General features: G+C 42.5%; 2 protein-coding genes and 3 long non-coding RNA genes across 6 annotated transcripts; 3 read left to right on the top strand and 2 right to left on the bottom strand.

Moving 5' to 3' along the window:
- Positions 1-4,069: 4,069 nt before the first annotated feature.
- Positions 4,070-8,231, top strand: RPL7L1 (ribosomal protein L7 like 1). Its single transcript, XM_005533139.3, has 7 exons — positions 4,070-4,219; positions 4,359-4,467; positions 6,045-6,208; positions 6,375-6,512; positions 6,754-6,863; positions 7,031-7,243; positions 7,503-8,231. Exons 1-6 carry the CDS (start codon positions 4,203-4,205, stop codon positions 7,237-7,239), a joined length of 747 nt encoding a protein of 248 aa, XP_005533196.2. The 5' UTR covers positions 4,070-4,202; the 3' UTR covers positions 7,240-7,243; positions 7,503-8,231.
- Positions 8,232-8,557: 326 nt separating this feature from the next.
- On the bottom strand, positions 8,558-10,967 carry MAD2L1 (mitotic arrest deficient 2 like 1). Its single transcript, XM_005533138.3, has 5 exons — positions 10,858-10,967; positions 10,527-10,673; positions 10,319-10,439; positions 9,881-9,984; positions 8,558-9,415 (listed from the first exon to the last, which is right to left on the bottom strand). Exons 1-5 carry the CDS (start codon positions 10,940-10,942, stop codon positions 9,243-9,245), a joined length of 630 nt encoding a protein of 209 aa, XP_005533195.1. The 5' UTR covers positions 10,943-10,967; the 3' UTR covers positions 8,558-9,242.
- A 141-nt stretch (positions 10,968-11,108) lies between these two features.
- LOC148184221 (uncharacterized) lies at positions 11,109-65,346 on the top strand. Of its 2 annotated transcripts, none has more exons than XR_015772735.1 (4): positions 11,109-11,240; positions 11,612-11,680; positions 59,980-60,088; positions 63,829-65,346. It is a non-coding gene; the product is annotated as an uncharacterized LOC148184221 (long non-coding RNA). The 2 variants fall into 2 exon arrangements; XR_015772734.1 differs by having other exon boundaries at positions 11,109-11,336.
- Positions 65,347-79,005: 13,659 nt separating this feature from the next.
- LOC148184220 (uncharacterized) lies at positions 79,006-83,826 on the top strand. Its single transcript, XR_015772725.1, has 3 exons — positions 79,006-79,041; positions 83,365-83,482; positions 83,574-83,826. It is a non-coding gene; the product is annotated as an uncharacterized LOC148184220 (long non-coding RNA).
- Positions 83,827-112,848: 29,022 nt separating this feature from the next.
- LOC148184219 (uncharacterized) lies at positions 112,849-118,324 on the bottom strand. The gene is made up of 4 exons (XR_015772793.1): positions 118,164-118,324; positions 116,275-116,370; positions 114,587-114,686; positions 112,849-113,089 (listed from the first exon to the last, which is right to left on the bottom strand). It is a non-coding gene; the product is annotated as an uncharacterized LOC148184219 (long non-coding RNA).
- Between the last annotated feature and the right edge of the window lie 3,572 nt (positions 118,325-121,896).

The following is a 121,896-nucleotide window of genomic DNA, read 5'->3' as shown; positions in this document are numbered from 1 at the left end:
CTAGCTTTTAGACAGTGATAATAGATCACTGCAGGAACAGGATTCATTTATCCAAAGCTCTTTAAAGACTGGAAAGGATGGACTTCAAAGGCAGGAGAACAGGATGCAGTGCAGCTGAACAGGGGAGAAGGGCATGCATTCAGACTAAATGAACCCTTTTGTATGCAGGCAAAGAAACTGATTTCTGTCTGCCTTTTCTGATATTGTGCTATAATAGCAAGGACAAATACAAAATGGGATAGATCTCAGTTGATTGGAAAGATTAGAGCTGAGCTAGCAGAAACGCCAGACCCACAGAGGAGGGAGGGAGATGGGTGGGGATGCATAGCTGGAATGTATAACTCCTGTGGTGGCTAAGAGGTCTGGGTCTTCAATACAAGTACATCTGCTGAAAAAAACACATTATTTGCTGTGAACCTGCCTCCTTTATCTGAGGTTCCTTTCCTCATGTGCTGAAAGAAAGAGGGAACAATTATCCCAGCATTTATCATTCTACCGACTGTTTTATCTTCCCTCAGACACCTTTCTCCTAGCTGGCAGGTCCAGTCTATGGAACTGCTCCACAGATGGAAACTATTCCTTGTGTTTGATCTTCTTTCTCTGAACCTTCTCCAAGTCTGTCTTGGGGGAACATGGGTGGAGGTGTTGGATGGACAGATGGAAGAAAGATGACTGACCAAAGCTGGAGCATCCAAAATGTGGGTGTGAGAGGCTACACTGTGGAATCAGTTTCTGCTTTGTTCTTTACCCCTTCTCTCATAATTTTCAATCACTGTTCTGTTGTTCTAAGCATTAAGCTGATGTTTTTATCCATTTCTAATAATTATGAAATCCTACTCCCATGCTTATTATTTCGCCTTGAGCCAATCATTTAATATAAAATTTGTGAATCATTTCTGCACTTTTATTTACTGATTTTATCTGCTGTGTTTCTGCACTCAGCCTTGTAACATCTTCTGCTGTGCCATGAGGAGAATGCTGTAACTCCCTTCCTTTGTTTCAGCTGTGTGTAGGGACAAAGCCCCTTTCCTGGGTTAAAGCCACAGGTATCTGCAGATCCCTCGGGCTCTGGTATTTCCTGGCCAAATACCGATGCTCTGTGGCTTTATCTTGACTGGGCAGCTGTTACTAATAATTGCAAGCAGAATCAAATATTCCAATCAGAACTTTCCCTGCATAAATGAACAGGGAAAAAATGTGAGAGGACCTTTATAGCCCTATTGCATTGTCACAGCACTCAGGGCCACAGCTTCCTTCAGGGCTCAACCCTCCTACAAACCATTGAAACTACTCTGCTGTGATTTTATAGTATTTACTGCAGGTCACTTCTCACTTAGGATGTTTTAATCCTTTTCTGATTCCTGTTTCTGCTGAAACAACTGCTGCCTGTTGTTTCCCTAGTCTCCCAAACTGAACTTGCAAAAGCATTTTACATAGTTGTGTCAGTAACCAGAGCCACAAAATAAAAATAATTAAATGCTTTATTTTTTTTAAAAAAAGAATAAAAGTTATTGTCCACCACCCATCACCACTGTATCAGAATCACTGATGTTTAGGACAGAGAGCATGATCTGTCAGAACAAAGCAACTCCTATTAAGTTGTCTACACTGCCGTGATGAACTTCCTATTTATGTTATTCCATTCCATCTCTTTTTATGGCTCCCCATTCTGTAGTATTTTTATGAATAGTTTATGCTGTGGTGTACTTATTGATATGCTTCCACAACCTAAATGGCATAATTATCTCGAATGTTCAATTAAAAAGTAATCTAGCAAGAGGTAGGATTCCCAATTACTGAGTGTGGGAAAGACTCCTATTCTGTTCTCACTGTCTTTCATCTCAGACATAATTGAATGGGTCTTTCTCCCAAATAAAATGCAAGTTTTCATCCCTGTGGAAGGAGAAGAAAGGTCATGGAGACCTGTGGAGACCACGTATAAGGATGCCTATTTTTACCTCCACTTTTCTTTAAAGACACACTTAAGTTTGTTGTACACTCAAATTGCAGTTATTATGTGCACTCTCTTATAGACAAGACAGAAAAATAAATTATTTTCATTGCTGTTTATTGTAATTTCAGGTTCACTAGCCAGGCCTTTACAAGTACATTAGAGGTAAAACAAAATCAATTTACATTTTAATTCTTACAAATGTTTCATTTTGGAAACTTGTAAATAGGTACCACCACTCTTTTAGAAAATGTGAGAACATTCTGACAGATATAAATTTGTAATTTAATATTCATAACTTAAACCTCCAGATATAATTTCCAGGGACAATAATTGTGAACAGTGCCAAGGCTTTATTAGTAGTCTGCTTTTCTTCCAGGGAATTATTCACAATAGTGACTGTAAAATCGAGCTTTTGAAACTGGAATATTTTCCATTGATGCTGGTAAATGAGTAGCACTAAAGAATGAATGGGTTTGCCCCGCTCAGTTTTTTTTCCAGGGAGACACAAAGACAAGTTTTTTGTTTTAACCTTTTCAATTTGAAATATTAGGTGCTACTAACTGAGGATACACACCTGCATTAGTCTCATCCATATGTCTTCATTATACCCAGGTTGCTCCTTCTGTAGAGAATGTGCAGGATTTCTGACAAAAATGCCCATCTTAAGGGAGCTTATTTTGAAAAGAATAAACCCAAGCATCTATCCACAGTGTTTTTCAGAAATATTTTTATGAAATATTAGTCTATCTCCATACGACTTCTCTTTTCATGAAAGAGAGTCTTGAATCACCCAGCTTTTCTCTCTATTAATTATTGGTTTGAGTGTGTGTATGGAGTAGTTCCTGGGCATCTTTCCAAATCATAAAAACTTCTTCCTTAAAAGATCTGAAAATAGGCATAATTTAAGATCACCGATTATAAATTTATTTAATTGTATTTATTAATTATAATATTATAATTATAATTTATAATATTTCCTTATTAATATATTCCCAAGATTTTCTTTGGCTCTCATTATTAGGAATTTCTTATAGACATTTCAGACTGGGGCATAGTTCGATGATGAGAGTGATGGACTTCAAACCCTTTTGCTGTTTTGAGACTGCACACAGCATGAATCAAGATTTTGTGGGATTTGAAATTAATTTAATGGGGTTTTATACCCATGGAATGAGAAAATGAGGCAAGAAGTTTCACGGACTTCTGGCATCCCACCTCATCTCCTGACCTGGCATTTGGAATTTGAGCCTTAAAATTTTGCATGCAGGAATTCGGAGCGCTGAAGGCCAGTGTACAGCAGGCTGTCTAGGAAAGTGGGAACATTTTTCTTGGGTATCCCTGCAAACAGGAATATTTTGAATTCAAATTCATATTGTTACATATAGTATAATTTATATATACATATATATATATAATATTGTTCATTAAAACAATATAACCACTGGTTCCAGTTTAACGAGTCAGCCTAGGAATGTTGCTGTGCTGGGAGACATTTTTCATGGCAACAGCGCTTCAAATATTTATTTACTTATTGTTTCCTTGCTGTTAATAATGGAACACCCGAGAGCCTGTTTGCATTTCCCTCCTGTTAAACAAAGCGAGTTCATTCGTAGATTTAAATGGGTCACTTGCTCTGTTCTGAGCTACAAGGGATTCCAGCCGGTTTTATAAGTCGGGGTGAAATTTGCGTAATTACGGAAAAAGTTTCAGATTATTTATTTCATAACCTTGTTGCTTTGTGTCTCCTATTCAAAAAAAAAAAAAAAAAAAAAATGGCCAGTCGGGGGTTTGCTCACCGGGGGCCGTATTCTTCCTGGCATTTTTGGATCGAGTTCCTAAATACGTATTTTCATATTTTAGGTGTCAAAACCTTAGCGGGCTCATTTAGAGTGTTGTAAAGGTTTGCAGCACCAGCGAGGCGAGCAGCGAAACCCCGTTACCGCTGCAGTGCCACTGCGGCCTCCCCGCTGCAGGGAGCGCACCAGGAACGCCGGCACCGTCCAGCTCAGCCTGAGCCTCTGGCACCACCTGCGGGTGGCGCGGCTCTCACACCGCCGTGTCCCCCTGTCCGCCCCTCTCCCCGGCTCGCCGCGTGTGGGTACCCCCGGGAGGTCGCAGAGCCTCGCCCGGGAGAGCGCAGCCGGCGCTTCCCGGCACTCGGCGATTCCCGGGAAGGTGAGCAGCGCCTGAGGGGGAGCGGCCACGACCTCGCCTCATCCCCGCGCATGCGCGGTAGCGGCCCGGCAAGATGGCGGAGCTGGAGGAGTGAGTGTGGCGGGGAGGGAGGAGGGGAGGGGATGCGGCATCCGTTGCCATCCGCGGGCTGAAGGCGGCCACGGGGGCGGCGGGATGCGGGATGCGGCCGGGTTGTGACCGGGTTGTGACCGGGTTGTCCCGCCCACAGGCCGAGGCGGCGGATCCCGCTGGTACCAGAGAACTTGCTGAAGAAGAGGAAGGCGTACCTGGCCATCAAGGCCACCCAGGCCAAGCAGGCGCTGCTCAACAAGCGCAAGGTACGGCGGCTCCCGACAGAGTCGGGTCCTGCAGCCCCAGCTCGTCCTCCGGAGGAGGAAATCGCGAGTGCTTGGAGTTCCTAGGAAATAATCCGGGTGGTCGGGGCCCTCCGTGAGCACCCCGCGTGGGCAGGGATCGTCTTCGGGTTCCGAGGGGAGCTTGAGTGCCTCAACATCTTCTCTGTGTGTCTCTGAGCCTTGTAAAGAGGACAGAGTTTTACGGGTTATTACACCGAAACGGAATATATATGGAAGACTGTGAGTTGTTTGTGTTGGATCAGTGATAGTCAGGTGTTTGCGGCCACATGTGGGAAACTGCAGCACTGCTGAGTTGTCTTTGCTGCCCTGGATTTCCCTGTCTGAAACCACCTTTGTGTTGTAACCCTGAATGGAAACAGTGCTTTTCGGAGGGTGCATTTAGAGTTATTTTTCTGTTGGAGCAGCACAGGTCATGCTAAAGCCTTTTTCTGCCTGTGGGGGTGGCACATGTCCTAGTGCAGGCACATGCTGTGTGCACTGTGCAGTTCCAGACTGGCAGAGCACAGCAAACCTTTCTAATTCCCAGTCTGACACCTGTTCTGCTGTACCCCAGCTGATACAGTAGGTATCTGTCTTAAAGCTTTCCCAGTGAATTTTGTGGGATTATGTGCAAAACTCCTGCCATTTTTGATCCTGTGTTTACTTTTTTAAAAGCATCAGTGGCTTGCTGTGTTTCCAAGGTGAAAGCGTAAGCAATAATGTTAAATAACCACTCCTTAAGATTCTCGTTCTAAAAAGGACCGTACTGATGAGAATTTGATTAGGTCTGCCTGCTTTGAAAATTCAAACCAATTTCACTGGTGATTTACAAGGTGAAATAGAACAGAAGACACACAGCTACAGATTCTTTAATTTAAAATGGCCTGCTAATTTAACCAGTAGAGTGTCTTAAATATATGTGTGTAATGCTGTGCATTTTCAAGTCCTGTTTGTATATGAAAACACTATGACTTGGTGGATGTACTTATTCCTAAGCTAAGGAGAGTCATTTAAACATCTGTTTAATTTGAAAAAGGGGCTTTTCTAGTAATGAAAAGACTTTTTATCAGATGAGACAGGTGTTGGCTGTTTAAATGAGCAATACTTAATAGTTACTTGAATGTTTTAATTATTTTTTTTTACGTGTGTGCCTGTATAGAAAAGGACTTTAAATGCAGTTATTTTCTGTTGGAGGGTAATTTTGAGTTACATTACAGCATCTGTTTTGCCCACATGTTGTTTCTGGCTTTCCCAGCCATTGGTGAGCTGTGTGTGTAGCTGTGCCTAGAAGTATCCTGGGTCTTGCTCTGTTTTCCCTAATTTATATTTTTCCTGGGGAAGAACTCTTTGTTTGCTGTTCATAAATAGTAGTTTTGTGTAAATTTGTATGTTGTCCCCCAGTTCTGTCTCACTTGGGCTTAGATAATCAAATTTATTTTCTTACTGTTTTGAAAGCTAAAAGAACATTGTTCACTACTTCTGCATTTCATTTGGCCTTTGAGATGTAAGCTTCTGAGACTATTGGGCTGGGTGACACTTTGTTTTCCTTTTGTCTGTAGCAGCAGAAGGGGAAACAGATCCAGTTCAGGCGCCTGGAGACCTTTGTTCGTGACTCATGGCGCAAACGCCGCGATGACGCCCGGCTGAGGCGCATGGAGCAGAGGCCTGGGCAGGCAGTGGCACCTCAGGAGAGCAAACTGGCCTTCGTCGTGAGGATTGTGGAGTAAGAACCTTCCCCTACTCCTTCCCTTATTGTTGCTACCCTTTGTTGTGTCATTTCTACACCAAGGCAGTGGGATCAACCCAGACATGTCTCCTTGCTGGTGATCTGAGGCCTTTTGTTGGTCTATGACAGAAATGTGGTTACTAAGAAGTATTTTTTTCCTCAGTATTAAGGGAGTGACTAAGAGGGTGAAAAAAGTGATGGAGTTGCTGCGGCTGAAGAAGAATTACACTGGGATGTTCGTGAAGCTGAGCCCACTGACGCTGAAGATGCTGCGGACCGTGGAGCCTTACGTGGCGTGGGGGTACGTACCCCTCCTGTGACTTGGGGGTCACTGGATTCTCCAGCTGCTATCACAGATCCATTACTTGTCCAGTAACGGTCAAAACTTAGTCAGCTTTATATCTAAAACTTGTTATTGTCCCTTTTCTCATTGTTGTTGATATAACTTGGTTACTTTCCCACCTCTGCACAAGGAGGTGGGATGGGGCTTCCCTCTGCATTATGTCTTTCTGTTTAAGAATCTGATTTTTGTTTCTGCACAGGCAGCCTAACCTGAAATCTGTACGAGAGCTCATCCTGAAACGGGGCCAGGCCAAGATCAAGAAAAAGAGGGTGCCTCTGACAGACAACATGCTGATAGAGGAACATTTAGGTGAGGAAGAGGGTGAGAAAATTGAGGAAAGAGTTAGGTGTTGAGAGTTTACAGTCTGATCCAAAAGGGTGGGGAGACACAAAATCTTGAGACCAGCAATTCTGGAGCAGTGTGAGGGAAAATGATACGGTCAGACATCTCTTTATTTATTATTTTTTCTTGTGCAGGTGGCTGTGGTATCATTTGCCTGGAAGACCTTATTCATGAAATCTACTCAACTGGGAAGTATTTCAAAAGAGTAACCAGCTTTTTGTGGCCATTCCATCTGTCGGTGGCTCGCCACGCATCGCGGAACAGAGTGGGTTTCCTCAAGGAGATGGGCAAGCCTGGCTACAGAGGTGATGAAATCAACCGACTCATCCGTCAGCTCAACTAGTCAGGTGAGCAGCGCCTGCTGGGTTGATTCTGAGGCTTACCCTTCATTCCCTTTCCTAAGGACAGCCAGACTGCCACTGAAGATGATGGGGGGGCTCCCTTGGTTTTGATTGTCACTCTACAAAAGTGACCTCAGAGTAGGGGAAACTAACCAAGATCATGGGTCCTGTTAGGAATCAGCCCATGCTGTTGGACACCTCCATGAAAGCTTGGTTCCTGGGAAACGATACAACTTTCTTGTTTATTTTCTTCCCTATTCTGCAGGTTTTTGTGAAAACTTCAGGATCAAGACTTCACCTGTTCCTTTTCACATGTACCTTTCCATGGACATAATCTACATGCAATGATCTATTTGCAACTTCCCTTGACTGCTGGTGCCTCTATAAAGGAAGAAATACAGAGATGATAGTGGAGATGGACTTCGGGCTGGCTCTTCTTAAAGAAGATAAATTCTCTTTGCTACAAGAACGAGCTTCTTGGAACAATTTGACTTGCATCTCTGTAAAAGAAGTGTTTTTTCTGCTCACTACTGCAGACTTCACTCTTTGAAGTGCATCTGCTTCCAGGGGTGAGGGGTAGTGCAGTCACAGTTTTGCTGACAGGCAAAAGAAAACACCAAGGTATTCTTCTGTTACTGCAGCACAAGCCCTAACAGTGAATAATATAACTTTTTAAGTACCTAGATTGTATTTATTTTAAAAAGTTATGGGTTTCGTGCTCCTGATTTAGAGGACTGCCTTTTTTTTTTTACTTCTGCTGGATTGGGACTGCTGGAGAAAATTTTTTCCTGGAAATAGGAAAGCTCAAAAAGGTTGTAATACAGGCATGGTTTGGGGTATATGTGCTTGATGTTTTTTAAATAAACTTTTGAAATTATATTATTATAACAGAAAGTCCGACATCACTGAAGAAGAGTGGAAAAAACAGAGTTAAACACTCTGTCTGGAATGAATTTAATGAAGGAAGTAATAAAAACAACGTGGCAGAGTGAAAGTTCTAGTGTTTTAAATCCCTAATTTCTTGTTATACAAAAATGGGTAAGAGCACATGAAGAGTTGAATGCTGTTTAACAAGAAGGCAGTGTGCTTAGTCATTAGTTCACTGTGACTTTAAATTGTTATTTGAAGACTTACCTGGGGCCAAGCTGTTAATCCACGAATGGATTAACATTCCACTGGACTCCACAACACTTGGACTCAGGAAGGAAACAGTTAACTAACAACACAAGGAGGATGCCTTTTGGGTGTTAAACTTGTGTGGCAGTTCTAAACTAGGATGTAGCATTCATAAACCCATCTGAAACACGAAGGACTGCAGACTCTGAATTAGAGAACACTATAAAACTCAAAGCTTTATTCTGTAAAACAATAATAAAAACATAGAAAATGCTGGACAGACACTACAGACACAGACGGAACAACTCCATCCCCAGAACTAGAGCCCAGTGGTCGTTAAAATACATGGCTTTGTTTATTTAAAGTTTTCCTGATAAACAGCTGCTGCCAGTGTAGAGAGGTAAAATTGCTTGGTTGATTTGTGTTAGGGTTATTTCTGGTAATAAAACAGCCCAGGCTTTTAACATGAGAATTGGCACCCCAGGAATGAGATTTTTTTTTTTGTTGCTACAGAGAACTTAAGACTGCTAACAGAATGCAGTTTTAAAATAATTTCAAAATATAAAATTACAGGATCTGAACACAATTCTAGCAGCTAATCCTAGATTTAGGCAGTTTTTCTAGCAGCGGCAGTGGTTTAACACACCATTAGTTTAGCTCATACAGTAAGAATTGAGCTATGACCATGAATACCTTTTTTAAAATCTCTTTAAAAATGATGCCAGCTTAGTCTAGGGTCACATTATCACAGACACTTTTTCTCTGTCATTTTGTCACTGTGTCATACTTCATCAAGAGGACAGTAATGATGTGTTCATGGCTTAGCTGCATGAACAGAAACTATACAAGGTGACAGGATATTTACACACATAGAACTTGCCCCTGCATCTTAGGGAACAGAATCCTTCTTGTAAGCCACTGAGGTGTTGACTTTGTGGATTGTGGTGGTGAAGGAACGCAGCCGAACCTCTTCTGAATTGGCTATGAACTGTGGTCCTGACTCTTCCCACTTTTCTGGCACTGCCAAATCTTTATCCGTGTATATCAGCAAGTCAAAGGCACCTGGGAGCAAGGGAAAACAAATTCACCATAAGGAGATGGCAGGTTTGAAGTACATCTTCTAGAACTTGAGCCAAGGACCAAGGTTTTCAGAAGTTATGTGAAAAAAATAGTTAAAACAAGTTATATTTATGTGAAGTCATTTTTGTTTTCTCGGGTTTGAAAAAAATATTTTTTTCAAACATGTTACAATGCTGTGGAGCTGAGCTCTGTGTAACACTTCATATGAACAAATTATTCACAAAAACTTGCATTCCTTAGGGCATACATACAAACTTCCCAAGTTTAAGCCATCTCAAGTTCTGTCCTGATTTCAGTCTAACAAAGTGCTGCCTCACGAACATTATGGTGCACAAGGTGTAATAATTAAAAAAGCCTCAGAAAAACAGAAAATATTTTCCAAAGTTGGAAAGTTACTGAGGTTTTTCAAAAGTGTTTCATTTCTTTAGATCAGTCTGGAATACTCACAGGCAGATTCCAAGAGTGGCAGGAAGGTTACTGTGGCAGTTATTTGTCTGATGACAGAGCGAATTTCATCCTGAATTGCCTTCTGAGATTTCTCTCGTGGTCCACTGGAAAAGTAAGAGAACTCTGGTAAGAGAAAAAACTGCTACTGTACTGAGTTCCCTCTAAACACAGTTGTCTTTGTTAAGCTCTGGTAGACTGTTTGCTACAGTATTTTTAGAGTAGAAAGGGACACTTTCTAAGTCCTTAGAAAAGTTAAGTGATAGCTGGTCTCCCTTTATTGATGTTTTTGTCTGTGTGTTCAATCGTATAATGACTGGTTTGCAGAAAAACAGAGGGCAGGGCACTGAGAAAGGTCTGAAGGAACAAGGCCATTGGTTCTGTTCCTGCAGCGGTACTCCGGATAGGGAAGAGGGTGAGTGCAGGGGCCGCGGTACTCACTTGTCGTCCTTCGCAGTTTTGTCACACTCGATGTCGAACTGCCAGCGCTCCAGGACCTCGCTGCTCTCGATGCTGGAGATGACCACCACCAGGCGCTGCACGATGCACTTGTACAGCCACTCTGCAAGAAGCCACGGCGGTCACTTGGAGCGCGACAAGCAGCGGCAGGGACACCGGGGACAGGGAGGGCCCCGCCGCCGGCGCGCACCTTTCATCTGCTCCGTCACGTTGTTGAGGTAGTTGGCCAGCTCGGGGTCCGTGGTGACCAGCAGGGTGAGCCCGTACTTCTGCACGCGGGTGAAGGTCTCGGGGGGGTAGATGCCCCGCTGGTACAGGATGCTGTTGATCCCATAGGCTGCGCGATTTGGACGGGGATGGAAAGGGATGTGTACCACCTCCCACCCACGCCCCGCCCGGCGGCCATGCCGCCCCACAAGACGCGGCCTCCCGCTCCCTCTCTCTCTCTCCCTCCCTCCCTCCCTCCCTCTCTCTCTCTCTCTCGCAGCGCGCTCCCCGAGGTCCCCCCGCGGCCCTCTCACAGAAGAACTCGGCCACGAGCTCGGCGCTGCCGCGCAGGGTGATGCCCTGGTGCTCCCGGCCGAGCTGCTGCTGCTGCGCCGCCATGGCCGCCGCCTCCCCGCCCCCCGGGTCGAATCCGGCCCCGCCCCCTCCCGGCCCCGCCCCTTCCCGGCCGCGCGGCCGCGCTGAGGGCGGCGCGCGCCGCCTCAGGAGCAGCCTCCAGCGGCCTTCCCTCTGGGAATGGCGATTCCCCATGCCCCTTATCCATGGAAAACGGGCCGCGGGCTCCCCTGGCTGCCTCGTGGGAAAAAAAAAGTTGTTTTTTTTTCCGGCCATGTTCAACTCCCCGTCCGTTCCCGGTGCCGATGCGTCTGTGGGCGGGGCTGAGGGCAGCGTGGAGCGGGTGAGGGGCTCTGCCGTGGGAATGCTGTGGGAAGTTGGGTGTCAGCCTTTGCCTAGGTGCATTCGACCTTGTGAACCTAAAAATGGTACTTTTCAGGTATGAATTGAACAAATGCTTCACTTATGATTTGTTGTAAGTCATGGCGTAAGTCATGCGGTAGCTGTTCCAAGTTCAAATAAAATGCTGCAAGCACTGCGAAGAGGCAGGTGGGGAGAACGTGGGAAAGCAAGATAAACAATTTTTCCTTCAGTCCATAATAGCTCCAGAAAATAAAAGAAGAAAAAGGAGGTTAAGAGGCATTTGGGTTGCTGGGCTGCCTTGGTGAAGGGAATTTGCCGCTTGGTCAAACAACTTCAGTCCTGTTACTGCAGGGAGACCAAGGAAGATGTTGCAAGTAGCAGTGGCCATCACCTGGAGGAAGCTCTGGCAGAGGTTAACAGGTAAGAGAGGCTGAGCAAAACAAGTAAATGTTGAAGTATATTAGTCATATGAAGAGGGGAATTTACAGTCTGCTGCAATAGTAACAAGGTGGCCAGCTAATTAGCTGATAAAATCAGTTACAGGCAAGAAAACGAAAATGAATGGATTTGCTGGACACAGAAGAGCTGCAAATGAAATCATTCCCTGAATGTGATTTTTCCAAAGCATTATTTGATGTTATCATTTAAAGTGTACCTGTGTTAGATACCCATATTGCCCTTGAAAGAAACAAATGGAACAGTCTTGAAATGAAGTGGCATTCGAAACAGAAATGTTTATATTGAGGATAAAAAACATGTGGTCATTACACAGTACAGTGGGCCAGCTGCTAAGAGAGTGAATTGATGGTGTGATTGCTTATTTTATTGTAATAAAACACTTGTTCTCAAAAGCTTGGCTTTCTCAAAGCTTGGGCTTTCTCTTGGTTCCAGTTTTGGTCCAAGAGGAAGTATGGTTTGCCTCAGGGTTCAGGCTGCTGTGATTAAAACAAATGGTATTGTCCGGAAGTCATGTGCTGAAGTTCTGAAAGAGTCTGAATAATTTAATTTTACCAGGGGAAATTTATTCTGGATTTTATTCACTAGTGATTGTGTTATACATAAGTCTGAATGAAATATTTTCTGAGTAAAGAGTGGCATGTTTCCAAGGTTGTGATAATGGAAGCATTTTTCATCCAAAGCCTAACTTTTAGAAATTGGATTGCTGTGAATATCAGCTGTTTTGCTTAAAACATTATGTACTATGGTGCTCTTACTTATTTATCCCAAAATGGTCTCAGTCCTCTGGGGTTTTTTCTACACTTGGCTTCTTGTCCATTTTGCTTTTGGAGAGCTGCTCATTTTTGTGATAAATAAAAGATCTTGCAAGCGTGAGACCAGGCAAGAATAGAAGAACTTTCAATTATTATTTAGCATCTTTCTCCTCTAGCTGTTCTCCTGTTAAAATCAGACAGAAGAAAGGAATCCAGGTGTTTCTTGTTTTACAGAGATAATTTCACTGTGTCTCAGTTTGGATGGTTTGCACACACACAGCTGCATATGCTTATCAGTTACACATTTAATCGCTTCTTTACTTCCAACAAGATTCACCTGGCAGGCACCGAGAGTGGCTGGTGACCTCTGTTAGAACTCTAAGCTTCCTGCACCTGCCATTTCTGAGTTTTGGGTCACTTTTCTCTCCCTGGTGCTGGGATTAGCACCACTTTTTGCCCTCATGTGCTCCCTTCTCTCCCATAAAAAGTCTCCAAAGCCTTTGCATTTTGTCTGTGCTGTATCTAAGCTGCAGTTGCCATCTGACCGTGGACTGGCCAGGTGTGATGGGGACATGCACACAAGTCCTTCCTCGTGTTCCTGAGCACGCTCCTTAGACAGTGCCCGTGGTTTGTGTTTAGGGAATGTCCAGCAGGAGGAGGGTTCTGCAGCTCTGCTGTGGGTGAGTGGCTGATTTGTGACTGGCTGCTTCCTGCCCAGCTCCCAGGGACTCTCACGAACCAGGATGACAAGCTAAATTACACATTCTGGCACACCAGGAGTTGGCTATCCTTGCTTTAATTATCTCATGATAAAACCTTCATTTTCATAAGGAATATGAAATCTCAGTTGGATTTAATTTAGGTCTCTTAAAACTCTTCAGTCATTGTTCAGTTTCTCAATTACAGCTTGTTGTTATGACACAACCTTTTTGATTCTCGTTCTGTGAAGGGAAATGATCTGTATTTAGCTTGGCTTTTCTGCAACATTTAGTGATTGTTTCCCCATGGCAGTTGTCAGTGAACCATGGGCAATCCAAATCACTGGTATGCCCTCATTTTTTTTTTTAAGGCAAGCCAGGTCACATTCCCATAGTCATTCAGCACACTAGAAGACATAATCCACTTGTAGAGTTCATTCCCATTATTTAATTATTTTTTAACCTTCAGGAGGATGTGGACAGGTCTCTTCCCTCCAGCATAGCAAAATAGCATGTGAAATGAAAGTTTCAACAGTCTTTGGAGCACTGAAGTTTGCAGGATAAGTACAGGTGCCTCCTGTCAGCTGTCAAAATAAAAGTTCTGTCCAAGTTGGCTAATCCTATTCTGAAAGCATAAAACATGGAATATTATTACAAATAGCAATGCTGTGTCCTTCACCAAAGGCAATGAGAGTAGTGCAACAGTGAAAGATTGTCTTGAAATTTAAGTATTCATGAAAAGAAATGGATATTAAAATGAGCCAGTGTGGGCAGATAATCTCCACTATAACTTTTGATACGATGAGCAGGCTTCCCAAAGGGAATTCCTTTGGTTTCCAATGCCATGTGGAAATTTTTACAGTTAATTTTCTGAATGTGTTTTGAAATTAGAATAACTCTGGTGAGTACTTATTTGTTTTGGAAAATGAAGGCGCTTTGATGTTTCTTTACTTAAGCCAATATTAGAACTCCATTTAGCTTGAAAGTAGCTCTGTCCAGGTAGTGGCTGCCTTGTACAGGGAAATAAATTCTTGTCGATATTGAGAGTTTTGAATAGCTCATTCTGTTGAATGTTAAATAGTATATTTTCGGTTTTGGGGGAAGGTCTTCCTTAGAAGACCTGACATTTTTCTGAAGGCAAAAGTTAATATTTGTGACGGTTTTACCTCCAAACTACCAGGAGATGGCAGCAGGCACACGCGTTATCTGCACCCCTTCAGTTTTGGCTGGAAGCACAGCGAGTTGGTTTTACTGTTAGGTTCTTTACTAGTTTTACATCTTTTTCTAGTTTTAAAATCATTGTTCCAGAATGAAGGGAATACTTAATGCCCAGTTTTCTTGTTTTCCTTTGGTTGCTGTTGCATTAAAGACAATTTAACAGAGAATGAGTATCTTCAAACATTTCATGTGAGTATAGGAGTCCTGTTTCAGAATTGGGAAGAACAGGACTTTATTGAGCTTTTTTGTGCCTTGAGAACCCCTTAGTGCTGGATGATGTCATGTTACACTGGTAACAGGTATGTGAAATCCACTGAATCCTGCTCTTTACAACTTAATCCCCTTCATTACTTAATCCCCAACCTGAAGGTTGATAGTTTGAAGGGTGGATGTTAATCCGGTTCAGTTTAGCTCCTGTCACATCTGAAGTTTTACTGTTTATTAATCAGTGAAAAACTGGGGAGTTCTCAGGTAGATTAAATTTACTAAGCTGGCAGTTTAGCTTTAAATTCAAAATGAGCCTTCTTAAGTACCCTGGAACACCCAATTATCATTTATAGGTGTATCAGCAGAGACTTTTGGTGGGTCATCAGAAACTGAGGAGAAAAGGATCCTGAAGATTGGTAGCACAGTAAATATGCCTTGGTAGTTCCATAGGGAATTTTGACTGGATTCTGTTGTGTGGTTGCAGCATGTTAGATGAGAATTGTTGCTTTGTGACTGCTTTCTCATTGTGTCACTTCGGATCTATTACCATGATGGGCTTCTTCAGTTAATTGTGTAGCAAGGAATACAGTGCAGCTTACATAATGCCTGAGAATTGTGATGACTGAAGAGGGAAATACATTGTGAAAAGCATGTTATTTGCATTAGAAATATTTGAGGAAAAAATATGAATAATTCCTTTATTTCCACTTGAAAATTAGAGTCTTTAGGCATTTTTTTCCGTGGTTAGCTCTTCAGACAAGTTAGGTGTCCTGTTGTCAGAATGATAATCAATACTGAGAACAGGCATAAAAATATTCAAATTTGTTCTCAAAAGTATTGGACAGTTTAAGAAAACAGCAAAGAATGACTTTCTAAAGATATTTATTCCTGTGTGGTTGTAGGAATTCTTCAGTGAACGTAATTTATTTCAAGAAAAACATCCTTTTCCATATGTTTAGAGAAATTTATGTATACCTTTTTTTTTAAAAAAAAAAAAAGAGCAAATTGTCACCAATGAGTCCTAATAGTGAGATGAGCTAAAATATTTCATGAGGCACGCAGGCCACATGGGCTGGGACTGTACCCTGAGCACTTCCTCTCCACCTCATACCTGCATCTCTCAGTGCACACTGCTTCCTTGGGAAGTCTCATCCCATAGCCTGGAGACAAATGCCTGACTCCTAAACTTTCTGTGTGCCTTCATCAGAACTGATCTGCTCTGCTGGTTCACAAACAAACATGAGCAGTCTGGAAGTAACGTGAACTGTTAAAAATGCCTTTATCTGGAAATCAGAGCAGTATCTGATTACTAGCACTGATGGCTTAGCACCCATTAAAGAAGCTGTCTTTGCACAGGAACAGTGTTGAGGTAGGTGTGGGAAGTATCAGGTACAAACCAAAGCTTTATACAATTCTGCATCACATGTGAAAAATGAAGGAAGGATTTGCTGATACAATTTGAACAAATGCACTTGATTTTCTCCGTCATCCATGAACCCAGAAGGACATCTGATTCACTGCTTGCTGTTAGTCAATGCTGGCAAAATTTTTAGGAGAAAAACTGGAGAAGGGTGTAACAACATTTGCAAGTCCAATCTCAAAATTCAATTTCCAAGCTGTTACCTGTGCCTCTTGCACAGGGGGGTCTCACCCAAACCTCGTGATGTGACAATGCTAGGAGTGTAAAAATGGAAACCAGATGGCTTGGTAATGTGAGTAGCACTTTGATGATAATTGCTCCTTACAGTCTTCCTTCAAATCAGATTTGAGTGAAAATGTGGCATTATTGCTCAAGGTAAGCTACTCCTTGGTTGTAATCTGACAGTCAGTGGAAGGTAGACCACGGGTAGATTCTTACCTTAAGGGTCAGGTCACTCTGGCTACTGAGAAAAATTCCCTTGTGTTAGCTGGGAGTCAGCACTCTCCTTTTCCATCCTCGCTTGCCTGGGACTTTGTATGAACTTCTGCTAATCAGTTTAGATGTAGACTTCAAATTTCCACAAAAGGATTTAATAGTCCTGCCAAGCTCGTCTACATTGAGTTTCTATTTCTTCTGCCATGGAGATGCCTTGTGCACTGACATCCTTTTCTTTTCAAGAACAGTCTGGTGGTTTTTTGTGTATTTTTTTTTTTGGTTGGTTTGTTTGTTTTTGGTAGAATTTTGACAGTGGTGACAGAACTCACACTCACTTTAACACTCTGATATGAGAACAGTCATCCAACACAGAAAAAATTAAAGTTCAGTAAAATTTACATCCAAAGGAAATCCAAACCCTCATCTCCCATGCCCGGAAAAGTGTTGTCACCAAGCTTTAAGCTAGTGTGGCTGGGCAGCATTCCTCATTCCATCTGTTGAAACTGTGCCCCAGAACAGAAGGGAGTTGAAAATCTATTTGGAGACAGCAGGGAAGAGGAAGAGATTGAGCCTTAATGGTCAATCCTGGCAAAGAGAGTGCAGAAGCGCAGTCCAGCTCTCAAATTATTTTGTGTTTCTTTTACTTTATTTTCCATACATTTTCACTTTGCATAAGATTTTCAACACCAATAAAATTTAAACAGTGGAGTCTCTTGCTCTGAATTAAACTTGTGACAGAGAACCTTTTCTAATATTTCTATTTATTGATAGTCACGATAACATTTTTGTTGTAAACTGTGTTAAAAACCCACAAAACTATATTAGTGGGAAATGGTAACAAAGATGCATTGCCCTGGATGGTTGTAGGAAATGAGGGGTATTTGTCTCTTGCTATTATTACCAAAATAATCTCATAAAATGCTGCAGGGTGACATACCTTGTCTGCCTGTGCTAGTTTGTTGGGTAGAATGCCCTGCACCCTCTTGAGCAGCTCTTTCCCTCACCAGCATGGCTCCATTGCTGAAACTCTCCCTTCCAAAAGCTCCATCTCGCTGTGCTTGGCTGGCTCCAGTTACTGCCACACACGAGGTTTGCATTACTCTGATGGTGTTTAGATTTCCTCTCCTTGGCAGCCTTAACCTTGCTCTGGCCTTGGGCACGTTTTGGCCAACCAGTCTGTGCTGACCTGCAGGTTTTTACACGTTACCCTTGGCGATTTTGCATTATATTTACCAAACAAATTGCACTGTTATTCATAAAGAGAGAAAAAGAATCCACCTAAATTCGCTGCAGATGGCAGAGGACATGCACATGATCACTTCCATTTCCAGTTTCAGCTCCAGTTTTGTAAAAAATAAGAAAAAATATTTTTAAAAATGCTGATAGTAGCAAAACTGAACCTAGACTGAAACAAAAACCTGTAGCAGACACGTTACATAGATATTCTCCAACATCAAACAGGGTGCTGTAAATCCAAAGGACATGATCTAATGGTAGGTAAGTGTTGTAAACAAAAGTTTCGTGTAACACCTCAGAACATGCAGTAACAAATTCAGTTCTTTGGTTTCATGTACTTCAAGGTGGGGTTGCAGTAGTCATGGTACCACAAATGACATGGGTTTGTGAAAGATTGTGGCGTTTGGGCAATGCTCATCAGCCACCCTGCTCGAGAGAGTTGTTCAGTATAAACTGAATTTTACAGCTGCTGAGCACAACTAGAACTGGAAAATTACTGATTTGAGAGTGGCATGGAGAAATCACAAATGGGAAACTACTGGCTGTGCGGGATTTTGAGACCTTCAGAAGATTTTAGCAAAGAATTAAGTTACCTGAAAAAAAGGCCCCATCACTTAAGATGATGAATTGTGAGTTGGGATGATTTAGCCAACTTTTAATATGTTAAAGGCTTAAAAAACCCAGCTGTGCCTTCTTTGCTAGATTCAGAGCAGTTGGTGTCTGAGCTGACTTGTGTTTGTGTGCACACCTTTCACCTTCACATCCAACTCTTGATGTGGCTTCAGGAGCATTTTGGAAGACTTGACTTAGCTCTGATTTTCTGGGGGCTCCTGAACCACTTTTCAGTAACTATTCAGTATTTAGTAATAGTGACTTCAAGTAACTATGGCTGGATTTGGATAAAAGCTAGTCTGAAACAAATTACTGACCTATGTAGTGCTACATTACTTTTTCTTTATACAGAGTATTTCTGCTGTGTTAAATCACTCTTGGTATTTCTAGAATAGGCAGTCTCAGTCCCTACTCAAGCCTGTATGACCTTTTTCCCTCTTTCTTTTCTCAGTCTTTGTGTGGAGAAGGGCATGGTCTGGGAGTGTGACATTAGAACTGCATGTCTCCCTTATTTCCCCTTGAGAATTGTAGCATGAAATTACCCATACCTTTAACAGCTCTAAAGTGAAATTCTGTGGGATCAGTCTTTTTCTATTTTTTTTTTGTTTTGTTTTGTTTTTTTTTGTTTAATTTGGTAAAGGTGCTGTCACTTGCTTATATGCCTGAGAATGAATTTTCTTATATTTGGCTTACTGTATGATTAACTGGAACACTAAAAATCATGCTTATGTTGGAATAAGGACTGCCCTTTATAACAGGACTCGTTTTGGTGAAGCAAAATAATTGTTCCCAGAAAAACACATTCCTTCTCCATCAAACCTCCATTCTATTTGACACACTGGCTGTTCATTCTCTGAGAATCTAAAAATCATTTTTAGTGATTTATGGGCTGCTGTTGCTAATATTTCCATGATCCTGTTAAAAGTGAGTGCTTTTTCCTCAGTGGCCAGTTTTTGTGTTTTAAATAAGCAAAATGTCAATTAAACTAAAAGCAGGTCTAAATCATGTATATACTAAAATTGGCATTGGCTTGCTGGCTGATTTTATAAATTATCAGAATCTTTCCATATCTGAGGAAAATGAAAAACAAGGATCATGTAAGGAAGTAGGAAATTTGTAAATTTACATGCTCTGTGGGAGTGAAATAGTCACAGGCAAGTCAAGTTTTAAATATTCCATTTGTGTTTACTGTGTTATATGCTCTCCCATTATTTTCTCATACAAAGTTTTATATTTATATATTGATATATATATAGAGATTATATATATATATATATATACACACACTTGCTCTGGTGGTTTCCTTTTCCATGATGCCTTTTCCAAGAAATAGAAGGGAGAAGGTTACACATGTACTCAACATGTGCTTATTCATAACACATTTTATTTCCAGCACTTTGAAGGAGATACAGAAACAAAGAATGGTTGAGGTTTGAAGGCACCTCAGGAGGTTTTCTTGTCCAACCCCTCCTGCTCAAGCAGGATAATGTAGAGCAGATTTCCCAGGAATGGGTCCACGTGGTTTTTGAATATCTTCAGGGATGGAGATCTCCAGGTTAAAGTGTTCCAGCTCTCTTGGCCTTCCTTCATAGGAGACCAAGTGTTGCCTCATGTCCAACCTGGTGCCCAGATCCTTTTTTAGAAAGCTGTTTTCTGGCTACTTGGCCTCCAGCATGTCCTGCTGCATGGAGGCTCTTTTATTCTTCCTCAAGTGCAGGATTTTGCACATTTCCTTGTGGAAGCTGATGAAGTTCCTGTCAGCCCATTTCTTCAGGTGGTCGAGCTCCCTCTGGATGGCAGCATGTCTTTCTGGCACATCAGCTGCTCCTCCCTGCTTTTTATTATCAAACTTCCTGAGGGTACACCCTGCCCCATCATCCAGACCATTAATAAAAATGTGCCAGGAAAGCTTTGGAGAAAGAATTTTACTGAGCAGTTTTTTTTTCTTTGAGGAGGAAGCCTCAAAATCCTGGCAAATCAATTTGGTAGTTTGAATTTAGTGCCTTCACTATTCTACAACATGCAGTTTTTTTCTTTGGGCTTTCTGCACCATGGGCACCTTACAGACTTTGGCCATGAAGGCTCTGGGACTAAGCAATCTCATTGTCTTGGCAGCATTAAAGCATTCACAGCCCCAGCCTTCTCCTACACACCACAGAAAGCCTCCAAGTCCCTTCATTTTCTCATGAAATCTGGCAGAATGGGAAACCTCAGGGGTCTGTAGAAGACTAAAGCCTGCCAGATGCATCTGCTTGAGTTTTTTTCTTTGGAGACAGGCTCAGTGACCTTTTCTCTGTCAGTGCTGTCAGACAGCACAGTGGTTCTGCTGCTTCCAGCACCTGGTGATGACAAGTTTGGCATCTTGGTAAAGAGAAGACATCTTTGGTTGCTTGTGTCTAAGAAAGCAAAATCCTGAACAGAACTCCTCACCTTTCTGGTGTCTCAGCAGTGGCAAGAATCCTAACTGGTTTTATAATGGTGTGTGAAACTGGCTGTCAGTGGGGTTTGGGGCTTGGACATTGTCTTAAGTCTCTCTTCTGTACACTTGGGTAAGTTAATGCAGCCAACACAATATTGTATGTGCTTATGAAGCAGTGAAAGCCTTCAGCCCTGCTTTATCAACAAAACCCACATCAGAGTATCTTCAGGAATGGTGCTTCCCCTATGGGAATGTTCAGCTAGGCAAGCTCACTTAGTTAAACAATGAAATCAGGATACGTTCATAAAAATGGGAAAAGGCTTTGGCCCGATACCTGTGGAGCCAAATGTCTGTCAGTAACTCACCAGAAGCAACAAGAGTAGAGGATGTAACATGAGGCTTCTCTTTTCAGTAACTTATCCAAACTGGATACTTTAATGAATGTATGTATTTTACGCTAAATTACTCAGGTGCTCTTACACGTATAATTGCAACAGCCCCACTCTAGCTGCCCACAAAATGCAGTCTGTTTTCATTGCATGCCAATAGCTGGTTTCCAAATAAAAACATGTCCCAGAACAGCCTTGGGGATCTGTACAGGATCATTGCAGCTGGGGTCCAGAGCTAACACTACCGCATGACCCTTTGATGCATGGGAATGTGTTAGACTTGGTTCAAGGATCTCTTCACTGCACATTTCTTGGTGTGCAGAGATGTGAAAATCTCCTTATAGCATTGGATTGGCGGCTGCTCCATTGTTTTTGCCCCTCCAGCTCATTGAATCTCCTGAGTGTGTGTATTTGCCTTCAAAGGGAAGCTGTGCTGTTCCCTGGCTGTTGATGTGCCTTGGGAGGGCATTGGAACAAGGGTCTTTTCCACATGTGCTCCACAAAGGACATCTCCTTTCCCTGTGTGAATGATTTTTTGGTAAATACTAGCAAATTCTGTAGCTCTGTTTTGTCCATATGTTCAATATATCTTTCTTATGCTGTTTAATTAATCCCCAGTGCCTTCACAACTCTTACACAAGGGCTGAGATTGCTGGAAGAAAATTGAATTCCAGCAAGTTGGGATTCTTTCAGTGTTTGCTCACTTTTAATGTCCATTTTGCTGTTTTGCTATGAAAAACTGAATTATAGTAGTAACCATATCAAGGAAGTCTCAATGACAGTCATTCTCATTCCCATTAGCTCTAACTGGCTTCTTAAAAACTCACTATGAAAACCAGATTGTCTCTAATTAAGTTCCAAAGTACCCATTTTTACACGAAGGCTATCCCAGGGGACACTTGAGTCTTTTTTGCAGGTTTCTGTGTATAGAAATATTGTGGGTGGTTAGTGTAAAGCCACAGCATTCAGTGCTGTTACACTTCCCTTAAATGCAGGTATGTTGCTGTACCTTCTGATTATTTAAAAGTCACTGTGAAAGAGGTGATACTGAAGTAGTAAGAGCTGCTTTCTTGGAAGTGTTGCCAGGTAATCTGGACAGAGAAAAGGAATGAGAAATGAGACAGTTGGAAATGGATTCTAAAAAATCCACAGGACAATTAAAATGGCTTAGAAATGGATTAAGTGAGGTCTGCTAAGCTGCAAACCTCCTTCAACCTTTTCCTCTGTTTAGGACATTAATAATAACCCCTGTGTAAATTATCTGATGTCTACTGAGGATTAGGAGACACCATTCCCTCTCCACATGGATATTAGTAAGTTTTCTCCCTGTTCATGAAAACTGTAGAAATTTAACATCTTTTTGACCTCTGCTGCTTTGATAAAAATGTTTGAAAGGGGCTGGCAGAGCTTTAAAGTTCTTGTGAGAGATGGCTCAGTGATGGATATATACATGATACATGAATGTGTAACTCCTGCTTCCCAAGAGAGCAGCTTTTCTGAATCCTGATTTTGGTCTTCAGACTATTTATTTTGTGATCACAGCCCTGAACTCTGCTAAGAGCTGTTTCTGCAACTGACTGATAGAATCAGAGAAGATGATAATCTGGAATAAAAGGATAAGAAAGTGCAGCTGTTTGACTTAAGGAATGTTGATGGTTTCCAAGGCCATGGGTGGAATATACTGTCTGAGAAAAGTAGAACTGCCAATGCCAGGTATTCTCTTTTTATCTCTTTTGGGTTTGTTTTTTTTTTTTCCACTTCCCTGCAGTGGTTTCTGTCTTTAGAGGAAAAAATTAGAAAAGCCAAGCTATTTTCAAAGTAGGGGGAAAAGATAAATGCCTTCTTTTCTTCAGCATAGCCAGAGGAGAGTAAGTAAAAATATGAGTTGGAATTGCAAGATTTGTGCCAACAAAGTTCTATCATGTGCTTTTACTTGTGTGCCCACACACTCTTGTCAGGAGACAAGGTCTCCTTTTAACCACGTCTCCTTGTCTCTGGTTGCATTTCAGTGCTGCTCCGGAATACCGTTGGCTCAGGACATCACTGAGGTTGGCATAAAAACTTTATTTTTACTTTTTGTGCTTTATGCAGTGATGCCCAACCAGCACACCCAGGAATAGCTGGCTTTTTCCTCATCAAGTGATGAGAAATAATTCTCTTAAATGGATCTGAGCCTGGAGGGCTGACCAGCCTGCCCATCTTAGCAGCTAACCCAGGAGGGAAGTACAAACTTATGTGTGACCTGGACAATAAGTTGCTAAGGGGTAGCACCAGTCACATCAGTGCTCCCATGCAGTTCACAGGACACAGTGAACAGTTAAGAACATCTTTCCAACCCAAAGTATCCAAGGTATTGTTTTTCCATTAATTACCATTTCCCAGTCATGCAACGATTACCGCTGAAGTCTTCTGCATGTTGTGCTCTTTTATTTGGTGTGCGTGACAAAGCAGAAATGTGCAGGTGATACCTCTCAGTACTTCTTTACAAACAGATTGTTTACATATTTTTTTCAGTTTAAGTAAGCTAACATCACTTTTACTAAGTTGCACCTTAAAACCTCTCTTGAATCTGCATATGTTCACTTTTGGAGAGTTTTTTTCCCACAGAGAAAATTATAAATAAACACATGGATTTGTTTACATGGGGGATACACTCTATGATTCTAATGCTCTCTGTATCTTTCCTGAGGAGAAAATAATTAGTTTGATTTTGTGTATTTTCTTACGCGTGTTTTTCTTCTGATGTCATCATTTTGTCTTGTGGGAAGCTGTGCTTCAGGAGAAAACCATGTTAAAAATACAGTTAGAAGAAAACTGATCTTAAAGTAATCCTTTGAGTCAATTAAATAATACTGATCTCAGTAGAACATCTATTAGTGTACATATGATGTTACTGCTAATACAGCATGAATTTATTATGGCCTGGGGTAGCCCAATGAATTCCAGATGAATTCACAATAGCTGGATTCTTAAAGTGCTACCAGGTCTACTTCAGGTTTTCTGTTTCCATGTGTAATTAATACCAGAACTCAGCACTGCTACCTGCTCCTATTTAAAAAGATCAAAACAAAACAAACCCAACAAAACAAAAGACATATTTGAAATCAAACTGAAAGCTTGAAAAGCTGCGCCTGAGTCTTGGCATTAATAATTTAAAATGCTAGTTTAGATTCCATCTGAATACACTGGCTTTACATAATTAAAAAATGTGATTAGTTTTTCTCCTTCATCCAAAATACTCCAAACTGCTTTAATATACCTAGCTAGATTATTAGATTGAAAAACAGCTCATATCATATTTAGAGATACTTAAAAATTGGCTACAAAGCTATAATTCAGGGATAGCTATGAAAATGAAATGTGTCATCTGAGATTTGTTAATCAGACATCCTAATCCCAGGGAGCAACCTAGCAGCTTCCTCTCATAAAAGTGGGAAAATCTGTTTAAATGGGTACATTTTTTAAAAATCAGACATGGAAACCCAGGCAGTTTCACCATATCATGGGTTGTGTTAGTAAGTTATTTTCTTAGAAATGTCACATGATTGTTGGAAGCTTCACCTACTGAAGTTCAGCATTTCTTGTGGCACATTAAATTTCGCACTGCTCTGTCTGGACCCATGTAGCATCACACATTTTTAATTACGTTATTCCAGCTTGGTGCTGGCTATTCCCAGAATCAGAAGATTCCTCTGGTCTCTTTTTTTTCCATCAGCCCTTACCACATGATTCACACAGCGTTTCCACAGATTATTCGAGCAGATATGAGTGTTGTGCGCACTTCATCAGAAAGCAGCGCGCCAAGGACATGGCAAAAATCATCTCCAATAACTATTGAATGTATTGTTTCTGTGACGATGTAAATCAAATCATGGTCCCATCAGGGCTGTGTCTTTAATGTAGAGGACAGGCACTGGGGAGTGAGGGGGGAAAGTTGGGACATCTTTATTTTGCATTCAGTGTATGGTAGGAGGAGGATACTTGTAACATAAGTGTGAAACTGAAATTAGCCATTTTTCACTTCCAACTCTTAAGCCAGTTGAGCACTGCAGCACTAAAGTCCGGTGTGTATTTACACCAGCACTGTTTCCTCAAAATTTGCCTAGTCCTGACAGTGAGGAAAATTTATCAAGGTCCCCCCTTCCAGCAATTCATAGTTCAGTGGCAGCTTAGGGAGGAGAATGAGGGTGAATATAAAATGTGGGTAATTTGTCAACAGACTGAGAATGGTCCCTGCTACTGAATAAGAGCACATTTGGCACAAAGATTTAAAAATTAGTTTGCGACTCACAAGCAGAGAAAGTACAGGACACCTTTTCCTTACACAAGCATAGTATGTGAAGAAAGGCCACATCAAGGTGTGCGGAACAGTGCTGGATGACAGAGATTTGGTATTAGTGTTCTTAACCCTGGGACTCCCAAATATGCATGAAGAAAGTGCCTAGCTTTTCCTTCACTCTTGGAAAGAATGGGTGAAAAGCAGGACATGAGCCAACAGTGTGCATTCACAGCCTGGAAAGTCAACTCTGTCCTGGGCTGCATAAAAACAGGAGTGGGCAGGTTCAGGGTCCATCAGTCCATGCAGTTTCTAGATCCTCCTTTGAGCACTGTGCTTTCCACTCACACCCAGAGAGAAAAGTAAGGCAGGAAAAAAAAATCATGTACCATCTTTTCTAGTTTGTTGTGTTTTCTTTTTTTTAAATACAGTGTTTTCACCATGAGACTAAAGTCCTAGTTTTTTATTTTTAACATGCTTAAAAATAATTCTTGAAGCCTTGTGCAAAAGGGGCCATGAAGAAGTATTGAATGGAGATGGAAACACTGACAAAAGCAAAGAATGTAGAAGGAAGCTGTAAAGGAAGCAAAGGCAGAAGGGAATAAAGATGGAAAATAAAATCTAAAGAAGAGAATCCACACAATTCCCTCAAAAGAAAAAAAAATTGAAAATAAGTTTCAGACATTCAACGTTTTACACAGAGTGGATGACACTTAGACCTGATATTGCTGGGTGTAAGTGCAGTTGGACTAGTGAATTTGTACCTGATTACAAGAGGGGGGAAATGTAAAAATGTTTCACTTCTTTGGGCAGTGTTGAGTGGTTTATGAGCCAGCCTGTTTTCAGAAAGGATCTGTATCAGAGTTTCGCTGAGACTTAAGCTCCAAAGTGCCTGTAGCATTTCAAGACCGAGGCTAAATTTTAGAGGTGTTTGTCAATGAGGAGCTTTAGTTTCATGAAACATTTGAACAAGAAAATTTTTGAGGACAATATCCATTGAATTTTCCAGGGACAATGAAATAACCAGGAAAGGATAATAACAGTTGTCCTGAACAAGAGGAACTTCTGCACAAAGAGAGAAATAAATATTTGTAGTTACAGGCTACCTAACGTGTTCCTTCACACCGCTGCTGAAAATATTTTAATGTGAGAGCCTTTCAGAATTAACTACTGAATATTTCACTCGAAAGGACTGTGAGCTAATGATATTCTGGTTTGGAATTTTGCAGTCAAAACCACACACGCACTAAATTTTCATGCAAACCGTGGGCCACAGAGAGATACAAGATACATCACTTGCCAAAATTGCTGTAGCAGACATGAGGAGGACAGGAGAGAGCCAAGGCCTCCGTTGTGTTGTGTTGTGTGCCCTGTTCCTGTCCCGCTGGAGGAAGGAGCTGCAGGCTGTGCTGGAACTGCGGAGCGCGGTGGGCTCCGATCTCGTGGGGCTGGGGGCTGTGGGGCCGCCCCCGAGGGCATTGCAAAGCCCAGGCCTCCTCTGCCTTCAGAAACTGCCTCGCTGCTTTAATTTTATATCTGCTGTAAAATCAATTCTGAGTAATATCTAACCTATTATTGACACTTTAGCCCCTGGGGAATGGCCGGGTCTGAGTGTTATAAGCAACCACTGATTTTGGCCAGGCCCTCAGGGCCTCCTGTTGTGGCTGAGGCAAATGTTGCTAATAAACGCCTCCTTCAAAGTGACTTTTCCAGCTGAATCGCAGGGATTCCAGTCATCCATTTGATGGAACTTTAACCAGAAACGTGTTGGACAAATTAAATGTGGGTTAGCCTCTTGCTCTGGACTGTATCAGGAGCCTATAAATGCAAAATGTTTGAGGCACAGAAGACCATGCTCTGTAATTAACTATTGTAGCTCTCCTCACAAATCAAAAGCAGCCTAACCTGGGGAGCTCAGTGTGTCAAGGCATGGGCACTGAAAGTGTTTGGAGAAGGAAGAAGAGGAAAGAAGAATAGGAATGAAAAGTAAACAACATTTTGCACACACATATTTTACTGCTAACTAATTGCAAAAGCCTTGAACTTCTCGCCTTGTAATGGAAAAGTCACAAGCTTGAAGTATTTCAATGTATGGACTCAAATTTGGGTCTGTATGTCATTTATCCCATTGCGAAAAAAAGATCCTTTTGCTTATCCACTTGGAAAATAGTGATGAGCTGGAAAGGTTTTAGAAACTAGATATAATGATTTAATCTAAGTTTGGGCTGCTCCTGGAATATTTAAAATTTAGTTTAAAACAGCTAGTCCATGGGCTGTTTGACAAGATTAAAATTGCATAGCTGATAGCAGCAAATATGACAGAGCAATATAGCTGGTGGTTGACTCTGTTTTCAGGTCTCAGCGTGGAAGGGAGGATTTCTTTGAGCAGACATCAGATAGCTTTTTTTGTGTTCCTAGTTAGGAGCTTGATGTTTTGAAACAGGGGCTCTCAAGTAATCTAAAGACTTTACTCTAAAGAGAAAAATAATTTGATGAATGGGTAGTGAGCCTTATATTTTAATATGGACCAAAATATCATTTTAGTCCAAGTAAAATGAAGTATTTGTAAACATTTATTGAAGAACTTCTGTCTTAAATTCTGTCTCAACATTAATAATAAATGTAGTGTAATTCTTTGTCCCTCTCTTAGTCAGCAATCTTCTGGCCGGCATTTGATGTTGTTGATCTTAAACTAATCATAAGTCATTAGTTATGATCACGTTTTTTGGAAAACCTGTGGAAATGCAGTTTCCAGTGATGCTCATGCATATGGATTAAATACATAAATCTGAAAGAAGTGAGACTTAAATGTAAGCTGTTGTGCTGTGATGCTGTTCGTGCAGGAAAAGCTGTTCATCAAAGTTGATACTTCTTTGCTTATCTGTCTTAATTTTTAAGTAAATGTAGCTGACAATAATGAGAGAATGATGGAATAATTTGCTTTTTGCATAATGAGAATGGTTTTAATTTCATCTTGTCCTTCCCACTTCGAGTATATGGAGAGAGGGTGAGGGGAAGGCTCAGTGGGAAGGTAAAGCTGAATTGCTTTCTCCCCTTCTCAGTCTAAAACTGCTTCTTTATCAAAACTTTTATCAAAACTTCTTTGTAGTTATGATGCTTGTAAGACCAGGATATTGGTAAAAGACTTCCATGGCTTGTCCAGAAAGTCCTGGGCAGTAAATATGTGTTTGTGGCATGGACAAGTGAATCTGGTGTGTGAGCACAGGAGCCAGGAGGGATAAGCAAATGTTCTTATTCCATTAGGGGAAAAAAAAAAAAAAGAAAGGGTTTATTACTGCATTTTTTTCTTTTGGGAGTATGTCTAGAAGTGATAAATGTAAAACCAAGGTGGTTTTGTCTGAGTTCTGTGGATAGGAAGGCAGGACTTCTAGTGAAAACACTGTTGCAGCTCCCTTCCATTGTGGTTCTTGCACATTTTTTGTTACCATTGATAATGCTGTGAACAGAGCTGGGAGAAAAAGCAGCTGAGGAAAGACAATTACTGTGGCAAATTCCTGAATCTTTCTCAATCTTCCTGGAAAGAGGCTGGGACCTTGGCATGGATTGGGCATTGGGCTGGTAGGGCTTGCAGGGCTGGGAGCAATGAAATGCTGCATTCTTCCATCTGCCCTCTTCACATCATAGGCTCGCAGCTAATTAATCACTGGTAATTTCCAGATGGCCTTCCAGATCAGCCTAGGGCAGTGCAAACTTTCAGCAAGGACGAAATGACAGGGCTCTGTTATCAAAGTTTCTGGTAAAAGAAACACAATCTAGTGTTTTCTATCGTACTTAAAAGGCTGGAAAACCAGGAGCTAAAGCATTGTTCAAACGTGAATGCAAATGTTCCAACAGAGATACTTGGCATGGAACTGTTTTCTGCGATGTGCATACGTTCATAATAAGCTCTTCTTAAGCACTTGTTACTTAAATTTCATAATAATGCTAGAAAATTTTCAATCCTATAACTTTCTCACAAAAACTATTTCTGAACGTTTCTGAATGTTGTGTTATATTTTTTCTTAACTGTTCCATTTGATACTTCATGTAGAAGGTGCAAACAAGTGGGGTTTTTCCCTTGTAAAAAAATGGGTTTATATGCTGTAATCACTAAACTTATCTTTAAGTTTCCTTGTGTTAGAAAGTATCTCATTTTCTATAGTCATGCAAAGAATCATAAGACACCCAATTCTGTGCCTCTCCTAGTGCAGATGGAAAAAAAGGATTCTTTACAAGAAACTGTTTAACAATTCTTGTCTAAATAGAGGTGCTAAATCCAGCTTTTATTAAACTCAGCACCGTGGAAAATTTAGGTGAGATGTAGCTGGGGATGTTTATTATGAGAATAAGGGTTTGTGAGAGTTTGCTTTTGAAAATTGGATGTGGGGGATGCAAACTCCCACAGATATGAAATTGAGCAGAATGTTTGCACAAGCTCTTGCAAAGGAAAACACCAACTCTGTACAGCTACATTGCATAGTCTGAATATTTATGTGATTTTCCTGTGTTTGGGTTTTTTTTTTTTTTTTTTTTGCTTTTTCATGCCATGGCTGTTAGGGGCCTTCATGTGCTGCATAACACAGTTATGAGAAGACAGGAAGCTGGAGGGGTTCTGGAAAGTAGTGAGTGATAATAAGCATTTTAACTTGAATTTTATCTGGTTGGAACCCCACAAGTCTTTTAAAAAAAGTCTTGATTTTCTGCTTTATTTTTGGAATATGTTTTCTAAAATATCTGTCCATTTTGGACTGAAATAACATGTTTCATTTGAGGAATAAAAGTTGGTTCCTTATGGTCTTGCAGCTGTCTGAGGAACTATTACAGATTATGAACTGTTTATGCATTTTGTGACAGCTGGCAAGACTGCTCCTCAAAACCAACAATAATAACCAAATGCTGTTTTTTATAAATTGATGTGTTCACATATTTTACTGCTGTGCTGGCCTGTCTCTGTTATTACTTGCTGTCCACCACAGTTGTTAGTAAGAACATAAGAATGAGTTCATGGAAATCTAATATTTCTTTTGCACGCTAAAGAATATTTTAGAAGTGCACTTTCTTGGCAGATAATACATATCTGAAATGCGTTTCTTTCTTAAACATGTAATATTAATTCAGGCTACAGCTGAAATGATGAAGACCTAAATGTTGAAATTAATTGGCAAGGAATTAATCCTGTGATCAAAATATTTTGCATTCTTGTGTAATTCTTGATAGACCCCTAGTAATTTTTACTTCCTTTCTTAAAATAACTTCTGCACTTATGTTATAAAAAACGGAGTGTCAGAATGTGGATAAGTAAATGAAAACATACTTCTGTTAATTTTGGGATTATTCATGATTTTATCTGGAGAGGGACCTCCCACATTAGATCTGACTGTGGGCAAGTTGATTATTTGCTCTGGGCAGCCATTTATGTGTGAAATTCCAATTTCCCTCGGGTCAAACAGAGTCTCACATTTGCTAAGTGTCAGGTGCAAAGTTGAGTTACATAGCTTGTATCTCTTCAAATCATTTCTGCATCTTCAGAAGTAATGAAGAGTTACCAAGTGATGTGTTAGCTGATGTCATTTTGTAACTATCAGCACAGGGGTGGTTTTTTTTTGTGTTATGCTGCTGGTGTAAATGTTATTCTGTTCAAAACCCTCAGTGGTGTTTGAAAAAAAAATCACCTTCATAAAAAGGGTACATTTTTCATAAGTATGCTTTTCATAAGTGTTCAGGAGTGTGCTGCCACTGCTGCTGGAATGACAGAGCTGCCCTTGGACCAAGCGTGGGTGAATGTGGAGGTAGAGTTATGAATCGTTTCCTCTATGAGAAGTAAACAACAGAATTTGAATTTCTTTATCTCCCTACTTTTTGTAACTCTTGTGTCCAATGAGGTGGGAAGATTTTAGCTATAGAAGGCTATAACATACTAGACAGTAATATTTTAATCTTGCTTGTCTGGAAGAATCAAACCAATAAAATGATGTGATGAATATGTAATCATTCAGGATGGTGAGTATGCATAATGAGAACATTAGTATTACTAATTTTTTTTTTGAAACCTACTGTCCATATATCATTTCAGTTGCTGTGTTCCCTCACAGATGGGCCATAAAGCTGTTCAGTACTCTGTCCTTACACTTAGCAATAACAAGGAAGAGATGATTTTGCTGTACTGTGCCATTCTGTTTCACTGAGTTCTGATACTTAAATATGGTGCTTATCTGAGCCAAGTATTTGTTGGTGGCTGCGTCATAACTCAGCGTGGCTGAAGTTCCATCCAGCATTCCTGATCTCTCTGGTCAGTTCCTGCTCATTCCCTTTGACCCATCCAACTGCACTTGTCTGCATGAGACCATGTCTGGTCTGGCTGCCCTGCTTCTGTCTTACTTGTCTTCTACTTTCCTGTTTGTTCCTTCAGCACCTCATAAGCAGATCCTCTCCAGTTCCCTTCTCCTTTTCTGCAGGGTTTTGTACCCCTGATTTCCTCTTCTTTTGCTTCTATGACTTAGCTTTGGGTAATCTCTCAACAAGGGCACTCAGTGTCTCTTTTAGTCCAGGCTGAAATCTTTGTTGTTCTCCATCAGTTTCTGGTTTTGAATGAACCCTCAGCTTGGCTCAGCAGCTCAGCTCCTCTCCTCTGCTGCAGTTGCCCTGCGAGCTGCTCTGCTGCTTCCATGAACTGACTCCCCCAGAGATTTCCAAAGAAACATCTTGTACTTTTTTCTAACATGTCCTTCATGCTCAGAAGGTGCTCCCCATGAATTAGCAGTGGCTGGAGAGGCTTCACCCTCTGATGTTTCTGCTTTGTCATGAGGGCTACAGAAATATTGAAAGCAAGTATGTAGATGGTGTGCTGAAATAATTCATTGTGCTGTTGACTGTTTTCTTTTTTTATGGTACTGTTATGTATTTGTTCATATTTGGAGGCAGCAGCTGTGTTATTTTTTGTGAACTGGAGCCTCCTCGGTAATACAAATACTTATTAGTAAGAAAAAAGTTTTATAATAGTATTGTTGACTAAATGCAGTATTGGGTATCACAAATATTATAGAAATTACAATGCTAGAATTATAGAAAATTGAGATATTTATTTTCATCCATGAAAAAATTTAGTACAATGTGAATGTTTTCTGTATTCCACATGACTTTATGCTTTTATTTGTTAGCTCTCATTGGGTACTCTCTGGTTTTCCTCTACCCTTGTACTGATATTCTCTGGGGGTCACAGTGAATTGCTTTCTGGTTCTTTCTTAATGGCTTTCACTTGCCTTTCATAGTGTTTTAATACATTGGCTTGAATCTACCTCTGTTTTTTCCTTAAGCTTCTTAAAGAAATGACTGCCCTAGTATTCTTGTTAAATTTCTAAGCCAGTTGGACAATGAACTATGCCAGATCTTCCTTGTTGATTTATTGAATTGAAATCTCCCCATCCTCCAAGGTATGCACTCTGATTTTTATGTATAATAACCTTATTTACATTGTTCTTTCTTATTTCTGGCCAAGCAATCCTCTTGTTCTCCCAAATGGAGTACTCTGAGTGCTGGAGCAGAGTGTATGGTTTTTAGTTGGCTGGCCTTTTGGAGATCTAGGAGTTCCTAATCACAAGGGTTTCCTGAAGGATTAACAAACAACACATCTGTCCTTTGGACTCTTTTGACTCTGACCAAGACCTGCCCTACTAAGCACATTTGGGTTTCCTCCATCTGCACAAGACTATTCCCATTGAAGTTTCTGTATTTGTCTCATCTACTTCATTTCAGCAAAAATGGAATGTGAAAGGAAGTGAAATTTGGACTACATTTATATTAGCCTAAAAGTGCAGTTGTTACAAGTGACATTACAAAGAATGGTGTTCTTCGAGGAAGAGCAGTAAATTTTGATCCAGAAACGTGGGCTGTTCAAGTCAGGCACCGCTTTTTAAAGTGCTGTTTAAAGGAGAGGCTGAAACTCAGAGTAAATGAAGAAAGCATTTTATGAGTAAATCCAGTGTGGTGGACTACTGGAAACCCTTAGCACAAGGATTATGGCTCAGCTTCTTTGTGGGCTTCAGCTGTCTTTAAATCCCCTTTGTCCCATCCTTTTGTGTGTGTCCCAGAGAAATGAGCTCCACTTTGAATATACTTGTTCCAGTAAGAGAGGCAGCTGAGTAGATGCCAGCAGGCAGTTTTTGAGTGACTGAGAGGGCATCTCATGGGAAAGCTAAATCCCTAAATACCTTGTTTTCCTCAGCTAGCTGTGGACCTTTGGTCTGACCAGAGGTGATTTTCTCATGGGTTGAACACCAGTAGATACAGGAGAGCAGCATGGAATAAACAATTATTCAGGCTTCCTGTCCTAAATGTTTTGGCATTCCTTTTTATGGATCATGAGAGCACTGTGAGACAGAAATGATGGAGACATCATGCATGTGGGCACTCATAGGACTGATTGTTAGCAACTGAAATGTTTTTCATATAATCTGTAATGTTAAATGTCAGAAATGGTACAAAAGTTGGGGTCTCACACAACTGCCACAGAGTGCTGTTCATCATTGCATGCCTTGCTCAGCCTTCTACATCCTTTGGTCTTCTAACTTGGCTTTGAAGAATCTTAGATAAGTCTTCTATTTCCAGCTTTTTTCCATTTTTCTATTTCCTGCTTATTTCCAGCTTTTCAGCAAATGGCAAGTATTTCTATTTATTTCCTTTGCAAAGCAGAACCAAAATTTGTAATTTTTATGTGCTTCCAAAACTGTTTCCCTCATAGATACACTCTTAAAGTCTCTCACAGGGAATAAGAAGGCATTTTTCTTTTTTATTAGATTGTCAGCTGAAGCCATCTAGGAGAACCAGGCATGTGGTGTCCTCCCAAACTTACTATAGACAAGATGGGCCTAATCTGTGTATTATCCATGATCTCTGAATATTTCGTAGCAAAAATTCCCTAATGTGGCTAATAAGAAGTAGCAGGGAAGGCTCAGTTTTATATAGAGTGTAATGAAGGTGTCCTAAGCCTCAGCACTGAAAAAGACAAAAAACTCTTCTGGTAAATATAAAAAAAGAAATTGAAAGTTTGGACCACAAAAACATTCACCAACCTATTCTAGTCTTTCAGGTTTGCAGGGACCACTCACCTTTCTAGTGGTTGCAAGTTTATTGCTGATTTATTATGAGGATTAGCATAATCATGCATTTAGCCCTAAACTTTATGAATCATAGCAGAAAGCTTCTTTGCAACTGAAAACAGGCATTTTCAGCTAAGAGTGAGGCTTTTTGGACTTGCTCAGCAAGCAGCAAGGGAAATCTGGCATTTCAGCTGTTACAGCTCTGGATGCTTTTGGCTGTAGAATATGAAGAGTGCCCAGTGATTAATCATATTTATACATAATTTAGCAATGTCTGTGTGAAAATAAAATGTAACACAGCAATGTCTGCCTCAAAATCAGCTTTTAGGGTAAATCCAAGGATTGTGTAGCGTACAGCACTGAGGTCACAGGTACAGTAATTGCAGTGTCACTCTTTGTGCAAAAATTAAAAAAATAGCTTATTGCTGGAGTATCAAAGTCCATGTGGCAGTATGTCTGATCAAACAAAAGGACATCATGAGTCTGTTTCATGTTTTAGAGTTTTCCTCTTGTTAAATGAACTTCTCATAACCTTTCAGGAACACTAGCAGGCCTGTCCAGGTTTCAAGACTTGCTCTATTTCTCCCCTTGTAAAGAAGAGGAGTAAAAAATGTAGTCTTTGGTCTTCATATTGCAATTCCCATATTAACATCATCAATAACTTTATGGTGAGAGTTTTAAGGAGCCACTTGAGATACCATATACTGTTTGCTCTTTAGACAAATACTCTGCCTTTACCAGTAAAAGGATACTCTGATGTTGTTTAATTGATCTTCTTCCTTGCATTTGGTTTGGTGGTGAACCTATGTACTTTGTGCTTGAACATCTGGGGCAGCATTTACGATGAGAAAGCCATAAATTTTACTTTTTATTAGCTGCCCCTGGTTGCAAACCAGATTCTCATCTGAAGATCTAACCTGCCTAGGTCAGAGACATAAATATTTTGGCAAGATTTGCTATCTCGCATTACTCCCAGTTTTCAATCCCCTTCCTCACCCCTCAAAATATTTGAGCCATTCCAAACTTCCATCCACTGCCCCCCCCCCCCCCCCCCCAATTTGCTTATAGGTTTTGGATTTCCCCTTTCAAAACAGTTTTTCCCTGTTAGTATTTACTGTGCTATCTGGAATGGAACTTCCTACACAAGGTGCTGCATTAACACAATTCCTAAATTTGACAGCAAAGAATATGTTTTGGTTAATGAACAATGCAAATTTGCATCCCAAGTACTTCACATCCCATCAGACCCAGGTCACTGGCAGCCTTGAAGAATATGGCATAACCCTTTGTCCAAGCAATTCTCCTCTTCCTTTAGGAATTACTACAGGCTTTTTATGGAAACACAAATAAATATTTATCATGTTTCAGACCAACAAAGGTAAGAACTGTAAATTCCTAAACCATAACAAAGGAATTCACTTGTTTAATGCCTTATACTGAGGACTGCTTCACTGGCAGCCAACACTGCTTGCTTGCTTGCTTTCAAGACTGAGTAACTTTTTTTCAGCCAACAATTCCCTTGTTTCTCATAGCCATTCTGATATGCCATTAATCTACTCTAATAGGAGCAAACCCAAATCCCTTTACTCCTTAAGAGCTGTTGGGCCAGTATGTCGTCCCATCTGGCCTTTCTCTTAGCACAGAATTCCCAAGGCAGTACCATGCTAAAACTGGTTGAAGGATGAAAGATGATAATTCTTTCTAAGTACACATCTGTACTAAAATGTGCCCTCCCTCTTTCATTGTCTTACTTTATATGTTCTGATAACATTGCTTTCAAATTTGAGATGTCTATATCATATTTTTTAAATGTGCTTTTTATCTAGTGTCAAGTAGTAGAGAATGTCCTGAAAATTTATTGGAGGCCCATAATTTACTTCATACCTGGCTGAGATTGCCAGATGGTTCAAAGTGAAATTTAAAACTATGAATAGAGAATTCCAGTGTTTCCATTGGTGTTCCTTGTGAAGCCATTTAACCTGAAGTGCACATCAAAAAAGATGGCTGATGTCAGCAGTACTACATTAGTAGCCCCATGTGCATTAATTCAGAGAAGAAGAATGTCTGAAATGCATTCTATCCCTGCAGTCCAGCCTGAGAATCGTTTCATTGGTGCAAAAGAAATCACAGTTTTCTCAGCTGTAACCCTCTGAGGGTAATATGGGGAGTGTAAGGTGCATGCCGTAGCAAGAAGGCCATTTTCTTGTCACGGCCAGGTGGAATGCAGAGGTTGAAAAGGGATATGAAAACCTGGAGTCCAGGTTCTGATCTGTTGTGGCTGGAGCCATCAGCATGACTCCAGAATTTAGTGGTTTGCATTCACTGAGGAGCTGAGTTGGAATGGTTGTGGTCATGATTGGGTTGGTGTGGGTAATTCTGCACCTCTGAACTCCACTATTACCTAGCGCCTACAGAGAAAATGCAGGCTCAGAGGTCCATGTTTCTGTTGAAACTGAAGCTTGAAATGTTTCACTAACTTAGTTGTAGTGCTCAAGATTAAGAATGTTGTAGCAGGTGTCCTCAAGTGTGGCAGTCTAAGTGTCTGATGTTTTCTTCTTCTCCAAACCCAGTATCTGTTCAGTGCTTTCCCAAGAGAATGCTGAGAGTGTGGTTGATGCTTTAGAGGTGATACTTTCTAAGTACATAATCTTGAGGATTTGGGTAGGTTTGGTGTTAGTAGATTTGAGGATATTTCGGCTCGCTTTGTGTGGTTACTAAAGACACTATGAGTTCAGGTTCCTTTATTGTTATAATCATCTGAGGCAGAATTTCTGTCACCACATTGCTTCCAAATGCTGCTTTTAAATTTTGGGGTTTTTATCAGTTTCTTTTTTTTGCGTAAATTAAGCGACATATCTTTGATGTGCTAGTCTAACCTACAGCTTTGTACACTTATAAATCTATTCCTATGGAGTACAGTCATTCCTGGAGCCCCTTCTACTTGGTTTAAGTAGGACAAACTAGAAAAGGACACCTTGCTTTTCCTCTGGTCTGACAGGATCATCATTCTGGTCATCTGCACTGTGGAGCACAAAGATTTCATCCTCCATCTGTGGGTGACTCCTGACGACACAGTGCTACTTCCTTGGCTCACTGTCTGAGCCTTACATGCATTTTACAAGATATGGTCTGTAAACCCCAAACACACCACCAGTCAATATGAATTTTCTTTCCTTTTCCCTGTTTTCCCATTGATTTTAAGAGTCTAAGCAGTATATGTGGAACTTGTTCTCCCATAAGACTAACAACTAGATTTTGAGTCAGGCTAATTTGAGCTTCAATTTTATTTTAGTCCATGTAAAGTGAGAATTACATTCAGTGATCCAATGAAGTTGCTATGATATAAAAATATGGGAGATCAGGAATCGGTGTTCTTTCAGCCAGTCATGCTGGGTGTACACAGGCACTATTTTAAAATAATTTATTTATACTTTCCTGTAAAACACTGTAATAACAAACTTCTATGAAGTCACATTTGTGCATGATGATTTATGTCCAGTGATTTCCACAGGTAGATGTGTAGCTGTTTCTTTTCTTTGGAGATTTGAAGTGTATTAACTTTATGAACTTCATGGGAAAATTATTGCTTTTTAGAGGGATTGTTCAATTACCCACTTAGGGCAAAATGCAATAAATCTTATATTACTCTAAAGCCAAGCATTAATCAGTGGGCCCTGCAAGCATGACAGTTCTCTTCTTCTGAATGTCCAGCAGGCTTAAGACAGTATTCACTGTCTTCATTTCATTCCCCAGAGCTACAGGTGATCAATTCTTGTTATTCTACAGCAATTTTTACTTACCAGCCTCTGTCTTCATCTTTGCAATTTGCTGTAACCCCTACTTGTCCTTATGCATTTTGATTGAAGTTTAAATTGTTTCCCTGTTAAGTGAGGTCAGTACATTCATACAGACAAAGGCAAAATATTTTCCACATAACTCTGAAAATTACAGAACACTTAGGAGTAGATTTAAATATTTTAAAGAAATATATTTAGTACAAATGTTTTCTGTTTGAATAGTTGATTTTCAATAGTGGCAAAAAATTATGAAACTCAACTTTGATGCTTTTCAGTAACCTTAAAATCCAGATAAAAAGTTGCCAGTTGTTCTTAAAAAGAAATATTTTTAGCCTAAATATTGATCAAAAAATACATTCCCATATCAGTTATGGTTTCCTTGTTAATGCATGGAGAATATTTTCTGTCTAGAAAGGGAAGAGGAAATATTTAGGAAGGCAAGAATAAGAAAACTGTTTTCTAACCTAAACCTTTGTGTGAGGTTTTTTTTTTGCCTTCATATTTTAATGTGTTTTGCACAGCTAAGTACATTCCTGGCAGTTACACTAAACAGCTCGTTCCTCCTCGGTGCCTGTGTGCTGAAGAATTGCTTGCAAAGTCAGTGCAAGCAGCTTTTTGTTTATTTGTACTGGTTATCTTACAGACTGGGAAGATTCTATTACATTATATCATTGCGCTCTGATCAATGTCAACAGTAATGAGAGGCTAAGAAAATATTTTTCGAGGATGTAAGTTAAAGCTGTCTTGCTGATGAAAAAAATAGAAATATTCACACAGCAAGAAGAAATCGGGGTGTATTTCCTTGATTAATGAGATCTTTCTTGCTGCGGTAGTCCGGGCGCTTTTATTGCCAGGTCAGTAGGTGGTGCCAGAGTCAAAGTAACCTCTCGTGCCTCTCAAAGGCACTCGCTGGCCTTGCCATCCGCGTTCAAATGTCATTTCCAAATGCCCTAAAAATGCTGTTAGTGTGCTGGCAAGAAAAAGGTATGCTTTTGTGTTAGAAAGCTCTGGTTTTGAATTTCAAGATGCTTGGTTTCATCTTTAAGTGGTTGATAGGAGCTAAGCTTAGAAAGCCAAGAGCTGCAATGTCACAGTGTAGAAATAAGCTGGTCCTGAGTCTGCCTTATGTGATATCTGCACATTTTACACGGGAGAGCACTTGCTGCAGGAAACAGAGGGAAATACGAATTTTAAAAAATCAAACTGATGGAAGAAACCCTCACCCATTCCAGCTCTCACTCCATGTTAGTGTTTGAAGATCCCAACTGATGCAAATGCAGGTTGGGATGCAGTAGTACACAGCAAGTTTCATATTGGTTCTGTTCAATAGCTACTATAGGCAAAAAAGCTTTTTTTTCCTAAACTATACAACTATTTGAAGGTGAGATCAAATAACTACCTAGGATTTTTCTACATGGGAAGATCATTCCTAATTTTGTGGAGGACCTTAAATGTTTTTAGCATTCATTTACTTGCAGGTATTTCTCAGAGGGAGACGATCATTGTGCTGGCTTGGTCAGCTGTGTGATGCTGATTGTTTATTTGTGTAACCTTGGGTTGTGTGTAAGGCTGTGAGCTTCTGCTTTCCAATATTTGGGCTGGGTTAATGTGATGCAGGACAGGCAGACAAACACCTTCAAGCTTGCAGCATCTTCAGTCCTGCTCACACATCCTGGCACAGTATTCCTGCAGTGTCCTAGCCATGTGGCTAGTGGTGTTTGCCCAGCAGGATCTCATCTGTCATCTCTGTGGTAAAGATAATTTCAGAGACTCCAAAATGTTGCTGCATACTGCCTTCAGGATAGGACAGAGGGATTTATGGATTGCTAGCTACAGCCCAATTTTTATCTGGGACTGATGAGATTCTTCAGTTGTCCACTTGGCAGTGCAATTAAGTGATGGGCCTAGTTTATCACACCCTGTGATTGGCGCTGCAGCCTGGGAGCTGATTAACAAATGTGTGACTCCTCTGCCATTCTGTCAGCAGGCAGCTGGGGCCACCTTCTCCAGCAGAACTTGGGTTGTCTGCAAGTTCTTATCACCTGCCAGCCTGAACGTGGGACAATCAGCCACGATGGTATGTCCTGTGTGTCTGGCTCCCACTAAAAGGGTTATTCAAATAACCAGTCAGGAGCTTCTTCCTGACTTCACGGCTGTTTGATTCAGGGAATTGAAGCTGTGTGTATTACTCCTTATAGTCCCTGGTTGTTCAAGTAAGGACTCAGAGAGCTGTATGCAACTACAAAGTGTTTTGGTATCTTTCTAGCCAGTGACAATTTGTGCATCCCTCCAGGCTTGTATGTAGCTGCTGTTTGGTCACAGCTTCATAGTATGGTTTAGTTGGTGACAGGTAGAACCATCCGAGTGCAAACCAATTGTGGTTTTGACTACAGCAAATTGTGGTTTTTGATTACAGCAACACAGATTTTAAGCCTTCCTGCAGTTTAGTGGAGTTTGAAAATAAAGGGGTCCTTTAATAATAATTACTTTTTTTTTGGTACATCTTCTTATGCTTAAATAACTTTGTACTCTGCAGTTGGAAATAGTAAGCAGGGGAAGAAATTTATTAATCCTGCTGTTCATGAGCTAAGCAGCAGATCCTGGACTAGAACTCCTTCTCCCAAATCTCTGTGAGTTATCCACAAAGCACTTCAGAGTCACTTCATTAGCCATAGCCAGGTAGATTTAAAAGATTTTATAAATAGAATAGCCATGTGCTAATGGATATGAACCCATCAGACCATTTCCATGTTCGAAGAGGTTTGGATTCAGCACTCTGTAATTTCTTCACATCTCTGCATTCAGGCCGCTCTTCCATTCTTTGCAGACATCCAGGGAAGGAAGTAAAGTGCTTCCTGCATACTGCACGAAGTAATACAAAGAGAATTTAAAAAAAAACTAGACAACTATTTATTTACTGGCAGGATCCAGTCTCAGTGCCAGTCCAGTTCATCCAGAAGGAGAACCCCTCCACACTGCAGCAGCAGTGAGGTGGTATGGCTGCTCAGGCCACTGAGTTCAGTGATGGATTAGCACAATCACTTCCTGAGAGCCCAGAAGGCCTCAGACTGCAGAGGACCACCCAGCTCACTGGCTGCAGTCTCTCCAGTCTCAGGGAATATTTCTGACATCCTCAAACAAAATCTAAACTGTGGTGAAGGGTCAGCACCTAAACCTGTGATATCTTGGAGGTCTAGCAGGGAACAGAGCAGCCCAGATGACTGCGTGCATTTCATCTTGCGCTGTGCCATGTGGCTGGGTGTTTTCTTCAAGGTTTTGTGGATAAAAAGAGTTGGACTAGATAAAAGTGACTGGAGATTTACGACCACCTAAGACCCCTTTGGTCTCCAAGGCTTGGAACCTCGTGGCTGCAATACTCTAATGGAAAATATTTGCTGGCTGGTTAAATCTGCAGCTATTGTAAGTGAAGATAAAAGAAATACTTAATAATATGTTCCTGCTGTTGTCCAGCACATTGCTGGCTGCATGAAAGCATGTGGAGTCCTCTCTGTGGAGGTAACTCAGCGCAATGGGGTGGGAAAGAGGGTGTCACTGCTTATAATTCAATTGTCACAGAGTGCCTGGGGTCATTCCAGCAGACAGTGTGTACAGCTTCAAGGTCTGAAAGGGCTTTTGGTGATGTGAAACATGCAGTTGCTAAATGCTGGATTTGATTTGTTTGTTGGAAGCTCAACATAAAGAGGATAACTTTAAAAGGGGTGTTAATTCCTTGGCCAGGGACAGTTGCCATCTCACCAGAGACACATGTGTGTAGGATTAGCTCCTCTCCTAGGCCCTTGAAGCTGATCTCTAATATCAAAGAAACATTTTGAAGTGAGCAGAGTCTGTGCTGACCCTCCCACATAAAGGGTAAGACTGGGCAGTGACCATGTGGGTGGCAGAGTGGAAGTTTCCATGAAGTGTGGCTGGGAGCTTCTCTAATAATTTCAATTTACTGTGGCTCCAGTTGCAGAATGTTGGCTCACTGGCAAGGGCAGTGCTCCATCCCTGATCCCTGTCTTGTTCCATCTTGTTTGTTTAGGGGCCCTTGTTTGGGGTACCTAAAAATAACAGCCCTGCTTAATTCAGTGTGACTTGAGTGTGCAAGAGATCAGTGTCAGGGCCATGCCTATTGCCTTGGACACAGAACTGGGATTTATGGCAGGGTCAGAGGTGATGGTGCATCACCATCAGGACATCTACACAGCTCACTGGGATGGTGATCCATGTAGGAAGGGATGGGAACAGGTCGGTGATGCTGACAGACAGAGGAAAAGAAGCCGTGGTTTCAGGAGTGTACATCCCTGCTTTGACAGCCCACATTCTATAGCTGTCCTTACAAAATCCTCCTGGTGCAGCACTGCCTTGAAAGATGCAATCTACAGATACTCAGTGTGGGCTCAATTTTCCCCACATCATGATAAAGTTAGAGATGAAGTATTTCCATTTGTTTTTATCCATGGTGAATTTTTTTAAAAAATCATTAAGGCATAAATAACCTCATATAAGATTTTTTTTTGTTTTGTTTTTAAAAAAGATTGTTTTCCTTCATCTGATCCAGGCTTTCATCTGTTGAAATGTACATATGGACATGGTCAAACTTCCTCTGACTAACTTGGAAGCTATTTGAATATTGCAAGTGTGAAATCGTGACCACACGTGTTCTATTAACACTTTGTGAAGGAGAATTGTGTGTATGTGAGAGGAAAATCAGATGCATATTTGAGGTGAAAATCTAAGCAGTTGGAAAGAAATAAGAGAGACAAAAATAAGTAAATATTGTGTATGTACTGAAACACAATATAAATTTAGTTATATAGGCTATCTTCTAGTCCATCATTTCTCAATACATCAGAAAATTGATCATAATCTATTTGAAAAATAACTGATTCACTCTTAGTAGAAATATTTCAATGAGTGTTTTTAATTTGCAGGCAGCAAAATGATGGTGAGAGACTGAAAAAACTAAATATCAGTTCTTGAAACTATCAAAACTGCAAAGGTCAAAAGATTTTTCCATTTTTGTTGCAATAGAAATGAAATTAATAGAATACAAATAGAAAAGGAAATAGAATAGAAATGAAATGTAAACCAAGAAAAAGTTAATGTGGGTTAAATTTTGAAGTACAGATGCTGTTTCTGTCTCCTTTTGTCCACCTACTTAAACATACACATACTTCATGCAGTGGTGATAGATGTAGGAAGAGATATTTCAAATATCAGATGACTTCTTTATATTGTGGGACACTTTTAAATTTTGAAGGTCATGTCTGTCTGGTGTTTTTTTAAAATTATTCAATTCAACACCTCTGAGGCCTCTTCATGCTCTTACAAACCCACATTTCCCACAGTTTTTGCAACATGGCTGTTGAATGGATTTTGCTGGTTCTGGTACTGTACTCATTTTGGCATGCAAGTCTTCTGCAGACCCTAGTGCAATCAAAAACCAACAAAATTGGATTTTTAACATAGCCACCACATTTACCTGACAAGTAAGCTTTTTCTTTTATTTTTTTACTTTTTTTACTTTTCATTTTAAGCTTTCCAAATAAGGAATTTTAGGGAAAAGGGAGAACATGCAGAGGAAAGGGCTTCCAGGCAAAAGATATGAGTAAAAATGTCTTTCATTTTTTCTTTCTCTCTGAAATGTAGCATGAAGTGAGGGCAGTGACTGTGATAATAGAGGCAAATGATAAATGAAAGGAAGGACACTTCAACATAATCTAGATAACAGGAAAATTTTAAATGGACAATTTAACATGAGAGTCTGCATGGAATTATTTTTCATTAAACAAGCAAAGCTTGTGATAATGCAAATGAAATCCATTTTTAGCTGCAGGAAATTTTGAGAATTTCAGAGGAATAGAAAATATGAGAATAATAATATCATGATGGTAATTCACAGCAATTTTAGAAGAGCATAATTGCACAACACAAGCACTAATCAAAGCTCAGAAGAGTACTTTAGCATTCATTAGGAATTCAGAGCTATTAGCATTTACCTTTGTCATTGGGCACCACACAACAAGCATTATTAATTTCATGTCAATTCAGAGCCATAATTTCCCTGATCAGATATCAGTTCATAATAACAAACCACCAAGACTGACTTCTCTGACATGGATTTCTGTCAAGTATTTTAAAAAGAGAGCTTAACTGGGGACTGCTTTAGAGGTAGAAATGTTGTCCTTGGACTTAGGTGATCTCTGAAGGTTTGTGAGCTATCCTCTGCAAGTACAAATTCCATCAATTTATTTGCATCTGCTGGCCTAAAAAAGTTCCAGAACATTGCCCATGCTGTCCTTCTTCCTATCTTACAGGAAATTTTGTGAGCTTCATCCATCTATGTGTGTGTTAATAATCAAATTATTACTGAGCTCTGCAGGTACCTTGTGCTGCTGTGGTCCATGTGCAACTCATCAGTTGTGCTCCCTGGAACTTCTGACCTGATGTACAGCTCATCCTGCATTATCCTCTGTCGAGAATTTGTGTCATTTGCTTGCTGGCTTTTTATTTCTGCCCCTGCTGACTAGCTACACTTTTCTTCTGCAGCTGAATTCTTCCTGAATGCTTAATGTGAGGAAAAAAACATTTTGCAGCTCATACCAAATGGTGATGGAGGTGTAGGGAACCTGTGAGCAAATCAAAGTTAAAGGAAGAAGAATAATATGAAATATTATTCTCTTAGGTTCAGTAGAAGAAAAGCTGTGTTTTGTGCAGTAAAAGAAACAGACAAAACTAGGTCTGTGAACATGAAATGAGATCCTCTTATAACCCTTTTTATGCATCATTAAAAAATAGGATCTGTTCTTTTACTATTATTTCCAGGCTTTAAAAAGTTCTGTGCCATATATGTATAGCTCTTGAAGGAAGGGTTGTCGATAAGAGAAGACAGTGGCTGGTAAACAAAAGAATACTTCAATTTATCGCACCATTAAGCATGATACAACTTATCAGCATGCAGGTGGGTCATGTCCCATTGTTGGAAATCATGAGTTTTGACTTGGCTTTTCCTTTCCTCAGCTCACTCACTGTCACTGTGCCTTTCTGTGGTTTGTGTCAGGATTGTTTCTCTGTTAGCAACTTATATTTTAGCACACTGTTCTGACACCTTGACAGTTCATGCGCTAAATCAGACTTTACAGTTCCTGGCAGGCAGTTATTAGATGTATTGCACTTAATTAACTTTGCACCTAATTGCAAGCAGTGCTGGCCGATTACAAAGGGCATAAATATATTAGTGCCCTGGCTGTCACGTCATGAAAATGGCTGTTTGAACAAATCAAGCAAAAGCAATTACCACATTGTGTGCATAGCCAAGTGTGAAGCAGAGTGCAGGAAGAGGGGTGAACTGGGGTTCTCTTTGCAGGAATTGCGTTTTGCACAGCGCATTTCAGGTGACCCAGATGAGCAAAAAGTGTGAGGGAAGATTTCCTTTCATTTGTGTAACCACTTCAGGTGTGTGAAGGAAGAACAAAAGTTGCACAGTGAGAACTGATGTAAGTTTTGTTAGATGCTCACCCTGTGTATCTGTAAATAAAATATGAAGATTCCAGCGTTAAGGAAGAAAAGCTAACATGAGAGAAATGCTAAAATTTATAAGCAAAACTTGTGATTTAGAACGACACAGTGCAACTAATTACTTATACAGTAGTTGCCAAAATGAGAATGAAAGCAGAATTTGGTCTCATCTGTAGAGGGATATGTTGTAAGAGCAAATGTTAGCACTCAGCCGGCATTCCATGGAAATCTGTCTTGTGTTAGCACAGGAAAAAAACATTTCTGCTGGAAAAGTAAGCAAGGCATTCGGAGCAATATTTAAAATTTTGTCAGTGGCTTTGTAAACAAGAGTCTATATGACAGATGTTTCCTCCTGTATCAAGTTTCCGTTCCAAGCACCACATGCTCTGTTTTGCAGAGGAAAATAGACCGTATTCTACAGGTGGCTTAACTTAACTGTTGTTATGCATACAGCCGTGGAAGAATGTTGCCTTCATTCCACAAGAATCCTGGCCAAGGAGAAGAGCTGAGAACTGTTAAATATGGTAATTTTTTTTCATTCCTTCCCTGCTTTGCAGCAGAACAGCCACTGAATTAGTAGTGTTTTGCAACAAAACAAAACAAAATGTTTTTTTTCTCTTTCAACAAAACTTAATTAGTTATCAGTGTGTAGACAAAGCACCATAAGCCCAGTCAAGGAATTTGATGGTCAACAGACTGTACTATCTGATTTGTACAAGGTATGTAATGCTTTGTACTGAGGTCACACACACCAGTTTTATATATAGTGGCCAAAAAAAGGTCACTAGAACTTGACTTGCTCGAGGCAAGTGGAAATAAACAGAGGGAGTCACAACATGGTGCTGAATGAGTGGCTATAGGGCTTGTACGCTTTCGTTATTTACCAGCTCTGAATAAGGGGAGCTGTGAGGATGTGTGTAAACCTTTCCTAGCCCTGAACAGCCATTCATTATTATTCACTTCTCAATAGGCTGGCTGTGTTGTTTCTGATAACTCTTGGAAAAGGAGTGGTAGGTGGCCTTAAACAGAACTTTTGGATGCCTTTGCAATTGTACATGCATGAAAAAGTGAGTGGACTCCTTTGTGTGCCACTGCATAAAGCGAGGAGATAATGTGTTTTCAAATACAGCATTACCTCACTGCTGAGAAGATTGCTCAGTTAATTAAGATCTTGGGTGGCCAGCAATTTTTACCCTGTGTAAAATTAAAGATGTTGCTGTAGAGAAATTGTGCAGGGAAGAGTCCTGATGGAAAGGCCTGGGGGAGGCAAATGCTGTCATTGGAGCAGCTTGTGCCAAAGCCACTCCTTACCAATAGTGAGGAACTCGGCCCAGCAGAGAAGTTAAATCAGTCAGGGGCTCATGTAAACCTCTATGATTTCAGTTTTCAACGGCAAAATATAAGTTTTTTCACTGTAGTGTACAAGGAATTACTGTAAAATATTGGAGACTTCAGTCTTCCAATACACAAGGTGAGTTATGTCCAGCACAAAGTGTGTTAAAATGTTGCTTTCTAATTGAATGCCCGAGAACTACCAAATAATGCGTGAATTGTGTCTAAAAAGTAAAAGTACATCTAAAACTCCAGGCTTTTGAGGCAAATGAAATAAAAGAGTAGTGAGAACTCATTCCAGCAGAATTGGTCAGTCTTACGTGCTTGAATTTTTTCCTGATACAGGTGGTCCTAGAATCATTTAGGTTGGAAAAGACCTCTAACATCACTGAGTCCACCTGTAAACCTAACACTGCCACCTGTAGAATATTTCACTAGCCCCCATAGTGTTCTTGGCTTTTCCACATTTATTATTTTTGTTCTGAGACAGAAAACAGAGCTGATTATCTGCTCCTTTTATTCTGTAGATGAGATGGTTCTTGGTCATGACTTCTGAAGGCTTACAGCCTTCCTGGGCTCCCATGATCCAAGGATGCCCTCTTACCTTGTCTTTTGTCCTTTCTTGGAAGCATCTAAAGGAAAACTGGAAACTGCAGTGGCACATGAACAATTCACAGTTACTAAAAGCCCTCTGTTAGACTTTGTATCTGAGCCTGCTTTGTTCCTGAAGCTGCACACTTTGTAGTTTGACTTTTACACTCTGTTGTAATGACTTTACATCTGAGTGCATCGTGCTGCAGGAAGCTAATTGACTTTGACTCCTCTGCTTCTGTTCTCAGTGGGGGATGCCAGTTGTAATTCTCTTATTGATTGTTTAGAGCAATTAGCGGAAAACAAATTTTTTGAAAGAACAGATAATATGGTTTTGTTGCTCTCCATCATTAAAGCTACAATTTGTTATCTAAGAAACAATTTGTTATCTGGGGAAAAAAAAATAATAGGAAACACATTCCATCTGTTTATTAGCTGAAGAGAGACAGGTTACCTCATCATTAATGTCATCGGTAATTAGCATTGTCGAGCTGCCACCATCTGCACCAGGGGCTGGCAATCCCTCAGCAGCTTCAGATGCCAGGGCTTGTTGTGCTTGTCTGTGCCAAACAATGGGCAGACCCTGTGTGATGCCCACAGTTGTAAACAGTAGCAGGCTAATGTAATTTAACTGGACGGGTTTGTTGTATCTGTGACTGCCACCCTGGGAAGGACACGAGACTTTAAACCTCCAGGGCAACTCCCAGTCATTGGGTCACCAGCAGCAGGCTCAGAATGCCACTCTCAATTAATCAGGTTTCTGATGTCACAACTGGTTTTTGTTTCCATTTGGGACAAGGTTTGGAAAGGCAATGTGGTCAAAGTGGCAGGATCTGCACTCACATTCCATCAGCATCACAGCTCTCCATGATAACCGGCAGATAAACCCTGACATTGGAGAGGCTTCTTAGTTGCTGTTGTTGTTGAGTAGGTAATGTCTTGCTCTGCTTCAGACTGAAAAGGATAAATTCTAATTTACACCAGCTGAAATATCTTCAAATAATAATAAAAAAAAACTCCAAACAAAAACAGCCAGGGAAAAATGGAAATAATTCTGTAATATTTACTCTAGTCTTAGTGTTCTACTGACTTTTGCTTCTGTTATTCTGTTTGATTTTATAGTTTTATTTTGAGGAGAAGTTCTGAAAATTCTCACTGCTTAATAAAATTGCCTGTGAGGGTCAGAGAATCTTCAGAACCCACATACAGGGATTTGAAGACTTGTGTAAGAATGGCAGTGCTTAAGTTTGCATAAAGTTATTATAATGTGAATAATTATACGTGTAGGTTGTTAGAGGGTTATTTGTTTAGTAGTTTTTCATTGGTGCTCCTCTGTTCAATGCATTCAGTCATGTGGGTGATAAATAACACAAGTGCAGGTTAAATGCTTTCTATGGCACATGCTTATAAGCCTACACTGAGGTGTATTATTTCAGAAATTATGGAAATCATAATTAGGGAATATAAATTAATTGTACTTATTGCTAAAACCTGGACACTTTCTTCTTGAGGGCCAGTGGAGCACAAAGCTGTTAAAAATGTGAGTTCCCACTGACACTGTAGAAAAACCCATTTCATACTTGTAAGGTGGAATACAATTTCCAGGGCACTGCCAGATGTTTGCTATTGATACATGAAGCCTAAGTAGATCCAAGGAGAAGTCTCTTCTTCTGATGTGAGAATGTAGACATGCCATTGGAAGCCCTGGATCTCAGTCAAAGAGGAATCAGGAATTTCAGAATCACTACAATGCATTTGTAAATATGTGGTGTTAGCAAGAGGTGCGTTTGGATCAGTTGGTCTCATAAAAATGGACAGAAATAGGTTGTTGGAGGCAATAGCAAAACAGGGAAGAGTGTGAAGGATGCTGAGAAAGCTGTGATGTCTCAATTCTCAATATGAAGTCCCTCTTGCAGAAAAGGTTCTGGATGTATACATATGTCTATGTAGATTACATATATATATAATGTGGAAGGTGAATAATATAAGGAAGGAAATGTACTCATGTACTGATCCAAAGCATCGAAATATTCCTTTGTGTTTCAATAGATTTTAGGCCCAGGCATCTTTTCCTGTGCTTTTGTCTAAATTTATGGCATGCAAATTTTTACAGAACTTGCTGCCATAAGAAATCATCTATCCTAAGGAGTATACACCAAAGAACGAATAAACATGCTGTGAAAAAGTCAGATGTTTGATATCCAATAGGAATGGCAATCTATTTATAATTTATAATATTTATCATTTAATATAATATTATAATATAATTTATATTCTATTTATAATTTATAAGAATCTTCTGTTCTTGCATTTACTTTTGTGTCATTTCAGTAGGTGTTTTTTTAATGTGGCGTGCCAATTTGCTTGTTACAGAATATAATTTTAATACCTCATGATGATCATGAGGTATTGGTGGATCGATACAGAAGACAAAGTCATTTTAGCTTTGGGATTAGAGGAAGAAAAAGAGGTTTTAGTTGTGGTATAGGCATGTTCTAGGGTACAATTGTAACCTTTCAGTCACTTTTCATACCTCATGTGGAAAAACATCACAGATACCAAAGATAAATGTGATGCCAATACTGTAAATCCAGTATGAGGATTTATTGTATTGCTGAGCTCTTTAAAATGTTAACATTTCTTGGCTTCACTTGGAAGCGTTAGCTAATTCCAGGTGAGTCACCTCAGACAGCAAAACCCACTGTTGGTGGACTTGTATCAGGCAGGGCATGAGGTAACAATTCTCAGGGGGCACCTGTGGATGTGAGAATATTTTGTTACTGTGTGGTTACCAGCATTCCTTTATTTCTCATTACTTTATACTGCGCTCTTTTATGTGAAAATTAATTTCTGTTAATGTCTACAGTCAGGTAATGTACACATATCACTTAATGAACATAATATACCTTCAAATATTAAATTACAGCCTTTCTGCCTCCCAGGCAGACTGTCAGACCTGGTGGTATAAATTAATATGTAATGCTGCACAACTAACAAATTCCTTTTAGCCACTAGAACTGAAAGCAGCTGCCAGAGGCAGGGCTGGAGTCTTCTATGGGAGGCTACTGAAATCAATAGAAAGACTTATAATGACTTCATTAACTGCTAAAATAAAGCTGGGGGTGGAAAACAAAGCTCTGTGGGGAAAACGAATTAGGGAGGCAGGTTATACTTCTCCATTAGAAGTGGAAGTTCTTCTTGGGGATAAGCGTTCCATCATAGCTTGCCTTAATAACTGTTCCCATGGAATTGTAGGTAGCACTTTTTATATATTCAGCTATATATTTGTATATATTTCACTGTTTTCAGGCTTGAACCACATCCATTGTTTCTACATGAGCTAAAGGGGAAAGCTTAATGTTGTCATTCTCATCACAAGAGATGGGAGCCACGGTCTGAAGTCCAGGGGACTGAAACCATCTCAGATCTCCCAGGTTTCCCACCTGGTTATGGATTGTGCTTCGTGGCACAAGTGAAGGTGATGAGAAGTGAGCAGTCCCTTCAGACTAAACAACTAAGAAACATATACAAAATAGGATAGAATCATAGAATTGATTACAGATCGTTTCTTGATTGTAAATAATACACAGAAAAAGGATAATTAATTGTGAAGTTCAATTAAGGAAGGCCAGCCTCAGTGTGCCTTATTTTATTTGTGTCTGTGATTATCACTGGTCAGATGTAATTACATACTTGTCAAATTGCAGCTCTGGAAAATTGTTAAATGTCACTGTAAATTGCAGGTTTTTAAAAAGTAATTATTATATATTTCTTGACTATTTTTAGGTTAAGGGGGTGTTTTTGTCTGGTGATACAAACAAAAGCTTAAAATAATCAGAGGTGACTCAAAACATGCTCAAAATACCCACTTAATTTTAATAAGACTTGGACCTGACTGTAGGAGCAGAACTGTTTTAGCACAGATACAAAACTTGGCAATTGGCAGAGTCTTACATAGATGCCATGGCAAATTAAAATTCAATAACAAAATTACTGCTCCTTCTGACAAATGAGCAAAGTGACATCAAATACCATCACTGAACACTCCTAGAAACTACGTGAGCTCCATTTTATAGACAGATAAAATCTGGGATCTAACTGTTAATACCTATATTAACAAAGACTAAAGAGACTCAGAATTGTTCCTTCCCTGAGTAAGTGACCATCAAAGCAGGAATCTGGGCCTTGTTTTAATCATCTCTTTGTGACAATATAGTTGGATTGTTGAGTGATGGATGTTTTCCCAGCTGCATTTATTTCTGATTACACACTGGTACTGGGCCCCAAAGCAATGATGTGCCACTGGGTGTGACTTAGGAAGTCTGGTGGGTATTTGTATGGACAGCATCACCATCACCCCAGATGTTAAAAGGAATATCTGTAGGCAGCAGGGTTACTTGCCAGGTTGGAGATATCAGGGCCTTGGGGAATTGTTTTGGCCGACAGACTCTCAGGAGCATCCTGCATGACCTATGAATGCAGAGGTCTTGGTAAAGCAATTAGGCAATGTTTCTAATACTGAACACCAACTCCAAGCTTCTTACCCTACCTGGTATTTTTTTCTTACAGCTTCCTCCCTGCCCTTCACAGCTTTTTTTTTTTTTTTTTGTTCTGCGCTGTTGTTGGATATATCTTCAGATTTATTGTATCAGCAGTCAGCTTCTGAGATTCTTCTGAGGTGTGGTGACACTGGCATTTTCAATCTGTAAAGCTGTCCAGGACACTTCAGCATAACCCTCTTCTGGCAGTGCTGGGTATCAGAGCTGAGCAAAAGCAGCTGAGGTTTCATGGTGCCTGCTGATCTTTATGGGGATCCAAAAAAGAAACCATATTTGTCCAGAATGTTGTAGCATGTCCAAATTCAGGAAAGGGGGCTGTGTGTCTGAGTCCTTCATCCATCACAGCTGCTGGAGGTAAAGTGTAGATGGCACAAAGCCAACCCCATGCAGCAGAGCTAAGCTGTGAGCTAAGGAAAAGAGAGGTGTAGTAAGAATGGCCATTGATAGAAATCCACTGAAGTGAACGGAAGTGTTCAGCAGGATTGCATCTGTAGGAAGACTTTCTTTTCACCTCTTTCAAGCACAGGCTGTGAAGCTTCACTGTTTCACCCCTTCATATCATGGGGTGTCTCATGTTGAAGAGTTACACCCCACCAAAGTAGCAAAATATCTAGAAAAAATGCACTGGATCTTGTTTCAACCTCTTTTCTGCTGGGAAAGCTTGGCTGACAGGGATGTAGAGACACCACTAGTATTGACCTGTGAGTTAAGAATATTAGCAGGGCTTTTTCCTTCTATTTTTTTTAGGTTTTTATGGTTGGGTCATAACAAACAATTTGATTTTGGGCACAGACCCCTCTTTTGTAAATGTAGCCCCACCTAAAATGTGCTTGTATGAGCCAGAGCTGTGCCCTTGAGCCAGAAGAAACTTGCCTCGGATCCTAGTGGACCTTAATTAGCCATCAGATCCTCCCTTTATTGACATCTTGGTAAGATAGAGAACTGCTTCCTCTCTTTGCCAACTTTATTAGCTCAAATAATTCAAGTTTAGAACTTTACAATCACTCCTCTGTGATACAGGGAAACTTTGCTTTGGCTCATATTCTTTGAGATGGGTGATTTTTGAACATCAGCTTGAGGTGGACAGTTTCACAAGTGCAGTTCTTGGAAAATTTCGCCAAATTCTTGATGCAAACAGGCATGCTTATTTTTGAATGTTAGACGTGTATCTCAGTATTCTTTTCAATTCTTTTCAATTATTTGAGATTTTTTTTTTTTTTTGATGGGGTTGATCTGATATAGGACAAGAGGAAGGCTTTTCCAGTCTAGATTGCATATGCAAACAGGAATGGAAATTGCCTACAGAGCCTTCATGCTCCAAGTGCATTGTGTGATTCTTTTGATATTCAGCCACAAACACATTCCGTGTAATATTCCACTCCTTTTGTTTCATGGCATCAAATGAAGACTGAGACATTAAAGCAGGGCTTAAGAGAAATGAAAAATGTCAGTACAAGCAGCTGATGAAAACCTTATTAAACAGCTATGAATGTCAGGCCGTGTTCCTTCTGTAATGTATATGTTTGTAATAACAGCTCAGAATTCTTCAGGGACCTATAAGTACCGAACAAAATTGGTCAAGCAAAAAAGAGAAGTTATTGGAAACTTGAGTGCTGTTGAGTCCCATAATATGCAAACTGTACATCTGCATAAAATAAACCTGTGCCCTGCTGCTAGCTTTTATATTGTTCTCCTTGTATGCATCAATTTGTTTGCAGGGTTGAGTTTACTCTGGTAAATGTTTTATGGTGAGAATTATGTCCCCACTTTCCACAAGTAGCCAACATTCATCGTCAATAACAAGGCCAAATGTAAAACTGAACATGACAGGTAGTGTCTCCAAGGAGGCCCCTTTATCTAGAGTGGAAGGTTTCTGTGTTAGTATATTTTTCCCAGTGGAGGAACAAAATGACAAGGGCAGAGAATGATCAAAGCATTGCAAATGCCATGTGGAGGAAGCTACAGTGTGGAATCAAGCCAAGGGACACCACTTTTGAAGAGTTAGGTGATGGAGTCTGAGACACAGAGTGTGTGCCCTTGTTTCTGATACTTAGTTCTAAGATTCAGAAAAACACTGAATTTCATACAACATGAAATTCATGAGCAAACAACTGTTAAAGTTAGATAGAAAAGCTGAAAGTGTGAGTGTGTAGATTAGAGAGTTTTCTTAAGTAACTGGGTGAAAAAGTTAAAATTTAGAGTTGAAGTTAGTTTAGAAAGCAGAAGACAAAATGGAGGATTTAGGGTGTTTTTACTTTTCCTTCTTCTTTCTTCTTCATGTTCTTCTCCTAGAGGTTTTTGGGTAAGTGATTGGACAGAAAATGCCACAGTGCAGCATACAGGTGATGGGTCATTGGGTCATTAAGAAAAATAATATACATGTCTATTGTTAATTGGATAAGAACGAGTATAAAGATAAAAGAACTGCTTGGTTCAGGGCCATTTTGTGCTTTCAAAGCCAAAGTGAGCCACAAGGCTATTCTGTACCATCAGAAGAAAATGAGCCAGATTGTAGTGAATTGAACTTGTGCAGAAAGTCTGGAGAGACCTGCCAAGTTTTGTGATAACATCCTAATAAACACGAGAAACAAGATCCAAACAGGCTTTGGGGTTTTTGTCCTGACCCGGAAGACTGTGATAAGCAGAATTCCCATGAAGGAGTATCCCCAAGGAGCTCAGCTCAGAGGAGACTGAGAAATCCAGGAGGAAAGAAAAATACAGAAATGCAGCAGAATCAGAGAGAGAAAAAAGAAATTAAAAAGATTTTTTTTGAAAAAGTTACATTAGGCTGTACAAAAGACACAAAAAAAAGGAAAACCAAAATATTGACAAACTCTAGTGAGGGGAATCTATTAATTTGCCTGGAAAGACAAAAATCCAAGGAGGCTTAAGGAGAGTCTAAAATTGGTAAAGAAACAAAACCTGCTGACTTGGAGCAAAAGTTGCACAAAGGGTACCAGAGTACTAGAAATTACTTGCTTGAAACTCTTGGAGTAATGGGAATAATAAATAAAAGCAGAAACCTGTGCTCAGCAAGGTTTTGAGGTAGGACAAGCATGTTTTACTAGAGCCTCAGGCTCTTTCCTGGTCAGAAAATGGTGGTTGATCTGAGGGAACTTCCTTGAGAAAACCTGATGATAGGAAGCCGGGGGAAATCATAAAGCTAGAGAAGTTACAGTGAAAAGTGGAATATTTCCTTGCCTCTGGCAATATGAAATGGGAGAAGGGAGGACAGATGGAGGGATGTGGGGGAGGAGGTTACCAGGTTGCAAAGATCTTGTTTTGGAGCAAGAGCTCGCTCCTCTGGATGGATTGTTTGGCATGGGGAATGGCCTGGCAGGTGCCTGTGCATGTGGTCTTGAACTGCACTCCTGGACTTCAGTCATGGGATTTTGGTAAATACCTTTTGAAATCATGGTGTTATAGGATCTGCCTTCACAGGACTCCCTTTGCAATAAATAGACTTTGGGGCGTACTCTGGGGGCAGATGATGATTTATGTGTTCAATAATCTTTTTCCTGCCCTGTGGAGAAATCTTTAGGCTGTCTAGCAGGCCTAGAATCAGGGAGAGACCTAGAATGCTAGGCTGCTGCTGGAATGATGATTTTATACCTAAGTACTTGAGTTTCTTTTTGGTCCTGCCATCATCAGTATCAGCTTTTTGTTGTTTCTTAACCCTTGCAAGACAGGGACTCACCTCACCTGCTCTTGTGGGCACTGGAGAGAGCCTGGACAACTCCATTGCAGTTACCTTAGAGTGTCAAAATCCCCTTTGCTCCATGCACTATGAGCTGGAGTTCCAGACTTTTTTACAGCCTGGGTGGTTTGTGAAAGACACTTTGACTGTGAATTCCCAGGAGAAAACAGAACTGACAATATGAAGACTTTTCCTCAGGTTTCTTCAAGTATTAAGGGAAAAACTATAATCTGTTTGGCTTCAAGGTAAAGAGCAATATTTATACAACTAAGCCCAGGGACATGACACAAAATACTGTTTATTTTATGCTCTGCAAGAAAAATACCAAATGAACTCGTCTACTCTTTATTGTAACAGGCAAATTCTCAGAATAATGCCATTTAAAATTCAAGTGTCCTCTGGTTTTAAATATCAGTTTGACAGACAGCAAATAAGTCGTAAATTTGGTAAATACTAAAAGGGTGAAAATTTATTTTTTCTACTTGTCTCATGGTTAATCATCTGTAGCAGCTAACAAATTCGCTTCATTCTTGCACAAAAACTTATATCACAGAATTAGTATCCCAGGTGGCTTGCCAATGAGACAAGAAGCTCAGCTTAAAGAATGACAGAGGTCTATTTTGTATTCCCTTAACAACTGTATAGTCTCCAGAAAGATGCAAATTGTTGAATTCAAATGGCTCTAAACATTGTTCTTGAGTACTGATATAGTAAGGAAGTAATGCCATAAAAATTTGCAATAAAAAGATTACATTACATTCTCTGGGTACTAAAGCTTTAATTTGTTAGCCACACAGGCACTGGGGTGGGAGACTGGAGAGCAGTCAGTGTAAATGGATACCAATCCAGGCGCAGCCCAAGGAAAAGTACACATTAAAAGAATGATTTTCAATTTTTGGGGGGTGCCAAACAGAGTATGCTTAACCTGAACCACATTCTTACAACCCAAGATGTACAACCCGTGTTGGTATCTGAGATCTGCCAAGGCAATCTGGGAAAATCAGTGACATCCAGGTGAAATGCAACAGCTTTGATGCTCTTTTCACCTTGTCTCCCGTGTGCTGCTCTGACTTAAAATACTTTTGGAAATTTCGGTCTTCAGTGTTCAGTTCCAAAAATCTTAATGATTGGCAACAGATATCCAAAAGTGGCCTCAAAAGAGTAAATGTGCTTTGACATATTTCTTTGTTCTTTTACAGTAAATGAAACAATTAGTCCAAATGAGGCACTTCATCACTGAAACCCAGAGGAATTTCTTGGCTGCTGCCAAATCATGAATAATAATAATAATAGTGCAGAAAAGGAGGAGTAGTCATGAGAGTAGATAATCTATGGGTGATGAATAAAAGCCGATTTCAAGGACTCTTGAGCTGGGTTAACTTCTGCTGAAATGCTCAGTTTGTGTTTCAAAGTGTTCAGTAAGCCAAGAGTGTTACAGTAGATTGTATGAGGTCCTGCAAAGCACTTCATGTATTCATTTCTAACATAAAAAACCTGATTATTCTCCAATTTCATGTAAAATGCGGTCAGTGGAGATCACTATTAGTTGAAAGCATGTTCACTGGCAAATGTAGCTTGAATTGTGTAAGGACAAGCTAAGCTTTCTGCTTTTCTGCTTCCTGTTAAAGCCAGTGTATTTTATTTTGCAATCCTCTTGCCCATCTGCACCACATTTTTCTGTTTACCCAATTGGCTCGCTGTCCTGGCTGACTGCACTTGTGCAGGGCACAGGTTGTGTCCTTGTGGCCATTGGCCACACTGACTTCATCTGCAGATTCCACCAGACAGGGCTTCATTCCTTCATTCCTATTGTTCAGAGGTGAACAATGTTTTAGGAAAGTCAAATCTTCACCTTGTAAGAGAGCGTGCTGGAGCGCAGGGAAGGGGCTTTGCATCCAGAACACTGCAGGAAGAATGAAACAGAAACAATAATGTGCTCTTTCAAGTCTTCCTGATCCCTATTTCAGAAATCTGTACATTTTAAGGAGGTTGTTAAATCAGGTGTTGTTTGGTGAGATGCAGTTATCACAGATGAAATAAAAATGTATCTGCCTGCAAACAGTCAGCTCTCCCATTTGCATCTCATCTGAAGGACACAAAACCTAATTCTTCACTCTTAAACTGTGTCCTTCATCCTTAAGGCTTCAATGGATGCTGAAGAACAGGAAATGTTCTGTGGGGAAGGTGGAAAGGGAGCATATTACACCTGGACTTTGGTCCACCTGTTTGAGCTGGCTTTGGTTTGTCTCAGGACAGTGTCTTCACTTGTCCACAGTTTGTATTCGAGGTGCAGCTGTGTGGTTGGGTCACACAATGGAGCCATTTGTGGGCTCAGCTCCTCTGCCACTGTGTGTGCCCAAATGGAAGCAGACAGACTGTGCCAGCAAACCTCAGTGTTTCAAAGGCACGAGGTGTCACTTGACTGCTAAAGGCTGTTATTGAATTCTGTCCTGCTGCATGAAGTGTCCCAGGATCTGCTCCCCAGTTCCCCAGCTGATGCTGCAGGTGAAACCCACTGCTTTTGTAGGCTGCAGGAGGGAAGTTTGGGCTGTTTAACTGCCTGTAGTAGAGTGCTCTTTGTAACTTCCCAGATGCGTAATCCTCATAGCCTTCTTTCATGGAGTAAAGGAGATGAATTTTAGAAACCATGGATTTTACAGATCCTGGGATATTTACCCTAAGGATTATTTTGCTTTGAGGAAGTGGGCTCTCTGGCTGACTTTAGGGGAACTACATCCCAGCTAAAGTGTGCACCACTAGGGATTGTCTTCATTTCCTATCTTAAAATCTGTGCTAAGTAATAAAAAAAAATTAAAAAGGAAGGAAAATAAAAAGGTCGAGGTCACACTGCTGCTGCAGTCTCATTGAGAATTCAGATGGAAAACACAAGCTAATCTATACAAAAATAACACCTAAAAATGATACAGGAATAATCTTGGACATGAGAGAATATTTAAGAAGCCGCACAGTTTGGTATCTTGGAGTTGTAACTACCTTTCCTGGTGATGGGCAAACAGAAGGATGCTTTTTCGACAACTGGTCCATTTCTGGGAAGTCTCTAAATCCCCTTTGAATTCTGTGCATACAGTTAGGTCTCATTCTTGTCATGGCCAGTTAAGGTGTGCTTTTATCTATTTTTGAAGAGTGAATGAAGTCCTTGTATCTTAATCCCTGCAAAGAACCACGATGTGTTAATGCTGTCAGGGCAGAAGGGGACTGTGCATCCCTGGCTGTGACTTTTACTGGCCAGATAATCCCAGGGAGGTGTGCAGCTGGAAACTTGTTTCTGTTGTGCTTCCCTGGATGTCCTCACTAGCTACACAAGAGCTCTGTAAACTCTTAAGTCCTTTTTGCTTTTAAGACAACTTACCCCAGGAGGATTTGGGAAATCGTTGATGTTGCAAGTAACCAAGTGGTGCTGTGTTTAATTATAATTGATTGGTATTTTGGAGAAAAAATTTCATTAATTAACAATAGAATTTGTCTTGGAAGCAGGATCCCTATCAAAGAAACTGATTTTCAGATGAAAATAGTTCTACAATTCTAAAAGTTAAAAAAATTACCTTTTAAATTGTTATATGTATATTTTCCATGTGTTTTCATGTTTCTCCTCTATAACCATATAGCAAATTGTGAAAATTAACTTCCCCCAATGTGAAATGGGAGGGAAACAATTGCTGGATTGCAAAAAAAGGAGGGAAAGAAAGGGCAATCTGTAAGTTAAAAATTTCTTAAAGTGCTAAAACAGAAAGGTGAAAGAAAACCTGAAATAAAGTGAATTGCAAGTGGAAAAAACAGTGTGGGAATTATTGAGTTGCTTTCGAGCTGTTCTACCATTTTCTCTCAGCAAAGCACAATACCAAATTGTCAGCACAGTTCTAGTGTCTCTTTCACATTTCAGGGCTATGGAAGAGAGATTCCAATTTGTACTTACTTCTTAAGACTTATAGATGTGCCTTTCCCTGGTAAATAGAGATTCAGTGATGCACTTTATTGTCTCTTTCAGCTTTCCCAGCAGGAATATTGGCCTCTTTACATTGGAAGACATCTGGCTGTGGTGTTTGCATTTAAGAGCCCTTTCCACCTGTTTTTGATAAGCTGGGTGAAATAGATCAGTAAGTAACATGACTTTGATAAAAGTAAGATTGTATGTAGTCAGGAGTAATTCAGTAAGTGAATTTTCAGTTCAATTTGAACAAATTTATGGCTAATAGTACCCAAGAATTAACAGACTATTAACACTCATCAGCACTTAGATGCTAGCAGATGAAAATGTTTCACGTGTGAACTAGGTGCTGTTCTGTTCAGAAATAGATGTTTCATATTTTTACAGTAGAATAAAGAGCAGCTTCATGTTGAGCCAGGGCACTGACTGGGAGAACAGTGCTGCGTTAACGTGATCTTACTCAAAAGCTGCTGTTCGCACCGGGAGCACGTTTTTGTCTACAAGGCCATCCTGCCACCTTCTCAATTATCAGCAAAGGAAATAGGGTCAAATAATTCCATCCTCTGTTTAAAATACCTTTCAGAGAGTATTTTGATTGTGATCCTGCAGAGACTGAACAACTTAGTTAATTCTGATCATTGCACATGAGCAGAGAAGTCAATTTGAGGCCTGCCTATTTGGCATGAAAGAAGAACTGTAACATTACATGTAAATGTTTAATTTCCATGTGGGCTAATCCAGTGAAGTCATATTGGCATCTTCTCATTCATTAAAAAGAGGAAGCCAGCTCAGTTACCTGAGTGCTTGATCAGAATAATTGTCCTGAAATGAGGATCAGAGGCTTTTGGTTTTCATTACCAAAACATTACCATTCTTTCTCTAAGTCATACACACTGTAGCAGCTGTAAGAAATTGGATTTGAATCCTGCCATGGTTTGGAGTATTTTTTTCTCCATCTCTGCTGTTCATGCAGCACTAAATCTTTTGCCCAACATTCCTCAGAAGATGAGAGGAGAAAGGAACACAGCAGACCAAGAAGGTGAAGTACTTTAATGTCCTGTATGGCATGTTCTTCTTCTGTCTTTCCTTACCTGGTTATAACAACGACAAAATTGTTGGGCTCTTGAGATAAAAATCTGTTTAAAGCTCTTGGAAAGTGCCTGTTTTTATCACTATTAATTGCTTCCAGTGGGACTAAGTTTTAGTAAAGGTAAGTCTTCACATCATCAGGGATTAATTAGGACAAAGTGCAAAGGAAAGAGAAGTAGAATGATAATTGTTCTTATTATTCTTAATCCTGTATTATCTAAGGAGGAAATAATTTTTTTTCATTTTTCTGTTAGCTATCATGTTTGCAAATTTAGGTGGACTATTCTGTGTCCAAGCTCTGAGTCAGAAGGAATAGGAAAACACTGCTGTAAAGCACCAGAAAAACAGCATCTTTTTTGTGAGAGATCTCAGCCATTTTACTTTTACTGGAATCATGAAATCTCTCTGTAATCAAGCGACAAGCTTGTAGTGTTCTCATACCCATCTCTGCAGGAATTCCTTGCATTAGTGTGCAGAGGCACAGCTTAAGCTGGCCAATAGTAAGAGACTATCCTTGGTTTATTTTTCCTTGGGGACTTCTACGCTGCACAAGCTTTCTTTTTGACCTTTGCATTTTCTTCTGAGGACAAGGGGTTGAAGTCTGCAGGATAACCAGAAATACCCAACATGGCTGTGGAGAAAACCTACACTGCTTTTGAGCTCCAGGAGTAGTAAACATCTGGGGATCATTTGAAACTGTAGCTGCTCCCTTGCTATGGAAGACATGAAAGAAGCAGTTAATGTTTCTTTTCTAGGTTGGGAATTGATCTTTATCACCACTTTCCCTAACCTGTATTAATAACAATCACCAGGGACAGGAGAAGCACGCAGACTTTAAAAGGCAGCAGTAGTTGCCCTAGGTCACGGAAGTAAAGGAGGAATTTGGATCTGAGTCTTTCTTGTTTTCTGTCCAGAAGTATGAACCTCTTTTGTTGGAAGTAATTTTTGTGTGAAGTTTGACTGCAGCTTCTGAGAGTACATTAAAATAAATCAAGTTAACAAGAAGAAGAAAGAAAAAAATCCCTCCTGTAAGGCCTCAAAAATAATTTCTATGCTATACTTAAAAGAACTGTAAAATTTTTTTCTTTTTTTTTTTTCTTTTGCCAGGCCTTTCAATTTTTAATTTAAGGTAGATGTATATGAGAAGGTAGTTCTTGCTTCCTATAACATTTTTTCTAATATTTCCTATAACCTTTCTTGAATGACTGCCTTTACCATGGACCGAGTTGTTTCAGGAGCTGTTCCATCTGCCGCTCAGAATATTCCACTCCCATCAGTGGAATGAAGCCTTTCTGGCCTTTTCTTTTAATGCAGAGCCACAAGATTGAAGGGAAAACCCCATGGAAATTATTTTAGGGGCATAAATGAAAATTGAGGTTCATGTTGTGAAATTATTACTGAGAGAAGTGTGAGGTGCTGCTTTTGCTGATGTAGTGGAATAATTCAGGTAGCAGTTTAAAATTTTATAAGTTCCTCTAGCTGGAACATGAACTAAAACATTCCCATCTCAACAACCTAGCACTCCCCACAGGTCTCTAGTCACACTGGAGATGTTGGCTTAGAAGAATTTTATTTTTCTTAACTTTTGGAAAGAGTAATGCACAGATAAAAAAATCAATGCGAGGTATTCATGATGGGGGAGATTTTCTTGACTATTTTTATACGAACTTTTTCTGCACAACTATGGCAAGGCAGATTTCCAAAGCAGCCTACTTGAGTCTTGCTGCTGTTAGATATTAATGGTTGAATCCACCAGGATGCTTTGAAAAGTTACACTTGCATGGATAATAGTTACTTTCCTTGTTCACAGATTGGGTTTTTTTGAGGAATAGAACTACAAAAGCATCCCCTTCCCCTTCCCCTTCTCCTTCCCCTTCCCCTTCCCGCACCTTCCCGCACCTTCCCTTCCCGCACCTTCCCTTTTTTCCTTCTCTTATCCCAGCTGATAAAAACTGGATTTCAGTGAAGTCAGAGGGGAACATGAAACCATCGAAGGAACAGACCACATAGAAACTCTACAGCACAAATTAAGGAAAGGTTCTTATCTATCAGCCTAATTGGCTGGGGCCTACTGTTTTACATATCAGATGTATCCCTGCTGCTCAGAGAATCTTGAGTGAAGTAAATCTGTGCCAGAAACAATTTATCCTGGTGCATGTTTATGTGTCTGTAGATCACAGGGTGGCCTGCTTCCTACCCACTGCAAACATCACCCTGATTTAGAGGGCACTTGTGCATCTCTGCTAAAGGACAAAGTGCTTGCAGAGTTAGACACTCCTCTTTACTGGGTCACACGTGGGTGAGGGTTCTCTTAAGTGCTCCATTAATGTGGAAGTCATTTTAATGACTGCACACTGTAAAAAGTTCAAGCAATTATATGTAATGCATGATGAACAATATGACTTCCAAATGTTCACATGTAATTTGTCAGATTGTCAGATGTCAGGTTGCAGCTGGAAAACAAAACAAACCCCTCAACAAAGTTGCAGTCTGCTCTTCAGAAGAGCCACATGTTGTAACCTCAAAACCTCAAAATATCAGCTGTTTTCCGTGCATGATGAGAGCAGTGGAATCTGTGCCATACTCTGTCCTTTGTTTCCTGGAATCTGGCTGCAGTAATGATCAGATGTGTTCTTTTGCCAAGTGCAGTCGGTGTTTGATCCATGTTCAGACCAGTGAATTGATCTGTGCTTTTTTTTTTTCCCCTCGTTGTATCTCATTGTGACATAATTTTTGTACAGGGTGTAACAAAGACAAATATGTAAATAAGGAATGATATTTTCTAAAGTTCATCCGTGGTTGCTCTTTTCTTACTTTTAGGCAACATGAAACTACCTATAGACACCAGATGAAGTCAAGGACCCTTGTACTCTCATCCTGGCAGCCTTTTGTGAAGCATTTCAAGTCAAAATACTCTGGACACATAAAGGATTGAGGTTTACATCTTCCTAGAAAGAAGTACAGAAATGACCAATCACTGTTGCCAGGAACATTCTGCCTTTTTCAGAACTTCTCAAGGAGCCCAGGTACTCTCATTTGAGTCCTTCAGCACAGATTCCACATCCCACAGAAATTTCCTGTCCTATTTTATGTTCATCTGTTTCTGCTGTTCATATCCACTCCTGGTGCTTTCTTTATTATACAGTGTGTTAATTTTGTTTTTTAATTGCCAGACTGTGGGTGTAAGTTAGCATGGTAAACCGAGCCTGAGCCATTCAGGAAGTGCTTCCCTGTGTCATCTTTTCCTTCCATGCAGGCAATGGCACACAGGAAGTAGGTGGGGCTAAAAGCAAGGATAGCAGCTGCCTCAGTTGTCAGACACTGGTCTGTTTGTATTTGTGAGTTATACAGCAGTTCAGCCAAGGAAAACTTCCAATTAAGTATCATTAAATATTAAAAAGACAGTGGGAAAGCCTGGTTGAACCACCATTCCAACTGGATGTCTTGAAATTATTCCTTTGCAGGTGAAGCTGTTTGTATGAGAAATACACCCTCAAGCCCTCAGGTTTTGAGTTTTCTCAGAATGTGTTAACTGTGATTTTTCTGAGGATTGCAATATTTCTTGAAAAATTTATATGAAAGGTTTGGATTTGGTTTTTTTTCTGGGCCTAAAGAAATGTCATAATCTGTTCCAAAGAAAATCAGCTTCCTGGGAGCTTTACAGCTATTCAGGTTAGTTTCATGTAAGTTCTGTGGAATATTGCCATCAGATAAATAGACCAACAATACTGAAGCAAGGCATTTGAATATTCCATTTGGAAACAAAATATTTTATACACTGAGATAAAATTGTATGTATATGATTTTATTTAATAGAACATTATTGTGATTATTGGTAAAGGTGTCCAATAGAGTGAAGCAAAGGCTTGAAAGTGTTTTTATTTTACTGTTTGCTTATGGTGTGGCTGGTATAAATTGCTTTTGTTAGTTACTTAACAAGGGTGGGAAGAGGCAAAGTGCTGGCAGATGAAACTTCAAGGTATCTGGCACATATCAGCATTTTATTTGATTGTAACAACGATTTTGCACACATATTCATAAAACACAATTAATTGTTGGGTTTCCTTTTAAGTTTCAGTTTGTTCTTTTTGTTCAAACCAGTGGTAGGTCAGAATTAGTGCTGGCAATTTTCTTTGCTAATGACTTCAAATATACTCTTTTTAAACCCAAGTAGATGCCTTTTTAAAAAAGGGCTTGAGGCTCTTCTAAGCAGCATTATGATGACACACAGATACAAGAAATGACACTTCAAATTTTGTATCTACATTTGTATTAAGAACTGTAATAAGCCTCAAAAGAATTGTTTTTAAACTACTGCAAAATGTATTTAGTGTTCATAGGCAAAACACAACGTATTTATATGGAGATGGTCTTTGTACATCTATCCCAGTGTTATATGTGAGATTTAAAAAAAGTTAAATAAAATGCAGTGATTACAGGAATGTAGTAGAACCAAAATCTGATTTTTTAAAAACTATTTAGTATCACTCAGGGTTTTCTGGTCAATCTTTCTCCATTTGGACAGAGAGGAAGGAACATGATGATCCCTTCTTTTAAGTAGGATTTTGGAGTTTATAAGCTGGTTGCTGGTTGCACACCTTTCAGGGTGGTAGAAGGATTTGTCAGTGATCTTGGCATGAACCTCAGGGATCTGTGTAAACCACAGGGGACATCTCTGTGTAAAGCATTTGTGTTCTCACCTTGAAGGCATTTTCATGTTACAGAGTTATGCTACCAGAAATCTTCTAGCCACTTATGTCAGCTTTGTTTTCTGAAGTATTTTCCTAAAATAAGAAAAAATCTTGGATAATGGCAGTACAGGCTCTGAGGATTTCTCCCTGGTGATGGACACAGGGCTGTATTTTCCATCTCATGCTCCTGAGCCCCAGTCAATGTTCATTTGTGTCCCACAAAGGCCCCCAGACTCAGAGCAAAGCAGGGACTTAAAGGCATCAAAGGCCTTTTTGTCAAAATAAGGACAATGCTATAAACCAACCTTGTGTTAACCTACTGAAGAACAGAGGACAAGAATTCTGAATGCCAAAATATAGAGAGATGTGTGAAAGGGAAAACTTATACAAAAGTAGGCAGGCTGAATAAAACTATTTATCTTTAAGCCACACAAGTCATGGTAATTAAATTAAGTCAGGCTGGCTATAAAGCTACAAAAAGCAGGCTGTAACTAATTTAGAAAGAGACAGAGAGGACCTGAAAAGAAAACAGATTGACAGCCCCCTATTATTTTTTATCTAATCAAGACAACAAGATGTAAGAAAGAGAATAAGGGAAAAAAAAAAAGGAAAATAAAAAAAAATCTCACGTTGATTTATTAAGATTTTTCTCTCAAACCATTAGGATAGACAAAAGCACATAGTCACATCTGATGTGTGAAGGTTTGCTCATTGTTCTTAGTGCTAACTGAGGGTTACATGCATATTTTACCCTCAAGGAAAAGAGAATAATTGAATCCCTTAAAAGTTCAGAAAGTGGTGGAACCCCCAACAAAGAATAACATTTAATAATCAAATCTTTATCATTACAGTATCATTGCACTGATTCTTTCTGTGCATCCATATCACCTGCTGCTATGTGAAGAGAAATCCTAAATATCTGTGAAAAGAGACAAATAGACATTTATTTATTTGTCTTTTTCCTCGTAAATCCCACCTGCCAGTTTGTATAAACATCCTTTTTTGAGAATGGTTTCAAGTATTTGCTTTGAATTGGAAAGTGACAAGTTGTATAGGGTGTATAGGGAAATAACTTTTTTGAATGTTAAGAAGAGAAGGATCCAGGCTTTATTTGTAGTGTGGATCCAGTCTCATGAAACAAGGCTTAAAATAATATTTTAGTTGATTTCTGTAATAGTTTTCATTCTCCAAGTGATTAGAAAAATTAGTATTCTAAGGCTGTCTGGAGGGTGAAGAGGAGTGTGTGAACAAAAAGGGGGAAGGGCACAGACAAAAAGCCCATCTTGGTTTGTGTTGGTGTTTGATAGCAAACAAACCTTTCCCACCCTGCTTCTCTTTTATGCCTTAGTTTTAAGTAACTTCCAAAGATTTTCAAGCAGCAGATGATGCTCAGCCACTACATTCATCTGAAATAAGAGATGAACTTTGCCCTGCAAAGAAAATATTTGAGGTTTCAACACAATTAAGGGTTGCAAATTCTCTGTGAAAATGGAAATTCCTTCCCATTTCTCCAGTAGGTCCCCAAGGGTGAAGCTTTGACCCCCAGTGAAGTCAATGGAACCTTCACTGTCTTTCATTAAGACAAGAGCCATCCCTCATCACATCTTGCATTTGCAACAATGAAATGTGCAAAGCAGAAACTGTTTCCTTGGCTATTGCCATGAGGTAACACCTTTCGAAGACAATGAGAAAGTCTTTGAGAGATAATCAGAAAAGATACACAAAAATGCAGGAAGTCAGAGAGGGGGAGCAGGCAGGGAAACAGCAACACTGAGCATTTCTCCTCTGCTGCAGGAAAATGTAGTAGACAGAACATAAGTAATATGTAATGAAAGTAAAAAGGTAAGTATGTAATAAAAAGGAATAAGTAGAGCAGGGTTGTCATTTTCAGTGCTGAACTGGCAACACTCAGCAGGTTTGTTTTTGTTTGAGAGAAGATGGAGCTCTTGCCCTTTGACTTGAAGACACTCAAAGCTCCTCATCATTGGAAAGTCAGAATTGAACGAAAAATTGCAAAACTAATTGACAGAATTTCAGAGCATTGGCTCAGAATTTGGCCCAAACTCCCTTACTTGAGATCTTACTTAAGTAACCTTTTTGTGTGCTTAATTTTTAAGGGAACACGGTCCAGCTTGGAATATATCTGAGTAGGGCTGAAGAACAGCTGCCAGGTGCACTGTCTGCTAAAAATCAATAGCCAGAGCATAATATAGAAACAAACTTTTAAAGATAAACCACACAACCAGGCCTGAACTCCCAAGATTTCAGTATAGCAATTTATTGCTCTGTGCATTGTTCACATGCAGCCAGTATGAACCAAGGGACTGCATTAAACCTGCTGAGTTTTGACAGATTTGCTTTTACTTCATTTTTATTGTATGTAGGTAAAAGGAGAGCTGCCAGCCTACTATAGATACAGGATCTATGGGATTTGGACTATAACATCTTATGTTTTACTGTTTTTCTTTAAAAAGACCCCCTCCTATTTAACAAGAAACTGTTGTTTCTATTTTTATTTTTTTTCTCTGATTTAGGCTAAAGATAAATTAGAGGTGGCACAGAGCAGTGGAGGAGCAACAGCCTTTAGAAGCCCTCTCCAAAAGTAAAATTTATGGAATGCCTTCCAAACATCTGCATGAGCAGTGCTGCATCAACCTTCCAGTGGCCTGGTTGTAAAGAGTGTCCTTTAACCTAAACCATGCTCCCTGGGACTTCTTAATGCAGTTAATTCTTCTTTTTATATATATATATATATATATTTTGCCAGTGAGAAACCACCTAGTGGTCCTTACCTCTGAGTCTTTTCCACTGACTCTTTCGTTTAGTCCTGGCACACTACCGTACATTTTCATTGCACAGGGATCTCCTTGAACAAAGGAAAATTATGAAACTGTCAGATCAGATTTCATGTGTTTTTCTTGGCATTGCACTCACTAGACCTGGTACACAGTGAGTTTTGAAAGCCTCTGATCTTTTATAACCATTTTTAGTCTTAAACATACATTTAAAAGTTCCTCATCTGCAGTCACTGGGAATAGGACTATGAAAGCTGAGGTAATTTGGATATTTTCTTTCTGTAAAGACCTAGAGAGTGATCCATTACAGCCATAAATCATTTCCAAAGTTTCTTTATTCTTTCTGCTATACTTCTGATTGTTTTATTAAGACTCTGAATTTATTTCTCTGACTTTTGGGTTTTTTTTCTCTTTCCTGTTATGGATATACATTGCTTTAGAGCTTAAAATCAAGGTGCTTAGATGTGCCTGTGGGAATGAACAATAACAGCAGGTTCAGAGTGGTGAGATCTGCTGGGTCTGATGGTACCATAAAACACGTCAAGGACACAAAATCCTTTCTCTCCTCCCAAGCTGCTGTTAGTCTGGAAAGCTAATGACATTGGCACCTCAGATATGAGCCAGCCTCTGGGCTTGGAGAAGTGGGATTTTTCTTCACTGTTGTGTTCCTTCTCTGTTCAGGGAGATCAACCAAACTGAAGATACCCTGACCTTTTGAAACAGAAGTAGAAGATCCCTTGACACAAAATCCTGTAAGTGAATTTATCCAGGGAATCCCTTGGCCAATTCAAAAGGCCAGAGAGAGGATTCCTAGAGCTGAAAGCACGAGCCATGTCAACTACAATCTGACTTGAGTGAAAATGCTGACCGTGCCAGGGAACAAGAACAGACAGCAATTCCATGTTACTCGTGGCATTGTAACTCAGCAGTTGTTTCAGAGGCCAGTCACACACAGCTTCCTTGGGAAAGTTTGCTGGAACAACTGGTGGAGATGACAGGTTATTCAGATGTCTTTTCTGAATGCCAACAAAACAAAAGCATACTATCTTTAATGCTTGTGTTATAAACAACTTCCATCCACTTCCAAATCCCCTCTGCCTTTCCTTCACTCATATGAACACTTTAGACAGAGAGCTACTTTGTAATCTCTCTACTTTGTAAATCTCTCAAAAACTTCTGATTGCACTTTTCTTATCTGTACAATTCACAGCCAAGTCAGAGCAGAATATCTGTGTGCCTTTGTTACAAATACACCAGACTTTTTGATTTCTGCTGCCACTGTTTCCAAATCCATTCCTTAGTAGCCTTGCCATCCTGACTAGGAGATGAGTAACTTTACTAGAAGGATTATTTTTATCCTTTCTGTTTTTCAGCTCCTTTCCATTTTTCTTGGTCGTCTACTTGACTGCACAGCCCACTGCTCAGTTCCCACTGCTTTCCAGAGCTCAGATACAAGTCCTTCCTTGTCTGCATAACAAGAGTTGGTCTCCTGCCCTGGTGTGTCTTTCAACTGATCCTGTTATCAGCTCATAGCCTGGTATTTTTCAATTTCAGGTAGATTTTTAAGTGGCATACTGTATTTCAATTCAGCTACTTTCATTAATGTTTAGAACTTTGTACATGATCCTGAAATGGTGAGTAGAGTTTCCTTCATTTCTTGTCTTCATCATGATGAGCTTTCCTACCTCTGTTCACTGTTTGGTTTACTTGAAATCAGATCAGGCTGTTTCTTCTCTCCACACTCAAGTGCCACTGGAGCATTGGTGTTAAGTCTTGTAAGTTCAAGAGCTTCTCCAGCCCAATGGGATACCAAGGCTGGGTTCAGCTGGGACATGATATATTGGGAATAAATCCTCATAGGTTCTCTTGAGAAGAGACTCTGACAGTGTCTTTCTTAATTTAGAGAAATTCCAGATTTAGCTTGGCTGTTTTTCCTCCACTGAAAAGATCCAGGTAATGTCTCTGAGAAAAGGACATTAAAACATTTTTCCTTAATAAGGTTTGTGGATAATATTGCCTACGCTGGTTTTGACAACAAGCATAAAGAGGCCATTGCTGAGAGAAACCCTACAACTCATTAGCTAATTTTATCTTTCCTTCAAAGAAGGCAAAGCAAAAATGTGACTGATATGCCCATCCAATGCTCTCTGAAAAAAACCAACTCTGCAGCCAGACCATTCCTTCCCTCACAACAAAGCCAAACAAAGTGAACTCATGCATTAACTTTGATTTTCAAAGAAAAAAGCCTGTAATTTAACTAAGAAATGTTCTAGATCTAGAAAATTGAATACTTTTTGCTTTTGGAGGCAACAAATAGGAGCACCAAAGGCAGGAGAGTGGACAGAAATATGGCAAGTTTATCAGTGAGTGTAGCAAGGAGGAAAATAGTCATTACTTAATGGAAAGGAAGGGTTTCAGGGGAGGATTCAGGGGTTTAACAGAACCCCAAGCTTTGCTCTAGGTGGTGCAGACAGAAGATCTGTGAGGTTTGCTTAGAGTGGTTCACCTGGTGACCAAGCACGTCAGGGAAGCTGCTGCACAGCACCAGGTTCAGGATGGACATTACTGCACCCCTTCTATCCTCAGGTCAGGCCCTCCTCGATCCAGTAGCTGTCATTTGGTTTCTTCCTGCTCTCAGGAGCCCTTGAGATGATCTGAAAAGGGCCTGTTGTGCTTCAGATCCCTCAGCACGGCTGGAGCTTTGATCTCCCGAAATTCAGCAAAGCAGGGTAGCCCAGGAGCACTGCAGCATCGCTGTGGGATGGCGTGGGCAGCCCTGGGATCTGAGACTCCACCTCTTATTGTTGGGGCTTCTGTCATGGTGTTGGCTTGAAAAGGCATAACTTCAGCTCCCAGAGAGAAATAGGATTTGCGCAAAATAATCAGTGAACTGAATTCTGTTCCATTTTATAACATCTTTTGGAAGTGCTCCACCACAGTTGAGGAAAAGAAGAAGGGAGAATTACCTAGAAGAAAAGCTGAACAGCCAGGCAAAGTGGGGGACATGTGGCCAGCACAAGTTGCACTTGAGCCATTTTCAGCTGGAGCATGGGCCTTAGGAGTAGGGCATAGATTTCAGTGTCCTGATGGTGTCTTGCTTCACTCTGGGATCCTCAAAAAGAATTATTTTAAGTGGACAGTGGAAGGAAAAAAAGCTTTTGTTTAAGTGAAGTGCTGCTTGGCTTTGCTTTCATGTTTTAAGACATTTTTATCACTAGAGGTGGTCTTTAATATGCTCCTTAAGCCATAACTCTTGGGACCACCTCATTCCTTTTGCCTCCTCCTCTGAGCAGGAATGTTGGAGCAGAGCACAGCTCAGCACTACATGCTCCATTAAAGGAGCTTATGTAGCATCCTAGAGGTCCAGTGAGAACCTTTGGCAGACACAAAAATACTTTGGAAAACTGTGGGAATGCTGATGACTTACAGTGGTTTATATTGTTGCATTAGAAAAATAAATAGTATGGCAGAACCTGTCAGGATGGATAAAACGAGGATTTGCCCGTAACTGTGCTGTGCAGCTTTCCAAACCACTAACCTGCTGGTTAGCCCAGGCTTCTATTTCATCCAAACCCTCATAAAAATTTATTGCAGATGGGTACTAAGAACCTTCAGGAAAATCCTTTGCTGTTTCAACATCATCTCTGCCTTATGATGGTCTTGCAGTTACTTTTTCCCCTCTCTCCCAGCAGAAGAGATTTTCTCCTGCCCAACATGGTTTAGTGCTCTTATAAATGGCCAAGAACAGAATTTATCAGCCTGTCTGGGATAGCCAAGGGATGAAGTACCAGAAGGCTTGGATGAACCAGAGACACTTAAATCACACTTGGAACTGCAGGCACAGCTTCAGGTGCTGTGCCAAGAGCCCTGTTCTCAGCCCAGGCATTATTTTGTTCTGAGGCTGATGGTATCTAACTGCCCCATAGATCAGAACAAGACAGTTTGGTCTTTCTTGAAGGAAATCAGCTGTGCCTTATCCCATGGCGTGCAGGTGGTGGCTTAGAGATACACGGTCCCAAAGCCCCTTTGAGCCTGACACAAGCACCTGCCTGTGTCAGCACTTAAGGATGACCAGTCCAAACTTTCCTGGCCTTGAAAGGCCTGCACAGGCTCAGGGTGTGTCCCTGAGCAGATCTGTGTTTGTTCCCAGCCAGATGTGTGTCATCATCTGCCATCACAGAGCAAGGAGGTAAAGATGGCCAGGGGAATGTAGTCTGGGATAACATGGAAAATAAGGCTTTTTAAACATGGAAAAACATGACAAGCACACACAAAAGTTTTGAAAACTGATTGGCATTCCATAATGAATAGCATGAAAATAAATTTTCCTACTAAAAATATAGAAAAGTATAAAACCTCCTTGTTTAATAGCAAGCAGTAAGACAGGTGCAAGCATTAACCAAGTATCTTTTTCAGTTATACGTGTCCTGAATCATTATTGAATGTGTAGGGACATGTTAGTGTGATTTTAATATTACAACAGTTTTCATTCATGAAGAGATTATGTAAACAAAGAGATAATCTCTTATAAGAGAATGCCTTTTGCTGTGTTAGTAAGGTACAAATGAAATAAGTTTTACATGGCCTGTGAAGGGTGTTTTGTGCCTTGCTGGCAGCAGTAGGTTAAAGCCCAAGATAACCACTTCAGACTGGCTGCATACTTCAGTATTTTCCCCCTTCACAGTTGTTAAAAGTTTATAGAGCCTCAAAACATATCCAGATGGACAGTAACTGCAGCTTACGAAACCAGTCTAATCTAGCACAATACACAAAGTAGGGTAAGTGGGAAGGAAAACAAGTTGTGAATAGAGGACCTCCTTGGAACATTGGATCAGCCATCAGACACACCAATTCTGTTTAGACAGGCCTGTAATACACACCCAAATGTTCTGCAAAACAAGGCGCATCCCCCCCATCCTTTCACCACTGCAGCTCCAAAACACTTCTGCCCAAGGGTGGTCTTTGCCCTGCTTGAGGCAGTGTTTGTGTACATCTTTATTCACAAACTGAAGCATTGGTGTCCAGAGCTTTTTGGCAAAGCTGAGACACATAAACCATGTTCCTCCTCTCAAGGAATATCATATCTTGGCAGTTTTGTTTGGGTTTAACTTCTTCAAGTATGCAATAGAAAAAGATGAATAAATGACACACTTATCACTGTGCTGCCACCGGTGGATTTCCCCACACGAGGCTGTTTGTGTGACACCAGGATAAATAACATCCCTGTGGCAGAGAACCTGGCAAGAGAAAACTATTGTTATTTGAAGTTGTTCACTTTTGAGGGATAATGTCTGCTAAACACAATGTCAAGCAATATACAATGACCTTTTGGATTCTTGTGCTGCACATACTGCTTTGCATGCAGTGTGCGTGTATCACAATAGCGTGATTAGATAATGAAATCATGGATGTAAGGAAAAAAAACCCAAATCCTGGCAGATTTACAGCAACTGAATCTCTGTCTTCACACCTCACTCCTGCTGGCATGGGTGCCTAATTGAACTGAAGTTAATTCCAGCGTGTTGGCAGAGACAGATCTCAGTGCAGTGGGCTTTCTCAATCACTTTATTTGTCACATTTCACAAACTTCCAAACAATAAAAAATATTGCTTGGGAAATTGCGATTTGAATTTGCGATTTTTCATCCCCTCTCCTGCCTTCCTCCCTTTCCTTTCAGTTCATGGCAGGTGAATTCCCTGTTCAAACACTGGTGCAAGTGCTCAGTTACACTGAGTTGCTCATGGTGAGAAGTGTGATTTGGAAATGCATCGTGCCTCCTACCACATGGGAGTAGCGATGTCTTTTAGTTTGCTGTTTTGCAGAAAACATTGTTTGCCATATGTCTCAACAGGCCCTGCTTCTCTTTTCCAAGAAATTGGCCAAGGAAGCTGTGATTATTTAATTTGTCTTTTGGTCTTTTTGCATCATGACTGGAGATTGGCATGTGAATTATTTAATTAAGCTGTGAAAATTGCTGGCTATTGCTAAGTTCCACAAATACTGTGTCATTTAGCTATTTATGGCTAACAGAATTAACAGTACAGAAAAGCTAATTAAAAGCTAAATAATCTTGGAGTCTTTTGACCAGCTGTAATATATCCATACAACACCATTCTATTGAATAAGGAAACTATTGTTGAGGCTTTTGTCACAGAAAAAAAAAAGAAAAAAACAGTTGTGATTTTTTTTTCCCCTTTGGTTTTCTTCACATCACAAAGAAAGCTGCAGCCTCTGGCATTTCAGCTGGGCTCCGTTCTGTGCCCGGGGTGACAGAGCCACTTGCAGTTACTCACATGGAAATGTGCTGAACGAGAACCACACCATAAACAAAAGCACTCCGGGGCTTCAGTGGGCAAAGCACAAGAGCAGAATATTAACCACAGATCCTGCCTAGGTAGAAATTCCTCTCGCTTGGTCATGGCACGTAACGAGGTTTCATGCCTCTCTTTTTGGCATGTGTGGTGGCACAGACTCCGCAGGACCTTATTTCATTCAGATGGCTGCTTCTTAATGAGCTGATCTTCAGAGGAGCAGCTATTTACTGATCCCTTGCTGGCTTACACCTTCAGCACAGGATTTTCTCTCACCACGGTCCAGGAAACTCGCTGCATCCCAAACCACAAGCAAAGGCAAGAATGCTCATGATGCAGCTGTTGTGGGATTTCCTCATTGTGCTGCAGAAATGATGTAAAAATTGAATAAAGCCTTCAAATGGCTTCAGCAGTAATGAGGGACTCAGGTACCTTAGGGAAAATAGTGTGTCATTAAACAATACTGTTTTAAACATCAAAAATACAAAAAAAAGTGATAAAAGGGATTTAAATGCCTGTCTCTTTTTTATGCCTTGGACTGTAGGTACTTGACACCTTGCATCTTTGAATAGGAGGAGACCACCATGTATGGGCTAAATGGTAAAATGCATTTCCTTCCCCAGTCCTTCTGTCCAAACTCTTGCAGTCGTGGAAATGTTCAAACACTCCCTTAGTGAATTATGGCTGTATGAGAAAGAGACCTTGTGACGTGGCTCCTCCCTGTAGTTTGTGTCCTAATTTTTCAAGTCTTGATTTGACTTTGTTTTTTTAGCCAGAAATGCCCCATTGAAGGTCAGCTACCTCCTAAATCTATCATGTTGCCAAAATAACCCAAAGATGGCTTTGTTAAATAGACATCAACAATTAAGTGATCAATTTTAAAGTACTTGATTTTCTTTGTTATTCTTTTCAGTAAATTTTCTTCCTGAATCAAAAAGTAGTGAGAGATGAAGAAGAGTTGGAAGTATTGAGTTAACCAAATAAGGTCAACATAAGGAGGAGACCCTACTATTTGTGACACCATTGAAAGGTAACACAGGAAAAGCTTTGCTTGACACAAAATACAGGCACAGACCAGTGAAAATGGTGGAAAAACCGGATTTGAATATGCAAATGTTGTTCTCTAACAAAATTCTGAATAAGTCAAGTATGAAGCTAAAGTCATAATTGGTATCAGTTTCCCAGATGAAGGAAAAGGATTCAGGATTAATATGAAGATTGGTTAGTTTTGTCTCCGTCATCAGAGTACAAAAATAAAAAATTAGGACAGAGAGTAGAGTTTATTGGGGAAGCACAGCTACTCAGAAACCTTCCTGTCCTCTCTCCTTCCCAGCCTTTTCCTTTTAGGCCCATTTGGACAAACACTCAGTCTCCTTTAGCCCATTTTGATGATGTTCTGTGGCTTTCCAGTTGATTCCTGCATAACCTATAAAGACTGTGTTTGCATCCCAAGCTGCCCAAAATGTTCTTTTTCCCAGGAGATTTCCTTTGTTCTCTGAGGGGGCAGCACTGCATTGCTACACTGAAGGTCTTGTCAACATTCCCTGGGGATGTCAGATCTTGCAGGATACTGTAACCCATCAGACATTATTGCAGAGTGCTACAATTGTTTTACAAGATTTTGGGACAGATGCCAATTATTTAAGGTGCTTACACTGAAATAACTTGGTGCTTTTTTTTTTTTTTAATTCTTTTTCTTCTTGCTAACGTCTTTTTGTCTCTCACTCTTAATCCTCCTGTGACTTTGAGAAAAGTATTTTCATACTTGTGAGGCCTCTGGAAATTTTCAGAGCATTTAGATTATGTTCAGATAAAACTCTGATTTATTGAGTATGTATATATGAAAAATCTTACTGAGATTTATTATCTCATTTGAAAATTGTCAGTAATATCTTCTGCATTTGTTCAGTCCAAAGGGATTTTAAAAAATCATATCAGAGCAGCTGTGGGTGAGAAAAGTTCATTCCTTATCAGTCATCCAAACTTGCCAAGTCAGTTTTATGAAAGCAGTGAAATGAATACAGAAACTAAGCCCAGCTTGGTAAGACTAAGCCCAAAGCATAACAAAGAAAAAGAGCAGTGTTGCTACTTTAGCTTTCCTCACCTGTAGCTGAAATGGAAGGGACTGGGATGGATCTAAGGCGTGTCAGCAGGGCAGGCACACCCACAGCACTGAAAATAAAAGGACACAAAACTCTCTCTTCCCACCTGGAATTCAGGGAATTGTCAACCAGTCCCCATCCATGCAGGATGAGTGTAAATGTGATTGTGAGGGGCACAAAGGCTGCTCCCCATCAGCCTGGCAGCACTTCAGAGCCCTCTGGCTGTGCTGGGGCTGCTCTGTGTCACTGTCCCGTGGAGCTGCAGCAGCTCCACCCCTCAGAGCACACTGATCCCCACGGAGAACGTGGGAGCTGCAAAGTGCCTGACACCAGGCACAATTCCTCCTGCCAGAGCTCTGGGGAAGGTGCAAACCCCAAGCTTTTCCCAGGCACTGCTCACGTGTGCACAGAAGTCTCGAGGCTCCATCTGCGGCCCCTTCAGCGCTCTGTGCTCAGCCAAGGTTCCCAATTCCCGGCCGGAGGCAGGTGGAAATCCACTGCTGCCACCCCTGAGGCTCTCAGGGATTTTGGCCATTACTCTCAGTCACAGTTACCCTTTCATGGTAGCTCAGTCTTAGGAAAGACAAGTTCTGCCACCAGTTTTGCTTCCAGGCTGTGCTGTAACAACCCCCAGCGCCCAAGAAACGTCTCACCAGTGGCAGGGCATGGACAAATTCCTCACAGCCTCCTTTTTGGAACACGTGGATGTACTGGCCTCTTATCTTGCCAAAGGCTTCCTAAATTCCAGGAGTCTGGAAGCCAGGTTCCCATCTTGCCCAAACCATGCAGCACTGAAGTCTTGGGGAGCAGCACCGGTGCCAATTCCCTGTTTAATCATCACCCCAGCCCCGCTCCAGGAAAGATCCAGCAGCACCAGCCACTGCTCCCCATGAGGGAATGGCAGGAGGAGGTGGGCAAACACCAATCTGTCTTGTGTTTCACCAATTCAAATTACTCAGAAAATATTTCTACATTAAAACATATTTCATTACTTCTTGAGGTCAGATGGAAAATACTGAGATTGCTCTGTTCAAATCAGTAATGTGAAAAAGGAAATAGAAGAATTAATAAATACTTCAGAAGACAAAGGGACATGTAAACTGTAATTTCTGTATAGATTTTGAAGTGAGAAAATCTGTTAAAGGAAGACCTGTTAGATCTTCCCTCCTACTTTAGCAATTAGAGGAAGAGATACACAAATAATGAATTGTAATCATCCCAGGCACTGGGTTTGAGGGGCTCAGAACCGGATTCGGTGCTGGGTTTGGGGCCTTGGAACTGAGACCGAATCAAACAGTTTTGGGCTTTCAGAGACCCAAATCACTGTTACGTTTCAGGGGCTCAGAACCAGACTCACTTGATCCATTTTTGGGCTCACAGAAACCAAGGGCTGTGTTCGGGGGACTTGAAGTAAATCCCACGTGCGGTGCTTTGGTGTTCAGAGCGGGCTCGTTCGGGCAGCGTCAGTCGCAGCCGCTCAGCTCTAAGGGCCGCCTTTGGCACGGCCCCACGGAGAGCTCAGAGCCGGCGACTCGGAGCTGCCTCTGGGGCCGGCGGCGGAGCCGCGTTTGGGGCTCAGAGCGGAGCCCGAACCCCGCGTTGGGGGCCACGGGCAGAGCCCGGCCCCGAGCGGCCGGAGCGGGACCCGGGCGCGAACCTCCGGCTCCCGGCCCGGCCCCGCCGCAGCGCCCCGGGCTCGGAGCGGCCCCGCCGAGAGCGCCCGGGCCGGGCCGGGGTCCGCACAGCGCCGAGCGGGGATCCCGAGCGAGACCCCCGGGACAGCGGCACCCGCGGGGCGGGACACGGCGGGACGGGACCGGGGCGGGTCGGGATGGGACAGGGGCGGGATGGGCCAGGGACGGTACAGGGGCGGGACCGGGACGGGACAGGGATGGGGTGGGACAGGGGCGGGGACGGGATGGGACAAGGGCGGGCCAAGAGCGGGGGCGGGGCCGGCGCAGGTGCTCGGGGTTTGGGGCGGGCGGGGCCGGGCTCAGGTGCGCGGGGCCCCAGGGCGGCTGCGCGGGGCGGGGCCGAGGGGATTTAAGACCTGCAAGTCGCTACCTGCGCCATTTGCTCCCCAGCGCTCGGAGATGCCGGCATGGGCCGGGCCGGGCTCCCCGGCGGGGCCCAGGTGAGGCGCGGGAGCCTCGGCTTCCCGCCCCTGCTTCTCTCTTCCCCTTCTTTCCTCCCTTCCTTTCTCCCGCTTACTTCCGTCTCCTCCCTCCTCCCCGCAAACCCCCCTTTCCTCTCCCCCGTTGCTCTTCTCTTCCTCCCCTGCACCTGGGTCTTCCCCTGTCCCTCCTCCCTGCACAGCCCGACCCCAGTGTATCCCTCCTCCTTCCCCTTCCTCCTCCTCCTCAGCCCGCTCCTTCTCCCCTCCTGAGCTCCCCTCCTGAGCTCCCCTTCCCTCCTGTCCCTGCCCCATCCTGCGCACCCCCGCCGCCCCCCGCCCTCCTTCCTCCCCTCTCCTTCCCCCGGGCACCCAGCCCGAGCGCCCCCCATTCCCGCTCGGCCTTTCCCACCTGCACCTCCCTCTCGTGCTTCCCTCCAAACGCCGAGCCCGCTTCTGTTCCTCTTTCCCGTTCTCCCTGCACTCTGTGTCCCTGCTGCCCTCCGCTCCTGCTCCCTTCTGCCTCCCTGGGCGCTGTCTCTCGGCCCTTTCCCTCTGTGTCCCCGTGTCCCCTTCTCCCCTTGGTCTGTGTTTGCCCTTTGCAGAGAAGCCGCGAGGTTCGGGGCGCCGGATAATAAAGCCCCGAGGGCCGGAGCCGGCGCCCCTGGTTTGAGTCCCCAAAAGGGGCCGGAGCCGCTGTGCGGGTCCCCCCAGCAGCTGCCAACACCGCCCTACACTGCCGGGGTTCCGGCTTTCCCTTCATCACACCGGGGCGGGGCGTGGGGGGCAGGGGGGCCCCTCCTCAGGAGGGGTCGGGGGTGGGTTAGCGAGGGTTGGGGGGCTGGGGGGGTTCGGGAAGGGCCCCCTCAGGAGGAGGGGGTCCGGGGTGGGAGGGGCTGGGGGTGTTCGCCCCCCTCAGCCCCTCCCACCTCGGCCCCTCCCCTCCGGGCGGGGCCCGGCCCGGCCCCTCCCCAGGACGCCTCCTCCCGACAGGGGCCCGCGGGGGGGAGGGGGGGCGGGTGGGTGGGGGGGAAAAGGAGGGGGAGCGCTGTCGGTTGGCACAAATGTGCGATTACGGTGCAGAGTGACGTGACCCCGCCTGCTGCGCCCACCCCCCCCACCCACCCCGCCCCCCCCCCCCTCGAGGGCCCCTGTCCGGTGGAGGGGTCCTGGGGAGGGGCCGGGCCGGGGTGGGAGGGGCTTAGGGGGGCGCAACCCCCAGCCCTTCCCACCCCGGGCCCCCTCCTCCGGAGGGGGCCCCGCCCCCAGCCCCCCCCCGGGACCCCTCCTCCGGAGGGGGCCCTCCCTAACCCACACCCCACCCGGGACCCCCTCCTAACGAGGGGGCCCTTCCCGAACCCCCCCAGTCCCCCAACCCTCGCTAACCCACCCCCGACCCCTCCTGAGGAGGGGCCCCCCTGCCCCCCACGCCCCGCCCCGGTGTGATGAAGGGAAAGCCGGAACCCCGGCAGTGTAGGGCGGTGTTGGCAGCTGCTGGGGGGACCCGCACAGCGGCTCCGGCCCCTTTTGGGGACTCAAACCAGGGGCGCCGGCTCCGGCCCTCGGGGCTTTATTATCCGGCGCCCCGAACCTCGCGGCTTCTCTGCAAAGGGCAAACACAGACCAAGGGGAGAAGGGGACACGGGGACACAGAGGGAAAGGGCCGAGAGACAGCGCCCAGGGAGGCAGAAGGGAGCAGGAGCGGAGGGCAGCAGGGACACAGAGTGCAGGGAGAACGGGAAAGAGGAACAGAAGCGGGCTCGGCGTTTGGAGGGAAGCACGAGAGGGAGGTGCAGGTGGGAAAGGCCGAGCGGGAATGGGGGGCGCTCGGGCTGGGTGCCCGGGGGAAGGAGAGGGGAGGAAGGAGGGCTGGGGGCGGTCGGGGTGCGCAGGATGGGGCAGGGACAGGAGGGAAGGGGAGCTCAGGAGGGGAGCTCAGGAGGGGAGAAGGAGCGGGCTGAGGAGGAGGGGGAAGGGGAAGGAGGAGGGATACACTGGGGTCGGGCTGTGCAGGGAGGAGGGACAGGGGAAGACCCAGGTGCAGGGGAGGAAGAGAAGAGCAACGGGGGAGAGGAAAGGGGGGTTTGCGGGGAGGAGGGAGGAGACGGAAGTAAACGGGAGAAAGGAAGGGAGGAAAGAAGGGGAAGAGAGAAGCAGGGGCAGGAAGCCGAGCCTCCCGCGCCTCACCTGGGCCCCGCCGGGGAGCCCGGCCCGGCCCGTGCCGGCATCTCCGAGCGCTGGGGAGCAAATGGCGCAGGTAGCGACTTGCGGGTCTTAAATCCCCTCGGCCCCGCCCCGCGCAGCCGCCCTGGGGCCCCGCGCACCTGAGCCCGGCCCCGCCCCCCGGCCCTTCCCGCGCGGGGCCGCTCCCGGCTGCGGAAACAGGGAAATTAACAGGGAAATAACAGGGAAATAACAGGGAAATAACAGGGAAACAGGGAAAGCTGTAGGCGGATAGAACACAAACACCCTGCGGCGCTCGGGCCCCGCCGAGAGGCCCCACGGGTGTCCCGCTGCGGGAGGAGCCTCAGCCGGAGCTCGGCCGCTTCTCTCAGCCCCGAAGCCGCCCCCTGAGCCCGGGGCCGAGCCCGGACAGCGCCGGCCCGGGGCTCCGTGTTCCGAGCGCTCGCACGCAGCATTTGGGCTCCGTCCCTGAGCCCCAAAATGCAGGATTTGGGCTCCGTGCTCACGGCCCGGGCGAGTCTCGTTTTGCACTCCCAGAACACGGGGCTCAAGTCGCTGTTCCACAGCCCTCGGCCCGGCCAGACCCAGGACTTGGTCCCTGAGCCCTCCACACCTTCACCCCCACCAAAAGAACACATAGGGTTCAAGAGTCCGGTTCTGAGACCAGAAAAATCTATTAATCTCAGTTCACAGGGTTGTGGATTTCACTGTGGACATCCCCACAGGTGCTGACAGGGAACGGACCTCTCACCCATCTGATCCTGCCCTGAGAACTGCTTCCGACTGGCAAAAAAACACACGTGGGATAAAAAGGTTGGAAGGCTCCCCTGGAGCGAAGGCACGTGTAGCCAATCCGCATTACCTTATTATCCCAGCCATGTGCTATCCCGTTATCCCAGCTCCGCTCTGTGCTGCCGCCTCCAGCTCACTGACTGACCCCGCTCGTGGCTCCGGGCGCTCCCGAGGCACCGGGAACACGCCCGGAGCTGCTCGGCCCCGCGGAACTGAAGGGCTGAAGATGCCCAGGCCCGAGCAGGGGGTGATCCAGGGGCTCCTCCCGTGTCCGGAGCTCGGGCTGAGGCAGCTCCCCGGGGATGCCCGTGCTCTGCCCTCTCTTTCGGAGGAGGAGCTCCGGTCCCGGCGCTCGGGGCGGGGCAGCAGCGCAGGGACCCGCTCGGGACCCGCGGGCTCCGCTCCGGCTCCGCCGGGAGGAGGAAGGAGCGGGATGGGAGCGCCCGGCTGTGCCTGGCGCTGGCAGCCGACAGGGCCGGTCCCCGGGGGAGAGAACTCGCTCTGTGTTCCTTGAGCAGCAGAGAGGGATGGCCAGAAGCTTCTCGTGTTCATTTCACAGACTGTCCCATCGACCGATACCAATGTGCGTGAGGCAAAACAGCCACGATGGCTGCAGGCTTCAAAACAAAGATGAACAACGTGGTTTTCCTTTCCCTCTTTCAGGCAATTATATGTAGGTAGGATTAATAATACCTGATGGCGTTTTCTTCTTAAAACTCTGGCCAAGACCGTGCTACTGACTGGGTTTCCAAAGCAGGAAGATGGAAGTGATCAATTAAATCCAGTGCCCGATCTTTGCATATTTAGCTTTCCATTACAGAAATCCCTGGATGGATCCACGCGCTCCTCTGCTCGTGTTATATTTTGTCTCACTCTAATCTCATTAGGATACCTTAAATCCGACCTGTTCTGCTTCTCACACCAAAGCCTGAGGTCATCTCTGCTCCTGACATTTGCATGGCACACGTTGTTGTCACACAGATAATGGCAAAACCAATTTCATCTTGTTCTTTCCCCCAGCACAACTGGGGCAGCTGGAGCTGTGAAATGAGGTGATAGGACTCACGAGTAGCTCTCAACATGATCTAAACATGGAGCTGCTTTTTCCAGTCTTCCCCTGTAGAAAACACACGTTGTAAAATGCCACCAAAGCAGGAATTACTGCTGAAGCTCTCTTTGCCCTTAGCACACAAGGGAAGAGCCCTTCCTGGAGTTCAAGTGTCTTATTGCCACTCTTCAGTGCTCTTGGATCAGCCTATGTGCTAATTCAGATCTTTCTGATAAGTCCTGATCTTTCAGTAGTGGAATCAAAGCAAAGTGAGGTAAAACAGGTGAGCCAAACCCCACCTGTGTGTATGATCTTTCCAGCTGTGCACCTCTCTGGGAATTGCCTGTTCCCTGCACCACCTGACAGGAGGGCACATGGGATTCCGAGGATATTTAAAGGCTGGTGGAACAATCCAGACAACTCTTTGCCGTGTGCAAGGTAAGGACTGGAAGAGTTGCTTAGAAAGCTGCTGAGCTGAGCAGAGGTGGAAGGAGAGGAGGGAAAGGCTGGTTCCCATCCTCATTTCCAGGCAGGGATGAGGCCAAGCCTGCAGGCACGGAGCCTGCTGGAATCCCTGGCAGCAGGCACAGCCGCTCCCGGGAAGCTGCGCTCCCTTTGCACAAAGCCATCCCCCGCCTGCGCAACCTGCAGTGAAAGCCACGGGATCAGAGCCGGGAGACTCAGCTCGAGCCCGGCTGCGGCTCAGCTGGGCCAGGTTCCGATTATCCAGCAGCACCGGGAGGCGCTTCCAGGCCCGAGCCCTTCCCTCGGTCCGCAATGAAAGCCGGCTGAGCGCCCGCCCCGAGCCTGCTGAGCTCAGAGGAAGGCTCTGATTGTGCCCGATTGCGATCAGGAGCCCACTCCTGCCTGGCTGAGGAGCTCCAGCTGGCTCCTGCGGCACTGAGGAACAGCTCCCCCGGCAGTCCGGGCGTGGCTCCCAAACCTCTGCCGGAGCTGCAGCACTTCCCTTTATTCTACAGCCGGTGCTGATGCCTGGGATGTGTCGGGAGCAACGCAGATGGTCCAGTGAGGGATGCTCCGGCCTGGCTGCCGGGCGGGTCAGGCAGATTACCTCCATCGCTAAGGAATTTCCCACATCCCAAGCAGTCCAGCTGGCAGGAATGATGAACTGAAGGATTTGACAATAGAAATATTGTTCGGGCATTGTCTCACCAGGTGTGGGCACTGTAACAATCTGATCTCACGGGAACAAACAGTTCTGATTTAAGGGAAGGGTTTTGGTGTGACAGGAAGAGCTGCCTGAATCCCAGTATCCCTGGCCATAGTTCCCACTACAAAATTGTTTTGACCAGAACTAAGACTGCTGAGCATCACTGAGCAGCAAAAGAGACATTCAGCAATCCCCATAACCTGGCAGAAATCATTGCTGGCCATGGCCTGAGCCTGGGGTGAGAGTCCCAATGGGAACAGCAGCTACAGCCACCCCGATATCCCCAGGAATGTGAGAAACTGCTTCTTCCCGTGGCTGGGAGAATGTCTTTGTGCATCTCCAGGTTCCACCCTCAGCACTCACTTGGCCTCTACACATATTCATTCCTTACACCTTCCTCACAAGACATTCCCACCAGTTCCATCTCCTGCCTGCTGGGCAATGCTCCCCCTTCTCATTTCAAAGGGGAGAATGAGGAACTCTGCCAGTGCCCTTCACTGAACTCTTCTCACATCATCTCTCCCTCCTTTCATTTCCTTGCCAGCAAGGAGAAAGATTAAAAGGGGAAGAAAAGTGTGTTACAATCTATGCAAGGCCAGAAAGTGGCCTGAAGAGACATATTTTGGATTAACTCTGGCTGTTTAAAACCAAAGTCTATTAGGATTTCCTCAAAAAAAAAGAAAAAAAAAAAAAAAAAAAAAGAGATTATTAAAGCCATTTCTAGAGTCAGATTAAGGTCTGTTCCCCACAGTTTCAGCTTTTGGCACCTCTGTAAGCAGCACGAAACACAGACTGTGAGTAACTGAGACAGACTGCACAGAAGAGGACTCGGAGGAGGAATTCATTGCCCCATCCAAACCACTTGAACTGACTTGGACAAGGACAGGAATTCCCTTTGGGCTGTCGGTGCTGCCCAGTTCCTGGCAGGGTGCCTTGCTCTGCCCCCATCTGCGCCTCTGCTGCTCGGCGGGCACGGCCGAGGCGCTGCCGGACCGCGCTGGGCTCGCTCCCGGCAAGTGAAACCTCGTGGAATCGCTCAGAAGATGCCCTCGCCTATTTCCCATTTGTCTCCTCTCCAGAGAAGCCCCAGCTGCTCCCGCAGGGTCCCGCCCGCCGCTCGGAGCCAGCGGAGCCGAGGCCCCGCTCCCCGGGCGTTCCCGTTCCTGCCGGGATGAGGCATCCCAGGGCTCCCGGGGAGCGCCCGGGGGAGGAACCTGAGCTCCGGTGTCCTGCAGCCTCCGGGCCAGCTCCGCTGCCAGGGAGAGGAGCGGCTCCCAGTGCCTCTGGCACCGCTGGGATCCAGTCACGGGCTGTGCTGGTGCCACCTCACCATCGGGGACTCTAAACCTGGTCCAGCGCTTTCCAAGCCTCTGCGCTGCGGCTTCGGGCACGGCTCTGACCGGAACGCTCTGAACGCTCTTGGAAAGGAAGTCACTTCAGTTCATGGTTTGTTTGCTTTAGCGTTATTTATCGAGTTATATTTTCTGTGTATCAGTCTTAGACTGAGCCTTTACAGAGTCAGATGAAATTTTTTACGGGATGATGTGTCACACCACCCTGACCTGGGCTCAGCTTTGAACAGCCTGAAGGGCAGCACTGCCAAGACCCAAGGCAATCATTTCTTTGTAGGCAGCCCAAGCCCATTTAATGTTTCACCATTGGACCCAGGGATCTTAAGGGATTTTCTCCAATCTAAATGATTCTGTGGTTGCATATTCCCAAACTCAGAGGAATCCAGACAAACAGACATATTGTAGAGAAAGTACCTTTTAGGAGTGTTTAGGTAAATTACAATTATTTTCCCCCCCAACAGATGGACTATTTTCTGCTCAGTATAAAAGATGTGTTTTCCAGCACAAAAGCTGTAATTCACCTGCCATCCTCTAGCACCCTAAACCAGAGCAGTAAGAGGCAGCCACAAGAAGCATGGAAAAACAGACAGGCACAGACTGCCCCTGCCCAGCCCAGGCACGAGTCCAGAACTGGCTCCTGAGAGAGAGCCGGAGAGTTCAAGGCTAAAATCACCTGACTGTGAGGACTGGCCTGGTCTCTCCCAGGCTACAGTTCCCTTCTTACTGGGAATTTACTGGGCCATGGCAGAGGATTCTGTTTAGTGAGTATTGGCTTCTTTTTCTCCCCTGCCCATGAATGTCTGATGGATTGTTTGGCATTCCTGAGCTGCCTGCAGCAGCAGCAGTCTGAGGTGCCACGTTCAGTGGGTTCAGGACCTCTCATTTCTCAAACTGGCACGTGGTAACTTCAGCTGCTGACCTGACCCCAAGCTCTTCAGCTGGGGGGAAACAGGGAACCGCTGCTCCTGGAGATGTTCCTCATCAAGAGTTGTGGGCCACTTATCCTTCCTGTTCCTTTTCCCAATCAACCCTGTTCTCACTCTTTGTATCCATACCAATCTTACTATGCCAAACACTTCAGCTAAAGCTGCAGTGCCACTGTGGACATACATGGAATAAACTGAGCTGGTTCAGGGTTTTTTGAAAATATTTTAAAATTCCTTTGTCTGTTTTTCAGCTCTAGAAACAGAGATGAGAAAAACACAAAGTACCTCTTTTGGAGCTCTCTGGACAGTGAGGTCCTGTGAAACCAGTTCTGTCTGGAGGGCACCTTTGCAGATTTAGTTCTGCAGTCAGGTTCATCGATGGAGTAGCGCTAAGTGACAGGAAAACCTGGCACCCCCTGGTCCCCCTGCACTCCTCAGCTATGACAGTGACCACTCTGACTCTGTTTGAGAGGAAGCTTAAGCTGAGCTTTTGACAGACTCAGGAATGCTTTTGGTGAATCTCCCCAGCCACTTCTCAAGAGCATCTCTCAGGCTCAGTTGATAAAGTGCACATTAACCTGTCCCGCCTGTCGCTCTTCTCAGCACCGACACTCGCGGTTGTCAGATGTCGCTGCCAAGGAGCAGCTTTGACCTTTAAGGCAGGAATATGGAAGGTGGTGTCAAAATGAATCAGAAGCTCAAGGTAGATGTGATCCAGCATTTCCAAGACTGGAGAGAGGGAGTTCACTCCTAATGCCCCCCAGGAGACCCTGTTCTCTAAAAACAGCAGGGGCAAAACACCAAGGAATCCCCGCTTTACTCAAATCCACTGTGGTGGGTTTAGCGTGCTTGCAAGGAGAGGAGAACAACAAAACAATGAGTGGTGCAGACAAAGCCCTCTCCACTGGCAAAGGGACCTGAGCTTCTGCAGCTCTGTCACCTCAGCCTTGGAAGATTCCAGCCTTGGCACTGAGGATTGCTGTGCCTTGCTGAGTTTGTAAGGTGAGTTACAAGAGCTGACATGGAAAAGCTCTGCTTGCTGCGGACAGCACCGAGCTCACCACACCTCAGGTTTCTGTGGATAGAATCTATTTCTCCTGGAATTGAAAGGGCCCTTTTAAAACAGCCCCACCTCTCTGAGTCCAGCAGTGCCCTGCTCAACATTGATCCTGCCCAGAGTGGTGAATATTCCTGCAGGCCACAGCCCTTGGCCATTGCATCTCCAGGCTGCAGTAGCCCCTGGAGAACAGGGGAGAATTCCTGTTTCTGTCTGGGAAATGTTCCCTCCTGGAAGGGGAAAAGCAGCATTCCCTTGCCCACCATGGCACCTGTCCCTCTGTCTGTCAGCACTGACAATGGCGCTGCTGTGGCTCGGGAAGGAGCAGAGGGGAGGATGGAAGGTGCTGCTCCAGTCTGGTGCCCAGAGCTCCTGAAATGCCTCTGGTCCTTCTCAGGAGAAATTATGGGATGTAAATTCAGGGCCTGATGCAGCCCTGTCCAACTTCACGGGATTGGAGCTGATTGAGCAAACCAAGGGGAAGTCTCTGCAGTGAGAGGGTTGATACCAGCAGGAAAGAAAAAACTGAATGAAATTGAAAAATTACATATTTAACCAGTAGCTGGATGCTATGTTTTAGGCCAACACTGAATTCTGTCTGGGGCTGTTAATTACAGGAGTCAAGCTGCTGATCTGAGTGGGAGTGAGGGGTTTGCAAACCACGGACAGCACAGGAAGGATCCCTCCCACCAGCAGCCTGTTCCGTGCCCTTGTGAAGGGTTTGCACAGAAAATCCACTGCAGAACGAGGCTGGAGGCAGCAGGAACCACCCAGCTTTTATCCAGGGAGCCTCCTCTGTTTCCTGTGCTGTGGAGCACGAGGCAACACTGCTTTATGTTGAAAGACAAAAAGGAGCAACCGAAGGACAGGGAGTTGCAGGAGCACAAGGAAACCCACAATTCCAAAGGCAAACTTGCCTTGTTTTCACTCTCCAGAGTAAAAGGACAAGTCTGTGTTTGCTCCATCCCCTCAGAAGTGCCAGCCCTGGCTCTGCTGAACAGGATCCAGCCAGTATTGATCCTGCTCTGAGAACAACATAGCTGAACACCAGGTGGGTGACACACACCCCAAAACAAGGAGCAATATTGATGCTGGAATAGCAAAGCTGAGCCCTAAGCGAGGTTCAATTCCTGCCATGGAATCACCAGGGTTTATGAGCTCAGAGCTCTCCTTATCTGGCAGAAGAGGTCACAGAGAGCCCCAGAGCTGAAGGAGCCATGGAGGTGCCTCAGCTTGAGGTGGATGCACTGCCAGACTGTTCATGCCTGGGGCACTTTGGTGCCAGACAGGAGTTTGGGAAGGGTTCCAACACTTCCTGCCATTACCAACCCCACAGCAAGAGCATCCCTGTTTCTCCTAAAACACACATAATCCCTTCCCTAGAGCTCCATGGGAACTCACCGTGGATCACTCTCAGTGCCTGCTCTCACTGCCATGTTCTGCTTTGCTCCTGGAATTCCCAGCCCAGAAATGTCTCCGTGCCCCTCCACTGCCAGGGAGGGTATCCCTGCTTGAGATTTTCACTGCCTCTCCTATTCCAGGTTTCCTGGTTGCTTCCTTTTTCCCACTTCTGTGTGCAGACCGGCTCCTCAGTATTTACAAAAGCAAAAAGTCCTTTTCCCTGTTGCTAAATGCAGCTTGACGCCACCCAGTGACCCTGTTAGCCCAGCTCAGCCCTTGAGAACACATCCCTCAGTGACGCTGCAGACAAATCACAGCAAACAGAAGCAGCTTTGAGCTCTGCAGTCATCGTAGCCCACAGTCAAAATTATGTGAAATGAATAAATGAAGCTGGATAAAGTGATGATCTCTGGCCAGCTGCCAGAGAGGGGCACCAACAGTTACCAAAAAGAATCAGAAATGAGCTTGAGGAAAATCCTGGGCATCTTAACTTATGTTCCTTGTGGTTTTTGTGATACAGAAATTATTAATTTTTCATTTACCGTCATGTTGATGAGTGCCTCCAAATTGCACATGGAATTTCCACCACAATTCCCATGGTGCAGCTTTGGTATCTATTCCATGCTTCTCCACCCTACAATCCTCTTCTAACACAAAACTCTCTCTTCCCACCTGGAATTCAGGGAATTGTCAACCAGTCCCCATCCATGCAGGATGAGTGTAAATGTGATTGTGAGGGGCACAAAGGCTGCTCCCCATCAGCCTGGCAGCACTTCAGAGCCCTCTGGCTGTGCTGGGGCTGCTCTGTGTCACTGTCCCGTGGAGCTGCAGCAGCTCCACCCCTCAGAGCACACTGATCCCCACGGAGAACGTGGGAGCTGCAAAGTGCCTGACACCAGGCACAATTCCTCCTGCCAGAGCTCTGGGGAAGGTGCAAACCCCAAGCTTTTCCCAGGCACTGCTCACGTGTGCACAGAAGTCTCGAGGCTCCATCTGTGGCCCCTTCAGCACTCTGTGCTCAGCCAAGGTTCCCAGTTCCCGGCCGGAGGCAGGTGGAAATCCACTGCTGCCACCCCTGAGGCTCTCAGGGATTTTGGCCATTACTCTCAGTCACAGTTACCCTTTCATGGTAGCTCAGTCTTAGGAAAGACAAGTTCTGCCACCAGTTTTGCTTCCAGGCTGTGCTAAGAGAGGGGCTTTTCAGTGTGCAGAAATTAGTGCTGTGTTTTCAAGAGAAAAGATCTGTGTATCTCAATCTGATTTGTAAAAATCCGTTAATTTTAATTTATTAATCTTAATTTTAACACTAGGTGAAATTAAAAATAAATAAATAAATAAAAGGCAATACAAAATAGATTAAGACAAAAACATTAAAAAATATTAACAGCCTGTGAGCAAATCAGCAGTTTGGCCTGGCAGTGCAGGTGCTGAGGGTGCCAGCTTAAGGTTAAAAAGTGTCCTTGGAGGGACAGCGTCCCCCAGACAGTGCCCAAGGGGTGCTGTGTGTGCAGGGGGTCTCTTACTCACATGGCTGGGGTTGTGCTCTCCTGGTCAGGACTGGAGTTTCCACCACTGCTCCAAGGCCGGTGTGTGAAACCATACAGGAATTATTTGTGACTCCAACACTGAGGCAACAAAAGCATCACTGAAAAGTGTTGTTCCTTGTCCTTGAAGCAACTGTAAATGCAGCTGTGAACCAAACAAGCCAGGCATTTGTATGATGGTGTTTGAAGCTGTGTAAAAGATAATGCAACAGTTAATTTTCTCTTTAGTTGGGCTTTTCCTCACCATCAGTTGCTACAAATCCCTAGCATTTTTCAAGGGCATAACTTGCAACAAGACAGCAATAACCATTACATACTGTTTTCAGTAAGATGCCATTCTCCTTTCTGGCAGGCAGCAATGGGCTTTTAATGGGTAACACTTGTTTCATAAAACTCCCAGATGCTGCCTTGACAATTGCAAGGGAAGAAAAGAGAAGAAAACAAACCCAAAGCAAGGGCAGAAAATACAAAGATTCAGTTTCCATTGCAATGATTTATCTTGTGTCCCAGGCTGATGTAGAGTTCTGCTGGATCAGGTATCTCTGGTGAACCTGTACTGCAGAGCTCCACTGAGATCCTGGCTCTCCCACCTGGTGCAGCCCCTGGCTATTCTGAGCCACGATGGGAAATATTGGGAGGGAGTTACCATGTGAGTGAAACCAGTCAAGTAAAATCAAAAATTATAGGGGATAAGCTTTCAAGACTATAAAAAACACAACAAATATAGAAAAAAATACAGATGACAAATAAATGGCACCAACCTCATTCCAGAAGATGAAGTGCACTGTGATGTAGCGGCAGTTTAACCTGAGGAATGGGAAACATCTGTGAAGAGCCAGGACAGTAGCCACAGTCATTGCTTTTCCATGCCTATTTTTTGAGCCCTCCAACATATCTGATGAGTGGCAAGAGGCATTTTTTTTTCCCCTGAACAGACCCAAACCATGAGACTTTGAAGAGTCTGTCAGCACTGTTTCAGGACTGGTGCCAGGGAGCTCAAGACAAGCGACTGAATGCCTTGGTCTGAGTGGCTGGACAAAATCCAGGGGCTCCTGGGTTATATTCTGTGTGACAAAGGAAAACTGGAATTGCCACCATCTATCTTTGAAGCAATCCTGCTTACCTACAGAGGTTCTGTTCCCCAGGTACAGGGGGAGGCAAGCCACAGGAGATGGGTTTGCTTGCACAGCCCTAGGTCAGGTTCAGCCAGCCCTGTTCACCCCCAGCTTCCCACACTTATTCCAAACAGACTGGAGAGGGAGCATTTCCTCACTTGCTGCTTCTCTGCTCCAGTTTCCTCTTTTATGCAGAAACAAGAATTTCCAGGGAAGAGCTAAAAGGGTCATGACTAGCACGTGTCCACACCTTTGTTTTGGATGGTAAAATCTCTCACACAGTCTGAGGTGCCTGACTGTTACACAAAGCAAGTTCATGAATTTTCCCTCATCTAATCCTGCTGTCTCTACCCTGAATGACTGTCTATGCAATCCAGTATTTACTCATCACAGCAGGTCCAAGAAATACTGCACAAAAAAACCATTATTTCCTAAATTTGGGTACTCTGCAAAAATTCACAAATTCAACTTGTTTAATAATATGATAACAGCACATTATAATTTTTAATTAAAACTGTATCCTCTCATTATGTCTGCAGGTCTTTCATGTGGATGTCATCCAGAAGCAAGGCAATGCAAGCTGATCTCCACAGAGAGAGACAGAGAGACACTGCACCCTGACCTTGGTGCACAGGGATTTTTTCAACTTGTCACACAAACACTTTACTGGCACAAAAAGTAACTGGAGTGGAAAGGGAGCAGCTCCCAGCTGACAGAGCAGCCATACTTCCTTGGATCAGCCTATAATTTGGGATAAAAAAATTGTAAAAGCAAAAGGAGACTTATTTTTCTTAAAGCAGAAATGCCCAGTAATACCCATGTTCTACCTCATGTGAGTCCGAAGAATTTTTAAGGCATCACGTGCTGAGGATGGGACAGGGGAGCATCAGGCAGAGTCACTGGTGTCCTCTGAGGGCTAGCTGCTGGATTAGCCTGTAAAATTCCCAATAGTTTAAATGCAGGCAGGATTTAAAGCCCTGCAGATCACACCTACCTGAGCAATACAGGAGATTTTACAGGACAAGAACAGGTTCAGTGTACAGACAATGGACATTCTCACACAGGCACAGTCCCTGCACTGCCATGCTGCCTCCTCAGACACTGATTTCCTGAGGCTTTCCCTGGATGCTGTTTTAATTCCTCACACTGTGGGGCTCCATCACTCACTCACTCACCCTGGGAGATCATTCTGCAGTTTAGTAGACATTACTATGGCAGTTTTACCCCTGACATTCATCCAAAATTCTACTTTTCCTAATTTAATTCCATTCTCTATGAATCTTTTTTTTTCCTCCATGGGTGTTAAGGAGTTCCTTTCTTATTCCAGATAAAGTCAAGCTATTAGCAACCAGAAATCTGTCTTATTCCTTCTCTGGAGAGATGGAACTTTGAGCAGGTACAGGTAGGTAATTATGGACTGCACTTAGGGGTCCGCTAAAACTTTCTGCCTGATTTCCTGTCCCTGCAGGGATGATAATTGGTGTTCCACATGGAAATATCCCCTGCCCCTTGGCAACGAGCAGGGCAGCACTGAGAGGCTCCAAGAGCAGCTCTGTGCAGCCCCCCAGGCTGAGAGAGGAGCGGGAAGCGTGTCCCAGCTCTGCAGAACACCAGAGACCAAACAGAGCCATGAAATTCACTGCCAAAGGGAGCACGGACAGAGATGAGCTTCTCCCCAGGCTGGGGTGCCCCACTGCAGAAACAGGGAAATTTGACTCTTGGAAGTTAAATTCATAAGGAGAGGAAAGAATGGGTTCTGTTCTGAGTGTACACTGGCTTAAATCAGGAGCTGCTCTAATAATCCTGTGGAATGGGATGGGTCTGAGCGCCAGCTGAAGTGAAAGGCAGCTCAGGCTGAGGCCACGTGTGTCCCAGGTTTGCTTTTACTTTCTACATTATTTTTCCTTAATATAAACATCAACCACAACAGGTACTAACAGAAAACTCCAGGAGCCTTTCCCAGCTGTTTTGGGCTTCAACCCCCAAAGCTCGCCTCCCATAATTCAGTTTCACCTTCAGGCACTTTAAAGTTAATAGACTCATTTGAGCAAAGGGCTTATTGGAAATCCATGTTGGAAAATAGTGAGCCTAAGTGTGCTGGTGCCAAGATATAAACACATTTATACAGTGCAGTAAATCAGCGCCACTGCCTCTCTTTGGAAGGGCAGGGCCAATTAAGCCAAATTAAGCCCAATGTACAGGATATGAGGATGTAACCTGTTCAGCTGCAGGCAGGTAGCAAAGGCTGCAGCCACACCACCCTGCTGGGCCTCGTTTTGACATGGCCCTGCCTGGCCAGATTTGATCCCATTTGCTTTTGGCTTGTCATTCACTGATGGCTGAAAAAGAACAGGGGCTTGGAAAGGCACTGGCAGCGCTCCAGGGGTGCAGCACGAGGACAGGCAAATGGAAGAGGCAGGAAAGGTGATGCCTGTGGACATCTTCTGGTACAAGGTCCACAAATGTGCCTGGGCTCTGAAATGCAATAATGGTGCTGGACTCTCTCTCAGAATTCCTGCATAGGTGGAGGTTGTATGATTTGATCAATAACTTTTTACAAACAAGAAAATGTTCTTTGTTATCAGAGCATTTCATTCAGCTACCTTAATTACCCCCCTGCCTCTTCTGTGTTGTCTAAAATACAAAACAAGGTACAATAATAGGATGGGAGAGAGCTGGCTGGTTTATAGTGCATTAAAGTATTATATTATATTGGATATTATTTATATTTTCTCTTTGTGGAAAACCTGTCATTGACTATTTAATGTAAAGTTACCACTGCCTGAATAGGTGCTCAGATCATAGAAGCTGTGGCTAGAAGCTGACAGCTGGCAGAGCCTTCTTTTAAAAACTCTAAAATGCATTAGAATGCACACCAAAAAATATTCTTTTTAATGAAAGAGAAAAGGAAGAAAAAGAGCCCTGTGTCCCATTTAAAAGGGGAGAATTCAGACTTTGAGAGAGAATTAAAAAGGGGGATTTCAAACATTCTTTGAAAGGTTTTGTTTTCCTTTTAAGATTCAAAGAAGTCAAGCACTCTTGTTGCTGCCCTAGTCCCTAATGCAAAATGTTCTCGTGCTACTCTGCCAATACCTAAAGCAGGAGGAAGAGATTTCCAAATGAAGTGCCAAAAGCAACTGCCAGGTCACCAGCAGTGCCTGCCCAGGTCCTAACCCATGGCACTAATTATCCATCTGCCTTGTCAGCTGACTGAACAGATTCTCCATCCTATGGCTGGGCACAGGAACAGGCTGCCTTTCCTCTTCTCACACATCTTACTGTGGGTAGGTTTGTTTGGAATGATTTTTCAGCTTTGTTCTAGCTATTCTGTTTGCACCTTCACTCCTCTCGTTACTTGTTTCGCTGCTCATTTACTCACTGGAACAAAAATTGTTTGAGACAAGCACTAAAGAAGCGAACGTTTGTGAACAGAACCCAAACTCATTCCCTTCAGGAAGCTGGCAACTCACTGCACCATCATAAAACAGAGGTATTCACCTTTAAATCCTGGCTTTTGAAAGCAAGGAGAAACTCACATAAACACAAAGCCCATAACACACAACCCAAAATCCACAAATATCTCACACGAGCAGGGCAATGCACTCACCACGCTGGGGAGCAGCCCACAGCCTTGGAGCAGCATTCATAAGCAGCTACTTGGCAGTCCTTTGCACAGGAAATGCTGTCACCTGAACAAATAAAGGAGATATCCTGGTGTGGGCCATGGAGGCCTCTCTTTCTGACTTGTATCAGCATCATCTGGGGAAAAAGGGGATCCACAGGTGGGAAGAGCAGCGGCCTCTGACTGCAACTTCTCTTTTGTGGTGCCCTGGCCACAGGCTGCTGCTGCCTGCCTTAATTCTTTAATTCTTCACCAAGGCAAGGAGGTACTTTCCATTTTCCACCTTCACAGCTTCTTCACAGTATGAATTAGTGAGCTGACTCTACCCTAAGGTACATCCCAGCATGTCCCATCCTCTCTGCACCAAGGCCATCATTACCTGCAGAGCAAAAAAGAGCACAGAGAGAAGGGTAAAAATCTCTGTTGAGATCTAGAAAGTGATTGTTCCTGGCTGTCTTTGGGGCTGTTCCCCTCAGCATGGCACTGGCTGTGCAATGCATTTTCTTTCACACACAGTACTCTTGGTTTCTTAATAAATCGACTGCTTCCAGTACCTCAGTCCCACTTGCTTCTACAGCTACATCCTAACCAGCCTAGTATGTCCTGTTTATCATCTTGAAGGAATTTTAAAAGGCAACTCAGAAATTTTTCTATCTGAGTTTTCCAAGTGTGTTTCACTATTCCAGTGTCTGTTGTATTGAGCTTGGATCATCCTCATATTTACAAGGTATGAGATATTTCATTCAGTGCAGATCCTTTACAAAGTCTAAAGGCTCCACTGAAACACCAGATTGGTGTGGCTCCACATTTGCTTTTCCACACTCATATTAAACAGACTTTAAACAGACTTTAAACAGTTGACTTATTTGTGGCACATGATGTTGCATGATCTGGAAATTAAATATCAGGATTGTGTTTCACCCTCAAGTCCCAAGGGGTTAATAAAGGAGTCTGTTTGCTGATTGTTTTCCTGAGATATAAACTTATAAAAGTACATTAGTTCCTCATCAATTCGCAGTTTATCTCTACATTTTCCCTGATGGCCTTCCCAATAGCATCGTGGGGAGGAGTGAAAGGGCCACAGGGATTCCAGAACAAATCCTATGCAGAACAATTTATAATATGTACATTTGTTTACTTCTGCCATAATTGCTACATCTGCTTCCCTGACACTAATTAATTAGGCCTCGTTTAATTAATTGTGTTCTCTGAGCAAGGTGCTGTTGATATTTTGCAGCTGGTCCTTGAGAGGGGAGCTGTGCAAGGCAGAGCTCCTGACAGCATCCCTGGTTTGAAGTCCTGCAGCTCCCCACACCCTGCCAGTGCCCGTGGCTTGTGCAGCTGGAAGGAACCCGCTGGATCTGAGCCTTCAGCCCTCCTGGAACTGCCAAAAAAACTTCAAGTGGAGAAGTAACAGTCCAAAATCTGACTTGAATCTAAATAAACCCCAAACCCAGAAACACAGATGTAGATAGCATACCTTGAGCTTCCTCCCAGTGAGGCCTCCTCCTCTATTTATTTACTTATATAGATTTATCTCAACTTCCTTGGGTCACACTCGGGTATGATGGGACAGGTCTTGTCCTGGAGCAAGTTAATAACAGCCCCACAGGTCTGCCCTGCACATCATTCCTGTGTGTGACTGCACGTCTTGTTTTACACAGATGGGCAATCATGCATATAAATGCTCCTATAATTCATCCCAGAGTTGCTCAACTGTTTATACAGGCAACTTTCCATCTATTCCTAGTGCTCCACATGCTACAGAGGTGTTTTCTCTTGTTCCCAAAATATTATTCTTCATTAATTGAATTTTGGTCAAACAGCTATACCTTTGAGAGCTGGAGATTCTTAATCTCCTAACAGGCTCTTTGAGGTCAGGCGAAGAAGAAAGTCTAATATTTTCCACAGTGCTATGTAGCTTACTAATTTCTTGTCAAAATGGCATGTGTTTACCATCCCTCACTGATACTCTGACTGGACTTTGGCAAGGAAACCTTTGCCAACAACCACTTTACGAGCAAAACCTGCACATTTCTCCCTGAGAGCTATTTTTTAAGAACACTTCCTTTAAGGAAAATTCTTCTCACAAAATTTCGTGGCTGACTGAGGTGCCCTGCTCCCAGCCTGGCTGCACTGATTTCAGCAGCATCACACCAGAAATAAACAGGATTGTTTTTGGTGGCATGATGTCACATGCATTGACCATATCCCCGGCAACAGCAAGCCTGCCCTGTGGCTGTTTGAGAAGAAAGAAATGGAATGAATCAGAATAAGCCACAGTCCCTGCAAAAAGGGGGGGAAAGGAAAGAAAGGAAGAAAGGGGCAGCCACAGAGCGGGGTCTGGGAAGATTAGGTGCTGGTTTGAAAACATTGAGGCAATGGACTGAAACCCAAAAGATTACTTGTCTACTTTCTAGCTGCAGCAATAATCATTCTCTGCTAATTACCTTCCCTTTTGTGTCATGGGTGCCATTAGCAGTGTCCCAGCAGTGTCCAGGACAGCCCAAGGGTGCACAATGCATGTGCTGGGGGATGTGCCATGGCATCAGCCACCAGACACATTTCAGGGAGTTTCAATGCCCGAGTTTATTTTGTTTTGCTTGCAAACATCTGAGCTCTCTGACTTGGCAAAAGGAAAAAAAAAACCAACCAAAACCAAAAAAAAAGCACTGCATGTCATTCTCTTTAGGGCTCCACATAAAAATCCTACCAGTGCTTTATAGACAGTAGTATGGTGGTTTTCCTAGCTTCAAATCCTTTCCTGTTCCTGCTACTCACCCAGATGGAAAGGTTCTGCAAACAAAAGCAGTATAGTGAAGGCATGTGTGAATTTGCTTCCAGACACTTCAGATTGCAGATATTTGTCTCACCCTTTGCTGTTGGCAAATCTGTCACTGAAGGGTCGTAACTACAAGTTTATCAGAAATACGGAAAACCCCTCTCTTCCTGTCTCTTTCACTTTGTTCTTCCTGCAAAGCAAGTTGTCAGCAAACACCAGTCAACACTTGATTGCTGTAACACAGGTGATTACAAGAAATATTTGATTTTCCTGAATGTTTCCTGCCTCAGACTGTACCCAGGGTGCTGCTTCCACTTGAAATTGTTTTTCACCGCTGTTATGTGAAGCCCACAGCTCATAACAAAAAGAGCTGATTATGTAAAACCAAAATGCCACGGGGCTGTCAAAACCCAATATCCTGAGTGCAACGCCCAGGCTGGGCCTGGAGCCTCTGCACTCAAGTTTCACAAGGGCTTTTGCTGCCTTCCAGATCAGAAGGGGCACACAAGGTAGGGTGCACTGGCATCCTGAAATTTTGAATCACTAGGGCATCTTCATCTACTGTTTTGTTGGGTGGTTTTGAAGTATTCCTCCTCCAGGTTACCATAAGCAGTCTAGAAAGTGTGTGAAACTTCTCCCTCTTGCAGGATAAGGTCTGAATTTTAATTTTGAACTCATCACTAACAGAAACAATCATTTCAGCAAGGCTGCCATTACTGTTAAATTAGGAAGTCAAAAGTCAGTTTTACATAGAGGAGTTTGTTTTTTAGTGGAGCTTATTAACAGAATGAAGGCATGGCTTTGATAAATTTGGAACACACCCAAACTACAAATCAGAGTTTTTAACTTCCAAAGTTGGCAGTCAGCTGCCTTTGTTTTCCTCTTTATTTTTAATTTATTTTTAATTTATTTTTTCCAGAGCTTTGACAACTTCTACTCTAGCTGTGCAAGCTAAGAGCAGTGGTATCTGCAGGATAACTGCCAGAATTTAAAAAAAAATTATCACTTTAGACCCTTGCTTCGGAGAAGCCTTGTCATGAAAGGGAGTTGGAGAGATCTTTCCCTTGAGTAAAGCAAATGACATGAAACAAAGCTGAGAAATGCTGTTCAAAACCAACATCACACCCCGGGACAAGATCAAGACTCTGGAAGGTTTCTATGTCTTGGAAGGCTGGGTTCCAAGGAAGGGTGGTAAACTCACTTTTAATATAAAGAAGAAATCTCTTCAAAAAGAAGATTGAATGAGTTTAGGCAAGTACATTTTCTTTAGACTCTCTTCAGGAGCTTGGATGCCTCTCTCAAGAAACCTCCTGCTTGTCTCTGGAAGTTTCAGCTCTAAATTATGAACATGGTAGTGAACATCAGTGAAAGAAAAACAAATAAGGAATAAAGGGCTTGACTGAGGACCAGGCAGAAGCTCAGGCAAAGCATCTCCCTGGTGACATCCCACTGCTACCCAACAGAGGGGATGCCCAAACCTGTTGAGGGTGAGGGGCAGCAGAGAGGAAGTCCTCTCTTCCTGCCCCAGCACCATGTTCCACCTCTGCAGACATCTCTGGTATTCCTTGGCAGCACCTCACACTGAGCTCACCTCCAGTTTGTACTGACATGCTGTAAACGCCAGCCCATGTCCCAAAGCTAGGCAGGAGAGAAGTTTTCTTTACCCTGTCCCACCAACCCTTGCACTTAAATTTATATTCCTACTATGCTTGCACCAAATATGCAGAAATAGAGAGAATTAACAAAAAAAAACCCAAACCAACCAACCTCAGGCTATGCAAACTGATCCTCCTCTCCCTCACTGGCAGCTGGGAAGACTCCTGACAGTGTCACACAGGTGGCACCTGAGCAGGTGCTGCACTGCCACTCCCAGCTTTCCACAGGTCAGGCTTCACTTCACCTCCAGTATGGCTAAGTCAGGCTCCTGTTGAGCAGAAAATACATGAGATTTTGCTTCTTGCAAACAGCTCCATGCTTCTAGAAACTGTTTGTGATGTGCCTGGCCCTAGAGGAGTGCCAGGCCCAATTAATATTGTTTCACAAAGCATTTGGCTTGCCTCTGATGAACAGCAGAGGTCAGAGGGCAGGGACCTATGCTGAAAGCTAATTGCTCAAGTTATTTGTCTGGCTTGTGTTAGGTGCTGGGATCCTGCTACACAAGTCAGAAGTGCAGAGTGCCCTAAGTGCAATATTGTAATTTAAAAGCTTTTAACACAAGAGAGAAACAATTCACTGATCATCTCGTTAGAGACTTAGCTATTTACATCTGGACAGCTTCTCTTCTTTGATCTTGTAAGAAAAATGAATGGAAGTTTAGGACACATTTAATTGCTTTTATAAAGGCTTGGGTCCAAGCAAAACACACTTAAAATCTGGGAAATAACAATGAGGCGTTGTAAATTTATTCAATACCCTCTGACCAGTTCTAGATACCAAACCAGAGAATTCCAATGTTAAAGAATACAAGAGTGCTGACTCCTGGTTTCTATTTGACTCCCATTACAAACCTCATCTGTATGCTACTAAACCAAACAATATCCTTCTCCCTGTGGACACATGAATGAGCTATAGAGACATTGGTTTTATTTTTTGACCCTTGCAGTGTACAAAAAACTGCAAGCTCTGTAGCCTGAAAATTTCACTGAGTAGAGAAATCTCTGCTCCCATCTACCGGTGAGCAAAAGAAGAATGCCCATAAAACCAGTAAATCTGTTTGGTTGTTTTATCCAGGTACCATCTGCTTGTTCATAAATGTAGTGGCTTTTGTTCTATTTCACTCCTCATTCTTCCAGTGGCACTTTTGGATAGATGTCATAGTTACATTTCAATGACCAAAAAGTCCTGCCAGTCTTCTCAGTATCCTGTACAGGGATGGCTTCTCTGTTAGATCCTGCAAAAGATTTTATGAGTAGACATGATGGGGAAACAGATCTATGATGGGGCTGAACAAAGAAAAGGAGTTTTTTTAATGCAAACCATGCTAACAGCAACAGAAGTGGCACATCTTGGAGGCTGGACTAGGTGGTCTTTAAATATCCCTTCCAACCCAAACCATTCTGTGGTATTCACTGAAAATTCTTACTCAATCACTAAATAATTAATTTGATTAGGTTTTAGGAAGGAGATTCCAAAAGCAACAGAATATCCATTTGCAGCTGGCTGGCAGGAGGCCTGCCCAGGCAGAAGTGAGAACTCTGGGGCTGTGGTATCCAAGCTGCTAAACTACAGGGAAATTTAGCACAAGGGGAAGGAGAAACGATGCTCAATAAGCAAAGTGCGCCTACAGAAAATTCACAGCATCAGCTGGAAACCAAATCACTGGACTGTTGCCAAAGCTGCTGAATGAAGTAGATGGTTCTATTTACTGTGGACTGTTTTCCCAAAGTTAATGGTATCTTTGCCTTGCCACTAGCAAAGGCTTTGTGTTTTCTTAGAGTTTTGTACTTGCAAACAATGAACAACTGCCTGAAGGTGCTTGGAAAACATTCCAGGTGGGAAGGGGCACAGTGCTGTACACAGTTTTAAAGAGCAGTCGTATTGACCACAGCCTTACTGCTAGCAGGAGTTGAGTTCTGGGTATCCAGTGGCTAGGGGTGGTGGCAAAAGTGGAGGAGAACGTAGTCAAAAGGAAGTGAATTACCAGATTCATATGGAAGGGCTGAATTTCTGAGCTCACCAGCTTCTTTGCTGGAATTTTCTCAGCATCTGAATCTTAAGGGAAGCCTCACTGCCATTGTTAGGAGCAACATTCAGTTCTTGCCATGCTCTCATTGGTGGTCATTGCTATTCCCAGGTCATTAGGAAGAGGAACAAGCACAGTAAGGAATGTGAAAGAGGGCTGGAGGGAAAAGATGCTGCTGAATAAATCCATACCGGGGTGAACACAGCGCTGAGACAGAATATCATTCAGCAGGAAGGTTTATCACTACAAACTGGCATGTTGCAGCTGAACTGGGGTTTTCTAAAGAGAGCTGCACCCACAGACAGCTGACTGATGAGTTCACCGGATAAAAGACTGTTCAGGAGTTCATCCACTGAAAGGCTCTTTACAGGCTCCACTTTCTCACGGTCCCCTCTGGAAGGAGTTACTGTGCTTGTAAGAGTTCCACAGCCCGTGCCTGTCCTCCCATTGTTTCAAGTTAAGGGAACATCAGCTGGTTTTGCTATTGTGAGCAGGGGCCACGATGGAGGGCTAATTGCTTCTGTTCAGCTAAATGTCTGTTTTATGGGGCCAGGCTATTGCAGGCACCCAGCTGGACAATGGGACAGCGGCCTGAGCCTGTGATCTCCCTCAGACAGTGGGCATTTAGGCCACTTCTGAGGGAGCTGGCAAGAAAACTCCTTGTTTCTTTTTCCACACAATAAATAAAACCCCCAAAAGATAATTAGGTAATTCAGAGTGGATAATGATTATCCATGGTTTGGGAGGAATTTCTTTCTGACAAAGACTCCTCTGCATCTGTAGTACAAACTGATTTTACTGTGAACTTGCTACCAGCCAGAGGAAGCAAGCTTCCCAGTGGAAATCTGTAAGGTGGGAAGCGTTTGTTCATGTTAGATGCACACAAGGATACATGAAGGTTATTCCTAGCAAGCTACATTGCATCCTTGCTAAAGAAAATGTGAACATTTCTACCCCCTGGTGAACTCAAGGTACAGAAACACATATTCCTAAAATAATGCCTTTCTCTGGGGCTTTGGGGTTTTGTTTTCAGACCAGTGCCAGCTTCTGTAAGAGGCAGATCCCTGAGCCTCTCTGAGCCTGACAGAATCATGCTTTATTGCCTCTGTGGCAAAAAAGTGAATCCTAATAAATTTTAACCAGCCAGTTGATTCTGCAGCACCAAGACACAGAACTTATTCCAGCTGCTCCTCCTTTCTTGGGTACTCAGGTGGTTGAACACCAGGACTGAACACAGCATTTCAGGGATGCTGAGGGGCAGAGATGACAAAGCATGTGCAGGGTGATTCTTAATGATGGCCTATTTGAAAGATGAAAACTGAAGTAGCCTTGTGGATGTTTACTGGCATCCTGTAACAGGTTCTTCACAAAAAGTCAACCCAAGCAAGCCTGGAGATTGACTTGGAACTCAACTTCATTCATTACTTAAAGATGAGGGTGTAAAGACACTTTTCCAAACAGAGATGGCTTGCCTTGTGGATGACTGGCCTGGTCTCCCTAAATTTCAAGGCTTGTAGATTTCTCCTATTCCCAGGTCATTTTTACATATGAATTCCAAATATTCCTGCCTTTTTTTTCCAATCCAAAATATCTGGACTAAAGAAGGCATTCAGAAAAAACGTGCTTTATCTAACTTGCAATAAAGACATAATTTTCAACATCACGAGTTTTACGGATTAATGTAAAATGGCAAAATTCAAGCACAACTGTTCTTCACGTCTAGTGGGCCCAGTAATAACTACAAGAAAGAAAATTAAAAACAGGAAAAAAGGCCATATGTGACTTTTGTCTCATATTATGCCTGTAGCTTAATTACAGAGCTGCATTGTGTGCTTAACTACAAAGCAGTAAAGGCACTGCAAGAAGTACCATTAATGAGTCAGCATCACCCCCTGAAGATCAGTTTTGCGTCTGGAATCTTTCTGGTGGAAGCCCCCTTGATTCCTCAGGTTCACCTTTCCCTGCAGAGGCTCCTACCTGAGTACAAACTAGCAGAGGGTGAGGACAGGGAACAAGCAAGATCACAATCAAATCCTACCAGTTCTGCAGTGTGCATCCAGCAGGCAGAGGGTGAATTGGATGAGGAGGTGTGAGCTCAGAGATCCTCGTCCTCACAGGAGATTTGGAAGCTGAGAATGGTCCCCCATGGGATGAAGGCACAGGGTGCAAAAAGGAGAAAGCATGTGGAGAGAAAAATGCAGAATGGGGGTGACACAGAAAAGCTGAAAGTTGTGTTTAAGAAGTTAATTGTGAACACAGAGTGATGCAGGAAGCAGCAAGCTTATCAGAGATCTGTGCACGGCCTACAGTATCAAATGTTATGTTCACAGGGAGACCAGACAAACAAATTGGCAGGATATGTCAAGAGAGTCTAGACTGAAAAAGGTCTCCCGAGAAATTAATTTCCAAATCTTTAATCTATCCCATTTTATAAAATTTTATCTACAATAATGCAGCTTTTCAAACATCCCTACTTTGAGAAAAATGCAGTTAAATACTGTTGGAAAACAAAAAAAAACCCACCCAACCAACCAACCAACAAAAAAAAAAAAACAGAAAAAGCCCACAAAAAAAAGAATGAATGTGTTCTTTTCTTTATGGAACTTCACATTTTCCCAAATGCAACTTGAAGCCTCATCCAGGGAAATATTTACATATGTGCTTGTGTCATTCCGACTGCCCCCACACTTCCTGTACTCACTGGAGCCCATCTGATGCTTTAAACTAGGTGTTGAAATGCCCTACTGAACCAAAGCCACTAATTCTGATTTTTTCTTTCTTTCTTTAAGGTGGAGAACAAAGAGATATCTCCCTCCTGGAAGCCTCAAGGGTTGGCAAGAAAGGAGATGATGTGGGAAACCTTGTGCCCCTCTTCTCCCAGGTGACATGAAGAGCACTGCCAGATGTGCCATGTCAGAAGTATTGCAGAAGTGTTTTTTTCCTAAGACATGCAAACCTCAATCCTTAGATCTTTTCAGGAAAAAATCCCACTTCATCTGAATGCAACAGAGAACAGGTACAAAATTGTTTTGAAATGTGTACACTGTGGAAGCTCATGGATATTCTTCTGGTATTTTACTCACAGAGCTGTCACTGCCTGCACATTAAAAGAAGTGGAAAAAGCACAGCCCCTGAAGAGATCATTAGTACTTCTTTCTTCCTCATCTGGCTCTTTCTTTAATTCCTCTTCCCTTTCCCAGAGAAGTGTATCAGATTGTTCTGAACAGGATGCCTCATCTCTGACTTATGCACAGGACAGCCACGAGTGCAGAGTATCTGCTGATCGGGGTAATGCTGGAATCACTGTGATTTTATGGCACCATGAAACACACCACAGTGGCAGAGCACACAGGCTCTTGTTTCCTGTTACAGACAAACACCCATTGAGCAGTCCCCACCACATCTGGGGAACCTGTCTTACCCTACTGCTTTTTTTGTTGCTTTTCAGGATATTTCACTGAAGGAATGAGAACAGATCAACTACAAACTTGCAGGGAAAAAGCACACAAATTTTAGATGTTAATCTCCAATTATCAGTGACTGAAAGGGCAAAGGAGCCTGCCCCAGTGCCACACTCAATATTCCTCACAGGTGAGCTCTTTCTACAGCCCTCACTTTTCTTTGTCAACTCTTTTCTGACAGCAGCTAGGAGTTTTTAGTTTTATTTATAAGATTTTTCTGCATTTAGTGTTTTCATCTGTCCATCCCCTCTCTGATAGAGAGAAATGACCCCTCACCTCTGGTGCTAATTACACAGTCCTTCCTGTGATTCTTGGAAAATTACCTTTATGGCTCTTTGAGAGAAGCACCTTTTTCTTAGAGATCTCTTTAATGTGGCCAGATTTTTCTTTCATTGCAACACAGAATCCTGACTGAAAAGCAGCAGTTTGTTTGGAACATTATGCAAAGGAAAGTGCATCAAAATACCTGGAATGATGATTCATCAAAGACTTCAAATTGCCCAGTTCCCTTTTTGGTGATATTCTGGAGTCTTTTCTACAACTGGTATATTCCTGCAAGGTAAATGTGAGACAGTTAATAGGATCCTACCAGCACTGAGCACTTCTGACAGTTTACTGCACTTTTGGAATTTACATTTTTGGTTTGTCATTCCCCAAATGGTCACAGCTCTTCACCCTCTGTGCTTGAGCTTCCTGCTGCATCACTTCCACCCCTCTCTCTTTGAACTCTCTGTGTCTGAAGGGTGGTGGAACCAAAGCCAAAACCATCCAACCTACCTCAAAGAAGGGGTTTTCTGGTAGTGGAATACTGGTTTAAACATAGCCAAAGCCTGTGTCTGCTTCATTACTGCATTTAAGGAGAAGAGTTCTTTTAAGAGCTATTTTTGCCATCCCTGTGAATCTGAAGCAATCGTGGCGTTTTGTGGGTTTCTACCGTGTAATTTCAATATGCAACAATCTCTCCAAGTTGAATAATATGGAATCCACGCACGCTTTGCAGTTTCGAGATAATTTGATCTGAATAGCAGTTTCATGTAAATGTTTTGGCAGCAGTGAAAATACCCTCAGCATTACCACTTGCAACTTGAAACACAAATAGCGATTTCAGATGCTGACAATGAAAGAGCTTGATAGGTAGGTTGAAATTGTTAATTCTTCAGTCTGAAACTGATATTTTCCTCACTGAAAGATCTGAAAACAAATCTACTTTCAACAGGTTATTTCGGTATTAATGTGATACCAGCAACATCTGTGCAGCTCCCTCTCTTCTCCTGTGGGCAAGCACTGTTAGGGGAGTGGGAAGGAACACAGCTCTTGCTTGCTTCACCCCACAGCGGTGGGGAAAACATGGGATATGATGTTTGAAGTGCTGGATAATTGGAGGAAGTGGATGGAGAATGATAACAGCAACAGGGAAGTTTCTCAAGTGATTTGAGAAGGTTGTTTGGTGCAGGCTGGATGTTTGATTATCTGTGCACTGGATACCCACTTCTCTCTACATGAATGATACATGGGAACCAAGGATTGTTTACTTTAAAATACCAAAATGAGAAATGACCATGTTCTGAAAATAAAACCCGTGAGTTTCAACTCTGCCACCTCTAGGAAAGCCCAGTGGGAGGGATAGGATTGCTAGAACTAGGGGAGGCCCCCTTTTCCTTATTTGTTATCATTTAACAGAATCTGAAGGCATCTTCCTTTGCAGAGAGCAGGAAATCATTCCTGTGCAGCTCCAGGGCCACACAGAAGTTATGGTGCCCATTTCACTCGTGGTGTTAAACAACAGAGTGTTTCAGAATCATAGTGGGGCTATAGGGAGTCACCAAACCCTGGCCAACAGAAAACAGAGGAGCACATGCACAGTGGAGAGTTTCTGACTTTTAGTAAGAGAAGAAAACACGGTGTTCTTTACCTGCCTTCTCCCTCCAGTGTTCTCAAATACCACTGGTCATGTTCCACTACAGGGGAGATTTCTCAGGGTTACATTTGGAAGCACGTGGTCAGCAGAGAAAAAATCCCAGCCAAAACATTCCTGTTAATTGGTGATTGTTTTTTGAAACCTGAACATTATGAATCCATGTTATGCTCTCAGCCTTTGCTCTAAGTCTGCTTGGAATTAGGAAGCTGAAGTTTTGTGGCAATGAACTGTGGTATCCTATTGAGCAGGACTAGTGTACGTATTGTGGGCACGCTAACAAACACAACCTTGCTCCTGCATGTCACTGGGAAATGAAAAGGATTGTGATTGTGCACATTATCTGTCTTTAATGTCTGCTTCTGGGACACAGAGTGTAGCTGCCACTTCACCATGAGGCAGCCCAAAAGCACTGTCAAGACCTGCGAGGTGCTTGCCTTGTACAGATGAAACGTGGTCTCACTGACTTCAGCAGTGAAATTCCCAAGGAGCTTTGTGTTCTGCCCAAGATGTGCTGATATTCCCCGTACATGGAAGCAAGTGTGTTACCAGAACAAGCATCATTTTTGCTAATCAGAAGATGTAATCACGCAAGTGACCTGCAATGATATTTATGAATCGTGAATCTTGGATTTATTTAGCACAGACCATCTTATTTTCCTATCCAAAGCTGCTTGTTAGGCAAACTCTGAGGACTGTTAAATATCGCATGACATTCAAAAACCAGAACTTTCTAAAGCCCCTTTTTATTGTTTGGTTGGTTTTTTTTTCCCTCTCTTTGGCTAAACCTATTCTGGGTTAATATTCTTTTCAAAGTTAACCTTTCTCAATCAGTGCTTTTAATGCAGCTGTTTGAGTCAGCCAAGGAAGATGTTACGAAATCTCTCCCATTGCTGCCTAACCAAGGATGTTTCGATGGAAACATGGTCCTTTTGATCTGATTTATTTGGGAGTTCTTCTTGTGCAGCTTGTATCTCAGCAGAAAACCTAACAATCTGTTTGCTCTTACTGGGAAAAAAGAGATTGTCGCCCTGCCAACATAATTACATTGGTGAGTTAGGGAATAATGAGTGAGAACAGATGAAATATTTAGATATAAATAGTCTGTTTTCATGTGCTGTGATTGTCGCTAATAAGGCAGGGACGTGTGGTTTGTGGTTCAGGGACAGGATGAGGAACCAGGACATCTGGATTCCTTTCCTAGCTTTACCACAGTGTATTGAAGAAGCCATCAAATCTCTTTGTGCCCCATCAGTTGGAAGTGGATAATAATGCTCTGGGGACTAATTCCTTAATGCTGTCATCTTCAGATGTTCAGGAGGGAAGAGCAATACAAGTGTACACTTTTTGCACACTAGAAGTCGGTCCAACTAAAACTTTACATCCAGATATCTTACAAGTTTGTGAATTAACTCCTATCCTGAGTAATTTGACCCGCTTGCAATGAGACAAAAACAAGAGGAAGATTAAAATCAGTAGAGAGTGTTTGAAACACAATCCTGTAAGTTTGTGATCTTAAGCTTTCAGACACAAGTTTTTTGGGCTTTACACTCTTTACACTTTCAATAAAGAGTTGCCAATTATGTCATTTGTTCAAATCCTGAAAACTATTTAGGCCTTAGCTAATGAGGCTGGGTATAATTTAAAAGGCCTGCAGTGGCCACCTACACAAGGGATGTGTTTCCCCCAGCCTATGTGTATTTTGTTCACTGCAGCTGTAAGTAATAGATCACTAAACCACAGATTAAAAGCATTTAACTGCTATAAAAGTAATTAAAGAGAAGATTAATTCTACCTAGGAGTAAATAAGCAAATTGGGAATGTAAATCATAGTGAAAAGGAGTTGGCTTGGCTTTTTTTAAATATGGATATGTTAGTGGAGAGTCTCAAAAGCAGAGTTGCTTCTCCAGCTGAGGAGGGGAAGAAAGAAACTGCTGGTAAGATGAAAGCCTCACTTGGGATGAGCACTGTATTATTTTAAGGTTTCTACTACTTATTTAAATTTCCAATTTCCTCAAAATGAGAGTCTGTGATGCACTGGTATTTTACCTGGGTGTCAGATGGCTCTACCTACACTGGGAAAGCTAAACAGGAGCAGAAGCACAGCTGGTAGTAGGAACCCCACATCCCCTATACATGTGGCTGAATTTTCCACAATCTTGACTGCTGAATTTCCAGTCTTGACTGCCTGGAGCTTAGGAAGCTTCCTCCTGGAGTACCTCTCTGATGTTGGTTCCATCCAAAAGCCCAGTTCCTACACTCTGACCTGAGGTGCAAGGGAAAAAGCATGGTAAGTAGGAGAAATCAGGAAATTTGCTTCAGAAGGGCCCTTCTGATCTTACCTAAAATTCCAGCCTACCCTCACCCTATTTGTACTGTTATCCCTGAATAAGAGCAGCACCAGGGCTTGATTTGCACTTGGAATCCAGCTGGCCAAGCGAGACTGAGCACAAATTTCCCGTTGCTTTCATGGAGGCTGTGCTCTAAATCACTGCAGTTGGACACCACTGAAGCAGCAGCTGGAATACTTATCCTGCAGAATAATTTCAGATTTCTTTGAAAAAAGGCTTAAGGGTATGAGTAAGAGAAATTGGCTTCAGTTTGTTGATTTTATCTCATTTGAGACCGTTTTTGGGAAGACTACAATATTGGCACAGGAGGCACAATTATAGGGAGAATTAGCTCTTCACCATCACTCTAAGCTAATCCTGTGTGTTCTGTAATGCTGAGGGAAAAAACAACCTCCTGATACACAAGAAATGCTCCAGGAATCTCTAGTGATTCATTTATCCATTCCCCTATTGACTGGTACATTAAAACACAGAATAAAAGTCTACAGTTAACCAAGTCCTTCCCCTTTCCTATATCCAATCCTTGCTTTCACCAGGAAAAGTGTGGGAACATGATCTGTCGGGAAATCCTTAGCATGGCCTGCCTGGGTCTGCAGTAAGGAGATGGAGGCAGCAGCATCCCAGGGCTTACTGCTGAGATCCCTCACCCACCTCCAGAAGCTTAGAAAATGAGTGCACTCAGGGAATAGGTTCCTTGGAGGCCCATATCCTTCTCCATAAAAATGACAATGATTCACATCACACAAATGTTCCTAAAAAGACATCCCAAACCAACACACATGCATGCATGTAAGCTCTAGCTGTGCAACTGTGTATGCATGGCCATGTAAAAATAACTATCTTTGTGTGGTGAGACAAAGCAGCCTCAACTACCAAAACAACACAAATTCTTTTCCTACGGCAGAAGTCCCACTAGCAGTAATTTCATCTCGAAATGGAAAGCACAGCATTGCATTATTTGAGCACAAAGGCTGAATTTCCCTGGTTGGCAGTTAGACCCCAAGCCCATGCAAACACAGCAGGAGAAACCTGAAATGACTTTGTTTCCTCGTGGCACTAATTCCATTACTGGAGAAAATGTAATTCTATTTATGTTGACATTATAATGATAACTTTTCAGGCCAGACTCCATCCTGTCTGTTAGGCCAGACAGAGCTGAAGCACCAGCAGAGAACTAAGGAATGCCTGTTCCTTGGTGGCAGTGTGCCTGGAGCCCAGGCACTCATTTCAACAGTAAAAATTCATTCTGTGTAAAAGATAGCTATGATTTAATTGTGTCTCAAGTACAAAACCTCTCCTTTTCAAGGAGGTGGGAATTTCAGTCATTGATTTGTGATACCTTATTAATAGATGGTGTCATTTTTAGCTATTTATTCTGGTTATTTTAATTTAATATTTTAGTGTAAATGTGCCAGCCTATCCTACTGTTCTCTCAGGGCACTGTCAGTGTGAGATGTCACCAGTCCTGAAGTCTGGATCACATTTTCATTCATCACTTCTCTGGTACAAATGGTACCAGTGCCCACAGGAGAAGCAGAACTGAGGGAGGGGGTTTCAATTCAGGGCTGAGAGATTTCTTTTTCCTTATATAACTCATGAAGAACTCTAGAGCTGCAACTGAACTAAATTAAGCAATTAGAAGACAGAAACAGCTAAACAACTTATAATTTTCAAAACTTAGGCTTGGTTGAGAATAACATTCCAGGACAAGCGGAACCCATTGCTTTTTTTACACAGGTTAAAAAAAACCCACAATTAAGCACAAAACCCCACCCCCTTATTGTTTGTGTCTGCTGAACCTAATTTTCTTTGTCTTTTCCTTCCATAGCCATACAGCAGGACAAAAGCCATTGTTACAGTATCTGTAATTAGGGTACCAGCAGATGGAATAGTTAATTGTGCATGTTGCTGGGGAAGTCAGCTAAGGTAGATTCATTTTTCCTAATTTAAGCATGTAAAAAAGAAGCACCTGGTTTAACCTCCCATCCCACCTCCCTCTGCCTCCAGTGGGGAGGGAGAGGAACAGACAGATAAGGCTGGGCTGTGGGTGGAATCACTCACTCCTTGGTGCTGCCTCCTCCACCACGGGGGAGGGAAGTGCTGGTCTATCTGAAACTCAGTTTTCTCTGTTAAATTGGAATTTTATCCTTTCTTACCACACAGAAGAGGCAGGAAGATGACTGCCAGACACGAGGGCAGCCAGGGGCACACAGAAGCCACTTACAGCCTCTGCACTTCTTGACATCCCCGTCCTCCACTGCTGGACGTAGCCAAGAGAGATTGTCAGCGTTCACCTTCCAAGCCTGGGGCACAAATCTGGCTGAGCTTGTTTATTTTCCATTTTCCTCAGTATTAAAAATATGTCCTGTACATGGTGGTGCTCTTGGCATTCACCACACAAAGGCCTGTGCAGGCACCACATTTTCATAAATGCTTCATGGTAGCCAGCAGATTTCACAAGATTACATTGGCTTAAGCAGGAGGAATTTTAAGGGCCTTACCAATGTTACCTGAGGAAATACAGCTCCCAAATGGTGATTTAGTGGTTTTTTTCTCACCAAAATATAGTTATAATAGGGGGGCTAATATATGTGAACACTAGAACCACGTTTCTTAAAGGACACTTGAACCATTTGAGATATGGAGCTTTCAATAGCCTGTTTGCTCTTAAGTTTTGCTTTTGCTGAACTTTTTCAACTTGGTTAGTATTTTGTTCAATTTTTTTAAGTAATACCAAGAATATAATTCTGAAAGCAAAAGAATTAAAGAGCCAGAACTCTATTATTGAAATCACCTTTACTTGCTCTTAGTTTGTTTTGGTTAGCTGGTTTTTACCTGGGAAGGTTTAGGAGGTCAGTTTTACTATAGAATACATGGAGCCGATTATAGATGGAAAAGAAACGTGATTGAATTAATTTTAGTCAAAATAAATAACTCTAAAGTTTGAGGGAATAACTCTTAAGTACAAACATAAGGTCACTGGCACTGTTAAATTCTAAAATAACTACATGAAATCTAATAGGGAGCCAGTATATGAAAGCACTCGAGTATTATGGGTCACCTCTGCCTAACTTGATTTGGAATTATTTATCTGTTTGCAAATTATTTATTAGATCCATACTATGCAAAAATATAACACAAGTTAGAAATGCATATATTCATTTGAACAGAATAGCAGATGATGTAAACTTCTTATTTTAATCCCCAAACCATGCCACTTGGGGAAAAAAAAAATAAAAAATGCAGACTACTTTAAATTTTCCACCTCTTTTGCACTCCTTGCCAGAGCTAATTCTGCAGTGCAAGGAAGAGCATTTTTGCATGGATCCTGCCCTGTCCAGAGTACTGGAAATGTCACAACAGCACAATCATAGAAACCCAGCTCCTTCACTAGAGGAGACTGGAACAAACATCTGTACATTTGGATGATCATCTCTATTAACCTGAGTGTGGCAGAGACCTCCTTTAGCAGTTTCCCTGTCACTAAAGGAAATGAGGGTGTAATTTTATTTGTCTGATCACAGGAGGGCTGCTTGGCAGCCAAACAGCAGGTCTGATGTAAAAGGCAAAGGGGATGTATCTCTCATCTGTGGACTCTGTTGCACCTCAGCACTTCAGTACTGCATCACATAGAAAGCCTTGTTCCTCAAGCAGAGAATTCCTCATCTGTTTATGTGACACAGGAAAGAAAAAAGGAGATAGCCTTTTTAAAGTCTTATTCATTCTAAAACAGTCAGTATCTGAAGTAGAAAATGTGCTTTTCTTCTTGTTCACTTGATTTTATTTTTTTTTTGGTCAGATTTCCTGGTGAGCCATCTCACTCTTTCAAACTGCAACATTACCAAGATATGTAATTTAAGATTAAACAGGAAAAGATGAATAATTAAACTAATTTATAGGTGCTTCAGGCTTTGTCTGAGCTGGGATGGATCATTCCTTCCTTCCTCCTGAGCACTGATTTCTTTAACGAAGGTTTGCTGGGACAAAAAGTCACCTTCTACATAGTCTGTATCACCTTCATACACTTTGTCACCTGTTTCCCTGCTCTAAGCTGCTACACACATATGAAATACTGCACCTGAACTGTTTATTGGAATGCTCCTTGTGCAAATATACAGGTTTGATTTAGCTGGCTGTCACAAAGGCAAACAGGAATAATGGAGAATAGCTTCAGATCAGCCATCTCACAGCAACTCTCATCATATAAAACCTGAGCTGTTCACAAAATTCTTACTTTTTTACCTCAGCCACCTTAGAAAATCGTTTTGCAAGGACTGAGGGGTGGATAACCAAAAGGACTGTGGCTGGTCAAGATATCCTTCCAAGGAGCCACAGGGTAGCCACTTAAAACCCCATCTGCTTTGTCCCTGTTCACCTTTGCCAGGTCCCCTCCAAAGGAATAAATCAGGAGGCCAAATTTCTTCAGGAGAGCTGAGTCAAACTGTGCCAATAATGACTTTGCAAATATTTGTGAGTATTTATGAGGTGCTAACTCTTGTCTCTATGTGTGCAGCTTAGCCTGGATTCAGCTGAAATACCCAAAGTCAAGTACTTAGTGGTTAAGCCTGATTTTGGACACACAGAATGCACATCCAATGCATCCAAAATTCATGTTTGACATCTACCCATCCAACTCAACCCTGCAGGACACTCCTGAGTCATTTCCCACTGGTCAGAGCCACCTAAAATCTCTGTACATAAAATCTAAGTGCACAAAGCAGGCAGGAGAGTAATAGTGTGGTCACTCTGCACAAATGGCCACGGCTGCAATAACTACAGGCAAGGGAAATTAGGTCTTATGAGTATAAATGTTGAGCTAAAGAATTAATTTTTGTTTCTCTGAAAGAGCTCAATGAGGCATAAAAATGTTCAGGGATGTTTAATCCTTAAGGGAATGAGATTTATCAAAGCAATTTGAAAGGATGATATGTTCACCTCTGGTTCTACAGGCAAAGAAAAGCCAAGAAAGTCCAAGGCATTAAACAACTTGGAAGCTATTTTTCATTTTGCCAAGCTGTTTTTCATGCTGCTCTCATTGCCTCAAGTTTGATGCTAGAGTGCAAGGCTAATCTGGTTCTGGCAAGCAATCACTAATTTGTGATAAGCATTAGGTTTACATTTAAAGATCAAAGCAAACATACATAAACCATTTTGAGTACATACATATCATATCCTCTGCTTTATGTCCTGGCCCTTGGGTTTATATCCCCTCATCACTGTGTTTCCCTCTTACATTCTTAGTGAGTCCAGGGACAACTGGAATCTGTATTGAAAAGAAAATGTAGTTAATTTAATTTATAATAATATGTAGCAGGCTAGAGATTTCAGGCGGAAATTTTATCTATTGGTCAAAGGAGCTACAAGATCTGTTACTGTCACCCTCCCTGGAGGGATGGTGAAAGCACTGAAGTTTTTGAATACTCATTGTGTTGTTTTCCTCCCCTCTGACAACAGCCCAATGATCAAACCATTAACAATACACATGTACTTAGACAAAATTCCCATTTATCTGAAAAATCCCAATGCTAGAGCTGCCCATAACTAAAACTGATATTCAAACATCATCGTGGCATGAGAGGGTGGAAGGTTGGCAATTTTTCCATTTCAGGGTAGATTCCACCTATTCTTCCCAGAAGTGAGCCTGGTCCATGGCTAAGCCATCCACAGGTCATCCCTATGATCAAATCCTGAATCCCTTGCTCATGACTGAACTCCACCTGGGATGCACTTGTACAGGTTTTTACACTTCAATACATCTGACCCTTTACTTCTGTTTAGTCTAACCTTTTCCTCTGGATAAAAATGAAGGCATCATTTTGAAAACCTGCATTGAAAACTCAATTTTCCCAAGCATTTTATGAAGAGTTTAAGAGTACAGATTTCAGCTCAGGCTCTAAATAAAACTCTCAAGACTTTGGTTTGAATAAAACTCAGCCTGCTGTAAGGTCAAGTATTGAAAGCATGCTTCATTTCATGTCCTAGGAGAAACTGCAAGAGATGATTTCTGCACAGTGATTTGCACAGGTTAGGAGCTATTTATTCATCTCTACTTACATGTAACAGCTTCCTCTAAAGTCACATGTAAAAACAAGCAAACTGATGGCAGATTTACAATCATTTTGCAAAAGGTATTAAAAGTGTGCTTTTAAAAGAAGTATCTGAGCCTGTTCTGGGTGTAGTAAACCACTGGGGGGAAAAAAAAAAAGGACACCTGACAGCTTGAAGAAACCAAGTTCGTCTCCCTCAATTCTTGGGAACCATCTAATCCATAAATGAAGCAACACCTCGTGAGATCACCCACCACACACACTTAGACAGGCTGAAAACTCTATATATATCTGGATTTACAGCAAACTTAATGCAAAACCTCAAGGTAGTTCCAGTCCACTCTTGCCAGTTCTCCTGGCTGCTCAGTGTGTGCAGGAATTTTATCCTGACCCTTAAGTTCCCTTTAAATTGAGATGGTTTTTTTTTTAAATTACAAATGGTAAGATGGAAGGGTAGAGAATTATTTTTCTTTGCCAAGTACCTGAAGAGTTTTAGGTTTGGTTTCTAATAATTGTCCTTTATCTAGTCCAGAAGACTGTTTTTTGATGATCTGAAGTGCACCATTAGTTTCACATGCTCTTCTACACTGGTCTGACTTAGAACCAGTCTGTTTTGTTACAAATGGTTTTAGTTTCCAAGTAAACCAAGTGGCAAAGCAATTCAAAACATATTGAATTCATTTAATATATTAATAACCACAACTGGCTCTAAATCAAAAAGAATTACTCTAGACTTAGAGAGTTTTATTTCTGACAGTTCTTACTTTTAAAATAAAGTAAAACATATTGGATATATTCACTTACTTTAAAATAGCAAATCAGTAACACAGGGATTAACATATTCCTTTTCTTCTTCATGTCCAAGACATTTCTTTATACAGAAGAAAATGCTTGATTTCTCTTCAATGCAAAAAAATAATCCTGTAAGTGCACTTTTCATGCCCCAATGTGCAGCCACTTTGCTGAACTTTTAGATTCTACAATTAGATAAATCAGATTTCCTTGTGAAGATCTAAAGCTGTAAATACAATTTATCTTCACTTCATTAGGGATATGGGAAATTCCTGTCTTGGGAGGAGATCCTGTCCATGAACAGCCATCACCATTACACAGCTCATGGAAGCTTTTGTACATCCTTTTTTCCCTGTTGTATTAAAGATGTCCCAGAGTGACAAGCACAACCTTAGAGCTCTAATCTCCCAAAGTCAACAGAGGGCATTTGGCATCTGATGCCACCAGCAGGGTGATGCACAGGAGGCAACAGTGGCTCTGCAAACAACACCTGCTGAGCTGGAGGCCAGGGCAGCCCTCTTGCCTGGGTGAAGGCAGCAATGGAGAACAAGCCAAGCCAGCCCAGACAAGCCTTCTGGGGACTTGTCAGCAGCTCACAAGAAGTGCTGCAGGGAAGGTACAAACTCCAGATCACAGTGCTTGTGAGGTATCTGCACTCAGGTTTCCAAGAACCTGTGCTCCTGGCACGGCCTGCCAGGTGGGCTGGAGCAGTTCCAGCACTCGCTGCCATTTCCAGAGCCCCAGCTCCACCCAGCCTGGCAGGCTGTGCCAGGGGCACACCAGCTGCCACTGCGTCACCAAGGTCCCGTTTCTGTGACCTTGGCATGGAGGAACAGAGCACCCATCCCATGTGGCATCTGCACTGAGATTGCTTGGTCTTGGAGAGGCCACCAAGGAGTCAGGAGGGATCATTTCTGCTGGTAAGTGGAAGGCTGGACAGCAGAACTCTGCAATGTTGTCCTTGCCAGACCTCCGTGTTATCCCAACCCATCCCCACTTTATCCTGTCACTTGCTGCAGTGCTCTTGCACATCACACCTCCAGGACTTGACTCACACGGAGGCTGCTCCCACAGCTTGTCCCTATGACTTTCCCAGGAATGGGAATGATTTAATGTTAATGGCTATCCTCTTCAGAACGGGTTGTGGAGATCGCGGCATAAGAGGTCATTATTGTTTAAACACTTTTGTTTTGCTTTTCTTCTCAGAAACTTTAAATCATGAGCTTCCTTACACAGAACTGCCCAAAATGACAGCTTTAGGATGTGTGAGAAAGACACAATTAATTTAGTACAAAAGATAAGACATTTCCTTGGGGAAGCACTAATACCAGGCCTATTACCCGTCAGTGTCATTTCAGATTAGTGTTCTACGGAGAAAGGGATTCTAAATCTTTTTAATTGAAAAATGTTTCTCTCTTCCTTACTATTACAAATTTCTGCCCAGAGGTTAAAGAGTTTTAAAATTATTTCTGAATTACATCCAATTTCTGGACAGTTTATCAAAAAAAGGAGGATGCAGTTTGTCTCTTGCTTTACTAATTTATGCCAGACTAGAGAAAGGAGAAATATATTCTCTCGGTGACCCAAATGAAATAGTTACATAAAATGATGCTTCGAAATACAAAGCCCAGACATCTCTAACATGTTAAGATTGGCAGCTGTCACCAACACATCCACATGCAGGAATACATGCCATAATTATGCAAAGTAGAAGGATAATTATCCAAACATAGTGGTGGAAACAACAATCAAGAGAAGAATGTTACTCAGCTTCTCTCTCTCTTTTTCTGGCTTAAAGTTTGAAAAACATCACAACCAATTATTTTAATCCATGTAGGTTGTTTGACTCAGAAGTCACAAAATTACCTCAAGAAAAGAAGAAAATGAAAACATCCTTTTACCTTTAGCATGTCCTGAGCAGGAACATTCAAAACTGTGACCTGGACTTGCTCAGTCCTTGATCCATGGCCTTGGAGCAGCCCCCTTTTTATCCCAAAAGTGAGGGATGAGATTTGAAGCAAAGTCCTGGCTTTGAGTGGTGTAGTCACTCCTGGAAAGCACAGCTCCCTTCAGTGTCGATGGCCTGCTGGAAGATAGGAAAAGCATCACACAGACTTAGTTGATTCTCTGCTCAGATGTGCTTTTAGGTACAAGGGTGCCTGGCTATCTCTTCTAGAGCTCTGAACACAAAGGAACTGAAATTTGGGGGGAAAAATATTTAAAAAGGCACTCTGCAAGTGAATGTTTTTGTGGAGATTGGTCTGCCACAGTCTTTGGGCAGTTGCACAGCCCACAGAACACTTGTGTGTTAGGGTTGTTTGGGTTTTTTTGTCCTTGAAAATCCTTCCAAACAACTGTGTTCTTTCCACTTCTCCTCCAGATTGTATAATGGTTGTGTTTCCTGTGATCTGTACTGAAGAAAAAATATTTTCCTTTTCTAATTCAATCCTTAGCCCTTGTTTTCCCAAACTCCAGTTCTCAAGAAACGTGATTTCTTAAAAAAAAAAAGAAGAAAAAGTCTAATTAAGCCATTTATCAAACTTTTCCAAGTGGGTAGAGTGACAAATTAGCCCTATCTTCCACCAACAATCTGATGGATGGGAAGATAAAGATGCAGAGGCTGTTATTTTAGCTGGAAGCTCTCCACTATATCAATTGTTTGGCCCCAAGCCAAAAGACCCTGAGAGTTGACAAGGACTAATGATGGGTCCATAAAGTTTATGCAGCATGAGGTCTGACATCAAAGGAATGCAGCCTTATTAGCAATATCTCTATGCCTTCTCCTTGGGAAAAAAAAAATAAAATTCCCATTTGTTTTTTCAAAAGATTTTACTTAATTATTCTACTCTTTCAGCAAATGGAAAGAAAATTAAAACTGTAAATAAATTTGCACAATAATCTGTGGCTGACGAGTTCTGCTCTTCTCTACAAATATGAAGTGATTTTTATTACTTTTTAAGTAATGTCCACCATGAGAGGCTAGACTGCAAATAAATTTCATTAAGAGTCTTTTCTTTTACCACTATTTGCTTGAGAATACTTGCACTCTTCCCAAGTTTTAACTCTTGGTGGTTTTAGGTTAGGGCTGAAGTGGATATTGGGCCTGACTCTGTGACAGCATCACCTTCAGTGTTTGTAACTTACATCTTTCTCCCTTCTCCCGGGGTTTTTATTCTAATGTGCACCATTTTGACATGAAATGGAAACCCTGTGTAGAAGGTGGAATGCAATTATTACCTGACTGGAAAGCAGGGAGAGAGGATATAACAGCCAGGATGACTTCTAAGAAAAATCAAATCAACAACTCAGCAACAAAAAACTCTTTTGATATCTTTGACAAAACAAGCCATTTCTTCAGATACTATATGTTACTCTGGACTAGAAGTAAAATCCATATATTTTTTTACTGGAAAACTATTTAAAGACTATTCTTGACATCCCATTCTTTAGAAACTTTTTTTTTTTCTCTTGTGGAAATAGGACAGTCTTCAACTTGCTGGCACAATGAGAAACTTTATTATTGCTTTATCAAATCCAACTGCAGTAGTCCTGCATATCCACATACCTGATGAACTTGATTTATCTTTTCAACACAACATTTCTACAGGATGCAATTAAAAACAATACTGCAATGACATGATGACAGCCCTGGAAGTCAGTGCAAAGCCACATTCAGCACATCCTACAGTATTTTATCTTCCCTTTCCAGTCTGGATTTAATAGTATGTGTGGAAGGAGCACTGCGCAAAAGTAGGGATGTCATCCATCTCCAACCTTCCTGTGTCTCAACTAACTGCCCTGGATTATCCCTCCTCTATTGCTCCCAATCCATCACCAGCTTGCTCTGAGGGGATTTGCTGCAGCTTTTCTTTCTTGTTGTTTTTCCGAAGGGGATGTGCCATTGCATCTGCCATGCTGCTTTTGACCCTGGGACATCAAGGCAATTTACATCCCACCGGGATATCCACAAGCTCTGATGGTTTTGGGGGAAATATGAAAATGTTTGGAGTCTGTGAGGTCCAACACAAAAAATCATGGAAAGAACAAAAGAGAACTTTTAAATACTACAACCTTACCTGGCAATGTCAAAACCAGGAATTAAAATTCTGGTTGAAATATCATAATCAATTTTTTTTTCTTCTTCCTGATGTATTTAATATCTCTAAGTTCCTAATGTATTTTCTTAGCTGCTCATTGATAACAGGGCTGCTTAGGAACCAAATTTTCTCTATGACATTCCCTTGCAACACTTGGAAAGAAACTTAAGAAAAGAAAATGCACTGGTTAAATTTTTCTGCTTAGAATTGTTTTGGTTTTTTTTCAATAAAGATGAAGTGTAAGTAGTATGGCACTATGCAATTAAGTGTTCAAATGTCATTGCTTCTAACTTAGGAAGGGGATTCCTTGAACAAAGAAGCTGAAATGCAAGTTGGCTGCAAATAAAGTGAAATAATAAAATAAAAAGAAAAAAAAAAGAAAAGAAAAAACCAAAACCAGTGCTGAAGTTGCCAATAAACCAAACTGTTTTCTTACTTATAATTAGCAGCATTGGTCATTGTCTGGCTGCCCTGGCACTCTGTAAATATGCCTGGGCAGACTGTGATTAAAGATTATGTAGAAGATTTATTTAACGTATATCCAGCCTAGAAGAGACAGGTAAAACAACAACTCTCTCAGTCACTCAGCTTGGTTGGGGGGTAGTGGCTACAACTCAATTCTATTTAGCCTTTCTTCAGTAAAATAAAGGATTTTCCTTTTCTTTAAACATGGCTCCAATTACTGAATAGAGCAAACTCATTCAGAATTACAAGCTTCAGCTCTTTCAAAGGTTCATGGATTTCTCACACATTTTAGCAAAGTTAAGAAATTTTGTTCTGTAATTTACAATTTATGACACGATTCAATAAAAGACCTTAAAAAGGCTTAGCTGCAAAATAAATAATAAACTTACTCCACCCTGCATTTGTCTTTTATTTGCCAGATGACCAGTTTGTTTTATTTCTTTAAACACAGCTTTGGAAAATACAGCAAGTCTGTACTGTACAGTTCCCACCTGGAAGCACAAACTTTAGCAGCCAACCCCAAGTTAAAACATAAACTCACTTTTCATTTCTGTTCCAAGGTAATTCATAATTCAGTTAGAGCTGAGGGATACTCACATAATTTGCCTTTAAATGTTGCCCAATAAATTCTGTGGCAAGTCTGGTAGAAGGAAAGTGAACAACAGACAAGCAAACTGCCACACTGCTGCTCCAGCCACACAGGGAAGTGCACAGGTTTACAGATCAGTATGATTTTGGGCTGTTCCATCATGCCTGTGAAACTGAAGTGGAAAGATGGCAAATGAATCAGAGTGCAGAGATACTGCTCAGCTATGGCAATGGAAATACACATTTCAGCTGCCAAAGGGATCTGGTTTGCACTTTCCTTGATTTTTTTTCTTCTTCTAAATCGTACTAATATGTTTTTTCTCAACTTTTTTTTTAGTCTCTTACATTGAGAACAGCTTCTGATTTTAAGATGACTTCACATGAGTATTAGGACAGAGATTTTGCTCACTAAATGATACATGAAGAGAATAATGATTTCAGATTTGTATGTCCTATTGCAGCTATTTCCACTATCAGGAAGCAA

The sequence above is a fragment of the Pseudopodoces humilis genome, chromosome 6 (assembly GCF_049639895.1).
Source record: "Pseudopodoces humilis isolate 2021_Gansu_Grassland_sample_001 chromosome 6, ASM4963989v1, whole genome shotgun sequence".
Classification (NCBI taxonomy): Eukaryota; Metazoa; Chordata; class Aves; order Passeriformes; family Paridae; genus Pseudopodoces; species Pseudopodoces humilis.
The sequence above is the reverse complement of the archived record's forward strand: the minus strand, read 5'-3'. Positions and strand labels throughout refer to the sequence as shown.

Coding starts and splice junctions, on each gene's coding strand:
- RPL7L1 (XM_005533139.3), top strand. Junction 4,468..6,044: donor CGCTGCTCAACAAGCGCAAG/GTACGGCGGCTC, acceptor TTTTGTCTGTAG/CAGCAGAAGGGGAAACAGAT. Junction 6,864..7,030: donor GCTGATAGAGGAACATTTAG/GTGAGGAAGAGG, acceptor TTTCTTGTGCAG/GTGGCTGTGGTATCATTTGC.
- MAD2L1 (XM_005533138.3), bottom strand. CDS start 10,942: ATGGCGGCGCAGCAGCAGCAGCTCGGCCGGGAGCACCAGGGCATCACC. Junction 10,440..10,526: donor CGTGACGGAGCAGATGAAAG/GTGCGCGCCGGC, acceptor GGCTTCTTGCAG/AGTGGCTGTACAAGTGCATC. Junction 9,416..9,880: donor GCCACTCTTGGAATCTGCCT/GTGAGTATTCCA, acceptor CCTTGCTCCCAG/GTGCCTTTGACTTGCTGATA.